We start from the raw sequence: 122609 nt of genomic DNA, 5'->3' as shown, positions 1-122609 counted from the left end.
TTACTATGCTTAATTATTTGTGTTTTTCCTTTTTTCATTTAGTTCTGTAACAGATTGATACTTGTATTGTGCCTTGAGATGCTTGTGTTTTTCTTTAATAATAATAATAAAAAAAATTAAAAGTAGTGATTATGCATTTTTCAATAGTATTTTTTTTAGTAGGCCTATTTTTCAAACCGGTTATGTTTGAAATTATTATTATTATTTTTATTAGTGCTGTTTCAGTTTTTATTTATTTGGCAGTCACAAAAAAGTTTATCTGTAGGCAAAAAAAGAAGAAGAAAAAAAAAAAGAAAATTAAACAATGTGACTGGCATGTTTTAAGATATGTCAGAGCAAGATATTTTTAGTTGAGACAGCTCAAACATGCATTTGAGTCTGGGACTAGCCTTAAGCATTGTCTGTGAAACCGGGGGAACATGTAATACACACACTATATTGCCAAAAGTATTGGGTCACCCCCTTCTGATGAACAGGTTTGACTACTTTAGTAATTTCCTTGAGTACAAATCTTAATGTTGAAGCATATAATGATATTCTAGGGAATTGTGTGCTTCTAATTTTAAAGCAACAGTTTGGACCTTTTTCTATTCTAACATGAAAATGTCTCTGTGTACAGTATAAGGCAAGGTTCAAAAAGAAATGATTGATTGAGTCAGTGTGGAAGAACTTGACTGGTCTGCAGAAAGCCGAGTCCTAATCCAAGCTGAACTCCTCTGGTGTGACTTTAAATGCACATCTTGAGCCAAAAACTCTTTACCAAACACCTACTTGGCATCGGCATGACTGATGATTAATGACTGAGTGAGAGCATCGGCAGCTAATGAGGCGCACCGGAGTGACGTCACCGCCCCTCTTCGACTGATTGGCTGAGGAGCTGTCAATCAAGAACTAGTGGACCAATGATGACGCTTGAGCCTGTGCTGATTTACATGAGAGCTTCATGTAAATCAGAGCCATGCTGTCTATGGCTCTGATGTAAATCAGCGCAAGCGCAGAATGTGTAAAGAAGAGCGGAAGGAAACACAGCAAAAGCAAACAAAAAATAAAAATATGAGCAAAAAATGTCTGAGAGCACAAAAAACAGAAATATAACCAAGGAAAATATGATTTTGTGTGCAAGTTGGATAATATTGCATTAATATTTCAATTTTGTGCAATTTGATTTTAAATGTGTTTAAAGTTTTGATTTATGCTTATTATTTTTTAAAATGCGTTGTTAAATTTTTGATTTACGCTTATTATCTTTCGATCCGTGACCATTGTTTGCTATTCTGAAAAATTTTGTGCAATATATTTTTACTTGCCTTTTTAAATATTGGTTTCATGCTTATTTTTTTTTTTTATTCGTGACCGCAATACTTTTGACGGGAAAATGATCGGTTTGTACACACTTTCGCAGTCAACAGTAGTTGCCTGGAGTGTTGTCGTCGTTGATTGGTGTAGATCGTTTGTTACGTCACGCCCCTCTGTCTAGAAGAAAAAAGCCCAGCAGCAGACTTCTGCCAAAGCAACTCTATTTCACAAAAGTTTAGACTCAGAGGAAGACTGTGCCGCTGGTAGCAGGTGTTTGCAAGCTTTCGGATATAGACTTTAGAAAACTTCTTTGGGAAAAGAAAACCATTCACCCCTGGACTTTCTGACTGATGAAAACAGGTAAGGTTATCACGTTATTATATTTTCATTATTATCTTATCTAGTCGCAGTTTTATTTAGGGGAGGATACCACCTTAAAGGAGGTTGTGGCTAGAAGGGATACAGCGCCGACCGGAAACAAACAATTAAATTAATTTTCTACCTATTAGATTGTGTTTTATTAACGTCTACACCTATCTCAAACCTAAACCTACCCCTTACAATAATGAAAAAAATTGTAATTATTGTTGTACATTGTGAAAGAATTACGCTGTATCGATGTGCGCATGCCCAGTGGGGCCATACTGCTAAGGGAGCCGTATCCCTTTTAGCCACAAGCCCGCAAGCCGCCTTTCCACTATCTCCGACTATCCTAGTCATGAATGACTTCCGGTCTGTCGCTTGTCGGAGATAGTGGAAAGGCGGCTTTAACCCCTTAAAGGGATCCCTGGGTGTTAAGACTTACATGGCTTAATATAACGTAAATGATGTCTCTTACTGAACTATGTAGTAGAAAACCCATTAAAGATTTATGTTATTATCGTTTTGTACATATTTTGGACTGTGGGGGGCGCCATTATTCTGATGATGTAAAATGTTTGCACTCGGTGAGCTACTAGCGCTACCTGTTGCTCTTTTTACCACAACACATGCTCGCCGCTATATCTGTGTCCGATGTGACAACGAGCACAGCACATCTCAACGAGACTTAATAGATAATATTAATATACTGAAATAATAAATGACCTTTTACTACAATTTCCCACACTGATCCCTGGCCTTGATTGTATTTTTAGGATAGCAAGTGTAACAGTTAGACCATGTAAGGTCCTGATTACTTGTAAATTTAAAACTGACATCAGCTCAAAGCACTTTTGAGTCAATGATAGTGTAACAAGATAACGTTATTAACTTACTACAAATCTGAATTTAATTGGCTAATATTAGCACAATTTATAATAAATCAGTCTTTCTGGACAAATTACTGTTTGAATTGCGAACGTAGCCGCTTGCTGAAGGCTTTAAGACCTTGAAGAATCCTCTGCTGTCGGGTCGCTCCTGCTTCCGGGGGCTCGCGATTCCCTTCTCCGTCCGTGTTCTGATTTCAGTTTTGGTGAAAACGTGATTACTGATCATGAGCCCAACATCCAGCAAGCCATGAAAACATGCAGTCTACCTGAGGGAAGACGTCTTTCACTTCTAGTGTGGATTTCATTACTGAAGCACAAATCCAGGCACCAAAAGCAGCCCACACCAAGTTCTCTTTAATTAAAAATATGCATTTTCATTTATTCATGGGCAACATGGCTGCAATAACATTTCAGTTCAAAATTTTGCCATTGTTAAAAAATGCTTTACTGACTGACGATTCAGACTTTGTTTTTATGCTCTCAAAATGTATGCCATATGTATGTATGTAGGCTATGTCCTAAAATATTACACCACTTGTGCAGCCAGTCACAATTCACAAAGGTAATTTACTCGGGAGTTTTTTTTTTGTATGACAAATTCAATAATATGATAAATAAATAGGTTTAGCAAAACAAATGTGATTATTTTTATACACCTGTAAATATATATATATATATACACTTATCTGCAGACACAAACGACATAGCCTAGGTGGTACAATACAGATATTTTAGCGTTCTTTATTCTCTTATAAAGAATCACAATTGTCTCTTATTATCCTTTTCTGACCATACGTTAGCTGCCAGTGGTGCCTTCTGATTGAAGCCAACAATTTATTCCGCCGACCTAACCTCTTCGAATAGAATTGTAGTTCGGGCTTTTTCTGATGACTGTTGTTACAGCATAACACTTCTTCTTCTGGTGTTTTATGGCGGTTTGACAAACCCACAAAAAGGGGCTGCTGTGACCACAGACTAACAGGTCGCGCAGCTCCAGTGTTGCCAACTAATTTTCAGGGGAGGTTGCTAAAGGAAGGTTGATTTGTTGCTGAAAGTTGCTAAATGACGTTGTGACGTCATTGCGTAATCACGACGCAAAATTATAGCTCAGCAAAACATTCTTTATATGTCCATTTAGATTTGTTCGTAAAATAATATAAATGCATAATATAATATTAAAATGTAAATAACTATTTTATTAAATACATTGAATTTTTGAAAACGCACACATTTTTGAACATTACAATTTTTTATTTTTTTTTTGTTAGCTAGTAAACTAGTAAAGCTACACATTCTGAACAATTATGTTTTTTAAGCAGTGTATTAGTAGTTAGTTTGCTACACTCTAAGAAAAGTCTGTAAAATAGGGCACAATCTATTATGTTATTATGAAGGAATATAGATTTTTTCATTTTTTATTTATTTTTTTTATTTTATTTTTTTACCTGCATTTTTAATTACATGTTGTATTTTGTGTTTTCGGGTTACAACGGATAATGGATAATGTCCTAGAAAATTACTAATACCTTTTACATTTTTCTAGACGTTTTTCTTACTACCTGATCAACAATTGCAAGTACGAGCTAACAAAAAACTAACAAAATGTATCATAAATGAACAATCATTCAATTAATAATAATTATTATTATTAAATTAAACAATTGCAAATAGCAGCTAACTTATTTCATGTGATATGTGTAATACTAGGCATCTTTGGTTTTCTCTTGTGTAATTTAGATGGTAAATGTGTGCCTTTTCATCATTTGAGTCACTTATAAAAAGTTGCTAAAAGTTGCCAAATAAATTTTAAAAATAGTTAAATTTGTTGCTAGGTGCTTTTGGAAGAAAAAGTTGGAAGGTAGTCTGAAAAGTTGCTAAATTTAGCTACAAAATTGCTAAACTGGCAACACTGTCACTGTGACTTGGACACAAAAATGGCAGCGATAAAACACTGTGACGTCACATGGAACCTATACAACTTGGAAAATAAAATACTGATATGATGACCACAGCTACTGAAACAGCTTACAGGTGGCGATGGATATAAGTATAGGTTTAAACCAAATGCTGTACCATGGATTTTTCCCCACAAGCAGTGCCCCGGATATCGAGGGAAATCATTGCAACCATTTGACGTCATCGACGCAGAATGTACTGTGCACATAAAATAATGGCGCCCCCCATTTTCCAAAAACGATGTCGATTTTTTTTTAAATAACATACATTTCATGGGTTTTTTACTACATGTTTAAATAAGAGACATAATTTACGTTATATTAAGCTATATATGTCTTAATACCCGGGGATCCCCTTAAGAACGGTGAGTATTTACCGGTATTTACACACGGGGAAGAAATGGTAGAAAATCTGTCACCTGGCGTTTCACTTTCAAACCCTTTTTACCCCAAACGGTGCATATTAATACTTTAAAGCTACATATTATTACCTGAAATGCCATAGTAGTACCCTTTGAAAGAGTACCAGTCCAGTGAGTTGATGCAGCATCATCTAATATATAATAAAACATTTGCTAATTTAGTTTTTACTACACAAAATTTAAAATTTCGACCCTTGGTACATAAAATAAATGAATAAATATTATATTTGTATTATTTATTTTATTGTTTATTATTTCAATTTGTTTTGTTTTTTAACTGTGTCAGTGTAAAACAAAACAAAATATCCTATGAAAATGTTTGCATTTTAATAATTTAGTTGAATAATTACAAAATCAATACAAATTGATACAAATCAAGCCATAGAATTCAATTTAGCTAATTTAGTTTGAGAAATTGAGAATTCGACCGCTGGGTAAACTTATCAAAATAAATATGTCTAATATCATTATAGTATTCATTTTTATTAAATTTTTAAAATGTCAGTGTGGAACAAAACAAGAAAACTATTTTATGAAAATTTGCATTTGGACAATTTAGTTGAACAATGACTGACAAATCAAGTCATAAAATTCTATTTAAAGAGACAAAACAAAATATACTGAATCAATACACTATATCCTTCTATAATTTTATACAGTCCTATATTGTAAGGGCAAAGGAGGTGCAAGAACTCAAATGCAGTGTTAAATGGGCCTCCATTAATCAATTTTAATTTTGTATTTAGTTCATCCGTGATATATTTGTGAGGTTTAATATGAACAGGCCTATGAATCATTACATCACACGGGTTTATTTCACAGACGAATTAAGATGTGAGAAACATATACAGAAGTGTTCTATTAATAAAACATAAGGACAAAATAAAATTAAAATTAAAATTGTTCCCCTTATATGCTTTGTGGCTTGGGCATTGTCTCTATTGGCCAGTTGTGATTTGCATAATAAATATTAATCTCTTCCTCTGAACTATACATTTTAAATTTAATGTCTATTAAAATGTCTAATTATTGTCATTCAGATGTAATTTATTAGCTCACAAACATTAATTATAAGGTCCAGGAAAGCAACAACGAGAAAGCACGGCCAAGAAATATGATCTGGACATTCATTATGACATATGAAGCAAGCATTTGAGTCATAATACAAACTTATAAATGTATGACTAACATGAAATATAATATAATTGTGTTTCAGTGCATACAGCCATGAAGATTTTTGGATTCTTGCACTATTTCTAACTGGTAGGTCACTTTATTTTCTTTTAATGCAATGTAATATTTTTTTATAATTAAAGAATGCGTTTGTGCAAAATTATTATATAACTAATATAATATATGAGTGTGTGTGCATGGGCGACATTTGAGTCTCAAGGTGGGGGGGGGGAAGAAAAATAAATCTTTTTCGAATGTATGCATCAAAGCAATGCACTACTATATTGCAACACATTGTCTAATACAGCGCAGTGAAGAATAACTGAAAGAGGTTGGCTGTTATGTTATTTTTTGAAAATATAATCATCTTGTAGATTCTGCTAATTGTATGTGATTATGAAGTATTTTTAGACTGTTTTTGTTATATTCACAGGCGCTTCCACTGTTTCTGTGATGCTGAATCACCCGACATCACTTCCCTGCGGCTGCGGTGAAAAAGTCGTGTGGCGCAAGATCTTCCCCATAGAAGCAACTGTTGCTGAATGCCAAAAGGAGGAATGTGTTGTGACAGAAAGTTTTCTGGAAAGATTTGCAGTTATGCATGAAAAGAACTACTCTCTATTTCTTAAGTCAGCAAAATATAATGACCAGGGGAAATACATGTGCAGCTGTGACGGCTTTATCAAGCAAGTTATCCTGGATGTTTTAGGTGAGTGTTTGTTTGCCTCACATTAGAGACACTTTAGATTAGAACATGCATCATACAGTATCTCACAGAAGTGTGTACACCCCTCACATTTTTGTAAATATTTTATTATATCTTTTCATGTGACAACACTGAAGAAATGACACTTTGCTACAATGTAAAGTAGTGAGTGTACAGCTTGTATAACAGTGTAAATTTTCTGTCCCCTCAAAATAACTCAACACACAGCCATTAATGTCTAAACCACTGGCCACAAAAGTGAGTACACCCCTAAGAGAAAATGTCCAAATTAGTCAATATTTTGTGTGGCCACCATTATTTTCCAGCATTGCCTTAACCCTCTTGTGCATGGAGTTCACCAGAGCTTCACAGGTTGCCACTGCAGTCCTCTTCCACTCCTCCATGATGACATCACGGAGCTGGTGGATGTTAGAGACCTTGCACTCCTCCACCTTCCATTTGAGGATGCCCCACAGATGCTCAATAGGGTTTAGGTCTGGAGACATGCTTGGCCAGTCCATCACCTTTACCCTCAGCTTCTTTAGCAAGGCAGTGGTCGTCTTGGAGGTGTGTTTGGGGTCGTTATCATGTTGGAATACTGCCCTGCGGCCCAGTGTCCGAAGGGAGGGGATCATGCTCTGCTTCAGTATGTCACAGTACATGCTGGCATTCATGGTTCCCTCAATGAACTGTAGGTCCCCAGTGCCGGCAGCACTCATGCAGCCCCAGACCATGACACTCCCACCACCATGCTTGACTGTAGGCAAGACACACTTGTCTTTGTACTCCTCACCTGGTTGCCGCCACACACGCTTGACACCATCTGAACCAAATAAGTTTATCTTGGTCTCATCAGACCACAGGACATGGTTCCAGTAATCCATATCCTTAGTCTGCTTGTCTTCAGCAAACTGTTTGCGGGCTTTCTTGTGCATCATCTTTAGAAGAGGCTTCCTTCTGAGACGACAGCCATGCAGACCAATCTGATGCAGTGTGCGGCGTATGGTCTGAGCGCTGACAGGCTGACCCCCCACCCCTTCAACCTCTGCAGCAATGCTGGCAGCACTCATACGTCTATTTCCCAAACACAACCTCTGGATATGACGCTGAGCACGTGCACTCAACTTCTTTGGTCGACCATGGCGAGGCCTGTTCTGAGTGGAACCTGTCCTGTTAAACCGCTGTATGGTCTTGGCCACCGTGCTGCAGCTCAGTTTCAGGGTCTTGGCAATCTTCTTATAGCCTACGCCATCTTTATGTAGAGCAACAATTCTTTTTTTCAGATCCTCAGAGAGTTCTTTGCCATGAGGTGCCATGTTGAACTTCCAGTGACCAGTATGAGAGAGTGAGAGCGATAACACCAAATTTAACACACCTGCTCCCCATTCACACCTGAGACCTTGTAACACTAACGAGTCACATGACACCAGGGAGAGAAAATGGCTAATTGGGCCCAATTTGGACATTTTCACTTAGGGGTGTACTCACTTTTGTGGCCAGCGGTTTAGACATTAATGGCTGTGTGTTGAGTTATTTTGAGGGGACAGCAAATTTACACTGTTTTACAAGCTGTACACTCACTACTTTACATTGTAGCAAAGTGTCATTTCTTCAGTGTTGTCACATGAAAAGATATAATAAAATATTTACAAAAATGTGAGGGGTGTACTCACTTCTGTGAGATACTGTAGCATGAGTAGTTGAACTTACTGTGAGTTATATAAGTTAAGTTTTAAATTGTTTTCCCCATAGTTCCTATAAACGTGACAGCTGCTGAGCTGGGGAACGTCACTCTCCCGTGTTATGCGGATACTCAAAGTGGTGTCAGGGATGTGACGTGGCTCCATAATGAACAAAACGCTCTTCACTTCACTGAAAATGGAGCCACAAACCCAGGCGATGGTTATGAGGACAGAGTATCGGTGACAGACGACGGATTCAGAGACGGAGATGTGTCTCTGACCATCACTGGTGTCCAGAAGAGAGACGCAGGATTATACCGCTGCTTCGTTCATAAGGAAACAGCTAAAGGATACCCACATGCCTACATGCTGCATGTGATCGGTAAGACTAGAAAACCTCATCATATGAATATATGTACTTGATAAATCATTATGTGCAATGCCTATTGTATTGTTAGTTCTCAATTAGGTTTAAAGTGAATGTTACATTATTAACATTAATTTATCTGGCTGGTTTTACTACTAATGTTATACATTTTATGGGAAAAAAATTCATTTATAGAGTAACACTATTTTATAGTGGTACATAAATCACATTGAGTTGAAATACATCCCACATTAAATATTACTCCAGGAAACGCATAAATAGCCTACTATTTGTTAAGATTAGATGGGCTTGTAAAGTAGTGTGATTAAAAAAACTACAACAACAATACTGGTCAGTGACAGTTGCAGCCAGTGTGGTTTTATTATTTATATGCTATTATAGTTTTTTTATTTTTTATTTTTTCATTTTAGTTTCAGTAATTGTGTTGTTTTGGTCATTGTTAATATTTTTAGTATGTCTATGTAGTTATATAATAATTAATTAATGAGAATATGATTATTCATTTAAATATAATTGATTTTTGTTTTAATTTGAGTTATTTTAGTGTTCAAGTTAAACTAAGTTAAAATGAGAAATGTTGCCTTGGCATCTAGCTGAAATTGGAAAACAATTAGTTTTATTTTAGTTAATGTTTATTTAGTTTGTTTCAATTAACTAACGTATGGCCTTAATTTAAAAAAGCATATAAAGCTTTGAAATGTAATGAAATAAAAGCCAAAGTTTCCCAAAATGAAAATACACTTTAAGAAAAGACAAAGAAACAAACACTGTGTGCTAATTCTGTTCTTTAATTTCATGCAGAGAAGCTCAGCGGTGCAGGAGGAGACCAAACTGAGGACAGCCACACTGAGAAACAAGCTCGCATTGGACTGATCTTATCTTTCTCTCTCTTCATTTGTTTCTCTCTCTTCATTTGCTTTCTTCTTATTCTTTCATGCCGTAAGAAGGCATCACCCACAGAGGAAACTACAGATCGCGACCCCGTACAGGAGAGTGACCAAAAGCATTCAACTCATCCTTTTTATCCTGGAGAAGAGATCTATGAACACTCAAACCTGAGGATGAACGATTACAGTCATTCTTCTAATAATGAAACTGACTCAAACACATGAACATGATTGTTAGAGTATCATTCATGAAGCTGGCAGCTGCTTGTTTGATGCACAGGTACACAATATGAAAACTGCCATCTTAGGACCACAGAATGTTTTGAACACTGTTGTGAATTATTGTGTGAGTTCAGTCGTGTGCTGAGTTTACACACGTTCCCTGCGGATGGAGAGCACAAAATGTAAAAGACAACATTCAATGCAAGACTTTTAACATCGCTTCTACAAGAGTTGTTGACTTCATTCATACAAAGATATATTTCTATTTCTTAATGATCACTATTAGAGTCCATGAGAATAAAAGATGTGTGTATATATATATATATATATATATATTTATTTTTATATGTATTATAAATTATATGTATGCCTGCACTATGTCTGTACTTTTTTCTGCACTGAAATCTACTGCCACCAAGACAAATTCCTTGTGTGTGTAAACATGCTTGGCAATAAAGCTCTTTCTGATTCTGATTCTTTTGTATTTTTCCTGCTGTATAAGGAGTTGTTTTTCAAGTATTCTTCTTTTTCTTTATTCGAGGAAACATTATGTATTTACCATGTTGGACCTGTATTAAGGAGTAAGAAATTATTCCTTTTATTGTTTTATATTTGTGCTTCCTCTGGAGGACCCAGAATGATGTTACTTTTATTTCTGTGCAAAGTATATATTGTGTGAACTGTTTAATAAAGCTTGAAGATTTAGGACATGACTTGTTTGTGTGACAGTTCTTCTCGGCTGTGAAGTCTCTTGGTGACCAGATTTATTTTCAAATGATAATAATAAATAATCTTTATTTGATCCTCTAACTCCAGCACTCTCTATTCTAATTATATTCTTTAAAAACAAAAAGAAAACTTGCACTCTATTCATTTACTAACTGCTTGTTTTCTTTATTAAAAACAAACAAAAAAAACTAACACTAGCTTTTCTAATCTTTTGTATTCTATCCATTTATCTTTCTATTTATTATAGAATTAGCAAAAGCAAAAAAATCCTCTAACACTATAGACTATATATAACACTATTGCTCTATTCTTTTCTTCTCAGTCTGTTTTATTTTTATTTATTATATAATTAAAAAACCTTGCTACGTGTACTGTTAAGTTAACTGAGACTTGTTATAGCACTTGCATATCATTGCTCTTTTGTTGATTTTGATTGCTTCCATTGTCCTCACTTTGAATAAAAGCCTCTGCTAAATGACTAAATGTGTATATATATATACAGTGCCCTCCACTAACATTGGCACCCTTGGTAAATATGAGCAAAGGCGGCTGTGAAAATAAATCTGCATTGTTTATGCTTTTGATCTTTCATTCAAAGAATTCACAAAATTCTAACCTATCATTGAAGTAACACAATTGAAAGTGGAAATTCTCATTGTGAAATAAATGCTTTCTCTAGCTCATGTTGGCCACAATTATTGGCACCCAATTATTGCAACGTCCTTTTCCCGAAATAACAGCTCTAAATGTTCTCCTATAATGCCTGAGGTTAGAGACACCTGACAAGAGATCAGAGACCATTCCTTCATCCAGAATCACTCCAGACCCTTTAGATTCACAGCTTCTTCTCTTCAGGTCACTCATGTTCTACAGGGTTCAGGTGAGAGGACTGGAATGGCCAGCAGAAGCTTGGTTTTGTGCTCAGTGACCCATGTTTGTGTTGTTTTTGAGGTTTGTGTTTGGATTATTGTACGGCTGGAAGATCCAAACATTATAAGATTTCTAACAGAGTCAGTCACTTATTGATTTTTTATCTGTTGGTATTTGATAGAATCCATGATGCCATGCGTCTAAACAAGACGTCCAGGAGCTCCAGCAGAAATATAGGCCCACAACATCAAAAATACAGCAGTATATTTCATTGTACACATGGGGTACTTTTTATCCCTGTGTTCACCAAACCCATCTTGAGTGTTTGCTGCTAAAAAGCTCATTTTTTAGTTTCATCTGACCATAGAAGCCAGTCCAGTTTGAAGTTCCAGTCGTGTCTGATACTGAATATGCTGGAGTTTGTTTTTGGATGAGCGACGAGAATTTTTCTTGAAACCCTCCCAAACAACATGTGCTGATGTAGCTGCTGTTTGACTTTTTTATTTTTAAGGTTTTCTGACCCCGAGACTCAACTATTTTCTGCAGTTCTCCAGCTGTGGTCTTGGAGAGTCTTTAGCCGCTCAAACTCTCCTTCTCACCGTGCATTAGGACGATATAGACACACGTCCTCTTCCAGGCAGTTTCTAACATTTTATGTTGATTGGAAATTCTTAATTATTGCCCTGATGGTGGAAATGGGAATTTTCACTGCTCTAGCTCTTTTCTTAAAGCCACTTCACTAATTTGTGAAGCTCAATTATCTTTGCTGCACATCAGAAATATATTCTTTGGTTTTCTCATTGTGATGATGATTAAGGAATTTGGGCTTTGTTTTCCTCCTATTTATATTTCTGTGAAACATAATCACTGTGAATGTTTATGTGAATGTTCATAATCACCCTGGAGTTCTCAAAATGGTGAATATGAATGGGAATATACTTCAGAGATATTTTACTCATAAGAATTTCTAGGGGTGCCAATAATTGTGTCCAACGAGTATTTGAGAAAAACATTTATTTCATAATGATATTTCCCCATTTTAAATTCTTATTATCCTATGAAAGGTTACATTTTTGTGAATTTTTTTAATAAAAGATCAAAAGGATTAACAATGATTGATCATATTTACCAAGGGTGCCGATATTTTTGGCCATGACTGTATGTATACATGCAGGGGGTTAAAGTTCTACAAAAACTGATGACATTTAAATATAAATATATCTGAGTCATTCCACGAAACCGGTACGATTTGAGTCCCTCTGACCTTTTTAAGTGTATTTTATCTATTGGGTCACCAAAATCTATTTTTAGAATATTTTTGTATTAATTGAAATGTCTCCTTTAATAAGGTTTAAAAACATGACATACATTTTATCTATATATTAGAAATAATCAGTTTTTTTTCAGTTGACACCACCTATTTTGTCATGTCCCTCATGGCCTTTTATGAAAGTGTACTTGGGATATGAATAATACATTTAGAAAAAAGTCCATACATTTTGCTATTCTCATAAATATCTATCTGTGCTTTTTTGCTGGTAATGTTTTTTTCTATGTAAATTCATGATTATTCAATAAAATCATATTATTTAGTTCCATACCTCAGTAACCCCTCAACCCCGTTACACAAATTATTCTCCCCCCATAAAAATAATGAACTGATCCTTATGTGACATCATTAACATCATATAACTCTTCTGAACAACATTGTGCGCAGACATAGGCAAGTTACCACCTTCTTTTATAACTATAACATTATTAATATTGTGATATTGTGATTGTCAAGCTTAACGACTCAACCCCGTTACATCAAATAAAGATAGAAAACAATTACTTATGAAAACGATCTTTGTTGTTTTAACAATATACATGATTTCTTAATATCATGCATACCATGTGCTCTCCTGTTATTCACTACATTTAGGGCAGGGGCCGTTTTGAGCAAAAAAATCACAACCCCGTCACACTCAACCCCGTTATTTATTTGATCACAACGGGGTTGTGAGATTGTGATGGGCTTGTGTTTTTAACACTTTGGTTCTGAAGTTATCCAGTAATTTAAATGAATTATTATATTTGATCAAGAATCTTACACCACATGCATATGTTGCATGCAGTAATGTTAAAATCTATGTGTGTGTACGTCGTGTGTTCTGCCTAGATTTTCACATCTCAGTGTTAAGTAAATTCTACAAACAATATCCCATAATGGCAACGTGAACAAAGTTTGTTTGAAATCTTTGCAAATTTATAAAAAAAACAAACAAAAAAAAAAACACACACAACACATGTACATAAGTATTCATTGCTCAATACTTTGTTGAAGCACCTCTGGCAGCAATTACAGCCTCAAGTCTTTTTGAGTATGATGCTACAAGCTTGGCACATCTATTTTTGGACGCTTTCTGCCATTCTCCTTTGCAAGACCTCTCAAGCTCCATCAGGTTGGATGGTGAGCGTTGGTTTTCAGATCTCTCCAGAGTTCAGTCGGGTTCAAGTCTGGGCTCTGGCTGGGCCACTCAAGGACATTCACATTGTTGTCCCGTAGCCACTCCTTTGTTATCTTGGCTGTGTCCTTAGGGTTATTGTCCTGTTGGAAGGTGAACCTTCTGTCCAGTCTGAGATTCTGAATCATTATCATTAATGCGATCTCAATATTTTGGTGCACTGAACTTTTCTTTTATTCTGACGAGTCCCTCAGTTCCTGTCGCTGAAAAACAGCCCTACAGCATGAGGCTGTTTCCAGCACGCTTTACTTTTGGGATGGTACTTTGCAGGTGATGAGCAGAGCTGGTTTCCTTCAAACATGATGCTTGAAATTGAGGTTTTATCAGACCTTTAGGTGCTTTTTTTGCAAATGCCAAGTGTTTTCATGTGTCTTCACTGAGGAGAGGATTGAGTCCTGCCACATTGTCATAAAGCCCAGTTTGGTGGAGTGTTGCAGTGATGATTGTCCTTCTGTAGGTTTCTCCTATCTCCACGTATGATCATGGAGGTGGAGAATGATCAGGTTCTTGGTCACCAGTCTAACCAAGGCCCTTCTCCATCAGTTGCTCAGTTTGGCCAGGAGGTCAGCTCTAGGAAGAGTCCTGGTTGTTTCAAACTTCTTCCATTAAGGGTAACAGAGACTACATGGTACTGTGAACCTTCAATGCTGCAGAAATATTTCTGTACCCTTCTCCAGATCTGTGCCTCGATACAATCCTGTCCCAGAGGTCTACAGACGATTCCTTGGACTTCATGGCTTGGTTTGTGCTCTGACATGGACTGTTACCTGTGGGACCTTATATAGACAGGTGTTTGCCTTTCCAAATCATGTCCAATCAACTCAATTTACCACAGGTGGACTCCAATCAAGTTGGAAGATCAGTGGAAACAGGATGCACCTGAGCTCTATTTTGAGTGTCATAGCAAAGGCTGTGAGTACTTATGTACATGTGATTTTTTTTTTTTTCGTTTTTTTCGGGGTTTTTTTAATCAATTAGCAAAGATTTAAAAAAACTTATTTCACATTATCATAATGGGTATTGTTTTTAGAATTTTGTGGAAAATAATTTAATCCATTTTGGAACAAGTTTGTAACATAACAAATGTGGAAAAAGTGAAGCACTGTGGATACTTTCCGGATGCACTGTACAGGGGTGTTGTATGTTGGTGGAAAACCAGAGCCTGTGTGCTTCAGCACCATCTCCATGTGAAGATCTTGAAAGAAGTGTGGGCCAGATATTGAATGCCACACAAGTTATATGTTTTATTTTGTTGACCTATTCAGTCTGAAGTCTGTTTTTTCCTGCAGTCGGGTTAATAAAACTCAGTTCAATTGCAATTTATATCTGTTGTCTTTCTTGGTCACATAATGAAATACAGTGTTTATAGAAAATCTTACAGTGAATTTGAGTAAAAAACAACTATTTATATGTTAAGCTGTATTTGTCTCTTCAACCCCGTTACCCTAGTCTCAACCCTGTCACACCTACATTTTTATTAATTATTTTTTTAAGTTTATGAAAAAGTAATTTAATGTTTGTTGAACTCAGTCTGAAATGTTCAGAGCAATCAAAAGAATACTGATTTTAGTTCAAATTCTGAAGTTAACCCACTTCTTTGATCAAAAATGATGAGGTTGCTGTCACAAAAAATTCAATTTCAGGCTTTAGTATAGCAAAAGTATGATATTTTATGTAACTTTTATATTTGTAAATACTGAATTAGTGTGAGGGACATCTGGTTAATAAATGTTGATTTCATTACAAATACATTTTATGATCATATTCAGAGAGCTCCCATAGTGTCCATAACGGGGTTGAAGATTAATAGTGCCCATATCTTAAAATAATGACCAATAATAATAGGGATTTGATGCCTGAGATGGGAAAATATGTTTTTCAGGAAGTTAAATATGTCATTAATGCTGTGGGGTGTTCAGAAAACTGAATATTTTGGGGTAAAAAAATCTAAAAATGTGTAAGTCCAAATCGTACCGATTTCGTGGAATGACTCATCTACATTTCATCAGTCATTTAGCAGATGCTTTTATCCAAAGCAACTTACAAATGAGGACAACAGAAGCAATCAAAATCAACAAAAGAGCAACAACATGCAAGTGCTATAACAAGCCTCAGTTAGCCTAACGCAGTACACGTAACAAGGCTTTGTGTTTTATTTTTATTTTATTTTTTTAAAGAAAACAAGTAGATAGAATATAGAAAAAAGAAAGCTAGTGTTAATTTTTCAAGAAAAGCTAGCAGTTAGAGAATAAATATGCAATAGATAGAGGGTCAAGTGTGTGTGTGTGTTTTCTTTTCAAGCTTTCAGATATATAGACTTTAGAAAACTTTTTTCAAACTTTTTTTTGGGGAAAAGAAAAGCACTCCCCCCTGGACTTTCTTCTGACTGATGAAAACAGGTAACGTTATCACGATATTTTCATTATTAATCTTGTCATATTTTTGTTTAGGGGAGGATGCCACCTTAAGAACGGTGTGTATTTACACAGGGGAAAAAAATGGTAGAAAAGCTGTCACCTGGCGTTTCACTTACAAACCCTTTGTACCTTATTTACCCCAAACAGTAGTGATGAGAAAACGAGGCTTTCTGAACCTTTTGTGCCAAAAACGGTTCATTAGTTACTCGAACATTTTAACGCAGTGTATAGATGTCGATGTCCCAATATTTATGGACCTGACTGTATCTGTATATGTATGTATATATACAGTGGGTACGGAAAGTATTCAGACCCCCTTAAATTTTTCACTCTTTGTTATATTGCAGCCGTTTGCTAAAATCATTTAAGTTCATTTTTTTTCCTCATTAATGTACACACAGCACCCCATATTGACAGAAAAACACAGAATTGTTGACATTTTTGCAGATTTATTAAAAAAGAAAAACTGAAATATCACATGGTCCTAAGTATTCAGACTTAAGCAATTTCAGGAGCTCAAGCAATTTCTGCTGGAGGTCCTGGACATCTTGTTTAGACGCATGGCATCATGGATTCTATCAAATACCAACAGATAAAAAAATCAATAAGTGACTGACTCTGTTAGAAATCTTATAATGGGTCATGTTTGGATCTTCCAACCGTACAATAATCCAAACACAAACCTCAAAAACAACACAAAAACCAAGCTTCTGCTGGCCATTCCAGTCTCTGACCTGAACCCAAGGATCTTACTGGATTCTTAGAATCCTATTCGACATTCTGATTGATTTTAATGGGATTTTACTATGTCCTATAGGATTTTATTGATTTGTATCATATTGGACATTGTGATTTTTAAATGGAAATTCACTTCATCCTGTAAGATCTTATTTGATTCTGTTAATTAATTACTTTTTAAAAGCAACACTGCATGTGTGTACTTGTAACCCTCAATGAAAATGCAGCCTATCTGAATACACACAAATATAACTGAAATTCATAATATTACAGTAAGGCAAAGATAATAAGTATGACATTTCATAATGTCTGAATAAGTTATAATGCATTACATGTTGGTAGGAATTCACAGAAACACAAACATCTATATATGATATTGTCCTGACGCTTCCCCTTTAAGAAATCCGAGCGTAGTGCGCGTGCAACTGTAGCGCGCATACTTTGAACAGTAACGGCTAACGGTCAAAGAGGAGAAGAAGCTGAGAAATCAGTGATTAATGTGGTTTAACTTGTTAAAAGTTTATTTAAAGATGCTAAAAAAGGAAGAAATAGTAATATTTATCTGATCTGCATTCTAAACGAACAGTTTTGGGTGAACGATATCTGTTGTTGGTGAGTTGTTGCGCTTGTGTAACGTTATGTGATTAGCAAAGGAGTCCGCCGTTACACAGCAAAATGTATTGTTTAACAACTGATATTAATGTATGCTGTTCATAATAAAATTTCATTATATAAAACATGTCTGTTCTGCCACCATTTTGAGCTGTTTTGAATAACGTTGTGCTTTACGGTTTTGTATAGCGCTATTTTAATTATTTGCATTGATGGATTAATAAGATGTTCTTATGGCCTGTTGTCCAGGTCAGGTTTTATGTTCCAGTTAAAAAGTTTGACATTGGACAACGATTCTCCCGTGATATGTGTGCTGTGTGTGCATGGAGAAGACATGCATGACAAGCCGGGGTCAGCAAGAGGACCTGCTGCTAGGGGTGGGCAAATCGATCTTAATATCGATAGTATCGATACCAACGTTGGTATCGATATCGGATCGATACTAGCGAGATTAGATCGATACTTTAGGTTAATTTCCTCTCCTCTACACTTAATATATTGCTTAATACATTCAACAAAGAATAGACATGTCTGTGTGTTTATATACCGCTCTTTTCACGTCTGGTATGCAAACATTACTGCTCCTCCCCTGCTGTTATGCCATCACGTGACTCAGCGACTCCAAGCGCAAGCGGATATTATTGGCTACAGCGAGAGATGGAACGGTAGAAATTCGCTACTGTGGCAACATCACCAAACTTATTCACCTTTTTCAACTTGGAAGTAAGTTTTTTTTTCATAGACTGTATGTGCGAGACTTCCACTTCATTAGGCACGGTAGGGAAATCATGAGAAAAATAACAGTGCAATAAATGGTAAAATTGTTTGTGCTATCCACAGTGTGTGTTTATAATTAAGACAATTAATTAAAATAATATGGTAAGAAACACCAGTTTGCAATACCAAGCAAGCAGCAAAACGAGCTGTTTTGTACAGTTTAAAAATTGCTGGAAACAGATTAGACTGGAAGCCAGACCCATTAAATTTACGAATTTTTCCCTTTATAACTCTTTTCTATGGGTGGAAAATGCCTAACAATGCAAATATCCACATAGCTTTAAGGTGAATGTAATATTTTAGTCATATCAACATGTGATTGTTAATTTTCAAAGTGTAATTGGTCATTTAAATGCATGTTATTAAAAATGAAAAAGTATCGGTATCGGTATCAGTATCGGCGATACTTGCCCTGTATTTACTTGGTATTGGATCGATACCAAAATTTGCAGTATCGCACACCCCTACCTGCTGCGTTGCCTGGTAACCAATCGCCCCCCTAAAATAATGGTAGGGGAAACACTGATACAGATAACGCGCGATACAGAGAGCTTGACCATGTAACGTAGAGACAGAAATGACACGCCGTCGTGTAAATAAGATAAATAACATAAGGCTGTTTAGTTTGTTTAATAAAAGAACAAGGTATAGACCTGTTCTATAGGGAAGGTAACATTAAATGACTTCTTTTGTGGTCTGGCGCTATAGAGAAAATAAAATAAAATTAACTTGACTTTCAAGGGGGGCGGGGGGTGCCGTTGGGGGCGCCCCCTAAAATAATGGTAGGGGAAACACTGAATAATGACAGATGATGCATTTAACTTTAGGTAGCTAGAGATGCTATCTCTCAAATTACATCATAATGATATTATTGATAATCAATAACTTATCTTCATAGTCATGAACACATTTTAAACACATTTTATAACATTTGCCTTCTCAACTCTATGGCTGTGCAGTAAAATTCTCTTTAAAGATAGACTTTTCATTAATGAAGATGAGAAGCTAGTGTCGCTAGTGTCTCCAAGCGAAAAACAAACACTTTTAAGATGAAAATGTTATTAAATTATCATTATAACTAGTAGATGGCAGCAGAGGATCACTCATTAGCTCAGCTGCCATTTCAACTCCAAATCTGTGTGCTTTTATTGTACTGAAGTATAAAGTATAGCAAGTGCAGGAATCACAAAGTCTCATGTCATTTTATAAATAATAAATATGCCCGACACCAACAGCATATAAGGAGAATTATTTAAACTAGTTAACTACAAATGAAATAAGTTAATTATTAATGGTATAACAATTAAATAATGCATTAAATATTTTTAAATATTAATATTAATAAATAATAAATAATTTTCCGACTGAAAAAATGAACGTGAACTCAAGTCGGAAAGCTCTAATAATACAAGTCCAACAAATCTTTGTAGTAACACGAGCGTGCTGTCTTCACATTCCGACTTAAAAGCACAACTCGGGAAATGAGAGCATCCGAGGAGCGCGTGAATGCAGAGATAACACTTGCTCTGACGGCAGCAGGTAGCCCTCTATTAACTAGATAAGCTAAACATGCTTAAATTAAAGTGCCTAAAGCTAAAATTCTCTTGTATTCATGTTTTTAAACCTGTTGTCCAACAAAAGAGAATATTATAACCTTTTTAGTCCACAACACCCGTTAAATGCTTCCTTTTGTGATCTGAAGTAGCTTCTTGTCACAGAATGAGGCAGAAAATGTTCCATAGGCTACTAATACATGGATTAGCAATGGATTATAAATATACTTAATTATTATGAAAATACCAGTGATGCTTGAATAACACAGATAAACTATACACTGTCGTAGTCGAGTGTTTATTATATTTGTTTCATCATTCAAAACGTTTATATCTTGTTTACTCAGTTACATCCACAGCAATGCATTTGTCCATATTGGGAATTTCCTGGAGCTTCATGAGTTCCGCTACTTATGTGACTGGATATGTGGCTCATGAAAAATGGGGGCAAAAACAAAAGTGTTGCGTTTATAATTTTGTTCAGTGTATGATAGAAATTCCAATTAGAATCCTGTACAATTTTCCTATTGGAATCCTTTAGGATTTTTTGACAAGGGGCAACTATTTAATACAATGTAAGGTACTGTCAAACACACACACACATAAACACAGGAGGGGAGGGGGTCTGGATGGAGTTCACAGTAGGTGGCGGTAATGCGCGAAATTGGTGCGATCCGCCAAAAAAAAAAACCGGAGAAAACAAGTGCGGGACATAACTACGTCGACATAGCAGACCTTTCTATTTTAATGAACGTTTTTCTTTGGGAAAAGAAAAGCATTCCCCCTGGACTTTCTTCTGACTGATGAAAAAAGGTAACGTTATCACGATATTTTCATTATCAATCTTATCCAGTCGCAGTTTAGGGGAAGATGGCACTTTAAAAAAGGTGTTTATTTACACAGGGGAACAAAATGTTAATGTTAGAAAATCTGTCACATAGCGTTTCACTTTCAAACCCTTTTTACCCCAAACGGCGCATATTGATACTTTAAACCAGAGGTCTTCAACCCTGCTCCTGGGGACCCACTGCAAAGTTTACTTCCGACCTGCTTCAGGTGTGTTTGATTAGGGTTGTAGCTAAACTCTGCAGGACAGTGGGTCCCCAGGAACAGCCTTCATGTGCTATCAGAGATGTCCTATTTCTCACTTATGAAGTCGTGATTACGAGCTTGTCGTATTCAAGTGCTTTAATGTCGGAAAGAATAAAATGTAGCGTCCCGTTGGTTGACAACCATATAAACATTCACCGCGCTATACATGCAGTTCACTGACAATCCTGGAATTTCGATCAGATACATGCTTATTTCACTGCTTATAAAACATACAATATGCTTCGAATGATCTTTTATATCTTACTAAGTTAAGTCTGTCATAACTTAAATATATTGGGTTTCTTCTGTGTGTATGTGTATATGTATGTGCATGTGTGCGTATGTGTATGCATATATATATATATATATATATATATATATATATATATATATTAGTAGAAACTTAACTTCCTGTAAAGCTGTTTTGCAACGATCGTATCGTAAAAAGTGCTATACAAATAAACTTGAATTGAATTGAATTGAATATCTAGCCTATAAATACACTACTTTAGCAACAAGACAGAGGGATGTAGGCCTAGTTGTTGTGAGGACAGCATTGATCGCAGCAATACTTGTCACCTCCACCATGTTTAAAGTTTATGACCCGCCCAACTTTATTTCTGAATTTCCCAGTAGAAAATATGACTTGAAAGGCCGTTCACGTCCAATTTCTGATTAGGAAACTCGTATTTACGATAATTCCGATAGCACGTGAAGGCAGCTACATATTATTACCTGATATGACGTAGTAGCACCCTTTGAAAGAGAACCAGTGAGTTGATGCAGCAGCATCTAATATACTATAATAAAACATTTGCTAATTTAGCTGTTACTGCACAAAATTGAAAAATTTGACCCCTTGGTACATAAAATAAATGAATAAATATGTCTATTATATTTGTATTATTTATTTTGTTGTTTATTATTTTTTTTGTTTTTTTAAACTGTCAGTATAAAACAAAACTAAATAGACACTGAACAATGACTGACAAATCAAGTCATAAAATTCTATTTAAAGAGACAAAACAAAATATACTGAACCGAATCAATACACTATATCCTTCTATAATTTTATACAGTCCTATATTGTAAGGGCAAAGGAGGTGCAAGAACTCAAATGCAGTGTTAAATGGGCCTCCATCAATCAATTTTAATTTTGTATTTAGTTCATCTGTGATATTTGTGTGGTTTAATATGAACAGGCCTATGAATCATTACATCACACGGGTTTATTTCACAGACAAAGTAGGATGTGAGAAACATATACAGAGGTGTCAATTTTTCAATTTATGCATGAAAGCTGAGTAAATAATCTTTCCATTGATGTATGGTTTGTTGGACAATATTTGTCTGAGATACAACTATTTGAAAATCTGGAATCTGAGGGTGCAAAAAAATCTAAATATTGAGAAAATCACTGAAGTTTTGATATATTTATGGTAGGAAATTTACAAAATATCTTCATGGAACATGATCTTTACTTAATATCCTAATGATTTTTGGCATAAAAAAAGGATAATTGTGACCCATACAATGTATTGTTGGCTATTGCTACAAATATACCTGTGCTGCTTATGACTGCTTTTGTGCTCCAGGGTCACATTATGAAGACAAAATTAAATAAAAATAAAAATTGTTCCCCTTATATGCTTTCATTATGGCTTGGGCATTGCCTCCATTGGCCAGATGTGATTGATTTACATAAATATTTATTTCTTCCTCTTAACTATACATCAATTTAATGTCTATTACATTTTCTAATTATCATTATTCAGATGTAATTTATTAGCTCACGAACATTAATTATAAGGTCCAGGAAAGCATCAGCGAGAAGGCATGGCCAAGAAATATGATCTGGACATTCATTATGAAACAAGCGTTTGAGTCACAATACAACCTTCAAAGTGTTCTGTATGACTAACATGAAATATAATGTAATGTTAAATTGTCTTTCAGTGCATACAGCCATGAAGATTTACTGGATTCTTGCACTATTTATAACCGGTAGGTCACTTTATTTTCTTTTAATGCAATTTAATATATATGTGTGTTTCCAGTATACATATGTCACCAGTATATACATACATTAGTGTTGTCAAATGATTCATTGATATTAATCGCATCCAAAAATAATTTTGTTTACATAATGTGTATACTGTGTATATATAAATACAAACACATGAATGTATATATTTAAGTAAACTTTTGTTTATATATTAAATATATAAGTGTATAAATGTAAATATTTTCAAAATATATACTGGATATAATAAATATACACTACACGCATTTAATGTAAACAAAAACTTTTATTTTGGATGCGATTAATCGTTTGACAGCACTTTATACATGTATGTATATCTATATATATATAGATATACATACATACATACACACACAGTGGGTACAGAAAGTATTCAGACCCCCTTAAATGTTTCACTCTTTGTTATATTGCAGCCATTTGCTAAAATCATTTAAGTTCATTTTTTTCCTCATTAATGTACACACAGCACCCCATATTGACAGAAAAACACAGAATTGTTGACATTTTGCAGATTTATTAAAAAGAAAACTGAAATATCACATGGTCCTAAGTATTCAGACCCTTTGCTCAGTATTTAGTAGAAGCTGATCTAATACAGCCATGAGTTTTTGGGAAAGATGCAACAAGTTTTTCACACCTGGATTTGGGGATCCTCTGCCATTCCTCCTTGCAGATCCTCTCCAGTTCTGTCAGGTTGGATGGTAGCGTTGGTGGACAGCCATTTTAGGTCTCTCCAGAGATGCTCAATTGGGTTTAAGTCAGGGCTCTGGCTGGGCCATTCAAGAACAGTCACGGAGTTGTTGTGAAGCCACTCCTTCGTTATTTTAGCTGTGTGCTTAGGGTCATTGTCTTGTTGGAAGGTAAACCTTGGCCCAGTCTGAGGTCCTGAGCACTCTGGAGAAGGTTTTCGTCAGGATATCCCTGTACTTGGCGCATTCATCTTTCCCTCGATTGCAACCAGTCGTCCTGTCCCTGCAGCTGAAAAACACCCCACAGCATGATGCTGCCACCACCATGCTTCACTGTTGGGACTGTATTGGACAGGTGATGAGCAGTGCCTGGTTTTCTCCACACATACCGCTTAGAATTAAGGCCAAAAGTTCTATCTTGGTCTCATCAGACCAGAGAATCTTATTTCTCACCATCTTGGAGTCCTCCATGCGGGCTTTCATGTGTCTTGCACTGAGGAGAGGCTTCCGTCGGGCCACTCTGCCATAAAGCCCCGACTGGTGGAGGGCTGCAGTGATGGTTGACTTTCTACAACTTTCTCCCATCTCCCGACTGCATCTCTGGAGCTCAGCCACAGTGATCTTTGGGTTCTTCTTTACCTCTCTCACCAAGGCTCTTCTCCCCCGATAGCTCAGTTTGGCCGGACGGCCAGCTCTAGGAAGGGTTCTGGTCGTCCCAAACGTCTTCCATTTAAGGATTATGGAGGCCACTGTGCTCTTAGGAACCTTAAGTGCAGCAGAAATGTTTTTGTAACCTTGGCCAGATCTGTGCCTTGCCACAATTCTGTCTCTGAGCTCTTCAGGCAGTTCCTTTGACCTCATGATTCTCATTTGCTCTGACATACACTGTGAGCTGCAAGGTCTTATATAGACAGGTGTGTGGCTTTCCTAATCAAGTCCAATCAGTATAATCAAACACAGCTGGACTCAAATGAAGGTGTAGAACCATCTCAAGGATGATTAGAAGAAATGGACAGCACCTGAGTTAAATATATGCGTGTCACAGCAAAGGGTCTGAATACTTAGGACCATGTGATATTTCAGTTTTTCTTTTTTAATAAATCTGCAAAAATGTCAACAATTCTGTGTTTTTCTGTCAATATGAGGTGCTGTGTGTACATTAATGAGGAAAAAAAATGAACTTAAATGATTTTAGCAAATGGCTGCAATATAACAAAGAGTGAAAAATTTAAGGGGGTCTGAATACTTTCTGTACCCACTGTGTGTGTGTGTGTGTGTGTGTGTGTGTGTGTGTGTGTGTGTATATGTATGTATGTATGTGTATATATGATATATAGATACACACACACACACACACACATTTAATGAAAAGTGGGGACTCTCCATAGGCGTAATGGTTTTATACTGTACTTACTGTATGTGCTATTGACCTACACCTAAACCTACCCCTTACAGGAGACTTTCTGCTATTTCAGATTTTCAATACACTCCACTCTGTGTGATTTATAAGTGTTTTGAACAGTGGGGACATGGGTCAATGTCCTGAGATGTCACCTTCACCTTGTAATACCTGCCATACCCTCGTCATTATACACATCTATGTCCTGACTTTTCACAAAAACGCGCACAGACACACACACACACACACAGACACAGACACAGACACAGACACAGACACAGACACAGACACAGACACAGACTCTCTCTCTCTCTCTCACTCACTCACTCACTCACTCACTCACGGGTCCATAAATATTGGGACATCGACATCTATACACCACCACAATGGATTTCAAATGAAACAAACAAGATGTGATTTAACTGCAGACTGTCAGCTTTAATTTGAGGGTATTTACATCCATATCAGGTGAACGGTGCCTCCCACTTGTTAAGGGACCAAAAGTAATGGGACAATTGTCTTCTCAGCTGTTCCATGGCCAGGTGTGTGTTATTCCCTCATTACCCCAATTACAATGAGCAGATAAACGGTCCAGAGTTCATTTCAAGTGTGCTATTTGCATTTGGAATCTGTTGCTGTCAACTGTCAAGAGGAGATCCAAAGAGCTGTCACTATCAGTGAAGCAAGCCATCATTAGGCTGAAAAAACAAATCAAACCCATCAGAGAGAGAGCAAAAACATTAGGCGTGGCCAAAACAACTGTTTGGAACATTCTTAAAAAGAAGGAACGCACCGGTGAGCTCAGCAACACCAAAAGACCCGGAAGACCACGGAAAACAACTGTGGTGGATGACCGAAGAATTCTTTCCCTGGTGAAGAAAACACCCTTCACAACAGTTGGCCAGATCAAGAACACTCTCCAGGAGGTAGTCAACAATCAAGAGAAGACTTCACCAGAGTGAATACAGAGGGTTCACCACAAGATGTAAACCATTTGTGAGCCTCAAAAACAGGAAGGCCAGATTAGAGTTTTAAAAAAAGCCTTCACAGTTCTGGAACAACATCCTATGGACAGATGAGACCAAGATCAACTTGTACCAGAGTGATGGGAAGAGAAGAGTATGGAGAAGGAAAGGAACTGCTCATGATCCTAAGGATACCACCTCATCAGTGAAGCATGGTAGTGTGGTGGTAGTGTCATGGCGTGGGCATGTATGGCTGCCAGTGGAACTGGTTCTCTTGTATTTATTGATGACGTGACTGACAAAAGCAGCAGGATGAATTCTGAAGTGTTTCGGGCAATATTATCTGCTCATATTCAGCCAAATGCTTCAGAACTCATTGGACGGCGCTTCACAGTGCAGATGGACAAAGACCCAAAGCATACTGCAAAAGCAACCAAAGAGTTTTTGAAGGGAAAGAAGTGGACTGTTATGCAATGGCCAAGTCAATCACCTGACCTGAATCTGATTGAGCATGCATTTCACTTACTGAAGACAAAACTGAAGGGAAAATGCCCCAAGAACAAGCAGGAACTGAAGACGGTTGCAGTAGAGGCCTGGCAGAGCATCACCAGGGATGAAACCCAGCGTCTGGTGACGTCTATGCGTTCCAGACTTCAGGCTGTAATTGACTGCAAATTAGTTGCAAGTACTTTTTAATACTTGCAACCAAGTATTAAAAAGTGAAAGTTTGATTTATGATTATTATTCTGTCCCATTACTTTTGGTCCCTTAACAAGTGGGAGGCACATATGCAAACTGTTGTAATTCCTACACCGTTCACCTGATATGGATGTAAATACCCTCAAATTAAAGCTGACAGTCTGCAGTTAAATCACATCTTGTTCGTTTCATTTGAAATCCATTGTGGTGGTGTATAGAGCCAAAAATGTTAGAATTGTGTCGATGTCCCAATATTTATGGACCTGACTGTACATACACATACACATACACATACACATACACATACACACACACACACACAGGGCTGGGAAGGTTACTTTTAAAAGGTATTTCGTTACAGATTACAAAATACATGCTTTAAAAAGTATTTTGTAACGTATTTTGTTAATTACTTAATTTTAGTAACTTAATCTAAATACTTTGGAATACTTAAGCTAAATGGCATATTAACTTTAATGTCTTGTTTTTATGTTAACCACCTCTAAATAAAAATGGGTGGCATGAATACATTTAAAACGATTATAAATGCATAAATAATGCTATGAGATTAATATTTTCAATACAACATTTTGAACATATAAATACAAAATTATGGGAGGAAAATATATTTTTAAATATGAAACTAAAACGGCCAGTAGGTGGTGGCAAATCACTGCCTTAATGAAAGAGTCATCGAATCATTCGATTCGTTCAAAAGGCCCGATTCATTCAGGAATCAAGCAAGTGATTTTATGAATGTAATTGAATCATTATCAGCTGATTCGTTCAAAACGTGGCTTCATTCAGGAACCAAATGTTGCTCGCAGACGCACAACTATTCTGATGTGGATTTATTTTGAAGGCAGTGGTTATTTGCATTAAGTGCAAATAGCCATAAATTCTATTTACACCATGTAGGAAAAAAGTTGCATTTTCTTTGCAACAAGTGATAGTAATTAGATGCTATTAAAGGCTTGGTTTACTTTTTTTTTTTTTTTTTTTTTTTGATTTTGTTTATGGGGTGCAGTTTAACGTGTTCATGCTTCGTTTTTTTAAAAACGCATTATTTTCATATAATTTACCTTTATTCCACACCGCTCTGTCCCTTCTCTGACAAACGCCTCGATTACTTCCTGTTTTGATGAAGCCCCTCCCTCAGAAATACGTGATGGGCTCTGATTGGTTAGCTGGCTCAGTGTGTTGTGATTCACTAAACCGCCGAGCTCAGCGGCATGTGCTCCAGCTATATTGTAAACAATGATTCATAACAATATAGAAACGTCTATATTGCTTATCAGTTTGAGCCCGATTGAGACGCAGAGGATATTAGTGAAGAGGATCATGCAGAACCTGTGCAAGCACGGCTCTTAATGGTTTGTTTGTTTGTTTGTTGTCTCATACGTTTAGATACGCTTTTATTATGCTACTGCTTATGTTAGCTTTTAATATACGGTTTTATTCTGATTAAAGCTTTAATACAGTACGGCAGCCGCACACGCGTCCATGTATAACGCTTCTCATTGCTATGTGAAAATGAGGCTGATCTGAATGAGAGAGAGAGAGATGCAGAGCAGGGCGTCGCGAGGAACAGTATTAAGAACGGCTGTTTTAGAACATTAATTGTGAAACTTGTGAATCCATTAGAATCATTAGAAGAGAGAATCACGATTCATATATGAATAGATTTTTACGTGCACCCCTAGTTTTCTTCCTCTTCTCTAAAGCAGCGCAGCATGACCTCGCCCCCTTCCTTACATGTTCCCGAGGGCGGGGTTTACCAGGGTCAGTGACGTATCAGACCCGGGAAGTAGTTCGTTGTAGTCCCTTACCAGCCGTTTTTGTAGGCATCAAACTTCCAGAATTTTAAAAGACGATATCTCTGTTTGCATTGAACTTTCAGCGCTGCAACTTTGCAGATGTTGTTTATGCTCAAACAGCAACATTACACACTAACTAACGTTAAAAAAGTGAAATTGCATTAAACCACCCCTTTAATACTTATTGCAAACAGTGGCAGATATGTGATGGGAAAGGGGAGAAGAACGGGAGTTGAATGAGTTCAAATGGATTCAAACTCAAATCCTATCAGCACATGTCTCAAATAGGCGTCTTTTCTAATGATGTCAATCTCAACCAGATTTGCGCTTACTGTAAATAGACCAACGGTTGTATGGAACCATTTTTGTTTGCGCTATAGAACAAATCAGACAACACTGTTCTTTTAATAAGTCACTAAATATTAGAGATGTTCCGATACCCTTTTTCCCTTCCCGATACCGATTCCGATACCTAGGCCCAGGGTATCGGCTGATACCGAGTACTGATCCGATACCTGGGTGTGTATCTGGTTATACAGCTGTATGTATTACTTACTAGCCCTGTATGAATTGATACAATTATTTTATGGTGTGCTTCACCATAGATGGATGGATAGTCTGGCGAGTAAACAAAAAATATAATATATAATGTTTGGAAAATGGCACATCTTTTTAAATATCTAAAAGTACACTCTTAACATCAGTCAGTCGAGCATTATAAATATATTATGATAATCAAGTATTATTTAATTATAGAACTTCAGCAATCAGAATTAAAACTTGGTAACCATGTATGAATGCATATTAGTCATTTTAACTGAACTTAGGACTGGTGGTGGTGCTTTTTTTGGTCATTCAGTGTTTCTGTAAAAATGGGGAAAAAACTATCAATAATACTGATAAGATAATAATAATCATACTATGAATTCTACTAAGAACAATAGTAGGTTTATAATACAGCAGATCTTATTGGTCTAGATGTTTGCGCATGAGCGTTCTTTTATATATGTTTTTATGAATGATCTACGCTGTTTGGCTGTACTACAGAAATATTAAGTACTAACAACAGCGATTTTAGTAGGAATCAATTAGCAAATGTGTTTTTATTTTTTTATTTATGAGGAATTAGATTAAGTTCCTATCAAACGCTTGGTGGCGGGATCTCCGAGTACGTCCGGCAGAACAGAGCTGCAATAACTTAGGATATGATGATAATTCACTGTAGTTCAGTAAGACATGGGACAAACCCCGCAAATGGTTTTATTTTAAAGAACAACTGCGGTGACAAATAAGACAATTATACCAGATAGTCCATCAACGTGAACTGGGGTTTTATGTGTGGATAATGGGAATAAAAACCTTGCTGAAAGAAACCCCTTTTTTTTCTTTTTTTTTGCATATAGGCCTATTTTAAAAGTTTTTGTTTACTAAAACAGCTGTTATTAAATCTGACCTACAGCAAATATTATTATTAATGTGCTTTTAGTGCGTATTTAAGCAATAAATGTTAATTGTCTCTGCAATATTTTTATTTATACTTTTATACAGGCTATATGCACAAATTAAATTACTGGTTTTGTTGCTCAATCCTTTAAAAAGAACCAGGAATCAATGTACTACATTAGGCATACTGATTTTAGATAGTTATTATAGTCTTTAATAAATAAAAAATTATAATCACAGAGAAGGTCTCTCTTACTCATTAAAAGTGCTCACGTATCTATTACTCGGAGTGATTTAATATTAGATAGTTATGCAGATCTATATGGGTACAATGATCGAGTGTTAATAACTGAATATAAATTCATCCCGTACACAGATTATAACACACACACAATGAGGGTGTGGATACATAAATAATTGGATTTTTAATATCTGATGTCACGGACACACATTTACTATAAGATGGGAACCTTTAAAAACTGTAAGAGAATCAATATAGGCTCAAATATTTTATTAAGATATAAACAAGGAAACATTGAGCTTGCCATGAAAACATTTTATTAGCACTTTTAACCTACAAGTTTGTGACGCATTGAACAACGTAGGCTATAACTCTTTAAACGACAAAAAACGGTTGTGCTTTAAAACGTAAAATCAGCCGCTTATGTTCGTGTTTGTCCATCTCTAAAATACAGTAAATTATCATCATTTGCGTATAAAATCCCAATTTAATGCTGATCCGTGGCCCGATCCTCAAGGAAATATGAATGAAGCGCTGCAGCCTGAAGAACCCGGAGGTGCCGTCATCAAGAGTTTATTTGTAAACGACTTCATCTGACTAAAATTACCATGGTTACTAAACAGATAATAATTAAGATAGGTCTATGATTCTAGAGTTAGCACATACTATTTCTGTGATATGGCCAAATCAATTACAAAATCGTACACAAAGGAATGCGCATGCTCGGGTCTACACCAATAAGATTTGGCGTGTTATACACCAATGGAATTGGGGGTGGGCGGAGCGACACGTGTCGCCCCGCCCCATCGTGGGGGCGTGACGTCACTGCTCTAGTGCCGCGGTGGCTGATGGGAAAAATCGCGTTATTTTGACAGGAAAATACAACAAAGAATATCGTTTACATGCACGCAGAGAGAGAGAGAGAGAGAGAGAGAGAGTCTTGTAGCGCGTCAATTCTGCATGGTGAGGAAAAAGCAAAGCGACGGCGAGCCGTGCACTTCACACTAGAGTTTACGGTACGTCAAATACAGGTGCTCTGCGCATTCATTCAGATGATCTGAAAAATAGATCGCTTGACGGAGAGTTAATTCAGTCAGTTAATCGCCATTCTAATATAATGCTCTGTAACGCGCACACATAGGCCTTCAGACAGTAACGCGTGCACAGAATCATTCAGCGTGGAAATTTGTCAACACTGTTCTGTGATTTCTCAATAAAATAGTTTAGAAACTGAAAAGTTCAAGGATATATTTCTTAATAACTAAATCCCACAGCTTCACTAGTAGAGTCGCTGCGAGGTAGAATTAATTCACACACGCAGTCGCTCTCACTAATGCATTCATATGAATGTAATTTTTACTGTGCTACTTTATCTGTATGTGATTTAGAACGACCAGAAATCTTTGAGAAATATAACGACCCAAAGACAAAAGAACTGATAAAAATGAGCTGTTATAGGTGCAATAGCCATGTGGGCAGCACTGTGTCATATGCCATAGCTGTGCGCAAGGTGTTTGTCACAGCTCCAGACTTATTTGTTCATTAATGACATCATCAGCGACTAGTCGACTTGACTCGACTTTCATCACATAAAAGTCGACTTTAAAAAATCAGAAGTATTTCAACCCCATATATATATATATATATATATATATATATATATATATATATATATATATATATATATATATATATATATATATATATATATATATATATATATATATATATATACGATTTTAAATCGTTTTTCCCCCTACTTAAAATCGATCTGCAGATGACAAAGAAATTGTTCAAAACAAGTTTTAACTTTATTTTGTTTTGATTTTCTCTTCTGGGATTTTCTCTGGATTTCCCCTTGGGGTTAAAGTGCAATCAGAAACAACAAGCCAAAAAGACAAGATGGCAGGCCCTGCCATTGTAAACAGTGAAAATGTAACATAACATGTCGCATAACATAAAATTATGTGACCTTTTTTGATAAGTTTTCTTTAAACACAAGTTTAACATCTTGCTGCTCCGTAGATAGGAGGTAGTTCTGATAAAGCATTAAATATCAGTGACTGTAGGTTGTTTTTTGGCGGGATGATGGCGAATGATTAACAGATCCTGAGCACCACTGACAAGCATCTGATCTTGTAAAATGTGTGGCAAGTACTGTCGCTCCATAGTATAAACAGAGTGCTTGCAATCGCAAATCTTGAAAGTGAAAGTGAAACTAAAAAGTGATCGTGCATTCGAAAGCAGTTTTAATGCCAGGCATAATAGCGGCTCCCTGATGCCCGTAATTACAGTGTGATTACCCAATGGTAAAACAGCGAGAGAAAGGATTGAAATATATATTTTCCTCCCATCTAATATTTATTCCTTTTAAAGGAGTTCCATAGTACATGTAATTTTCTTTCCGTACACGATATTGGGATGCGGCGGATTGCGGGGGGTATGGGGGGTGGATCACGATGCCGGCTTAACATTGTGATGTCTGTCAGCCATCGGCATCATCTATCGGCCCAACCCTATAACGCGCGGGGGGAGGGCTGAGCTCATTCGGAACTACGGGAGCCCAGAGGGGAGCGTTGACGGATGTTAAAGAGAAAACCGATTTTCATTCAAACAAGTTGATGTAAACTACACTGTTACGGCCCATAACCATTTTGAAGGCTTGTTAATTCCAACATGAAAATACAAGGACACAGGCCGAACATATTTAAAGAACCACAACACCTGATGTGAATTTAAAGACGCCTCTATTTAATTGGTTGACGGAGTTCAACTTAAACATTCAAGAAATAATACACAATTCATCAAAATATCTAAACATATGAGCATCTCTACTAATTAGTAACAAAGAAAGAATAATTAAGATTAAAGTACTCACGGGTAGGAAAGCTAAGAAAACAGACTCCTAACTACACCTGCCCTCGGGACAAAGTTCTTACCTGCCTCCCGAAATAAAAATAAGAACAGGTGAGTCTTCCGGGCAACTGCAGAGAGAGACCACAGAGAGAGAGAGTGTCCGCCATTGTCGCCTCGCAGCCTTTTATCCGGAGTCCTTGCTGACGTCACACGACTCTCGAAGAATGGGAATCTCCCCACAACGCCACCTATGGGCTTAGAATATAAATGTCACACAAATACGCGTAACATACACATTCAAGTTAATCTTATATATTAACTTGAATGTATCCAGCCCAATATATATATGTAAGGGGTAATCAACGGCTAGCTGTGCATTAAATGATTTGAATGCACGACGTGGAGGCAAAGAACCACCCGACGCGCAGCGTCAGCATCTTTAACATTATTAAAGATGTTAATAATATTTGCGCTGCAATATTTGACCGGAACGATAAAAATTACGGTTATTTTCGTCTGTATTACTAACTGTAACTGTATGTTACTATGGTTACCAATGTTTATAGGAAACGCATTAATATAGAACGTGATTAAACTGACCTGAAACTACCTGCAGTTCAACTAATTTAATCAACACCTGCCAGCCAATCAGAATCCAGTATTCAGACAGACCATGGCATAAATATGTATATCTATGTATGTGTGTGTGTGTATAGTGGAATATGTACATATCTGTTGTCAAATAACTCAGTCAAAACTGTACTGAATAGAACTTTTTTTATTACGTTTTTATAGTTTTTGTTGTTTTTTTTAAAAGATAAACATCTTGTAGATTCTGCAAACTGTATGTGATTGTGAGGTATTTGACAGTTCTAAACTATTTTTGTTTTGTTTACAGGTGCTTCTTCTGTTTCTGTGGTTCTGAATCACCCGACATCACTTCCCTGCAGCTGCGGTGAAAAAGTCGTGTGGAGCAAGACCTTCCCCATAAAAGCAACTGTTGCTGAATGCCAAAAGAAGGAATGTGTTGTAACAGAACGTTTTAAGGAAAGATTTGCAGTCACACATGAAAAAAACTCTTTATTTCTTAAGTCAGCAAAATACAATGACCAGGGACAATACGAGTGCAGCTGTGACGGCTTTATCAAGCAAGTTAAACTGGAGGTTGTAGGTGAGTTTGTTTGCCTCACATTAGAGACGCTTTAGATAATGCTTTAAATAGCACGAGTAGTTGAACTTACTGTGAGTAATATAAGTTAAGTTTTAAATTGTTTCCCCCATAGTTCCTATAAACGTGACAGCTGCTGAGCTGGGAAACGTCACTCTCCCGTGTTATGCGGATACTCAAAGTGGTGTCAGGGATGTGACGTGGCTCCATAATGAACAAAACGCTCTTCACTTCACTGAAAATGGAGCCACAAACCCAGGCGATGGTTATGAGGACAGAGTATCGCTGACAGACGACGGATTCAGAGACGGAGATGTGTCTCTGACCATCACTGGTGTCCAGAAGAGAGACGCGGAATTATACCGCTGCTTCGTTCAGGAGGAAAATATTAAAGGATACCCACACGCCTACATGCTGCATGTCAACGGTAAGACCTCATCATTCATACAGTCATGTGAAAAAGTTTGGACACACTGTTGAATTCCAGGGTTTTCCTTATCAGGACATCATAAAAAAATAACTGGTTCTTTCCAGGTCTTAAAATTAGAAAATAAAACCTCATGAACAACAACACATGATATATTGCACCGTGCCATTGTTTATTTAACAAAAATAAAGCCAAAATGGAAAAGCCATGTGTGACAAAGTTAGTACACCCTTACTGTTAAGAGAGTAAGCAGCAGTCAGGCGCTGCTAATCAATTACCTTTAATTAACTGATCATTAGCAAGTGTGAGCACCGCTATAAAAGCAGATGTTTTGGCATTTTGCTGGTCTGGAGCCTTCAAGTGTGTGTTAACACAATGCCATGGAGGAAAGACATTAGCAATGATCTTAAGCAATTGTTGCTGCCATCAATCTGAGAAGAGTAATATGGCCATTTCCAAATGATTTGAAGTCCAACATTCTAGATTATTCACAAGTGGAAGACATTCAAAACCAGGGCTCTGAACCGGTTCAAGGAACGAAAACGAAAACCGGAAACGAATGAAATTTTGACTGGAACAGAACCAGAAACGGAAACGAAATCAAATTATATAGTTCCGAACAGAATCGAAAATTTTAAATGGCCATTAACCGTTTAATAACGTTATTTTATCGTTCCATATAATATTTGAAATTTGCTGTCAACCAATCAGGAATTCAAGTACGGACTATGCATATGTGACACTGACGCATCCAAGGAGTGAAATGCCCACTCAGCTGTGAGCTCTTCATGTACCGGCGTTCGAGTTTATCTGAGGATAGTGTAAGATGGATTCAACAGATCTTTCGCACCTGCAGCGCTTCTGTGAACGGAGAAAAAAGAATAAAACTATAAGCTTACATAAAAAGGAATATATATGACTATACACCAAATATACTTAACTTAAATCACTGACAGATTAATGAAATGGAAAAAAAAAAGTGCTGAGTTAGGCCTACGGTTCATTGTAACGCGTTCCAAAGTTCTCGGAAAGGAAAATGAGACGGCAGAAAGTAGTTTTCTTTGTTTTGCAAAAGCTTGCCAGTTTTGAATGATGTCTTTCCAACCAGTGTTGGTATGGCATATCACGCTGGCGCCTCATGCACACAGACACAACACATTTTTGATACGCTGCAGCCTGTTCATTATCAAAATAAAATAGTTAAAGTAACGTATAAAAAGTTAAAGTGCTCCGTTGTACAATGTGTTGCGTTCAGCGTGACCTCCGCCTCACTGCGCTGATATAGCCGATGTGAAGGATGTTTTACGTCGATGAAAGTACAAAGCCTATAATAAATAATAGTTCAGCATCCAAATACGTCGTGAATATGGAAACATTTGGATTCGTGCCGAATGAGAGAGGTAGGCATCAGTTTCACCTTAAATTAATTTGTTTTTGGATTGACGTTTTTATAGCCTATAGGCTAGCCTTAAGTTTAGAGGATTTGTTGTGGAGAGAAACTAATAACTGTGTTTATAATGTTTGTAAACTTTTTGATTTACAGGCATTTTAGCCTACATTATTTCTAAGGATGTAACGATTCTCTCAACTCACGATTCGATTCACAATTTTTTTTAACAATCAAATTTAAGACAAATTATAAATTAAATGTGTCCTTTTATCGCTTGGACAAAATGCTGCACATTTCTTTGTGAAACTCAAATATAATACTATAATAATATATTAATAAAGCACATGCATATTATTGCTCTTTTGTTGGTTTTGATTGCTTCTGTTGTCCTCCATTTGTAAGTCGTTTTGGATAAAAGCGTCTGCTAAATAACAAAATTTAATGTAATAATGTAAATAACAAAACTAAATTGAAATTTTAAAACAAGCCCCGAATCAAATAAACAAGTAACAGAAATAAAAGAAATCTCTTCATATAAACAAAATAAGGCTTTGTCTGTGCTCTTTCCATTTAAAATTAGAGGCAACCACTGCATTTTAATCATCATCCAAACAAAGAAGCAGCATACATGCAACATGAGCAGTTTTTAATCAAAATTAGAGACTGTATAATTTCGAAATTTGAAGCAAAAACAGAATGGTTTGACTTCGGGTTTGTGAAACTATACATAAAAAAAATATCTGCATGAAACCGAAACAGCAGACGAGCTGAATGAGACGCACTCTCTGCCAGCAGGTGGCGCTTTAAGCGTTTCCTTGGTTTCCGCTGTAAACAAAGCAGCGCAGAACTTATGAACTTTAATATGCATTATACAGAGGCAAGATGAAAAGAAAAAATACCATCTAAACTTTTCTAAAGACAGTAAGTTCCCCTCCGATATACATTCATATAAACTCCTACCCCTAACTGAATCGCGATTTGTTTAGCATCTCAACCAATTTGAATCGTCTCACATTTTAATCGATTTTCAACCGGCTCGCGGTTAATCGTTACATCCCTAATAATTTCTGAATGTAATAGCCTAATAAAATGTGTGTGACGTAGTATGTTTTTTTCCCCCCTCAAAACGCAACTTTATACGAGTAGCGTTTTTTTTTAAACAATGCAGCAAACATTTTTAAATATCTTTAAAAAATACTTTAATGTCTTTAAAGCATTAATAGATTTTTTTCTTTTGTTTAGTAGCCTAGCCTACATTTAGGCAAATCTAGAAAAGATGATGCTGTATTGGCTGTGACTAAGCGCAGCGGGTTAAGATACCATCTCTTCCTGTTTTTTGATATTGTGCAACTACCTTTAACACAATTTGTACTGTTAAATAAAGGTGACTTGACTTGACTTTTTTTTTTCTTTTTCTTTTGTGTAAAGAAAACACTGTCCTTTTATTATTATTATTATTATTATTATTATTATTATTATTATTATAGGCAAAGACAATTTAAAAAAATAACATTATTAACCATTATTTTTCTACTCGAACCAGTTTTGGAACGGTAATAATACAGAGGAACGCAGAAACAGAAACGTTAAAATATATCGATTCTGCTCGGAGTGAACCGATTTACTTGTTATCAAGCCCTGTTCAAAACAGACACCAATCCTCCAAGGAGTGGACGTCCCAGCAAATTCACCCAAAGATCAGACCGAGTAACACTCAGAGAAATGGCAGACAACCCAAGAACTTCAACTGAGGCTCCACAGGCCTCAGTTAACACGTTAAATGATAAAATGAAAAAATATGGGATAAGTATGGCATGTTTGGAAGACTCGCCAGAAGAAAGCGCCTATCTAAAAAAGCATGGCAGCATGGATTAGGTTTGCAAAGTTGCATCTGAACAAACCATAAGACTTCTAGAACAATGTCCTCATCCTGACTGAAATCATGTGGTGAGAGCTGTGTATAAACAAATGCCCACAAACCTCAATAAACTACAGCAACGTTGTAAAGAAGAGTGGGACGAAACTCCTCCAGAACGATGTGAGAGACTGATAAAGTCATACAGAAAATGAATACTTCAAGTTATTGCTGCTAAAAGTGGATCTACAGGCAACTGAATCATAGGGTGTCCTAACTTTGCCACACATGGCTTTTCCATCTTGGCTTTATTTTTGTTCATCAAATAATGACACGGTGTGATATGTCATGTGAAATTGTTCATCTGAGGCTTCATTTCCAAATTTTAAGACTTTCCAAGGACAAGATAATTTTTTATTATCTCCTGATACAGAAAACCATGGAATTCAACAGGGTGTCCTAAATTGTTCACATGACTGTATGTACTTGATATATCTTTGTGCAATGCCTATTGTTAGTTCTCAGTTAGGTTTGAAGTGAATGTTATATTATTAACATGAATTTATTTTGCTGTTTTATTACTAATGTTACACATTTTATTTGGGAATGAGGGCTAAGCAGCAGCAAAGTTCATTTATAGAGTATTACTATTATGTAGTAGTGCATTAATCATATATTTGTAGCTGTCATATACTTTCTGGACCACAGTCTGCCATCAAAATGATACATTTATTCCAGCTGCTGTGAGAAAAGGCTATAAACGTTCCGTCACCTGCAGGATCCTCACATGCGAAAGCATATTAGCCGGAACTCCTTCTTTATGTTTACAGTCGTGATGTAATGACGCAGCAGCATGCTCGAATTTCCTGCAAAATCCTACCCGTACCACTCAAATAAGAAAACATTATTATAAGCTAACCGTTGTGAATCAGGCTAAAGTAAGGTGATAGTTTTGAACACTGGCTGGTTATGTACTTGCTCAAATATTGATTTTGGATAATTTTTAACCAAAAAAAAAGCTACGGACTGCAGCTTTAAATAAAATGTGAAATTATGACTTTTTAATAAAATAATATTTAAAAGTTTATAATTTTAAAGAATTTATTGAAAAATTATAAATATTGCTTTTTTTTTTTTTTCAATACTTTAGGCCCTCTCTGAGGACTTAGAGGGCCCTGACGGTTCCCCACTGGCCTATGTAAGTTATTCTTTATTAATTAATTAATTAATTCTTTATTATTAAGTAATTAGTCATTTAAATATGATTTATTTTTGTTTGAATTTTAGTTATTTTAGTATTCAAGTTAAACTAACTTAAAATGAGAAATGTTGCCTTGGCATCTAGCTAATTATTTTATACATTTTATTTTAGTTAATGTTTATTCAGTTTGTTTCAATTAACTAACGTATGGTTTTAATTTCAGTTTTAGTCAACTATAATAACCCTGGTTGGAGCTCAGTCTGACATTATAATGAATTATTATGCATTATTATGAGTCGTCAACTAGCCAGCAGTCAATAAGCTATCAAAAGTTAATGAGGTTCACTGAAAATAATTAGCTGAATAGACACTGCTGCTGGGTCCAGATTTCTTCAGTTTGAAATAACAAGAAAATTATTAAGCATATAAAGCTTTGAAATGTAATGAAACAAAAGCCAAATTTTCCCAAAATGAAAATACACTTTAAGAAAAGAAAAAGAAACAAATACTGAGTGCTAGTTCTGTTCTTTAATTTCTTGCAGGAGGAGGAGACCAAACTGCCGACAGCGACACTGAGAAAAGAACTCACATTGGACTGATCTTACCTTTCTCACTCATCATTTGCTTTCTTCTTATTCTTTTATGCCGTAAGAAGAAGGCATCACCCACAGAGGAAACTACAGATCGCGAGCCCGTACAGGAGAGTGACCAAAAGCATTCAACTCATCTTTTTTATCCTGGAGAAGAGATCTATGAACACTCAAACCTGAGGATGAACGATTACAGTCATTCTTCTAATAATGAAACTGACTCAAACACAGAAACATGATTGTTAGAGTGTCATTCATGAAGCTGGCAGATGCTTGTTTGATGCACAGGTACACAATATGAAAACTGCCATCTTGGGACCACAGAACGTTTTGAACACTGTTGTGTTTCATTGTGTGAGTTCAGTCGTGTGCTGATTTTAAACACTTTTCCTGTTGTGACGAGTTCGTTTCTCAATGAATCGCACATGAACTGTTTTGCCAGTCACGAAAGAGACAAAAACCCGACGTCACCGAATCGTAAGTGGAGCCCTGTGAATAAAAGAGAAAGTGGAAAGAACAAATGGAAGTGTCGTACGGGGAGTGTATTGTATGAAAGTGGAAGTAGTACGTGGCGTGGTAGTGGAGCACTGCTTACCGTAGCGTTGCCGCTGAGTGACGGTGCGTTCCAAACAGGATCATCAGTTGTGCATCAGATGCATGAGGATTAATGACACCAAACAAAGGAATTACTTGCCGCACTATCAGATTCTTCCTGATACAGTCTGCAGAGCGTGGCCTGGTCGTTGAACGGAGCATTGCTTGTTCCTGGTACGGACGTATGAGTTGTCTGCCGGGTTTGGTCTGACTCGCGTCTCTGACGCCACCTGCAGCGCGTTGCTGGATCTCATGCGGGTTTCCTAACCCAAGGTGTATTCATCGTTCACTGGACAAAGACGGAGTATCCGTTGGACTTTCAGCCGCCAGGCAGCGTTTGCGCACACACACACACACACACACACACACACACACACACACTCTTACACACGGACAACAAGCAAACATACATTAACACATTTAAAGTTTTTGTTGTTGATAGTTATTTTATTTTTTTGATAACTGATGATTTTGAACTTGTGATTTTTGAATGCTGTGATTTATTGAAACCGAGAGTCCAATACTGCTGCGCTTCCTTGAAGTTTTTTGTTGAAAACTATTTTTCCCCCCCAGTTGACACTAAATCAAAGGACACTGTTTAAAGTGTGAACTGTGTTTGATTCATTGTGAAAATTTACCTGTTTTTGTGATCATTGAACAATGTCACCCTGGAGCACAAAACCAGTCTTAATGTCCTAATGATTTTTGGCATAAAAGATTTTTTATAAAAAATCTTTTATGCCAAAAATCATTAGGACATTAAGTAAATTTCCTACCGTAAATATATCAAAACTTTTTGATTAGTAATATGCATTGCTAAGAACTTAATTTGAACAACTTTAAAGATGATTTTCTCAATATTTAGATTTTTTTGCTCCCTCAGATTCCAGATTTTCAAATAATTGTATCTCAGACAAATATTGTCCGATCCTAACAAACCATACATCAATGGAGAGATTACTTATTCAGCTTTCAGATGATGTATAAATCTCAATTTAGAAAAATTGACCCTTATGACTGGTTTTGTGGGGAGACAAAAAAAAATGAGGATGAGCCAAGCCAAACAAGCCAGGTATTATAATAACTGAATAAAAAAATGTGCAGTTTCAGCCGGGTGACCCGGTTTGGTTTAGAACACATCCTCTCTCCAGTGCCTCAAATAAATTCTCTGCCAAGCTAGCGCCCAAGTGGAAGGGACCAGCTACAATAAAAAGTAAAATGGCCAATAAATTACACCGTGTGCTGGGGCAACCCACCTAAAACAGATGTATTCAATGTGGTTAATTTGAAGCGTTATTACGGACGCTCTCCTCTGAAGTTGTCGGCTGGGGAGGGGGATGTATGTGGTGTGGCTACATAAGGGGGCTGTTTATAAGCCAGCCTATCAAGCTATTTGTGTGTCAGCTGTCTTTGTATTACACTCTTGTTTCATCTCTTACAAATAACAAAAAGACTGCCAATTTTTGATGTATTATGATAACTTTTCTAAAAGAATGTAATTTTATTTTTGTACTTGTATGTATAGATAATACATATAGATGTATATATTATACATATAGATGTATGTATAATAAAATATTTGTTTTCTGTTCTTATTTTTGTGATTTGCTCTTTGTTGGAATATATTCATATCTCGCTTCCCTGTTTTTGTATGTTTCTACAAGTTTTGCAATAATAAAAAATTCATCAAAAAACTCATTTCATTGGACTGGTGCGGACTTTTGAAAAACACACACACTCAAATCAAAAAACCTCATTATTTTACTCTCCTCACACTCTTTCTTACCTGCCTCAGTCACATTCATATTGATGGCTCATTATGGAAGGCCCTTTGTCTCTCAGGTGTGAATCACTAAATATTCACAGCCATCGTCACTCCCTCGATTAAGAGCATTCTATCAGAAAACGTGTTTTATAAATGTTAAATCAATATATTGTTTTCTGTGAGTGAGTAAACAGGGTGATTTTCATATAATTTTGTAGCAAAAACTCTAGTCTACCTCATCCAGCTCTCAAAAGTCTTGTGAACAAATATTCTGTATGTGTTTTATGGCCTTATTTCAGTCACTTAAAATTTTTAGTTTTTCATTCAACCACGCATAAACGTTTTCTCAAAAACACAAACATGTACATTCATGCATTCACATATTATTGTAGCCCAGTTTGTGCTGAATACAGTGTTATCAGACTTTAGCCATTAATATGTTTTTAAGATACTGAAAAAAACCCCACAAATGTCAGGACATATCAAAACTAAATGACTAAATGTGTATATATATATATATATATATGAGGGGTAAAATTGAGATTTGTAGTGTACTTAAACATTCGTACTATTTACACTTACATTTAGTCATTTAGCAGATGCTTTTATCCAAAGTGACTTACAAATGAGGACAATGGAAACAATCAAAATCAACAAAAGAGCAACAACATGCAAGTGCTATTATTATCTCAGTTAACTTAACACAGTACACATAGCAAGGTTTTTTTTAATATAAATTATGTAACAAATAAAAAGAAAACCAATAGAATAGAAAAAGAATAGAGCAAGCTAGTGTTAGAGGCCTTTTTTGCTTTTGTTAATTATATAATAAACAACAGTGCATTGTATTGTAAATGTTTTTGTAGTGTTGCTGTCCCGTGAGGGAAAAAACCCTCACTGGTCTGTAGGCTATGTGAATACAAGGAATTTATTTCGTTACACTCCACCACTTTATTTTGCAAATGAAAGGATCAAAGTTTATTGACATAATAAAAATAGTTGCTGATTACACCTTATATAATAAACAAAAAGAAAACAAATAGAATACAAAAAGATTAGAAAAGCTAGTGTTAGCTTTTTTTTTCTTTTTTTCTTTTAAAGAAAATAAGCAGTAAATGAATAGTGTGCATCGCAGTCAGGGAGAAGGCTACAGTAGTAAGGGCTTTTTTTTTTCTCTCTCTCTCGCAACTTGTTATTGACTTAATAGCAGTTTGCTGTGCAATATGTGCCGATCGGGTGCAGTCGGGTCTGTGTTTTCCCAGCCGGGTTCGGATCCAACTTTCGAATAATGGTCGGGTCCGCGTCGGGTCCGGGTAGTACATTTAAAGCATTTCTCGGGTCTGCCCGGGTTCGGGTCCCACTTTCAAATAAAACACGGGTCCGGGTCCGAATTTTTGGACCCGTGAAGACCTCTAGTTTGAACTTCTTTTGCTCTTCTTTGTTTCAAACTTTACTTTAATGAACACAGATGTAGTTCTTCACCCTCAGTGATGCTTCTGCATGATGCTGATTGTGTGATGGATATAAAGAGTCTCTCTGTGTGTCAGTTTTAGCAGCGTTTGCTCGGAGTCGGATCTCAGAGGAGGATTTGATCCAGAATCCACGGTTCTGTAAGTTACTGGCGACTCTGTCGCAGCATGTGGACCGAACCGGACTCACACAGCAGCTCAGGAGGGACCGAGAGAAGGTCCGAGCCCACAAACTCCTGCACACCTCAGAACCACAAACACTAGAGCGTGTGCTCGCAACACCAGGTCATGGGTTCGATTCCTACTGACAGCATGAGCTGATAAAATACCGTGTTTACCTTGAATACAGTGTTACTTACTTTAGATAAAAGCATCTGGCATATGCTTAAAAGTAAAAATGGGTTAAAAAGTACATAAATATATCAGGGAAAGTGAATATTTTAGAGACTAGTAAAGCTTCATTGCTATTTAGCTATTTAGCCTCTTCAATGATTATGTGCTCATAAAAACAATGTGTATTATATGATAGCTGATCATTCATAAAATGTCCACAACCTCTTTTGTGTATTTATTAAATATTATATATTTTGACAATGCTTTCAGCTGCCATCATATCATAGTCTTCAAAGTCTTTCGTAGTCTCTGTTTAACACATTTTGTCACATTTAAATACATTCTGCAGATTTTTTTTACCGCAATAAGTGCTAATAGTTGTAGTTTAGTTGAGGAACAGCTGTGGTGTGTGTTCTGCAGGCCGAGCGCGAGCTGCACGCTCAGAGGTTGAGTTGGCTGCGTGTGGAGAGCGTTCATCGGGTTCTGAGAGAAATCGTCCAGGAGACCCGCTTCAGTAAAGCCTCCAGCGCTCTGACAGCGGAGGACAAGGTACCGACATCAACCTCAGAGACCGCTGCTGTGTGTTTGAATGAGTCACGCTCTTATTCCAGCAGAAACACGAGTTATTATAGCAGCACAACAGACTGAAGAAGTGACTGAGAACATTTAACCCTTGTGCATCAATAAACAAAAAGTTACACATAGGTCCATATTGGACAAAAATGTCCATGTCAAAAAACGGTCATAAAAATTTGAAGCTTGGGAGCACAGACTTAAGTTTGGTCTCATTTTAAAGAAGACCCATGGCAGATTATTGTTGAAGTAAAAAAAGTTTAAAAAGTGAAACCAAAAAATGATACAGGTTTAAGTTAATGAACAATATTTTATATGAAATATATATTTTATGAAACATGTTGAACTCTAAACCTACTAGAAAATCAAAGCCATAAATCTAAACAAGTCGTGTTCCAAATTTAAGGTTGATATCTCAAAAAAAGAGCTTTCAGTAAGATTTTGTTTGGACGCAGTACCATATTTTCTCCATTAGATGCCAGCAAAACTCTGCTGGTGCACACAGTGGCTGGATCTGTGATTTACAGAAGAGTTTCTGTCTCTCAAATATTACAAGCACACACACAGTTTCTTTTATGACACACATAGAAACCACACTCTGTCATCCATACCAACACACCCTCACAATTATAGCTGCATTATTTATCCAGCTGGCTCTATAATATGCAGAAGCAGAAAACAGGAATAAAGCGAGTATTTGCTTTAGAGACCAAACCTGAAAAAAATGGCACCATCTGGTAAAAATGTAGTAAAAAATGTAATTTTGAAGCCTTGCCAACATAATGAAAGCCTATTAACAAAAATTGCATCATTTTACAATGACGTTTTAAAAGGTTTTAATGACAGATGAGCCAGTGTCTTAATTTTGTAGAGAAAGTGCATTAATGTAAACAGCCCGCTGAACTCAGAAACAGGCAGATTTTGTGTTTGGCACAATTTAATGCTTATTTATATATTATTATTTATTCATATTTTAAATTAGCTTTTGTGTTTACACTTTTTAATTTTAATTTTAATTACATTCTTAGTAATTTTGTTATGTGCTTTTTAATATTATATTTAATATAATATTATTTTAAGGCCTCTAATGCTAGCTTGCTCTATTCTTTTTCTATTCTATCCATTTTCTTTTTATTTATTATATATATATATATGTAAAAAAAACCTTACTACGTGTACTGCGTTAAACTAACTGACTTGCATATTATTGCTCTTTTGTTGATTTTGATTGCTTCTATTCTCCGCAGGAGCGAGGGTCTCAGGAGCGTGAAGCTTTCCAAACTTCCTGAACTGCTGGACGCTGAACAAAAGAGAGCCGAGAGCCTTACAGAGAAAAACCGAGAGAACGTCACGTTACTGCAGCGACAAACACACACGAACCTGTCTGTGAGTCCAGAGAAACACATTCATGTCTGCAAGACACCCGACACACTCACTGAAGACCTGTTAGTGACGCAGGCTGTCTGTAGACATACTGAAGAAACAGAAGTGTGCAAAGCATTTTCAGATGTTAGATCATCTTAATTCATCACAATTTTACAACTCTTAAAATTATTAGTTTTTTAAATAGTTTTTTAAATTTAAGTAATGTTTTTACTAGTGCTGTCAATCGATTAAAAAATTTAATCACAGTCATGGACAGTCATGGACTGTGATTAATCATGATTAATCGCAAATTTAAAATACTAGGATTTACCTGTAAATGTGTTGAAAAAGAAATGCATGAAACTAGTTTAAGGAAACAGAGTCTTTCACACTTCCGCCAGCTATGAGACATAATCCTTATTATTCTTTTATCGTTATTCTTTTGTTTTTATTCAGCCATTATCTGCCTTTAAACTGGCAATAAAACGTTTACCAAGCCACATCGCTTCAATCCCAGTATACATTTACCCAACTATTATCAGAAGTAGTTCTAAATAAATACAACAAAACATTTCTTGCGACCTTACGTGAAGTATTATGACAAAATGTATTATGAAGAAGAATTGGACCTGTTGCTACATGTCATGCTTCATAAGACAATTTATGAGATTAATAGTACACTTTCACTCAGAACTCACTTCAAACCACCATTGAGTGTTTGTAATAACTTCCTTTTGCGATCACATGTGGAATTTGGTCGTTTACTGTTGTTAAAATATGCTTTTATAGCCTTTTATATCGCTGCACAAATTAGCATTCCAGATGTACACATTCAACTCAAGAAAATCACATACAAATAGGGGGGGTGGGTGCTCTGGCGGCGCTGGAAGCTCAGGAGGCCATGGCAGGTGGACTTTGTTGCCGTAGCCTCGGCCCCCTCGGCCCCCTCGGCCCGGCCACTACCGCCAGAGCGCCCACCCCCCCTTCCCGGTGGTACTGTTACGGCACAAGACGCGCCTTCCGGGAGCGGTGAGTTATGTCAGTCCTCTGTCGTGTGTTTCCCGCCCTCTTGTGTCCTTATATGGTTTTTCCTGTCCTCGTTTAGTGTGATTTTTATTAGTTCATTTAGTTCCAGCCTTGTGTATTAATTATCTAGTCTTATCTTGTATAAGTTCCTGTCTGTTTAGTTAGTGTCGTCTGGTCTACTCGTTACTCCCGGTGTTCCTGTGTGTAAGCCCTGCCTTGTCTTGCCCTGTTTGAATTTATTAAAGACTGTTATTTTGAAGTTATTCCTCGTCTCCGTGTTCCTCGTTTCTCCCCGATGTGTGCACCGTGACAACATCAATTTCACAAGTAATTTAATACTTTTTTAGACATGTTACTGTTGTGATTAGTAGCCTAATTAATTGGTTATTCTTTATTAATTGGTCATAGTTATAAAGTTCTCAATGTGGATATTTTTATTTAGTAATTACTGAATACTTAATAGGGAATTACTTTCATCCTAAATTTGCTATTACTTAGCCTACTGCTTAATCTTGCTTCCATATTAGTTAATAGTATTAAGTTCAGTGTTAATGAAGTACTATTACTTCTTGCATTTACTTGTTAACAGACCATTATTCTAAAGTGTTACCCATATTTCTCGGTAATGCCATCCTAGTTGTTGCTCTCCTGGGACTTGTAAGTAATATTCATGAGCCAACTGAATGATGATACTTCGAAATTTTAATAAACTGAAAATGTATAATTAAGAGAAAGAAATGAATATTTATTATGTAAATCAATCACATCTGGCCAATGACCAATGAGACAATGTCTGGGCCACAAACCTCCTTCAAGAAATGTGTAGGCTTAAGCATATAAGGGGAACTGTTTTTATTTATTTATTTATTTTATTTTGTGTTCATATTAATAGAACACTAATGTATATGTTTCTCATTTCTTTCTTTGTCAGCAAAATAAACCTGTGTGATGTAATAATTCATAGACCTTTTCCTTTTGAGCATTTATTAGACCACTCAAACATCACAGAAGAATTTAGTTAAAAGCAAAAAATTAAAATTGATTGCTGGAGGCCCATTTAATTACAATATAGGCCTGTATATAATTCTTTTTTTTTTTCAGTGTATTTAGATGTGTCTCTTTGACTAAAATTATATTATCACTTGATTTGTCAGTCATTGTTCAACTAAATTGTCAAAATGAAAATTTTCATAGAATATTTTGTGTTTTGCTTTGTACTGACACAGTTTTAAAACAAAAATTAAATTAAAATAAATAAAAAGATATCTGACATTTGTTTAGGTAAGTTTACCCACTGGTCAAAATTCTCAGTTTTATTCAATAACTAAGTTATCAAATAGAATTGTATTACTTGTTTTGTCTGTTGCTACTCAACTAAATTGTCAAAATGCTAATTTTTGCAGAATATTTTGTTTTGTTTTACATTAACTGTTTTAAAAAACAAACAAACAATCTAATAAAAATAAACAATACAAATATATTAGACATTAATTTATTTTATTTATTCAGGGGTCAAACGTTTCAATTTTGTGCAATAACAACTAAATTAACAAGAGTTTTATAATATCTTAGATGATGCTTCAACTCACTGGGCTGCTACTCTTTCAAAAGGTACTAATATGTCACTTCATGTAATAATATGTGGATTATTATTATTATTATTTATTTAGGAGTAAATAAAGTGCAAAGTTGTTAATCACGAAGTTCTTTTATCTAAATTAACATATTTCAATTTCTCTGAACAAGCTCTCAACTGGATTAAATCATATCTGTCCGGCAGAAAGCAATGTGTTCGTATTAATGATTCAAAGTCCCCATTCTGTGAATGTCCAGTAGGGGTCCCTCAAGGCTCCATACTTGGTCCAATCTTGTTTACACTGTATATAAATGATCTGCCAGAGGCATGTAAAAATGTTGATGTTCAGATGTATGCAGATGATGCTGTAATCTTTACATATGCTAAGAACTACCAAGAGATAGCATCTACACTTACATCGGCAATGGCTCACATTGATGACTGGCTTACTATGTCATGTCTATACTTAAACACAAAAAAAACAGTCTGTATGGCGTTTACCAAACAAAATACGCAGGTGTCAAATTCTAATGTGTTCCTTAGAGGACAGGAGCTTGATATTGTTAATGATCTCAAGTATCTAGGAGTCACATATGACTCCACCCTAACATTTAAACGTCATGTAAAAAAGGTGGTAAATAAAGTTAAATTCAATTTGCAGAATTTTAAACAAGTTAGACCGTTTCTTGATACCAAAGCTGCCAAGTTGTTCTTATATACTATGATCTTCTCTCATATTGAGTATTGTTTTACAAATTGGTCATTAACTAGCACAACTACTCTTAAAAGTATTGAATCTCCATTTAAGAAAGCCATAAAAACTTTTGATAAAAAGGCATTGTCATTCCACCATTGCGAGATTTTAGAAAGACATACATTTTTAAGTTTTGACAATTTCAAACGTCTTAAGTATGCTTGTTTGGTATATAAAGTGCTACATAATCTTGCCCCTCCTCCGCTACATGGCTTTTTCCAAAGACTTGAAAGCGGCGGTAGTACACGGGCCTCTGTAAACGGGGACTGTGTGATACCATTTAGGCGTACCACTTTCGGACAAAATGTATTGTCAATAATAGGTGGTAAACTTTGGAATAGTTTGCCCCTCTCAATAAGAGAGTGTCCTACATTCAACACCTTTAAAACTCACTTAAAACAGTGGCTTCTAGAAAACCAGAGATGTAATCATTTTTAACTGTCACATATTTATCACTCATACACTTTCACTGTTACATTGAATGTAGTACAGAGGTGGATGAACAATGTTTCTCCCATTGTATTTTTGTTCTGTTTTTGTTGTCAATGTATATGTCATCACTATGTGTACCTTTTCATTTATAGTGAATGAATGCTGTATTTGTCATGAATCCGGGTCCACGATGCTCCCTCTCACCACCAGAGGTCACTGTCTCCCGGATTCAATTCCCCAAACTCCACTCACCTCATTATTGTTTAATTTGCCCCAGCTGTGTTCCTGATTGCTGTCCCTTCTTAAGCTCCCTGTGTTTTCTGTTCTGCTCTCGTTCGTCTCACTTTTGTGCCAGGTAATGCCTGTGACTTATGTCTACCCTGTGCCTCGTGTATGTTTTGTTTTCAGTGCTTGTTTATTCTGGCTTTTTCCCCTTCGGGGTGGTTTCAGTTGTGTTTGTGTTTATTTTTATAATTTGTTAATAAAGAAGATTCCTTTTGCCAGCACTTGAGTCTTCGTTCCTCCCCACCCGTGACAGTACGAACGAGACACTTGAAGACTCAGCGGCAATGGGAATCTTCTTGTACCCAGCTCCTGGTCGACAGAGGAATCAGGCCCCAGCCAGTGGGCCGCATCCTTGCCCACAAGACAATCGCCCTTTTGGGTGTTACGCCAAAGACCTCTTCGAGGTAGGCCAGGAGCTGGGGATTAGAGGGAGCACCCTCATCCACCTGTTTTTAGCGGGCCTGGATGAGCCTGTCAACCGGGAGGAGCTGGGGGAGCTAGATACGTGGTCCTATTGGGAGATGGTCGACCACGTCATCTACTTGAAGGAGGTGGAGCTGCGGGAGGGTGCCCCCCTCCCAGTCTGGGCTGTTGCCCCAGAACCTCCTCGGATTGTGCCAGCCACTTCCAAAATCTCGGGGTTTTTCTTTGGGCGCCCCGGGCTGAGACGCAGCGTTGAGGATCCTCTGCTGATGTCGGTGAGGAGAGCGGCGGTTCCCGCTCACGAAGTTCCCGAGGCGGCGGCACCCGCTCACAGGGCTCCCGCGCCCGCTCACAAAGCTACCGAAGCGGGGATAGCCGCTGAGCTTTTCTCTAAGGGGGCAGGGCTCATCTCCGGCCTTCTCGAGGCGGCGGTGCCCGCTCACGATCGTCCCGAAGCGGCGGTGCCCGCACACAAAGCTCCCGAAGCGGCGTATTTTTTTTTTATACAACAATGTTCATGAATATGCATGGTCCCTATTAAATAAACCAATAAATAAAGGGTTTGAAAGTGCACCGCACAGTGACAGCTTTTCTACCTTTTTTGTGTAAATAAATACACACTGTTCTTAAGGTGGCATCCTCCACTAAATAAAAATACGACTGTATAAGATTAATAATGAAAATATCACGATACCTGTTTGCATCAAGTGAGATGAGACTCGGTTCTGCCATAAGCTCCCATTAAAAGATGTCCCAGGAGTGAATTTTTCCTTTTCTCAAAAAACTGAAAAAGAAACGTTCGGGAAAAAAAGTTTTCTGATGTCTAAGTGTCATAAATCCAGAAGCTTATTTAGTGGACCTGTTCCTCGCTGCCCTGCAGTGTGTGCATTTGCTCACAAAAGCAACTAACGAAGCTGATTTCGGACAGACTCTGAGGCAGTTTAAAGATGATGACGCTTTAAAGATGTACAGCAAAACAGAAAGTAATTTGGGGATTACAGAGATCTGTCCATGCAGTGGAAAGTGTTAGTCAAAACATTCAAAAACTGATCATCAACCGAAAGCATCCACCACAAAGACACAAGCGCTTCCTGAACTTCACACAGTTCACCATCGAGTCAAACTTACGGCAAACAAAAACTTAACCAGGTAAAAAAATTGAAAAATAAAAATAAAAAAAAAGTGCAGAAAAATACACTTGACTTAGTAGTAGTACACTTCCATAATGTACTTAAAGTGCTCTATTTTCACGCACTGATTTTGTACTTAGTATTCTGAAAATGATTCTTTAGTACTTCTGAAGATAATCTTAAGAACATCTACAGTGAGGAAAATAAGTATTTGAACACCCTGCTATTTTGCAAGTTCTCCCACTTAGAAATCATGGAGGGGTCTGAAATTGTCATCGTAGGTGCATGTCCACTGTGAGAGACATAATCTAAAAAAAATCCAGAAATCACAATGTATGATTTTTAACTATTTATTTGTATGATACAGCTGCAAATAAGTATTTGAACACCTGTCTATCAGCTAGAATTCTGACCCTCAAAGACCTGTTAGTCTGCCTTTAAAATGTCCACCTCCACTCCATTTATTATCCTAAATTAGATGCACCTGTTTGAGGTCGTTAGCTGCATAAAGACACCTGTCCACCCCATACAATCAGTAAGAATCCAACTACTAACATGGCCAAGACCAAAGAGCTGTCCAAAGACACTAGAGACAAAATTGTACACCTCCACAAGGCTGGAAAGGGCTACGGGAAATTGCCAAGCAGCTTGGTGAAAAAGGTCCACTGTTGGAGCAATCATTAGAAAATGGAAGAAGCTAAACATGACTGTCAATCTCCCTCGGACTGGGGCTCCATGCAAGATCTCACCTCGTGGGGTCTCAATGATCCTAAGAAAGGTGAGAAATCAGCCCAGAACTACACGGGAGGAGCTGGTCAATGACCTGAAAAGAGCTGGGACCACCGCTTCCAAGGTTACTGTTGGTAATACACTAAGACGTCATGGTTTGAAATCATGCATGGCACGGAAGGTTCCCCTGCTTAAACCAGGCCTGACTTAAGTTTGCCAATGACCATTTGGATGATCCAGAGGAGTCATGGGAGAAAGTCATGTGGTCAGATGAGACCAAAATAGAACTTTTTGGTCATAATTCCACTAAACGTGTTTGGAGGAAGAAGAATGATGAGTACCATCCCAAGAACACCATCCCTACTGTGAAGCATGGGGGTGGTAGCATCATGCTTTGGGGGTGTTTTTCTGCACATGGGACAGGGCGACTGCACTGTATTAAGGAGAGGATGACCGGGGCCATGTATTGCGAGATTTTGGGGAACAACCTCCTTCCCTCAGTTAGAGCATTGAAGATGGGTCGAGGCTGGGTCTTCCAACATGACAATGACCAAGCACACAGCCAGGATAACCAAGGAGTGGCTCTGTAAGAAGCATATCAAGGTTCTGGCGTGGCCTAGCCAGTCTCCAGACCTAAACCCAATAGAGAATCTTTGAGGGAGCTCAAACTCCGTGTTTCTCAGCGACAGGCCAGAAACCTGACTGATCTAGAGAAGATCTGTGTGGAGGAGTGGGCCAAAATCCCTCCTGCAGTGTGTGCAAACCTGGTGAAAAACTACAGGAAACGTTTGACCTCCGTAATTGCAAACAAAGGCTACTGTACCAAATATTAACATTGATTTTCTCAGGTGTTCAAATACTTATTTGCAGCTGTATCATACAAATAAATAGTTAAAAAATCATACATTGTGACTTCTGGATTTTTTTCTTTTAGATTATGTCTCTCACAGTGGACATGCACCTACGATGACAATTTCAGACCCCTCCATGATTTCTAAGTGGGAGAACTTGCAAAATAGCAGGGTGTTCAAATACTTATTTTCCTCACTGTAAGTGTACTTAACTGTGTTATTTTGGGGCACCGTGAATATGAACTAAAATGTGCTTTTAACATACTATCTCTGAATGTTTTTATTTAGTTACCACTTGTAGTAGTACAATTGAAACCATCTTTCATACAGTTTTAAATACACTAAATACACTTACTTAAAATGTAAGATTAACATATAATGAGTATATACAAAATGTATTTATACAAAATGTAGCCTACATCATAGACTAAAAAACATTTACATTTAGTCATTTAGCAGACGCTTTTATCCGAAGCGACTTACAAATGAGGACAATAGAAGCAATCAAAACCAACAAAAGAGCAACGATATGCAAGTGCTATTATCATCTCAGCTTAACACAGTACACATAGCAAGGGTGTTTTTTTATTATATAATAAATAAAAAGAAAAACATATAATAAATACAAAATATATAAATAAATACATAAATATAAAATATAACAAATTTATAAAGTATTGCCCACATATTTTTATAGATTAAGTAATTCATTTCAAATGTATTGTAATTATGTTAACATTCCCTTTATGTGATATATTACATGATTGTACCATTAATAGACACCAATCAAGTACACTATTAGCATGTCATTAATAGCACTTTATTCTCACATTAAAAATATAGCACTTCAAGTACTTTATGCTATACTTACTGTTAAAAATCCATTGTATGTAAAGTGATTGTAGCACACTTTAAACAAATCCAATTACAAAACACTTTGGTACTTTATCTGACTACACTTGAAATCAATTTAAGTGTTAGTGCTAATTAGTGTATTTATATTAAGTATAATTAAGTAGCACAGTTGGGAAAATGTACTTATAACTATTGCATTACTAATATATAAACTTGGGATAACTGTACAAAAGTGTACTAACATTGAACTAATTTTTTAAATCATTCAAAGTACATAAATACACTAAAAAATAAATTTAAATGTAAGTGGTATTTAGTATACTCTGCATTGAACTGTTTTTCCTCCTTTCATCGGCTCTTCTTGAAAGTCGTTGGCTGTACAGTGCAGGTTTTTCTCAGTTGCTCTGATCAAACAATTTATGATATTGTGCTTTTTCTTCAACAACCTGAAAGGTTTTTAATCTTAGGAAGCCAGCTCTCTAGGAACTTTTAATGTCTTGGAAATCTTCATGCAGCTTTAGAAAAATCCTAGAACTCAAATATTACATTATATATTGACAATATCCATTTTAATATGCCAGTATCTGTTAAAGATGTCTCTGGGGATTTAATAATTTCGACTGCAACTGTATTGTAATTATTTATACAAAAATAAGAATATAAGAATTCATATGCGTTTAATAACGTAATGTAATATATAATTAAAATTAACAATGCAGTATATTATTATATACTTTTGTACATGAATTCTATAATATAAAATTCTAACACTTAAAAGAAATATATTAATATACACGTTTTGGGCATAAATAATACTAGTGAAGACATTAGAGGAGATGACTAGGAGTAACTCCTAGTTTTTTTTTTATTAGATATTTTTAATCAAATATTGAAATGGTAAATCTTATGTTTGTTATAATGAAGTTGGTTGTCACGGCCCCCTCGGCCCGGCCACTACCGCCAGAACCCTACTACCCCCCCTTGGGGGAACTTATGGCCTCGGGGGCCCTCCGTGGGCTAAACACAGGAACAGGAAGCCCTGCTCTCTGTGAGCTACTAAACACAGGAACAGGAAGCCCTCTGTGGGCTAAACACAGGAACAGGAAGCCCTGCTCTCTGTGGGCTAAACACAGGAACAGGAAGCCCTCTGTGGGCTAAACACAGGAACAGGAATCCCTGCTCTCTGTGGGCTAAACACAGGAACAGGAATCCCTGCTCTCTGTGGGCTAAACACAGGAACAGGAAGCCCTCTGTGGGCTAAACACAGGAACAGGAAGCCCTCTGTGGGCTAAACACAGGAACAGGAAGCCCTGCTCTCTGTGAGCTACTAAACACAGGAACAGGAAGCCCTCTGTGGGCTAAACACAGGAACAGGAAGCCCTCCTCTCTGTGGGCTACTAAACACAGGAACAGGAAGCCCTCCGTGGGCTAAACACAGGAACAGGACTATCCACAGGAACAGGAGCCCACACTGGGCTAGGATGTGGAGTCAGGGGCCCTCACAGGGTAAACTCAGGAACCGCTTCCATCTCAGCAACAGGAGAGGGCCCTGACGAGTCTCCATGGACATGACCGACAAGGTAGGTTAAAACTGTTCCTGTGGACACAACAAGACTTTAAAGTGACTTGACTCTGGGCAGGGGCTGGAGCCTGCACTGGACTCTGGTCAGGACACTGGGAACGGCATTCCTGGCTGTGACTACAGAACTGGATGTTTTGGACGGCCGGCAGGTTTGAGTGAGCGGCGGCCCGCGAACTTGACTATGGGGTGGCCAGCGAACTTTACTGATGAGTGGCTGGCGGGCTTGGGATAGCCACAGCCGGCAGGCTGGACAGATGATCGGCCGACAGACTTGACTGATTATTAAACGGCAGGCTTGAGTGAGCTGCGGCCGGCGGGCTTATCTCCATAGCGGCCGGCGAGCTTGACTGATGAGCAGCCAGAGGACTCGCCATGGACTTCCATGCCGCGGGGAAAAAAAATAAATAAATAAAAATTTCAAATACAAAAAAACAAAACGAGGTGAATGGGTGCCGCTTACTGTGTAGGTCTGGTCTTCTGTCACGGTGCACACAGTGGGGAAGAACGAGGAACACGGAGATGAGGAGTAACTTCAAAACAACGGTCTTTAATAAACTGAAACAACACAAGGCAGGGCTTACACACAGGAACACCGGGAGTAACGAGTAGACCAGACGACACTAACTAAACAGACAAGAACTTATACAAGATAAGACTAGATAATTAATACACAAGGCTGGAACTAAATGTACTAATAATCACACTAAACGAAGACAAGAAAAACCATATAAGGACACAAGAGGGCGGGAAACACACGACAGAGGACTGACAGATGTCAACACCTCACTAATTAGCCTACTCAAGCATTACCTTGTCAGCCCGCAAGAACTACTAGTGATCTGGAACATTATTTTAAAATGAAAGACATGTTAGCAAGTTAAACAAGTTAACCTGTCACTAATACTCAATACTTCACTAACAGACATTGTAATGCAGTCAGTGTATTCATTAAGGGTGCAAACTGTTTTTGACGAGACCATCATTGTTTATATTCATATCCTAAAGAGAAGTCTTTCCCAGGATACTTTCACTGAAGGTAGGAGTATTGGAGTCAGAGAGCTATTGAACTGACACTGAATGCACTTCATTATAGTGAACTAATCCAATCATGGGCTTGTCAGCATCACTTCATAATTATTTAAAAATGTAAATTAATTCTTATCATTATTATTATTCTGTGTTTAAGTTTGAAATAAACTCCTTGGTAAGAGTATGATAGTCACAAACTCAGCCTGTAGCCAACTTATTGTACGTGTGGGGGATTATTTTCATTATAAAATAATTACTTTTATCCTAAATTTGCTATTACTTGCTGCTTAGTTAATATTGCTTCCATATTAGTTAATAGCATTAAGATCAGTCTTAATGTAGTACTACCTATTACTTCCTGCATAGTTACTTGTTAACAACAGATCATTATTCTAAAATGTTACCGAAGTATGATCTGGACACTCATTTGCAATTGTTGGTTTGATCAGTGAAGATGAAGTGGAGTATCGTAGAGGTGTGGATGAGTTTGTTGATTGGTGCAATCTAGTTTCCTTCATTTAAACCTCAGGGAAACTAAAGAAATGATTTTTGACTTCCGAACAAGAAGAGAGACACATCAACAAATAACTGTTAATGGTGAGGTCATTGAAGTTGTAAATTAATATAAATATCTAGGGACAATCATTGATGTAAAACTGAGATGGGATGTAAATACAGTAGCTGTTTACAATAAAGGGCTGTAACGATTGTATTTCATGAGTAAGCTTCGACAGTTTGGTGTGGATACATACTGTATATGTTGGCTCTAACCTGTTGATGTTTGTATTTGTTAATTATTGTTGTTGATTACTGAGGAGTTGCCACAAATACAAAAAGAATTTCTGAAAGGACAATAAACTAAACTAACTACACTGTTAGACATTTCAAAGGGTTTTTACAGTAACTTGCCAGTAAGTTACTGTAATTAAGATTTACAGTAGCAAACTGTATTTGATTTATCAGTATACTACTGTAATTCATTCATTTCAATATAGATTTCATTAGATTTTATAATTTTTATATAGAATTCATTTTATTTTTACTCTACATAGATACTAATGGCATTCAATTAAAACAGACACAATAATGATAAAATATCAAATTCTTTATTTAAAACATTGCATGTATAACACTTAAAAATACAGTCTTCCAATGCTGGAACAGTGCATCTTCTCCATTTCTTCTGTCTTAGGACGTTTTGCAGTGCATTATGTTGTGTCCTCTGGATTCATCCTCACAAAGAATCTTTAGGCAACAGAAACATAATGGGGAAGAAGACAAACAGCCAAAGAATACATAGCCATCTGCAAAACCCAGGTGCTGCTCCAAAACGTGGCCACCATCTTTGCTCACCATCCACTTTGACAGAAATGTCTTCTCTGAAAAACAAGTAGAAGAAATAGCACACTTTTAAAAGGCAAACCTCATATAGAGTACACAAACCTCTCAAAACCATAGTTGTTCTCTTACCATGAATTATCAGTCTCAGGGTGGCTGGCCTGCTCATGTCTTTCTTGATGCTTCATTGCAGTTGCCTTTAAAACACAAACACAAAAAAAATGCAGTAAATCTTAAATTCCATTAAAAACTATAACAAACTAATTCTAAAACTAGAAAGACAGCTAGCCATAAAACTAGTTTAACCGAGCTAACATAGGATTTTATTCTCTCAGGCTACTGGCCAACATTAACTACTAACACCTGAACTAGATTTCACAGTAGTTAACCTAATGTTAATATAAGATAAGCGTTGCTCGTTAAAAACAATTTTAATTCGATAAGCTGACAAAAGTCGTTTGAAACGACAGCGCAGTTTACCATGGTAAAGTTCTGTAACCGCCATGTTGAGGAGTAAATGTTACTATGGGTTAAACTGGTGTGCAAACATCTGACACAAACACACAGACAAACATACATATATTTTTAGCTTGCTTGCTGGTCTTATTCTCTCGTAAGGTGCATCGACACAGCGCAGATGTTCTCTGGAGCTCTTCCACTCTCGTGGGTTCATCCTGTGTCAATCCAAATGTAAGAAATGAGGAAAATAAAACGACCTCAGTATAATGGCACCAAAGAGACCGTTACAGTAGTATACAGCAATTTAAAAAAAACAGTAAGTCTCTGTATGTGGGGTCTGACATCACAGAAAATTCCCATGATGCAAATGGTATTGATTATTTACTGTAAAGGGAATTTGCAGTATTACACTGGGTGATATACAGTAAATAACTGTGGAAATTGCAGAAACACTGAAATAATTAAAATAATACCGTTAAACACGTGATCTCGTTACATAAAAAGAGCGTTGCCTTTACTTACCTGTGTGAAGGTGTGCGCGCATCAGGTGAACCGGGCGAACCGAGCCGTGACCGAGCCTCGCTGGTGACGTCACTGCCGCTGAAGATGCTGCGTGGTATTTGGACGCATCTGCTCTCCACTGAAGTTAATGGGGAGGATTGGCGTGTCATATGCACGCAAAAGTGGACTTTGGCGTATGTATTACACGCAATTTGAAAGTGTAAACTCGTGTTATTTATACGCAGATTGATGAGACCGGGTTGGAATAGGAGTGGGGATGCACCAATACCACACAGCATGTGAACAGTGCTGTATCCAGACAAAGAAACACCAACAGAGAGCAGAATGGAGTTATTAGAGATTACATGTACACGTATGTTAATAATGTTAATATTCATGCCTATATAGCTGATGTGCATAAGCTGAAAAGCAAAGCACACTGGGTGGAATACAGTTTTAACAGGTATAATTAAGTTTAAAAATAACCTGAAGGAAAAATCTGTTTGCTAAATGAAGTCAACATGATTCATATTTTGTTTTTATTATTATTATTATTCATTATTTGTTTCTGTTCCCAGTATATTTTTTAAATTACAAATGCTATGAAAATATAGGTATCAGTATCAGCAAGTACAAAAAAAAAAAAAAAAATCAAAGTTCATAAAGAGGTTGTAAAATATATGTGGATATGTGGTGAACCACCCCTTTCAAATATAACTGTGATTGTTGTCTGTTACAGTGGAAGTGTGGAAGAGTTTTCCCAATGTGTCCAGAGGGGCTTTGGGGATTGCAGTGAATTCTAAGCTGGGGGAACTGAGACTGCTTGAAAAGAAAAAAACATGTTAATAAATATATCATTTTAAGTATGTTACTTAATTAAAGTGTTATATATATATATATATATATATATGTATGTTCCTTGCTTGATTGATGTGCTATATGTACATGTTTTGGACATCAAATAAAGATTTTCTTAAAATGTTACATGTGAATGTATTTTCTTGGACATAAATATATGGAGGGTAAAATATATATTTTAAATGATTTTAAAATATATATTTTCAAAAATGGGCAAAAAAATGTATTTGTAGAAAATATATTTACATAAATATATTTTAGAAAATATATTTACATAAATATATTTTAGAAAATATATTTTTGGCCATTTTTGTATATTTTGAAATATATTTCAAAATACTTTTTTTTTTTTTACCGTATGGGTAGCTATGTGAGATTTGAAACGAGGCATCGACTTATTTCGAGAATAAATGGGTGTGCCAGACTGATTCGAGGAGAAACTAGCCTATTGACAAACGAAACCTCACTTTCTGTCCAGTCATGTGTGCGATTCACTTTGTGTGTTGGAATGTTCAGAAGTTTTAAGACTCATTCAATTACATTTTTAAATACCCAGTCATACAAGTAAAACGAACAATACGAATAAATATGCCATTCATATATGTGTACATTTATTTTTCTATTTCATCATATTGATATTCACATACTGGCACTAAACGCCGCCGTTTAAATTACCATAGAGAGAAATTCAACACGCACACACACACACACACCTAACATGAAACTAATTATGAAATGTGTGGTGGCTGCTTCATCAGACGAAGCTTTCACAGGCGTTTTGCTGCGTTAATTTTTACTCTCTATTTTACTCTCGAAGCTTTGAATCTTTTCTCGGAACAATCAGGCCAAATCTGCGGTTGGTTTCAAGTAATCGCTCAAAATTCATTATTTTGGTAACACTTTACAATAATTAACTTACACTTTAATACACCGTAATACATAACTAACATTAACTAATGGAACTTTATTGTAAAATGTTACAATTATTTGTTTATTACAGTATACACGTTCACAAAAACACTTAAGTTAAACAGAAAAGCAAGGTGCATGATTTATATGGCAGCCAATACAAATAATAACCGTTTCCTTACCTAAATCCTGCGTTTGGACCAGTCTCGGTTGCAGAATCACATCTGTGCTTCTGAAATTATTATCTTGATCTGTATAGTGTAGTAGTTAGCTATCTCTACGTGGCCGCTTGTCAAGCATGAAAAACACAAGTTTTATTTAAATTCTGATCGTATACCGCATGCAAAGAGCGCTCCCTTTAAATTTATTAAAGACTGTCACTCATTCATCACGATCTTACAAAGTTCCGTTTTAACCAATGAATGTGAACACGCAAAGAAACCTTTTTTAAATGAAGTTACGAGCATGATAGAACTCGGCGCAGGACAAAAAGCGCGTGCGTGGATTCCAACCTAAACACCTCTGATTGGCCATTGCGTTGTAGAAATCAACAAACATGTCTGTGATTGGCTACTTTGCTCCCCTCTGCGAAAATGCATTGTAAAACCAGAAGGGCAGATTGTTTGCCAAATCTATTTCGTTATGCTATTATTACGAAGAAAACATATTCTAGACCAGGAATTATGGGCAGCTTTTCCATCTAAAGGCAATCAGTTAGATTATTTTTACACTATTTTTGTCTATTATACACTCTAAACTAAAGTTTTGCCGTCCCCCTCGGATTTCAGACAAAAATGAGCATTTATGTATAAAACATTACAATAATTAACTTACACTTTAATACACCGTAATACATAACTAACATTAACTAATGGAACTTTATTGTAAAATGTTACAATTATTTGTTTATTACAGTATACACGTTCACAAAAACACTTAAGTTAAACAGAAAAGCAAGGTGCATGATTTATATGGCAGCCAATACAAATAATAACCGCTTCCTTACCTAAATCCTGCGTTTGGACCAAATTAATTAGAAAATATAAGTCTTTCAATTTCTTGTTGATCTTATAAAAACCAAACAGCACATCCTTAAACACAACTGTCTAACAGAAAAGCACAAACAGAATTTCCTCCAAAATGTAGCTACGTGGACACAATCCCAAAAAAGGTGAGGGGCAGACTCATTTTCCGTGCCACAAAAGAAGCAAAGGGGATCCTTCTAAGGAAACTTTTTTTTTTTTTTTGTAATATACAGATTGACAGGCTTATACAGGAGCAGAGGCATCACAACCGGAGGGAAAAGGGGACAGATGTTGTCATAGCTAAACCTGTGCAATGGGCCCGGAATCCTACTCCAATTTCAGTTTCTGTCAGTTATCAACAGTCTGCTCAACCGTGACAAGAACTGTCACACAAGCAAGTCATGTCCAAAAAACTCATTGTGGTTTATTATTTGCATAGAAAGAAAAGTAACATGGGTTTTTCCCTCCAGAGGATGTAAAACCTTAAAATGAATCATTTCTCACACCAAATTGATATTGTAACCTTGATGTAATGTAGCGGTTCTCAATTCCAGTCCTAAAAAAGTATTTTTTTATCATTTTTTATCTCTAATACACCACTATGTCCAACTGCCCTGAGCGCGTGCATGGCATCCGGTGCGTGTAGTTTAACAATTTGAAAAGTCAACACTCCCGGATGAGTTCGTGCGAGCAAACGTAGTCTTTTAGTTTTAAAGGAACACTCCACTTTTTTTGGAAATAGGCTCATTCTCCAACTCCCCCAGAGTTAATAAGTTGAGTTTTACCGTTTTTGAATCCATTCAGCCGATCTTCGCTTCTGGCGATAGCACTTTTAGCATAGCTTAGCATAGATCATTGAATCCTATTAGACCAGTAGCATCGCGTTCAAAAATGACCAAAGAGTTTCGATATTTGTCCTATTTAAAACTTGACTCTTCTGTAGTTATATCGTGTACTAAGACCGGCGGAAAATGAAAAGTTGCGATTTTCTAGGCCGATTTGACTAGGAACTATACTCTCATTCCGGCGTAATAATCAAGGAACTTTGCTGCCGTACCATGGCCGCAGCAGGCGCAGTGATATTACGCAGCGCCTGAAAGTAGTCCCCCGCAAATTTTCATTTTCCACCGGTCTTAGTACACGATATAACTACAGAAGAGTCAAGTTTTAAATAGGAAAACTGTGGAAACTCTTTGGTCATTTTTGAACGCTGATGCTACTGGTCTAATCGGATTCAATGATCTATGCTAAGTTATGCTAGTGCTATCGCCAGATCCAGAGATCGGCTGAATGGATTCAAAACGGTAAACTCAACTTATTAACTCTGGGGGAGTTGGAGAATGAGCCTATTTCCAAAAAAAGTGGAGTGTTCCTTTAACTGTCAGTCTATCATATATTATTAAACAAGCCTCCACATTTTGAATTTTTACCTCTGTATTCTTCCGGATAATTTACCTCAAGCGGTCTGCTTTGAAGTTCTCAGATGAATAAGACGCACACCAAAGGAGAAGCATTTCCATTGGCTCCAGTCTGCCGATATTGGCCAATCACAAAAGTCGATATTGCACAGCCAATATCACTGAATATCGTTTTATTATTATAATTATGCTACGTTTATATGGCTATTATATTGTAGACTATTGAGTGGATAAAATATAGAAATCCTTTTAATTAAAAAAAACATATATATAACCCCTATATATATATATAACCCCTACCCCCCATCATTCAGAGGCGATGCTTCTTCACCGTTGCTTTGAAAAGTGTATTGCGAGAAGTTATTGTGATTTAGTAAGGCCTTTCATTATTTTATTTTATTTTAATTTATTTATTTGTTTACTTTATACATACATAGTTTACTTTATACATACTTTATACATTAATATGTACTTTTATTTTTTCCTGTGTATACCCGTGGCACTTCTGTTCTGTATTTGTTCAAGCATTAATAAATAAAACGAATAAAAAAAAAGAAAGAAAGAAAAAAGTGAGTGAGGGGATTACCGTGTGAAGTGGAAAGACTGCCGCTTGTTGAACTGTTGCTTCCTGTGAGCGATGTCTGGTGCGTCGCGGAGTTCACTTGACTTTCAAGCGTCATCTGCTTTTAGTAAAACTGTTCTGAAGACAAGTGATGGCTGCTCCACCTGTCCTGGTGTCGGACAAAACCAGCAACACTCTCCAGTTTCCTTTTATGACTGCAAACTTGGTCAGTACCAAGCCGCCAATACACACACTCATACTCATTCATTCATTCACTACACACGCACACACTCACACAACATTCACTTCCGCACATTAGATGCGCTTATTGTATTTACATAGTGTTTAATGGTTATTGTTTGCTCTAAAATTGTTTGATGTTTTTCCTTAACTAACTTCTTTTTTCTCTCTTTCTATGGACAATTTATGATTGTGGACACGAATCTGCCTGTGTTGGGAACTTGATTTAGCGTGACGCAATTTCTACACGGATTTCAAAGTTTAACTGAAGCGCTGAACTGTTTTTTTTTTTTTTGCTTGTTTTTTTTCTCTCTCATGGACATCGTGGAATAAATCTTCCCCTTGTGAACAGTTTTCTTTGACTGTTTTTTGTAAATTTAATATGGTAACAGGTGTTTTTGCTATCCTAAGCTATCTAAGCTAGGGCGGCGGCCACCGTTACAGTAGGCTATAGCCTATAAAGTAAAATTAGTGTGCGAAAATGGAGCACTTTAAGTACATTATGGAAGTGTACGAAGTCACGTGTTCTTCCAAAAAAAAAAGAAGAAAAAATGGTATTTTACTGCGCTTCACCCCTGGGACATCTTTTAATGGGAGCTTAAGACAGAACCGAGTCTCATCTCACTTGATGCAAACAGGTATCGTGATATTTTTATTATTAATCTTATACAGTCGTATTTTTATTTAGGGGAGGATGCCACCCGAACAGTGTGTATTTATTTACACAGCGAAAAAAAGGTAGAAAAGCTGTCAAACCCGGTGCACTTTCAAATCCTTTGCACCTTATTTACTCCTAAATAAATAATAATAATAATCTACATATTATTACTTGAAGTGACATATTAGTACCTTTTGAAAGAGTAGCAGCCCAGTGAGTTGAAGCATCATCTAATATATTATAAAACGTTTGTTAATTTAGTTGTTATTGCACAAAATTTTAAATTTTGACCCCTGAGTACATAAAATAAAATTAATAGGTCCAATATATTTGTATTATTTATTTTTATTCGATTTTTTTTTTTTTAACGGTTAATGTAAAACAAAACACAATTTGCATTTTAGCAATTTAGTTGAGTAATTACTGGCAAATCAAGTCATAGAATTCTATTTGCTTATTTAGTTGTTATTGGACAAAACTTGAGAATTTTGACCGTTGGGTAAACTTACCTAAATAAATGTCAGATATCTTTTTATTATTTATTTTAATTTAATTTTTGTTTTAAAACTGTGTCAGTACAAAGCAAAACACAAAATATTCTATGGAAATTTGCATTTTGACAATTTAGTTGAACAATGACTGACAAATCAAGTGATAATATTTGAGTGGTCTAATAAATGCTCAAAAGGAACAGGTCTATGAATTATTACATCACACAGGTTTATTTTGCAAAGTAAGGTATAAGTAACATACATTAGTGTTCTATTAATATGAATACAAAAAAATAAATAAATAAATAAAAACAGTTCCCCTTATATGCATAAGACTACACATTTCTTGAAGGAGGTTTGTGGCCCAGACATTGGCTCATTGGCCAGATGTGATTGATTTACATAATAAATATTCATTTCTTTCTCTTAACTATACATTTTCAGTTTATCATCTATTAAAATTTCGAAGTATCATCATTCAGTTGGCTCATGAATATTAATTACAAGTCCCAGGAGAGCAGCAACAAAGAAGGCATTACCAAGAAATATGGGTAACACTTTAGAACAATGGTCCGTTGTTAATAAGTAACTATGCAGTAAGTAAGTAATAGGTAGTACTACATTAACACTGAACTTAATGCTATTAACTAATATGGAAGCAATATTAACTAAGCAGTAAGAATAGCAAATTTAAGACAGAAGTAATTCCCTATTAGATATTCAGTAATTACTAAATAAAAATATCCACATTGATAACTATGACCAATTAATAAAGAATAGCCAATTAATTAGGCTACTAATCACAACAGTATACTGTTATATATGTTATAACATGTCTAAAAACGTATTAAATTACTTGTGAAATTGATGTCAACCCCTCACTAATTACTTAAGCATTACCTTGTCAGCCCGGAGGAACTACAAGTGATCTGGACCATTATTTTATTAAGTAAAGATCATGTTCCATGAAGATATTTTGTAAATTTCTTAATGTAAATGTATCAAAACTTCATTTTTGATTAGTAATATGCATTGCTAAGAACTTCATTTGAACAACTTTAAAGGTGATTTTCTCAATATTTAGATTTTTTTGCACCCTCAGATTCCAGATTTTCAAATAGTTGCATCTCAGCTAAATACTGTCCTTTCATAACAAACCATACATCAATGGAAAGCTTATTTATTCAGCGTTTGAGTCACAAAACCAACTTCAAAATGTCCTGTATGACTAATATGAAAATGTTTGTTAAATTCTTTCAGTGCATGTAGTCATGACGATTTATTGGATTCTTGCACTACTTCTAACTGGTAGGTCACTTTATTTATTTATTTTTTTAATGCAATTTAATATTTTTTATAATTAAAGAATGCCTTCATGCAAAATTATATATTATATATATATATATATTATTTGACCCTATAATGGTGCGTTCACACCAGACGCGAATGAAGCGAGTAAACTCAAAATGTTCAAGCGTCCAACTACGCGCGAATAGCGCGATTTATTCGCGCAAGTCGCGTCTGGTGTGAACGCACAGTAAGGGGCAGTTCACATGTCGCGCCTAAAAACGCGTGGAAAACGCTAGGCGCTCCGCTTTCTCCTTTTTTCCAAAGCTCCGTGGCATCTGCCATTGCTAAGCAACCATGACCTGCGCTCTTCATGAAGACGCGGAAGTTTCAGCAAAGGATAAATGGTTTTCCAGCACTGAAAATCGCTTGCAGTAGCTCTGCTACTAAATTTAACCACTTCAGCTCTGCAGCATATTTTTATTTTTTTTACTGATTTTGGCATACCTGGATTTAAAAGAGCACCCTACTCACATACATTGGAGTAAATTGATAAATATGGTCTCATTTAATAGAAAATATCCTAAATTTTAACACACGGGTGGATTATAATATTTTTTATAGTATTTTTTCATAATTCTATGATAAACACAAATAAAAAATCTAATTTTGATTTTTTATAAATTAAGTTTTTATTTGAAAGTCTGTTATTTAAAATCTGTTTGGTCCATATCCCTACAGAATGTTTCTTTTGATTCCACTAGGTGCCAATAAACAGGCAAAAAAATAATTTTCTTTGTATCATTTAAAAAAAAAAAAAGTTTTGGATATTTAATTGAAGAGAGGCAATATGTCCACCAGGGGTCTCCATTCTGCCAGATCAGGCATACATGAATTTAAAACAGTCCCTTATCCACATACATTGGGCTAAATGGATAAAAATCGTCAAATTTTTCACAAAATACCTTAAATTTTAATACACGAGTGGAATAATTCATAATTATTATTGCATTTGTTCAAAATCCAAAGTATCACAACTCTGCATCGAGCTAGCTACTAGCGCGCTAAGGGGCGGTTGCCATTTCGCATTCAGTGCACAAGGCATAACTCTGCATCTGATTGGTCTAGGAGTTTGATCGAGGTTTCTTTGGACAGATCTGATTAGGGGCTTTTCATCGTCATGATTCTTTCGATAATTATTCTCTGTAATGTGTTAGATCAAATAAATAAACTACATAATCACATTTTGGTGAATGAGAGCTTTCATTTGATATATGACTGATCAATGTTTGGTAAGTTTGAGTGATACGAATATGAATATTAGGTCATCTTCACGAGGGGGAGGGCTTATTTGTGGGTGGGGGGGATTCAGACTTAATTATGTTATTTTATTTTCAAATGATACCATATATGTGTAGCTCACTGTTCCGCAACTTATTAATCTTTTACATTAACTTTGATGCAATTTTGGACCCACCGGTGGTTCTTGTCACATGACCCGTGGTGCGCTTGCGGCATTCTGAAAAGTTGAAATGTTTTCATTTTGATGCGGTGCGGACGTATGGAAGGCCAAAAGGGACAAAAACATGTAAACTTTAATACGTTAAATACGCGTATTTCACGCGTTAACAACACGTATTTCACATATAGGTGTTGTTAAAGTATGAAAAATCAGCAAGTTAAATATGCATATTCAATGTGTGAAATATGCGTGGAATACACCTGAAATACATGTTAAAAATCAGTTTGAAGGGGTCAGTGTCATTGGCTGCTGAAGACTTGGCTCAAACCATTTATGTGAGCTTAGGGGTGTACCATTCATAGAGTAGGCTACCACCATTTAACATGCTATAGATAAGCTTATTCAGCCTAATTATTTTGTCTTTTTTTCCTTTTCTTTTTGTGTATAGCTTATATAAATAATATATTTAGATTGCTGTTTTACGAAATATTACATAAAAATAAAATTTCCTCATTTTTCTCCACTAATGCTTTTTTAGTAAATAAACACATTAGTGGGCATTCTAGTTTTAACAGTGATCAAACTTAAGTTAACATCAAAGCATGAACATTTTGTGGGGAAATCAGTTACAGTGGAGGTAAGCAATCAATACAGGTTTAAGATACAGACTCTCTCTTTGGAAAACAACATGAGCTTTAATTGTGCTTACATTTACAGCTATCGCCAGCAGGTGGCGCTTATTGAAACCTCTTCTTGACCAAAAAATTCACCTAAAAATTATCACCAAATAAAATGAGTCAATAATACATTAACAAAAAAAAAATATCGTTTTATTTTCAAATTACAATAGAACCAATTGACAGGAAGCTACTGTAGCAAAATATTAATTACGGTTTGCAGTGCATCAATCACTTCCAACAGGCCCTGCAAGAATGTCCACAGCTTGCAGTTTTGCAACTGTACCTGGGTTGGACTGAATTTGTTTTTACCTCAACTGTAACTGATTTCCCCACAAAATGTTCATACTTTGATAACTTAAGTTTGATCACTGTTAAAACTAGAATGTCCACTAATGTGTTTATTCACAAAAAAAGTATTAGTGGAGAAAAATGAGAATTTTATTATGTAATATTTCCTAAAACCGCAATCTAAATATATTATTTCTATAAGCTATACACAAAAAGAAAAGGAAAAAAAGACAAACTAATTAGGCTGAATAAACTGATCTATAGCATGTTAAATGGTGGTAGCCTAGTCTATGAATGGTACACCCCCCTAAGCTCACATAAATGCTTTCGACCCAAGTCTTCAGCAGCCAATAGCCGTGTTTCCACTGTCGGCCAAAAGCGGGCGTGCTAGTGCGTGCCAGAGCCAGTCGCGTTTCCACTGTCACGTCCGGGGCTTGATCGTGCCTCCTCTGTGCTTCCTCAGGGCCAACGGTTGGGGTTTTCTGGCCCGACGAAAACCTTGTGCCAAAGCGGGCCAACTAGGACTAGAGGAGTGGTTATGAACAAAGGCGGAGTTTCTCCGCGTCTTGAGAGCGTCAGCGCTGCAGATCATTTCATAAAGTTAACAGCTAACAACAGCATTAAAGACTTTTAAAATAATTTTAGCTCAAAACTCACTTTCAGACAGCAGCGAGTGTTTGAAATGACTTGATCCGATGTGGATTATGATCACCATACAAGAAATATTTAGAAGCGATGCAAAAGATTATGCATGCTAGCCATTAACATTACCATAGTAAACATGGTAAATACGACCGCTTGAAGAAACCAGACGTCAGCTTCTCATTCTCTATAACAATCGTGTATTTATTTACTAACATATTTTATCTGTCATAAGTCTCGTCTCGAGACTTTAGCTCCGTGTGTCATAAAAATATATCACGTTTTTTGTTTGGGAGCATTTTTGATGGAAAAATATAAAAATTATTCTTACTTAACGTGATGTATACGGTGACTACAAATAAACAGAAACAGACTCTATTGAATAAGTAGGCCTATTTGTCCTCGTTCTTTTGTGAAATAGCTTTATTTCTGTGACTAATTTTCAATCCTGATAAATTAATTCATTATGGTCAATGTATCACTTAATAGGCTATTGGATTTAAATCTAACAAAACATGCAAACAAACAGCCGCTTTTATCATGTTCGTTTTGTTATCGCCCTAGTTCCAGTGACTTATTTCTGATTAGTTTTCTGATAACTTCTTTGTTGATGAAACGATGGGGTTGCGTGACGTTGTTCCAGAGAGGCGTGTGAAGGGTGGGTTTTAGTGAAGCACAGCGGAGCTTCTGGCCCGACGGTGGAAAAGCGGCTAATGACACTGACCCGTTCAAACTGATTTTTAAGGCATATTCAACGTGCTGATTTTTCACGCGAAAACAACACATATTTAATGTGTGACATACGTATTGTTGACGTGTTAAAATTCACATGTTTTTGGCCTTTTTGGCCTTCCGTTATGAGCGTGCCTGCCACGCTTCTACATTTGAAATGACGAACTTGAGCACGCAATAGACGCGATATGTGAACTCTATTCATTTACTGAGTCATCCTTCAATTGGGGTGGCAAATGAGACGCAAAATTTGTAAAAATACTTTTGTCTTTTTCTAATAAAATGTATTGCTATGCATTTAAAATTAGTTTAATAAGCTATATCCATTAAAATAAAAGCTTATGAACGTTTTGATTTTTAAATAATTTCAATCAAACACTGGTGACACAGCCACTTATGTCTATGTCATTTTGAAGTAACACCACAGATGTACACTGTAAAACCCGACAAGTTCAGAATACTCAGTTTTTGTAGACACAGATTACCTCAAAAATTTAGGTTAAGCAACTCAGTATTTTTAAGTTAACAATAATTATAAATAAGTAAAAAAAGGTTTTTTCAATTGAGGATTTTTTTATTCAGCATTTTTTTTTTAAAAACCTTGTGACTGTGTATCTCTGAATGTCAGACACACTGGAAGATCATCTCATCACAACTTTTACCCACACAGAGGGTAAAACTGTAACATAACTTAAGAGACTAAAAGTAGACAGTTGTGGTCACTTACAGTTGAGGTCAAAAGTTTACATACACCTTACAGAATCTGCAAAATGTTAATTATTTTACCAAAATAAGAGGGATAATACAAAATGAATGTTATTTTTTATTTAGTACTGACCTGAATAAGATATTTCTCATACAAGATGTTTACATGTAGTCCACAAGAGAAAATAGTTGAATTTATAAAAATGACCCCGTTCAAAAGTTTACATCCCCTTGATTCTTAATACTGTGTTGTTACCTGAATGATCCACAGCTGTGTGTTTTTGTTTAGTGATAGTTTTTCATGAGTCCCTTGTTTGTCATGAACAATTAAATTGCCCGCTGTTCTTCAGAAAAATCCTTCAGGTCCCACAAATTATTTTGAACATTATTTTAAACTTTTGAACAGAATGAAGATGTGTACATTTTTCTGATTTTGCGTAAATATTATCTTTTTTTTTTTTCCTTTCCATTTAGTACTGTCTTTCTGAAGCTACAGAAGATACTTACATGTTTCCCAGAAGACAAAATAAGTTAAATGATCTTAAATGGTTTTCACCCCCGGCTCTTAATGCATGGTTTTTCCTTCTGGAGCATCAGTGAGTGTTTGAACCTTCTGTAATAGTTGCATATGAGTCCCTCAGTTGTCCTCGGTGTGAAAAGATGGATCTCAAAATCATACAGTCATTGTTGGAAAGGGTTCAAATACACAAAAATGCTGGGAAACCAAATAATTTGTGGGACCTGAAGGATTTTTCTGAAGAACAGCAGGCAGTATAACTGTTCAGGACAAACAAGGGACTCATGAACAACTATCACTAAACAAAAACATTCAGGTATCAACACAGTATTAAGAATCAAGGGGATCTAAACTTCTGAACGGGGTCATTTTTATAAATGTAACTATTATTTTCTCTTGTGGACTATATGTAAACGTCTTATGTAAAATATCTTATTCAGGTCAGTAATAAAAAAATAACCTGCATTTTGTATGATCACTCTTATATTGGTAAAATAATGAACATTTTGTAGATTCTGCCAGGTGTAAGTTAACTTTTGACCTCAACTGTATGTTTACTGCCAACGACAGTTCTATTAATGCACTCAGTACTTACATTTTATGTCTTGAAGAACAGTTCTCCTCACACACATACACTGGGAGAGCACGGAGGGCTCATTTCTTGTTGACATCATGAGAAAAAATAAAAAATAAAAATAAAAAAGCATGTTAAACAAGCAGGCCAACTTTATTTTACATACAGTGAAGAGAGTGATGGAGGTGGTTAATGTTGGTGAATTTGCACTCACCTGAAGATCAAACTTTTAGAATGTCATGCAGCATCTGTGAAATCTTGCTAGTGTGTGTGCTGCTTTCTCTGATTTGGTCAGCACAAACCTAGAAAACCACAAACACGCACAAGCTAGTTAATAACCAACAATAGATGTAGAAAAGAAAAGGCTGAGTCTGTATCCTGTTTTGTGAGGAGACATCACAAAACTTGCTCTTCAACTCAACAGAAGTTACCTTAAGTGTTGAGGCCTGCTTTTTAGTATTCAGCATTCAGCTCAGCCTGCAATTAACCTTCATCCGTCCCTCCCGACCCTATAACCAAAGTGTCCCTCGTGGGCCAAATTGACCCGAAGACCCTCAACGTTACACCTTTTTTTTCAGTCCAAAATGTTTTTTTTTTTTCTTTAATTAAGTTTTTTTCTAATTATTTATGTAGGTTTTGTTATAATTTTTGGAGATTTTTATTTTTTATTTTCCATAAATTCCAGATTTTTTCATGAAAATTAGCATATTTGCATACATTTTTTCACCAAAAAAAAACAAACAAAGACACAATTTCTACTTTAAACATCATTATCCATCAGGAACTAGGTCACTGAATGTCTCTGAGGCCATCTGGCTGGGAAAAATGACAAAAAACTGCATTTATAGTTTCAGCCACCAGATGGGCCTATTGAACCCTATGGAGATTCTCAACTGAGCTCAGAAAGTTAAATCTTGAAAACTACACCACTTTGAGGCTTCATTTAGCTTTCAGATGTATCTCAAGGCTTTCAGATATATATAAAAGCATTGTAAAACAATATTTTGTAAAAAGATATATAAATTTATACTGTATTTTAATCTAAACACATTCATATCCATACATTTTCATAAATATGTAATAAATATAAAAGATAAATTTAAAAATATAAAAATTATATCAAATGATTGGTTTTCACCTCATCATTCAAATTTAACTGTGTTTGGTCAAAAAAAAGTCAAAATGATATTCATTTCCCAGCAGAAACATTATTTATGTTATAATGTATGTCTATGGGAGTGTGTGTACCATGTGTGTGTTTGTGTGTGTGTGTGTGCCTGTGTGTATGGATATGTGAGTTTTTTCTGCATTGGGGATATTCTGCAGTATCAGCCCTTCATTTGGGTATGCATCTTTCCTGGATTGTGTCAGATTTTGTATGGTAAACCCCCCCCCCCCTCAGACTTTCCATTGATTCCTATGGGCGGTCAAATTCCTATGGCCAGGTTACATTTTTTTATTACACCCACATAAAATCATCGAATCGACTCAAATTTTTTTTGTGTGTGCTCCGTGCTCAAGTGTGACAAAACTCAATTAAAAAAAGCCGCAGTTTTTTCATGAATTGTAGTCTTTTTTGGCTCCGGGTCAAATTGACCCACGAGGGACACTTTTGTCACTTTTTTACACCCATTAAACATATTCGAATCCGCTCCAATTTTTTTGTGTGTGTTCCCGGTGCAAGTGCGACTAAAGTCATGGAGTCTCGGGTCAAAGCGATCAACGCTCGATTTTTAAAAAATCTTTGAGAATCAGTTTCGGGTCAATTTGACCCGAGGGACGGATGAGGGTTAAAGAAAGTTTGTAAAGGTTTACTACAAATTTGTAGATTACTTTTGTTTAATATCCAATATATTGCAAAATTCATGTCTGTGTATTAGCCTTAAACTAATTTTGGATTAATACTGTTAGCAGCTAGTTGTTTAAAAAACAGACCAAATAAAATCACATTTGTCAGGGCTCCATTTCCCAAAAAGCATCGTATGTCTAAAGCTGATCGAAGAAACATTTGCTACCAATGGTCTCAACAATCGACTTAAGTTAGCTCACTATGCTTTTGGGAAACGCAGCCCTAAACATCGCAGTAAACAGCAGCGGCATTCAAAACGTAGGACTGCGTTTACTGAAATAATGCTGGATAACGTTAACATTAGTGCCCTACTTTTACGTTAACATTATACTATAAGCAGTGACGCTAAAATAGCATTCAATGCTCAAGCACTAGGGAAATGCCACACTTTACAGCGCTGTGTAAAAATAGCGTTTCCCAAGGATGAAAACATTACTTTATCATGATATTTTTACAACATTCAAAAAGCAAATAAGAAATGTTCACAAATGTTTTGATTTATTTACAAGTCTTCCCATTAAGTTTGCTCCGGTCGCTTGCGAGTATCCGCCATGTTGAATGGATTCTTCTGATAACGTCGGTTAGAGTAACGTTGTGACGTCACTTTACGTCACTCAGTAAACTTAAAAATAATCATTTAAGTAGAAGGGTTTACTCAAAAATATTGAGCCACACAAAAATAAAACTTAATTCCTCGTTCAAAAAATGTAATTGTTATAAGTTGCATCAACGATTTAACAGGCTTTAAGTGCAGTGTTCTTAATCTTTATAAGTTAGTAGTACTGTTCGGGTTTACAGTGTAATATAACACCACAGATTTTATATTGCAAGTTACTATAAGCTCTGTGGTGTTACCAGGAAAGACAGTAACACCACAGACAAATCAGCCTAAATCCAGACTTTTCTAAAATGGAGGCTGCTATCATGATGATTTCAAGATCTGGGGACATTTTGGAAATATTAATAAGTATGTATTTATTGAAATTTTGATTAAAATATGTCAGATCTGCAAGTTATCAACAACATCACAGACACTAATAAAGTGCGACACATGAAATTGTCAGAAATGTAGCTAACTTAAGAAAATTAATAAGAAAGAATGTACTCCCCATGCACCCCTCAGATCAACAGCACCTGCAGTGACCTTTACACACAGGAAGTAGTCCAAATAGCATTCTCCATTTTCTTAAAGGGGTGACATCTATTGTTGTAACACCACAGACATGAATTTGGGGGACACAACTTTTTTCTTAAATATAACAAAATATGTGTTTTTTTTTTAAAACAATTTTATAAAATTTTACGTTAAATAAGATCTATATTCACAATATAACCACTTTATTTGTTAACCACTCCTCCATATTTTGTTACAAATGCAATCTCTAAAACTCAATTAAACATGTCTTTTAAAACAAATAAATGTAAATATTAACAGTGCACAAATTCTGTTTACCTACAGAATACAAACATGCAAACATTTTATGATTTATTGGTATTTAAAGTTTATTTCAACTGTTGTAAAGTAGAGGGCCACCACTTGCCACCACAAATGAAGAATGACCCTACTGCTTGTTTTCTTAAAAAAAGAAAAAAAAAAAAGAAGAGAAAACTGACACTAGCTTTTCTAATCTTTTTGTATTCTATCTGTTTTCTTTTAATTTATTATATAATTAAAAAAACAAACCTTGCTATGTGTACTGCATTAAGCTAACTGAGGCTTGTTATAGCACTTGCATATTGTTGCTCTTTTGTTGATTTTGATTGCTTCTATTGTCCTCATTTGTAAGTCACTTTGGATAAAAGCATCTGCTAAATGACTAAATGTAAATAATAAGTTTAAAAAACTAAAAGCTTTTTATTATGTTTTTATAATTTTTGTTATTTATTTTTAAAAGATAAACATCTTGTAGATTCAGGAAATTGTATGTGATTGTGAGGTATTTATGACAGTTCTATACAATTTTTGTTATATTCACAGGTGTTTCCTCTGTTTCTGTGGTTCTGAATCACCCGACATCACTTCCCTGCGGCTGCGGTGAAAAAGTCGTGTGGAGGAAGACCTTCCCCATAAAAGCAACTGTTGCTGAATGCCAAAAGAAGAAATGTGTTGTAACAGAACGTTTTAAGGAAAGATTTGCAGTCACACATGAAAAAAACTACTCTCTATTTCTTAAGTCAGCAAAATATAATGACCTGGGGCAATACATGTGCAGCTGTGACGGCTTTGAGAGGCAAGTTATCCTGGAGGTTGTAGGTGAGTTTGTTTGCCTCACATTAGAGACGCTTTAGAACATTCTTTAAATAGCACGAGTAGTTGAACTTACTGTGAGTAATATATGTTAAGTTTTAAATTGTTTTCCCCATAGTTGCTATAAACGTGACAGCTGTCGAGCTGGGAAACGTCACTCTCCCGTGTTATGCAGACACTCAAAGCGGCGTCAGGGATGTGACGTGGCTCCATAATGAACAACACACTCTTCACTTCACTGAAAATGGAGCCACAAACCCAGGTTATGAGGAAAGAGTATCGCTGACAGACGACGGATTCAGAGACGGAGATGTGTCTCTGACCATCACTGGTGTCCAGAAGAGAGACGCGGGATTATACCGCTGCTTCGTTCAGGAGGGAAATACTCAAGGATACCCACACGCCTACATGCTGCATGTCAACGGTAAGACCTCATCATTCATATGAATTTATGTACTTGATATATCGTTATGTGCAATGTCTATTATATTGTTAGTTCTCAGTTAGGTTTAAAGTGAAAGTCTACAATTTAGAATGCCTGGAATTTTGAGTTTTAATAGACTAATAAATCAACGTGCGTGAACTCTGTGTGTGTGATTTGGTGATATAGCCTACTTGATAATGTCAGATCGCACATCATTACAACAACACTTACCCTATTATCGCAGAAGATACAGTGCTGCTGGAAAGTTTGTGAACCCTTTCGAATTTTCAAAGTCTGATCATGTTTGTGGAAGTGAATCATGTCACAAACAAAAGAGATCACTGAGGACCTTGGAAGAAGAGTTGATGTTGCTCATCAGGATGGAAAAGTTTACAAAACCATCTCTAAAGAGTTTGGACTCCACAAATCCACAGTCAGACAGATTGTGTACAAATGGAGGAAATGCAAGATCACTGTTACCTTCCCGAGAAGCGGTTGGCCAACAAAGATCACTCCAAAGCAGAACATGTAATAGTCTGCGAGGTTGCAAAAGTTCCCAGGGTAACTTCTAAGCAACTAAAGGCCTTTCTCACATCGGCTAATGTTCATGAGCCCACCATCAGGAGAACACTGAGCAACCATGGTGTGCATGACAGAGCTGCAAGAAGAAAGCCACTGTTCTCCAAAAAGAAAATAGCTTGCTAAAGATCATGTGGACAAGCCAGAGGACTATTGGAGAACGGTTTAATGGATGGATGAAACCAAAATAGAACTTATTGGTTTAAATGAGAAGCTATAATGTTCGGAGAAAAGAACACACTGCATTCCAGCTTCAGAATCTCATCCCATCTGTGAAACATGGTGGTGGTGGCAGTGTCATGGTTTGGGCCTGTTCTGCTGCATCTTGGCCAGGACAGCCTGCCATCATTGATGGAGCAATGAATTCTGAATTATACCAGCAAATTCTAAAGGAAAACGTCAGGACATCTGTTTAAGAACAGAGTCTCAAGAGAACGTGGGTCATGCAGCAAGACAACAACCACAAGCACACAAGTCATTCTACCAAAGAATGGTTAAAGAAGAACAAAGTTAATGTTAATGAGTCAAAGTCCAGACCTTAATCCAATTAAAATGTTGTGGAAGGACCTAAGCAAGCAGTTAATTGGGGGAAACCCACCAACATCACAGAGTTTCAGAACTCCTACATGTTATTGTGCTGATCAGCATTTACAAGAAACTTCACCTTCAGTTACTGCAGCAAAAGGGGGTCACACCAGATACTGAAAGCAAAGATTCACATACTTTTGCAACGCACATATATGTAACACTGGATCATTTTTCTCAATAAATAAATGACAAAGAAAATATTTTTCTCTCACTTGTTTGATTTGGTTCTCTTTGTCTACTTTCAGGACTTGTATGAAAATCTGATGATGTTTTGGGTCATATTTATGCAGAGAAATAGAAAATTCTAAATGGTTCACAAACTTTCAAGCAGCACTGTATATCGCACACCCCAGACTCGACTTGAGTGGAAAATGAATCATCCGTGGTTATGCGCTCACTTGTTTGCACAACATGAGCAAAGTTGTTTTTAGGAGTCTAACTTGCGAGCGTCAGACCACTGATTCATCAAACCTGCTTTCCTGCAGTCCGTGTTCTTCTGACTATTTTGTAGTAAGTTATGAATATGCTTTGGGGAAATGCATCAGAGTAAAAGTATACATTTTAATTAGGAAATGTAGTGGAGTAAAAGTAAAAGTTGGCTGAAATATAAAAACTCAAGTAAAGTACAGATACTTCCAAAAAATACTTAAGTAGGCCTACTGTAACTAAGTATTATTACTTCATTACATTTCACCACTGATTATAAAGCATATTAAGCTATGAAATATAATGAAATAAAAGCCAAAGTTTCCTAAAATGAAAATACACTTTTAAAAAAAGAAACAAATACTGAGTGCTAGTTCTGTTCTTTAATTTCTTGCAATAGGAGGAAACCAAACTGAGGACAGCGACACTGAGAAACGAGCTCGCATTGGACTGATCTTATCTTTCTCTCTCTTCATTTGCTTTCTTCTCATTCTTTCATGCCGTAAGAAGAAGGCATCACCCACAGAGGAAACTACAGATCACGACCCCGTACAGGAGAGTGACCAAAAGCATTCAACTCATCCTTTTTATCCTGGAGAAGAGATCTATGAACACTCAAACCTGAGGATGAACGATTACAGTCATTCTAATAATGAAACTGACTCAAACACAGAAACATGATTGTTAGAGTGTCATTCATGAAGCTGGCAGATGCTTGTTTGATGCACAGGTACACAATATGAAAACTGCCATCTTGGGAGCACAGAACGTTTTGAACACTGTTGTGAATTATTGTGAGCTCAGTTGTGTGTTTACACACGTTCCCTGCGGATGGAGAGCACTAAATGTAGATAGATGCGAGACTTTTAATATTACGTCTCATATAAGACATTATTTACACAAATATATATTAATATTTCTAATTGATTTAAAATTGTAGTTCATGAGAATAACAAATGTATGTATATAATGATAAATAACAGATTTTTAGTGGCCTCTTACTGTCTCCTCCTGAGTTTATTATCAGTCACCATTCACTTTCTTTATTTTCAGTCACCATTGAGAATGTGTGAGTGTAGAAATGCACATAGCCTCTTTTGTGTTTCTCCATAACTGCTGTATGTTGTTTTTCTTTTATTCTTAGCCGCCTTATCCCTGTTTTTCTTTGTTACATTACATCAAAGTTACATTATGAATTTGTCTTGTTGGACCTGTATTAAGGAGTGAGAAATGATTGCTTTTACTCAAGGTTTTACATCCTCGAATAGTCGGGATGTGACTTGTTTGTGTGACAGTTCTTCTCACGGTTGTGCAGGCTGTTGATAACTGAGAGGAACTGGAAAGCAGCGGAGTCGCTATGGATTCGGGGCCCATTGCACATGTTTTTCTATGAGGCCCCTCTCATCCTCCGTCCCCCTTTTCCCTCCGATTGTGATGCCTCTGCTCCTGTATGACCCTGTCAATCTGTATTTAACTGTGTGTTGCATATTAAAGGGAGAGAGGCAAATAAGAAAAAAAAAATAGAAAGAGGACTTTTTTTCCCCCTGGTTGTTAATAGTTTGTTGTTGTTGTTGTTAATGTCTATTGTAAGTTACTGACTTGTGTTTTTGCTTTTGTATTTGTACAATAATAAAAAAGAAGCCTCATGATGAAGCCTGATTGTTCCGGGAAAAGATTCAAAGCTTCGAGAGTCAAGACAGCGTCATCTGGTGGTTAGTAAAACATAAAGCAGCCAAAAGCCTGAGAAAGACGCTCCGTCCGAAGAAGCAGCCACCACACATTTCACAGATAGAAGAATAATGTACACAAATGTGAACAGAAGAACAATGCATACATATATAAATCGCATATGCATATTTTCCAAATTCCAAATGATCTTTATTCTCCATATTACTTGTATGACTGATTTCTAAGCTTCGAGTTGAGGCATCATCTGGCCCGCCTCTTTATTCTCGAAACAAGCTCCGGAAGGATGCTTCGGTTCAAACGTCAACCGCAGGTGACTTCCGCGCTCATATGTCTCCTGAAGGACGTGCGTTTTTGATGTTTAATACTTCAATTTTTAAGCAAATGAAGTGGTTTCGTTGCTGTTTCGTGTTGTCTGCGGTTCAAATTAGTATTTGTGTTAACATTAGACTAACATCTTGTATTTGAGTGAACAGAAAGTGTGGAGATCTCACTCAGAAGTGTTCGAGGGTCTTCATCATGGATCACACACAAACACCTCGAGATGAAGAGCTTTCTCCAGGATGCAGGTACTTTGAATGTATACTATATTAATAACCTATTTATCTGAAAGAAGGCCATCGTTGTGTGTGTGTGTGTGGCAAGTTAAAATTAAAAGTTAAAAGTTGTTTTATACTAGGTATTTGCAGTGGTGGAAATGGCTAGAATTCACTGGGGGACTATAGCTTGGGGACCTTTCGGATGTATTTAATTATAAAACACTTTATAATCTATAATAACATTTATTAACAACATATTTTAATATTTTCTCTAAACTTTCTTGTATATTTAGACAAGCATGTGCAATTCTGGCCAAATTAAATATACGTTGTGTGTGAATTTGCACATATTACTTTGCAAAAACCTTTGCAATTAGTTTTTGATATTACATTCTTGAGGACACTATGCTTACATTTTTTTTCAGGAACACTAGTGCTCCTACTTAAAAATAAATAAATAAATAAAAAATAGGAACAGACCTTCTGATCATTGACAGGAGGGTCATTCCTGGGATTCGGTAACATTTTAACTTGGAATATACATGTTTTTCAACTACATGTGATTCAACTGCTAAATACCCCACATCATTAGGCACATATCAAACCTCCAAAAAATATTCATCATATTTTAATATGTCATATTCAAAACATAATTTTCCCACCTCAGGCATTAAAGACCTTTTATCAATTTGAGTTTTTTTTTTTTCAACTTTTTTTTTTTCTCAACCCCGTAACGGACAAAATGGGATTGGTTTAAAGAGGATTTTACACAGAAATCGTTATAAAACAAACATCTACCTACTGCTCTTGTGTCCTGATAACAATTTAATGATAACAAATGTAACATTTATCATCATTTTCACACTTTTATAGGACTGAAGCTAAAAATACACAAATTGTGTGTCTACAGTCTCTTTATTTCTGTAAAAAATATTTTACAGAACTAAAACCACAATTTTAGTGTTTTAGCCCTTAACATGTCAGTTGGTAATCAGCAAGAAATAATTTTGTTCTTAATTGTCTTGCCTATATTTTTCTAAAAATATTAATGTGACTAGGTGTAATGGGGTTGAAGACTGTAACACATTTGAAGGGATACATTGCCTTAAATTTTAATTTTTGGTTTTGTTTCTCATATTGTCCCCTTGTTTCTGGGTCAACATATCTGCATGGCCAACATTGTCTTTCTGCTGCAAATGTGGGCACAATTTCTGATGTATGATTCTTGTCCACGTTTAAGTGGACATATTATGTCAAAAACTCTATTTAAAACAAAAATATGAGTTGTCATGATTTTGGAGTATATATATTTACTGAAACCATGACTATTTTATATTTTTTCATTAAAATTATTAATAAATGAAGCAAATAACTCAACCCTGTCACAAGTTTACAACCCTGTAACAATGAGAAATACATATATGTGTGATGGGGTTGAGTGTGACGGGGTTGTGGCCACTGCTGCTCATGTAGCATAGGAGAGTATACCATATATGGCAGCAATAAAATAAACATATTGTATATACTTATGAATTAAAATAAAATGTTATAAAAGTAATAATTTTCCATCTTAATTTTATATGACGGGGTTGAGTTGTTAAGCTTGACAGTACCCTCCCTGACCACAACATGCCTCAAAAATATGAATAAAAAGTATGATACCATTAACCATTTTCTGCACCACTATTAAAGAGACCTGGATGAAGTCACATATGAGTGGAGACTAAATTATTATGGGTGAAGAATGGTTAGTGTGACGGGGTTGAGTTCAGACTGAGAGACATAACTTTACAGTCTGTTTTTTTTAATCAAATATTTTGCATTTTTTTTAGAAAAATATTTTTTACAAGAAAGGAACACAAGTAAATGCTTACATTGTTGCCAAAAATCACAGACACTATGCACATTTTGTTAATTATTTTCTAAGTACAAACTCAGGGACATTACAAAATGCTTGGTTCAAGATAGATATAAGACATTATTTTATGCTAAAAATATAAAAATGCAATAATTATTTTTATTAATTATAATGGGCATCCCAAAGTTTTGTGAAAAGCTTCTAACAATTCATTTTGGTGAACCACCACTTTAGAAACTCTGGGGGACTGAAATATTACCGAATCCCAGGAATGACCCAGAAATTAACCTTCCTATTGATATTTGACTCAAAGTAGTTTTTTTTTTTTTTTTTTTTTTTTTTTAAACCTTTGTAATGCCATTTTTCTAACTTTACTAAATGTATGTCATGTTTTGTGCCAAAAAAATTAGATTTATAAACTTTTATCAAAAAATTTTAACTAAACAAATTCAATTAAAATAAGATATAACAATAACAATCAGGAAGAATACGTTTCCAGTCAAATGAAATCAGCATCAACAATTTATCTTTGCATGGCACAGAAGAGCACAAATGTGGCATTAAGAAATATTTACAGAATTTAAGAAATTTTTGACAAGAGTCAGAGGTGGCATTAATGCATAGGGCTGGGCGATATATCTCACGCGATATGCATGTGCATCTCGTCAGTAAAGCCAGTTCCTTGATTAGTGGTAAATCTCCATCACCTGTTTTCAAATGGAGCGGCATTTAATACATGGAGCCGTAGATCACTGAAAAGCTACGCAATATCGCATTCATTATCGCAGATGAATCGCCTTCGATAATGAACGTGATATTGCGTAGCTTGTAAGTGAACTAAGGCTCTGTGTATTAAATGCCGCTCTATTTGAAAACAGGTGATGGAGATTTACCGCTAATCAAGGAACCGGCTTTACTGACGAGATGCGCATGCATATCGCATGGGATATATCGCCCAGCCCTATTAATGCATCTCATAATAACAATGTTACGAGATTAATGTTTTAAATATATAAATTTCAATGAATTAAATGACTCAATTTATACTTTAAAAATGAAACAGAAACTGCCAGTAGGTGGCAGCAAGTCACTGTCTTTGTCACTGAATCATTCATTCAATCGATTCGTTCAAACGGCTGATTCATTTAGGAACAAAGCAAGTGACCCTCTTTATGAATGGGTCATTGAATCATTGACTCTCTAGATTTGTTCAAAAGCAAAGATTCATTCATAAACAAAACAGCGCTGTGTCAAAGACTTGCGCAGAGGCTCAGCTGTGACTTTGTTTTTTAACTATATTTTTGGTTGACGAAACAGAACAAAATAGACAACAGTGTTCCCATAATGTAAGTCACTTAATATTAACTTTTGTATAAAATCAAAAATGTATAATTTCACATTTGAAAACTATAATCATTAAAAAGCTGTTACCCTCCGTTCATCTCTCTCTCACAAACTTCCATTTTAATGAATGAAGCTCTCTACACTGCACACTGAATATATTATTTACATCGTCTCTACACTTTGTTTGTTACAATGAATGACAACATATGCTGTGCTGTGAGGAGCAGGACGCGCAGCGATAGAGAAGCATTTCTATTGGCTGCAGTCTGCAGGTATTAAAGGAACACTCCACTTTTTTTGGAAATAGGCTCATTCTCCAACTCCCCAGAGTTAATAAGTTGAGTTTTACCGTTTTTGAATCCATTCAGCTGATCTCGGGTCTGGCGATAGCACTTTTAGCATAACTTAGCATAGATCATTGAATCCTATTAGACCAGTAGCATCGCGTTCAAAAATGACCAAGAGTTTCGATAGTTTTCCTATTTAAAACTTGACTCTTCTGTAGTTATATAGGTATTACTAAGACCGGCGGAAAATGAAAAGTTGCGATTTTCTAGTCCGATTTTGTTAGGAACTATACTCTCATTCGGTAATAATCAGGAACTTTGCTGCCGTAACATGGCGCAGCAGGCGCGGTGATATTGGCGCCTGAAAGTAGTCTCCAGCTATATTATAACTGGGTACCTGGCTGGGGACTGCTTTCCGGGTGCTGCGTGTCACTGCGCCTGCTGCGCCATGTTACGCAGCAAAGTTCGCTGATTATTACGCGAATGAGAGTATAGTTCCTAACAAAATCGGACTAGAAAATCGCAACTTTTCATTTTCCGCCGTCTTAGTACACGATATAACTACAGAAGAGTCAAGTTTTAAATAGGAAAACTATCGAAACTCTATGGTCATTTTGAACGCGATGCTACTGGTCTAATAGGATTCAATGATCTATGCTGTTATGCTAAAAGTGCTATCGCCAGATCCAGAGATCAGCTGAATGGATTCAAAACGGTAAACTCAACTTATTAACTCTGGGGAGTTGGAGAATGAGCCTATTTCCAAAAAAAGTGGAGTGTTCCTTTAAATGGCAAAAGACGGCATTGCGCAGCGAACCATAAACACAACGCTACGTTTATATGCAGAACTGGGATCGCTTTCGTAGTCTTTTGAATGGATAAAATATAGAAATCACTTTAATTTCCAAATAAACCTAACCAGTTGGAAATGAAACGCCGTCCCCCCTCGAAATTCACTCCCCGGACTCCCCAAACCTTATTTAGGTACTGCGGCACGAGCGCGAGGTCTTGTTGTCCCAGCGCGCGCGCACATCTCTCTCTCTCTCTCTCTCTCTCTCTCTCTGTGCGTCTGCTCTGTTCAGCGAGCGGCGGAGAGGAGCAGCACTTTCAGTTAAACACAGATATTATGTTGCTTCTCTAATTTTACATGCAAGTATAGCCGAAATCACAGCACAGCTATTGTTATTATCTTATGTGTATTTGATTTCATCAGATGACAGCTCGATTATCAGGATTTTTTGTGCAGATTAACATCTTGGAAGGGAGAGCTGGTTATATAGTCTCAATGGGTCGCGTTTCAGTCACTATTTCATATTCATTCCGTTGTCTGACAACAGAAACAGTAAAATATATAAATGAAAATGGTTTTATTGAGAATTTAGCTGCATCAAAATACAGTATGTGGGCATAGAGAGGCAAACAAATCTAATACTAAATAATAAATGTACATTTTGCATGTTCAGAAGAAGTGAGCTGCCCTGTAGTGCAAAAATGTAAACAGGTTTGTGTAAGTAAATTGCTCAGTGCAAAGAAAGAGACATAATGGGAACCTGGTATTTGTTTTTTTCATGTGTCTAATAGACACGAACAAGTTCTTTGAAAAACATCTATGACCTTTGAAACATGTCTAGACTTCATGCTCTATGTTGACTATGGTTTCACTAATAATAAACATATATTTGCATAAAGCATTCATATTTGTCCATGTCCATGTTGATTAGAGTATTAAAAACTTGAAAAGTATTAATTTAAGGTACATTTAGAACAAACAAAAATGTGCAATTAAGTTGCGATTAATCATGTGTTAACTCTTGACAATCATGCGATTAAATATTTTAATCGATTGACAGCACTAGTACCAACATAGTAAAAATGAAAAGATCATGTTTTTTCATTAAGAGTTAATACAGTAATTGAAATGATTGTTTGTTATAGTTCGGTTGATCAGAAGAGATCAGAAGCAGAGTCCAGCTGTGTGTTTATGAAGAGTGACGAGTCTATAGGTCATTCACAACATTTCAGGTACAATATTTCATTAACAGACATAATTTGTTGTTGTTTTTTATCATGTGATTATTTCATTATTACATTTGATATTTTAACATTTGCTCACACAGAGATACACGTATATGAAAGTACTTGGTGTATCTTTAATCTCTCTGTTATAGTTCAGTTCACCAGAAGACATCAGAACCAGAGCCCAGCTGTGTGTCTATGAGGAGTGATGCTTCTATGGATCGTCCAATTTATTTTAAGAGTGATGACACAAGGTTTAACCTCAAATATTACATTTTTTTGTAAAAAGATATGATTATAGTGACATAAATTAAACTGTCGACAGTAGACTTACTAATTACATTTATTTAAATTATATTTATTTTTACAGTTGTGACCTTGAGCAGGTGCATTTTTAATTAAGTCAACTGTTATTAAGGTAATGTGAAAAATGTCACCAATGTTAAGAGTGTTTGATTCTTGATTCAAGGTCCATCCTGCAACACAGATCAGTTGTCAGAAAACCTGTCTGTAAGAAATATGACCAGCCTGTGAATCAACCACAAGACAGCACGTATCCTGGTGAAAGGTAAACTGTGGGATTTTTTTAATGCAATGCATCAGAGGTGTCATGCCTGTGAAAATCATGCACGGCCCCCTCAGATTTTTGAGCCAAGTGGCTTTTGAATGCAGCTTCCAAAAGACAAAAAATAGCCAAATAATATATTTTTTTATTTCATACAATCACACCGGTGTGATTAGAACATGCAGTACGGCACAACATCAACTGCTAAATTCAAATCTGCATTTGCACTTTGGCTGGCGCTGAGCCAGAAACAGATGCGTTTTTACAACGCTTTTACAGCATTATAACCAATCATACATGATTCTGTTGAGCTTATGAATGCAATGACCAATCAAAGGCGTTCAGATGAGTCATCGCTGAAATGCTGGTGTTTTGTTCACTCGCTCGCTGAGTGTTATAATTAGTAAATTACAATGTTTTTATTAAATTCACATTAAATAGGCTACAAAGTCAGTCGTATTAAAAATATGTTATGGCATGACACCCATATCTGGTACTTAAGTAAAAAGATGGGTTCCCTTCTGAAGAAACATCGAACTGTGTCCTCTAGTGGTCGCTATGGGGAACACCTTCGCCGTGACCGGTGTCTGAAGCATACATCTAAACACGACAATAACATTGACCGGTGACAGTCTATAATGTAATCGCAGGCCCAACCACAGTATAAAAGGGCGCCGGGAGAACACGTCATCCTCTTGTTTGTCTTCAAGGGACTGTTTTGTTTGAAGCATGCATTCCGGTAAGAACAATTCTCCTTTACCATGGCAAGCACTAGTAAGGCATTTAAGAAGTGTGCAGATCCGTGTCCTCGTTATTTGACACCTGATGACACACATAACCTTTGCGTCTTCTGTTTTGGTGAAGAGCACGTGAGCGATGTCCTCAAGGGGGCAATCTGCGTGCACTGTGAGCATTTTCCTATGAAAAAGCTCCGATCTCATTTGATCCGATCCGATCCGATCTTTTAGAGGAAAGAGGGACAGCCATCGGCTCCCCGTGGTTCAGGACCTGCCGCTGCTGAGGCACGGAGGAAAGTGAGCTCGTGGAGTTGACAGGTGGACCTGGCTGATGAGTTGGAAAGGGACTTTCCCTTTCATGCTCACTAGTCACAGACAAGAGTGAGCTACTGGACGACGATGCTATTTCTCTAACATTGTCCCATCCAGATGATAGTGCTCTGCTGGCTCCAAGCCGGGAAGAGCAGGAGATGCTAGATGAGGATGATGAGACTGAGTCCCCTCATTCCTCCTGCCCTGCGCACGCTGAGCTGCTTGAGCTTATGGAACATGGCAAGTCAAGCCTCGCCATGGAAGCGGGCTAAGAAAGTGGCACCTCTGGGTCCTCTCAGAGGATCAGAGACGAGTGCAGAAGACAAGTGTCGCAACTCGCGCCCCTCCCCCGCCTCCAGGTAGGGCTCAAAGGAGGCGTGAGTCAAAGGGTAGCATGCAAGACTTGAGGGAGGTGATCCAGACGAGGCGTTCTCAATGCCCTCGTCCAGACCAGAGTAAAACCTGAAACATCTACTCACCTCCATCTGATAACATCTGCTCTCATCATCCTCCCCTTAATTCCCCTGAAGCCACCATCCCTTCACCTGACCAAGGTTAGGCTGGAGCCTCCTGCACTTGCATTGCAGTCTCTCATGCTGGACCTATGATGTTTTGGTTAGTTCTATGTCTCATAGAACACCAAGTCCAAGTGTTCTTTGGACTTGGATCTTCAGAATATATCTGTGAACTTGAGTCATGTGCGGGAGCCGTGGTGGGCGAGTACGATCCATTTCATCTCTCCATTACTAGTTTTATGTGGCTCACTAACTAGCTTTCCCCCGCAGCTTTACTTGGACATGTCTTTTTACCTTTGACTTTGTTACAGGGTTAGGACCTCTGCGAGCACCTCCCCTGCTGAAGTCAGAACCTCTCACTGTACGACCGATTGTGGTGATGGTCTCACTCGTCGGTACTGGATCCAGGCTGGATGATAGCCCTACATTTTCGGCCTCATGCTTGCTGGATCATGCAGCCAAGTCGCTAGGCTTCTGCAGGAGCCTCCTTGATCATCAGGTCCCCAGTATAGCGCTGCAATCTCAGAACTCTCGGGTCCTTCATTCAGATTGAGCATTTCAGAGTGTAATGCTTCGTGATGTGCTCCCTCAATGTCCTGGCTGGGTGTTGCTTCGAGAAGCTGCTCCGGCCAGGATGCGCTACTCAGGTCTCGCCCCGAGGGGCCTCTTGAGATTTGAGTTATCCACTCAACTATCATGCACATTCTCTGAGTAGAGCTCCTCTCACTGAGGCGTTGAGTGGCTTCTCTTAGCTCCACTCTGCATATTCGATAGATGGTTAGGCCCACTTGGACCTCCCTGTCACACTGCTATTATGGCTGAACCAGTGAATTGCCCCTCCGAGTTGTTAGACCCATCCCTGTCGCCTCCTTGATCAGTTGCCTCTATGGTGGGACCCTGTTGTTGTTGGAATGCGTGATCCCCCTCTGAGGTGGATCCCATTTCTGATGTCCCATTTACGATCAATCTGCTCCCCGGTCATTGTGGGAGGGTCTTTTATGAGCTCCCCGCTCCTGGGCAGATCATGTGAGGTGTCCTCTCTGTGAGAGAGAGCTAGGAACTTAGTGTTTCTAGTTTCACGCGGACCTTCCATGCACTTTCTAAAATCCATATTACGTAAGTGTGCACGAAAAGCATCCTGCGCACTTTTCTAAACTCCTGTATAGTATGGGTTACACGCTGCCAGCCCTTGTACCCTTTCTCTGAGTTGGCTCAGGCCCCGGTCTTCACCTTGGGCCCCAATCTACTTATGTATCTCTGGTGATAATGTGGTGGTTTCCGCTTTTTCTATGAAGAATCACTCTTGAAGTCTTGGAGTTTTGATGCCAGAAGAGAGACTTTATTATCATTAGACAATAAGGCAGAGAAGACACTGCAGAGTATTTCTATCGAATCTGTGTCTGTACAGCCTATTTATACAGTTTTTCTCTAGGCGTGTTCAATACATTTCATACATTGCCATGTTACCTTTTTTGGCTGTGTCTCCAGCCTGCTTTTAGGAAGTAGACAGGGAGCCTCAACTTATGTTAAGGGAGATGAGGAGGCCTGATCATATATTTTATTTAATGTCTAAATAGAGTGTGCAGCTTCACCATATACTGTAGTTTTGAAATGTCTGCACATTCCATTCTCATGCAGGCCTCTACACACAGGCAGAGACATGATTATATTAGGAAAATAATGTGATACATAAATGGTTATATTCACATTGATTATACTTGATTATTTTATATTTTGATTAATAAAACTCTTCGTCAATAACTTCCTGTGCATGGTGTTTGCTACCGAGGACCTATTGAGGCAGTTCCTTGGGCCAGGCTCACCACTTAGTAATGCTGTTTCTAAAATCAATATTATGGTAGGTGCACACACTGAGCTTTTGTGCACTTTCTAAAAACCCACGTTGTGGTAAGTGTGCACGCTAAGCGTCCTGCGAACTTTTCTAAAATCCTGTATGGAATGGGTTACGCACTGCCAGCCTCGTGCCTTTTGTCTGAGTTGGCTCAGGCCCTGGTTTTCACCCCACTCTACTTATGTATTTTTGGTGATTACCTCTCTGAGCAGGGTGTTTTCTACCAAGGATCTGTCAAGTCAGTTCCTTTGAGCAAGCTCGTGCTGAGCTGGCGGTAGCCCCCTGGGCGACAGGTCAGGGTCTAGTTTATTGTCCCTAAAGGCCTTATCCCCTTAAAGGAATCTCTAAGCTTCTGATTCCAAGCCTTCGAGCTCTGCCCTGAGTTCAGGCATCCAGGCTCAGCCCTTAACAGGTAAGTTATTGGGGTATGCAGCTCAGGCCTTTGGCCGAAGGGGATAATGTCACTGACAGCCATCAAGACGTCCTTGGGGCAACTCCCATAGGTTAGTAGAGTTGGTACTTAGTGCTCGCCTTGGTGTTTGGCATGAACTCTCCTCAGCATGGCAGCATGGGTATACCATTCCCCATAATGACCGCTAGAGGACGCAGTTCGATGTTCCCTTGGAAGGGAATGTCTTAGGTTACATATGTAACCATGGTTCACTGAGAAGGGAACGAGTCACTGCGTCCTCTAGAAGCCGCGCCATGCTTCGGACGTGAGCTTCAGACGAAGAAGCAGATGACACGTTCTTACGGCACCCTTTTATACTGCGATGATGTCATAGGCTGTCGCCAGCCAATGTTACTGTCATGTTTAGATGAATGCTTCAGACCGAAGGTGTTCCCCATAGCGACCGGTAGAGGACGCAGTGTATCGTTCCTTCTCAGGGAACCATGGTTTCACACGTAACCTGAGACGCTTTTGTGCGTAGTTAATAGATTCCACTATTAGGCTTGCTCATCGCCCATTATAGGTCAGCTAACAATCTATAAAGGTGCAAAATGCATTTACATATTTGAGAATCGAGATATTTCATGATATAGTTAACACGTTTGGAAATAAAAGGAAAAATAAATAAAACATAAGCTTATCAGCTATACATATGCATATATATATATATATATATATATATATATATATATATATATATATATATATATATATATGACAATATATATAATTGAGACAATATATTATATTTTATATATATGGCTGCTGTGTGTTATGACAAGCATGACGATCATCCCAATCCAACCCCCTGCCTACACTCATGACCCCCGTGACCCCTATGATATGTTCAGTGTCTCATTACACAGAAAACAAAGACATTTTACTCTTTATTTGTACCTCTGTAACTCATGTAATAATGTGGTATTTTAATTTTCCAGGCATGAAGTCCTCAACTTGTTCAGATCAAATCTGCTGAAGAAGTTTGGTCGTCTGTATGAGGGAACAGTGACGCAGGGAAACCCAACACTCCTGAATGAGATCTACACAGAGCTCTACATCACAGAGAGTGAGAGTGGAGAGATCAGTAATGAGCATGAGGTGAGACAGATTGAGACACAATCCAGGAGAGCAGCAACAGAGGACACAGCCATCAAATGCAATGACATCTTTAGTCCTTTACCTGGACAAGACAAAGCCATCAGAACTGTGCTGACAAAGGAGTCGCTGGCATTGGAAAAACAGTCTCTGTGCAGAAGTTCATCCTGGACTGGGCTGAAGGAAAGAGAATCAGGACGTCCAGCTCATATTTCCACTGCCTTTCAGAGAAATCAACCTGATGAAGGACAAAACACTCAGTCTTTCAGATCTTCTTCATGTGTTTTCCTGAAACTAAAGAAATGGAAATAACCAGTGATGAATATAAAGTGTTGTTCATCTTTGATGGTCTGGATGAGTGTCGTCTGTCTCTGGATTTTCAGAGTGATGTGAGGTTGTGTGATGTAAGTGAATCAGCCTCAGTGGATGTGCTGCTGATGAACCTGATTGTGGGGAATCTGCTTCCCTCTGCTCTCATCTGGATCACCTCCAGACCAGCAGCAGCTGATCTCGTCCCCTCTGAGTGTGTCCATCGAGTGACAGAGGTACGAGGCTTCAAAGAGCCACAGAAGGAGGAATACTTCAGGAAGAGAATCAGTGATCAGAGTCTGGCCGAAACAATCATCTCACACCTGAAGTCATCAAGGAGCCTCTACGTCATGTGCCACATCCCAGTGTTCTGCTGGATCTCAGCCGCTGTTCTGGAGAAGATGTTGAGTCCAGCAGAGAGTGGAGAAATTCCCAAGACTCTCACTCAAATGTACACACGCTTCCTGATCCTTCAGACTAACATCAAACACGAGAAGGACTATGAGAAGAAGCTGACAGATGAAGACATGATCCTCAAACTGGGGAAAGTGGCTTTTCAGCAGCTTGTGAAAGGAAACCTGATCTTCTATGAGGAAGACCTAAGAAAGTGTGGCATTGATGTGACAGAAGCGTCAGTGTACTCAGGATTGTGCACTCAGATCTTCAGAGAGGAGTTGGGCTTGTATCAGGGGAAAGTCTTCTGCTTTGTTCATCTGAGCATTCAGGAACATCTAGCAGCTCTATATGTGCACCTCTCCTGGACAAACCACAACAGAAATGTGATTGTCCAAATCACCAAACAGAGTTTGTGGTCTAAAGTAAAGGACTGGTTTCAGCGCAATTCATCAGAACATGTTTCATTATCTGAGCTGCATCAGAGAGCTGTGAAAGAGGCTCTACGGAGTAAAAATGGACATCTGGATCTTTTCCTGCGGTTCCTTCTGGGTTTATCAGTGGAGTCTCATCAGATTCTCCTACAACGAATAATAACACTGAAAAGAAGCAGCTCTGACAGCAATGAGAAAACAGTTGAGTACATCAAGAAGAAGATCAGGACCATTGGCTCTCCAGAGAAATCCATCAATCTGTTCCACTGTCTGAATGAACTGGGTGATCGTTCACTAGTGGAGCAAATACAACAGTATCTGAAATCTGGAAGAATAAAGGAAGCTAAACTCTCTTCATCTCAGTGGTCAGCTGTAGCTTTTGTGTTGTTGACGTCAGAGGAGGAACTGAATGAGTTTCGTCTTGATAAATTTGTTAAAGGACTGAATAATTCGGAAAATCATAAAGTTCTTCAGAAGCTGCTGCCTGTGATTAAAGAATCCAGATCAGTTCAGTAAGTATCACTGAGAACAATCACTTCACTGTTAAAACATGAAGAAAATCGAAGTTAAAAATTCATAAATCTTAAGTGCTGTAGCTATTATTTTAGTGATCAGTATTTTGATGTGTTTTCAATACAGTGACACTGTAAAAGATTTATTCAGGCATTCAAACAAACAAAGTCAGAAAAGTTGCATAGAAATATTTCAGGTTTTCTAGTTAATGTTACAATTAACATGAAGAAGAAATTTTAATATTTCTCATCTAGCATAAAAGACCAAGCAGAAACTGAGAGCAACCAAACAAGTGCAGAAGCAGCTCATATATACAGCAGCTCAAATCTCCTAAAATTTGATGCATCAGTTAATGGAGCAAAACAGCAGCATACTTGAACACACACTTTTGAAGACTACAATTGAAATCTACAAGGTAGTTATTAATTATAATTTTTTTGTTATTTATAAAAGCTCAAGCTCACTGAAGATAAGTAACTAATTACAAAGTAATAGGACAAAAAATGTCTCAGGTTACTCATGTAACCATGGTTCCCTGAGAGGGAACGAGATGCTGCGCCCCCTAGGGGGCACTATGGGGAATGCAGCCTACGTGACCGGTGTCTGAAGCATGTGTGAAACAACGCCAATCTACTGGTCCACATGGCCCATGTCGTCATAGGCGGGGTGCCCGGAAGTATAAAAGGGCACCTGCTGAATACATCATCCACTTTAGCTGTCTGAAGGAGATGTAGACAGGCATGACAAGGTGGTGCAGCGTCTCGTTCCCTCTCGGGGAACCATGGTTTCATGCGTAACCCGAGATGTTCCCCTTCTAGGAAACTCCAAGCTGCGCCTAGGGGGTACTATGTGGAACGAAATCCAACCACACCGTGCCGAGGCGTATGCCTGTCCACCTGGTGGGAGAGCACCAAGGAAGCGACATGCATACACCTAAGCCTTCCCTTAGAAAGGGGCCATGCCACTGATGCATTCATATTGATCATATTGATCAGGAGCTCACAAGAAGGAGATCTGGACCCTCAGTAAATGATTCGTTTAAGACCATAACACTAGAGGGCTGGACACAGCTATCCTCTTATAGCAGTTAAGGAGCCAGGCTTGAACATGGCTGCCCTCAGACCACCATATTCCAGAACAAAGTAAGATTGGGCTGGAGAATAACCATCTGCAGATGGCTACACTCCGGCTTAACACGGGAAGAGACATTCACCATAACCACTCTAGGTGTTGAAAACCCAGGGAGAGAAAACTCGCAAGCCTCTCTCCACAGAGCATTAAAATATATTCACGCCCAGCGAGGCTCTCCACACACAATAACATACATATTAGAGAGGCACGGCCGAGCTGAATATAGCTCCGCCCATGATCTCACAGGACCAGGGCTGAAACGACTCCATGCTCACACTTCGTCGTCATAACCAGTGTTAGGTGTAACACGTTACTGTAATTAAATTACTTATCTACTGAAAAAGTAAAATAAGGGATTACTGCTCATTTTAGGTAATTTAATTACAGTTACTTATAAAGTACTTGCGTTACATAAAGTAAATAATTTCAACAGTTCTAAAATCAATATTGAATTTGAAATCTAAATTTACCGTCTAAAGATTAAATGGTATGCAGCGTCTTTAACCCTCTGCACGCCAGCGCGTTCACTTTCAGTTTTTCCTGATTCACAGATAAACCTTAAATACTCAGATACAGATAAGACTAAAATCATTTGAATCTAAAAAGGACCTACTTTTATTTGTGTACACTGACAATAACAACAAAACATTATTCTTTTGCAAAATAAACAAAACAAACAGGGTGCACTTTCTGCACTTTATCTGTCTCTGTGAGCAACTTTCTACGCATCACAAATTCAGCGAATATTTGACACAGAGACATGAGAAATATGTCTATAGAAAGCTTGTGTGTCTACTTTTAAATGAACGAATTCAAATCGAGACGCAAACACTTGTCACTCATCTCAAGAAGAGGGACAAAGGCAAATAGAGCTTCTCATTGGATAACACTCACAACGAGCGCGTTCAGCGCCCTCGAGCACTGAACACGCAAGCTCCTGACCAAGATACATGACACGTGGACTGTGTATGCCCTCAAGTGACAGAAACCTCGGGCACTGAGGCACACACTTTCCACAGTGCTCACCTGCCTTGGTCTCTCAGGAGGATGACGTATTCAGCAGGTGCCCTTTTATATTTCCGGGCACCCCGCCTATGACGTCATGGGCCATGTGGGCCAATAGGTTGGTGTTGTTTCACATGTGCTTCAGACATGCAGGCTGCATTCCCCATAGTGCTACCTAGGGGTCGCAGTGTGGAGTTTCCTCTCGGGCAACCTACAATAAATGCATAAGAAATGCTATATACATTGTATAAATTAATCAAAAACACTGCATAGTTTTCACTGTTGAAATTAAATTTCTTATTATTAAAGTTACTAGGGCAGCCCCTAATAGTCGACTAGTTGCCGCTAGTTGATCGCTAGTCGACAAAAAGAGGCTTGGTCGACCAAACTTTTATTAGTCACTTAGTCGCAGAAAAGAAAAAGTAAAAATCCACAGGAAGTGGTGAAGTCATGCAGTCCATGACGGACCATTCAAAAATGAGGAAAGAGCACATGTGTTCTCTCCAGAGTTTGCAGGTCTGTAACTCAAAAAGTATTAAAGATATCTTAATGCCCTTTTAGATATTGTGTCTTAACAAATTTCCCTTTTGGCATCTTTATTTTTAATGCCTTATATGGTTTGGTTCCAAAGATATTGCAATTTCAATATGACTCCAGGAGTAAATTGTTCAAATGTACACACATTCAGTGGTCAAAAACCAAATGTGGGTCACTTATAATGTTGAAAATAGAAATAATGTTGAAAATAGAAATGTATCTTGTTTCCTTCTGTCTAAACAACTGCACTGAACATACCTGTCTGAGTGCCATAAGTATTCTTTTTCCAAAGTTTGCATGCCTATAACTCAAGACATATTAAAGATATTGCAATATAATTTTAGATTCTAGTTCCTAATAAACTTTTCTTTTTGAATCTTAATTTTCACTGCAAAAAATGGCTCATCTTACTTAGTATTTTTATCTTGTTTCTAGTCAAAATATCTAAAAATTCTTATATCAAGATACTTTAACTAGATAAGCAAAAATACTCAAGAATATTTTACGTACCCCACTGGCAGATAATTTGACTTGTTTTAAGCAAAATGCACTTAATTTAGTTTTTGTCCCCCTGGAAACAAGACTAAATATCTTAAGTTAGTTTGCTTATCTAGTAAAAGTATCTTGATTTAAGAATTTTTAGATATTTTGACTAGAAACAAGACAAAAATACTAAGTAAGATAAGCCATTTTTGCAGTGTTCAAGGACCTTCATCACTCAGTCCCAGAGATATGGGGATCTCAATGAGGCTCCATATTCGGATTGTTGAATAATACCTATTTTCAGTGGTTGAAAACCAAATGTTGGTCACTTTGTTTACAGCCGATACTTATTTTAATTAAAGAACAATGTCTGAAGAGTAAATAATGTTGAAATTAGAATTGTATTTTGTTTCCCTCTGTCAAAACAATATGCATAGACATACATGTCAAAGTGCTAAAAATGCACTGTAATTGTCAAGTTGTGGCACATTACCTTGCTCTCTGTAGTCTATTGATAAGATTCTATATTTTAATCAGTTTCAGGGATATTTGGAAGAAGGGATTTTGTTCATTTTAAGAGCTTCTGAAGCTACCAAGAGTTCAGATATGCAGTATCACAATGTTTTAAACAAATCCCACATCTCATAGGGAAAATGTGCACATCATAACATTCCCATCAATAAATCAAGATTTGCCTCACCTGGATTAATTATTAAAATTTATTTTTCTTTTTTTATTGTTATAAAAAATGAAGCATAGTCATAGTTCAAGTAGTATTATAGCTGTGCAACTAATCTAATGCAATTATCATGCGCATCTCGTCAGTAAAGCCGGTTCTGTGATTAGTAGTAAATCTCCATCACATGCTTTCAAATGGAGCGGCATTTACTACACAGAGCCGTAGTTCACTGACAAGCTACGTAATATCACGTTCATTATCGCAGGCGATACATCAGCGATTATGAAAGCATTCCGAGATGTCCTGGTTCATTCTCATAGGTGTTTCTTTTGCCAGGGTCTCTCATTTGTGTCTCTCATTCATTTGTGTCTGACCCCGGTTCTCTCACTCTGTCATGTTGCTTCTACTGACTGTTATTGCTGTAGATATGCAAAGCAGAGATGTATACACTACGCCCTCTTCTGAAGATGGGGCGGGAATATGCAGCTCATTTGCATTTAAAGTAATACACACTAAAACAGATCTTCTTTTAGACAGGACCCAAAAATCCCATTTTATACATGTCATAATGATTACTAATTACCAATGTTATAATAATTATCTGTGGGGTATTTTGAGCTGGAACTTCACAGACACATGCTGGGGACATCCAAGACCAATATTGCATATTGTAAAAAGGGGCATAATAGGTGCCCTTTAAAGAAATGCATGTGCAGTTTTTTCCACATGGAACAAACTAATTTAATTATATTGGAATTGCAAGTTATTCATTGCAGGAAGTTGTTTGATTGCTTTTTTGATAGCTGTTTGATAGTGTTTAACATGTATAATTTTCATGTCTCTACAGGTTGATTTATTGTGGAGTCACAGATGAAGGTTGTGCTGCTCTGGCTTCAGCTCTGAGATCAAACCCCTCACACCTGAGAGAACTGAATCTGTCTGAGAATAAACTAGGAGATTCAGTGAAGCTGCTTTCTGATGTACTACAGAATCCTCACTGTAAACTGGAGAAACTGAGGTAAGATTATATATGACTGGCGGAATAGATCTGCTAGGCTGCTGCTGCTGCTATGGCAGAGCAAGTACCGAGACTTGCTACTGCCAGTACATCAACAACATGCTGCTATGAGCATGTAGGAAATACTGCTGCTGCACATATCAGAAGAATCAGAATCAGAAAGAGCTTTACTGCCAAGTATGCTTGCGCATACAAGGAATTTGTTTTAGTGACATAAGCTTTCAGTTCACAGAGACAACAACAACACACAGACAATAAAAATAAGATGAGATTAAAAAAATACACATATGTAAATATAAGTAGACAAAAATCGAAAAATAAATAAATTGTATGTACAGTTGTGCTATAGATGATAGAATGGAATTGAATAGAATGAGATGCAGGGATGTGCTAGGATGGAGATGGTAACAAATAAATATAAGGTTATTGCACATTTTTATTGCATGATGTGGGGAATATTTAACTGTTTATAAGGTAGATTGCCTGGGGGAAGAAACTGTTCTTGTGCCTGGCTGTCCTGGTATTTGGGGCTCTGTAGCGCTGGTCAGATGGCAAAAGTTCAAAAAGGGGATGGCTTGGATGTGAGGGATCCAGAGTGATTTTCTGAGCCCTTTTCCTCAATCTGGATGTATACAGTTCTTGGAGGTGTCATGAGTCCGGGTCCACGATGCTCCCCCTCACCACCAGAGGTCGCCACCTCCCGTCTTCCCAGACTCATTTTGCCATTACCACACACACCTGCCACTCATCACACTCCCAGCTGTTCCCCATCACCATGGACTATTTATTCACCTCACTCCCGCTACTCTGCCTGGTGATGTTATTATTGTATGGTTGTTTGTTGTCTCTGCCTGCCTGCCTGTTTTCCCCTTCGGGTGGTTTTTGTTGATCATTAAATTGTTTTTCCTGCATCTGGACCCAGACCCTGTTCCTTCCGTGCATTTACATTTACATTTACATTTAGTCATTTAGCAGACGCTTTTATCCAAAGCGACTTACAATTGGGGAATACATCGAGCGATTAATCTTGAAGAGGCAATCAGACATACGAAGTGCTTGCAACACCAAGTCTCAGACATTGTTCAAATAAATACAAACTACCAAAGGAAGGAATAAGTAAAGATAATTTTTTTTTTTTTTTTTTTTAAGTTTAGGATGAAGTCAAGTGCTGTCGAAAGAGATGAGTTTTCAGTTGTTGCTTGAAGATTGACAGGGATCCAGCATTCCGGATAGAGGTGGGAAGATCGTTCCACCAGCCAGGAATGGTGAATGAGAATGATCTAGAGAGTGATTTTGCGCCTCTCTGTGATGGTATCACGAGGCGCCGCTCACTAGCAGATCTCAGATTTCTGGAGGGATGTAGTTTGTTAATAGAGTGCAAGTAAGCGGGTGCTGAGCCAGTGGTTGTTCTATATGCAAGCATCAGTGTCTTGAACTTGATGCGAGCCGTGATTGGTAGCCAGTGCAGGGAGATAAAGAGAGGTGTAACATGGGCTCTTTTGGGCTCGTTGAAGACCAGTCGTGCCGCTGCATTCTGAATCATTTGTAGAGGTTTGACTGTATTAGACGGAAGTCCAGCCAGAAGAGCATTGCAATAGTCCAGCCTAGAAATGACAAGGGCCTGGACAAGAAGTTGTGCAGCATGCTCTGTCAGAAAGGGCCTGATCTTTCTGATGTTATATAGTGCAAACCTGCAAGATCGAGCAGTTTTGTAATGTGGTCTTTGAAGGTCAGCTGATCATCAAAGATTACACCAAGATTTCTGACCGAAGTTGATGGGGTTATTGTTGATGAACCTAACTGGATCGTGAAGTCATGCTGTAGAGTCGGAGTGGCAGGGAGGACAAGAAGCTCAGTCTTTGCCAGGTTGAGCTGCAGGTGATGTTCTTTCATCCATGCCGAGATGTCCGCCAGGCAACCTGAGATCCTTGCAGTTACCGTTGGATCATCTGGTTGAAAAGAGAGGTAGAGCTGTGTGTCATCAGCGTAGCAATGGTATGAGAATCCATGTGCCTGTATGATGGGACCCAGTGATGTAGTGTATGTGGAGAAGAGGAGGGTCCAAGAACTGATCCCTGAGGAACCCCAGTGACCAGTGTATGTGCTTTGGATACCTCACCTCCCAGGCCACCCTGAAAGACCTACCAGTGAGATAGGATTCAAACCAGCGAAGTGGAATGCCAGAGATGCCCAGTGATGAGAGGGTGGACAGGAGTATCTGATGATTGACAGTGTCAAAAGCGGCAGATAGGTCCAGCAGAATGAGGACTGATGATTTGGAATGGGCTTTTGCAATTCGCAGGGCTTCAGTGACCGAGAAGCGCAGTCTCAGTTGAATGGCCCTCCTGAAACCTGACTGTTTAGCATCCAGTTTGTCGTTCTGTGAAAGAAACAGTGAGACTTGGTTGAAGACAACTCGTTCAAGTGTTTTCGCTATGAGCGGAAGGAGAGACAGGTCTGTAGTTTTCTATAAGAGAAGTGTTTAATGTAGGTTTTTTGAGCAGTGGGGTTACCCGAGCCTGCTTGAACGCAATGGGGAAGTTACCTGTGAGTAGGGATGTGTTGATGATGTGTGTGAGTGCAGGTAAGAGTGTGGGTGAGATTGCTTGGAGAAGGTGTGAGGGGATTGGGTCAAGAGGACATGTTGTAGGATGGTTGGAGAGGAGAAGCTTGGATACTTCAGCTTCAGTGAGTGGACAGAAAGAAAAGATGGGAGTTTTAGCAGTGGATGTGGTAGGGTGAGGGTCCTGTGTGCGTGGAGGTGAAAACTGACCACTGATTGATCTAGTTTTGTCTGTAAAGAAAGTGGCAAAGTCATCAGCTGTAATAGAGGTGGAGGGAGGAGGTGGAGGGGGACAGAGGAGGGAATTAAATGTTCTGAAGAGATTACGCATGTCTGGAGCGCTGTCGATCTTGTTATGGAAATGTGAGGATTTGGCAGTGTGGACTTTAGCAGAGAAGGATGTGAGCATAGACTGGTACCTACTGAGGTCCGACAGATCGTTTGATTTGCGCCATTTTCTCTCTGCCGCTCTGAGTGTAGTCCGATGTTCACGAAGAACCTCGGATAACCAGGGGTTGGAAGGAGCAGCCCGTGCGGGCCTAGAGGAGAGAGGACAAATGTCGTCTAGACAAGAGGTTAAGGTAGAGCATAAAGTCTCAGTAGCTGCGTTTACATCCAGAGATGAGAAATGGGTGGGTGAAGGAAGAGAGGAGGATACCACAGAGGAAAGATGGGAAGGAGAAAGGGAGCGCAGGTTTCGTCTAAAAGTAACTGGTAGGGGTTGGTGGCACAGGAGAAGCAAAGTGTAATGTAAATGTAATGAAGAAATGGTCCAAGTATGTAGCGGTTGTACCAGAATGTTATCTGCAGTACAATTGCGTGTAAATTAAGTCAAGTTGGTTGCCTGATTTGTGCGTGCTAGTAGTGGTAAGGCGTTTGAGATCAAACGAAGCTAGAGTGCATGGAAGTCTGTAGCATAAGGCTTGTCTAGGTGAATGTTGAAATCACCAAAGACTAGGAGTGGAGTGCCATCCTCCACGAAGAGGACAGCAGCCCGTCCAGCTCCTCTAGGAAGGTGGCTAGAATTTGGCTAGGGGACGGTAAATGACCACGATCTGGAGTTTTATCGGAGCTGATACAGTAATGGCATGAGATTCAAATGAGTTGTAATTGCATAGGGAAGAGCGGGTTGAGTATTTCCAATTGTTAGAAATGAGCAGACCAGTGCCTCCACCCCGGCCAACTTGCCGGGGTGTGAGAGAAAGAGAGATTAGTAGAGAGAGCAGCTGGGGTTGCTGAGTCTTCTGGACGAATCCAGGTCTCAGTCAAGCCCAAGATGCTGAGCGTGGATTTTAAAGAAAAGCAGAAATGAAGTCAGCTTTGTTGACAGCTGACTGACAATTCCAGAGACCCACAGAGAAGGAAAGAGGTGTAGTGAAGGAGGTAGAGATAAGGCGCAGGTTAGCAGGATTACGTTGCCGTCTGCGTGGGACGTTAGGCGTGGTTGAGAGAGAACCGAATAGTTTGGAAACACATGATAGAGGTGGCAGGAAAGAGGATGGAAACGGAAAGTGTGTAAGAGAAGGGGGAAAAAAAGAAAAGATACTTAAGTGTGTCGCTCGGTGTCGTTGCTCGGTTAAAGTCGCGCAGAACCCGTGCACATCCCTACCGTGCCGTGACAGAACATCACCAGCAGACATGGGTCCAGCAGGGAAGTTCCTCGATGTCCGGCAGGGAGACCGGTCCATCGAGGATTATGCCGGGGACTTTGTGAGAATGGCTCGCCAGTCGGCTACCGAGAAGACCTGCCTCATGGTCATCTTCTGGGGAGGCCTGGCCGACCCCTTTAAATCCTTGATGCCATACTGGGCCCCAGAGGAATCGCTGGAGGACTACATCAACCTGGCTCTGCAGTTGAGTGGCTCAGCTTTCAGGGTGGAGTTAGCTGCGGAGCCCGCTCCTGAAGCGGCGATCAAAGGGGCGTCAGAGGCCTCGTCTGCTGCACCCAGTACCTCCAGCCCACTCCCAGGCGTCCAGGGCTGATACGCTGCGTGCAGGAACCCCGCTGATGTCATTGCGGCGTGGTCTGCTCGCGGTCCTCAGCGGCGGTGTCCACTCACAAGGTTCCCGAGGCGGCGATGCCACTCACGATCGTCCCGGCGGCGATGTCCGCTCACGATCGTCGGCGGCGATGCCTGCACGATCGTCGGCGGCGGTGTCCGCTCACGATCGTCGGCGGCGGTGTCCGCACACAGGGTTCAGCGTCGGTGCCCGCACACGATCGTCGAAGCGGCGGTGTCCGCACACGATCGTCGGCGGCGGTGCCCGCACACAGGGTTCAGCGGCGGTGCCCGCACACAGGGTTCAGCGGCGGTGTCCGCACACAGGGTTCAGGCGGCGGTGTCCGCACACAGGGTTCCCGAGGCGGTGGTGTCCGCACACAGGGTTCAGGCGGCGGTGTCCGCACACAGGGTTCAGGCGGCGGTGTCCGCACAGGGTTCAGGCGGCGGTGTCCGCACGATCTCACAGGATCCCGAAGCGGCGATGTCCGCTCACGATCGCCCCGAAACGGCGGTGTCCGCACACAGGGTTCGAGCGGCGGTGTCCGCACACAGGGTTCGAGCGGCGGTGTCCGCACACAGGGTTCAGGCGGCGGTGTCCGCACACAGGGTTCAGGCGGTGTCCGCACGATCTCACAGGATCCTCAAGCGGCGGTGTCCGCACGATCTCACAGGGTCCCCGGCGGCGGTGTCCGCACGATCTCACAGGGTCCCCGGCGGCGGTGTCCGCCACGATCCTCACAGGATCCCGAAGCGGCGGTGTCCGCACACGATCGCCCCGGCGGCGGTGTCCGCACACGATCGCCCCGGCGGCGGTGTCTGCACACGATCGTCGAGCGGCGGTGTCCGCTCACGATTCGGCGGCGGTGTCCGCTCACAGGATCCCAGCGGCGGTGTCCGCACACAAGGTTCGAGCGGCGGTGTCCGCACAGGGTTCCCGAGGCGGCGGTGCCGCTCACGATCCTCACAGGGTCCCCGGCGGCGGTGTCCGCACACAAGGTTCAGCGGCGGTAGCCGTTCACGATCGTCAGCGGCGGTAGCGTTCACGATCGTCGGCGGCGGTGTCGCACACAAGGTTCGAGGCGGCGGTAGCCGTTCACGGTCGTCAGCGGCGGTGTCCGCTCACGATAAATCGGCGGCGGTGTCGCTCACGATCGTCGGCGGTGTCCGCACACAAGGTTCAGCGGCGGTGTCGCACACAAGGTTCAGCGGCGGTAGCCGTTCACGGTCGTCAGCGGCGGTGTCGCACACAAGGTTCAAGCGGCGGTGTCCGCTCACGATAAATCGGCGGCGGTGTCGCTCACAGGATCCCGGCGGCGGTGTCCGCTCACGATCGCCCCGAAGCGGTGGTGCCGCTCACGATCTCACAGGATCCCAGCGGCGGTGTCCGCACACAAGGTTCGAGGCGGCGGTAGCCGTTCACGTCGTCAGCGGCGGTAGCCGTTCACGTCGTCAGCGGCGGTGTCCGCACACAAGGTTCAGGCGGCGGGTCCGTTGGGTTTGTCTCCGGTGCGGGGCTCGTCTCAGGCCTTCCCGAGGCGGCGGTGTCCGCTCACGATCGTCGGCGGCGGTGCCCGCTCACAAGGCTCCCAAGGAGGTGGAGCCAGCCATTGCCCGCCACGGGTGGCAGCTCTACACCCACCGCTGCCCTGGGTCCCCATCCCGCCGCTGCCTCAGTCCCCAGGTCCCCTCCAGCGCACGGACCTGGCCCTCCCCATCCCTTCCTTCCCCATCCCTCCCTTCCCTCCCTGCTCCGTTCTCGCCTTGTCTTCCCTTGGATGGGTGCTTGGGAACGTCTGGAATCCATTCCTTAGAGGGGGGGTCCTGTCATGAGTCCGGGTCCACGATGCTCCCCCTCACCACCAGAGGTCGCCACCTCCCGTCTTCCCAGACTCATTTTGCCATTACCACACACACCTGCCACTCATCACACTCCCAGCTGTTCCCCATCACCATGGACTATTTATTCACCTCACTCCCGCTACTCTGCCTGGTGATGTTATTATTGTATGGTTGTTTGTTGTCTCTGCCTGCCTGCCTGTTTTTCCCCTTCGGGGTGGTTTTTGTTGATCATTAAATTGTTTTTTCCTGCATCTGGACCCAGACCCTGTTCCTTCCGTGCACATCCCTACCGTGCCGTGACAGGAGGGTGGGCAGGGGAGCACCAATAATCCTTTCAGCAGTCCGAACCGTTCTCTGTAGTCTTCTGATGTCTGATTTTGTAGCTGAACCAAACCAGACAGTTATTGATGTGCACAGAACAGACTCGATGACGGCTGAGTTGAACTGTTTCAGCAGCTCCTGTGGCAGGTTAAACTTCCTCAGCTGGCGAAGGAAGTACAACCTTTGTTGGGCCTTTTTTTTACAATGGAGTCGATGTGAGTGTCCCACTTCAGGTCCTGAGAGATGATGGATCCCAGGAATCTGAATGTCTCCACTGCAGCCACAGTGCTGTCTATGATGGTGAGTGGGGAGAGTGCAGGGGGGTTTCTCCTGAAGTCCATGATCATCTCCACTGTTTTGAGCGTGTTCAGCTCCAGGTTGTTAAGACTGCACCAGACAGCCAGCTGCTCAACCTCTTGTCTGTAAGCAGACTCATCACCGTCCTGGATGAGACCGATGACTGAAGTGTCGTCTGCGAACTTCAGGAGCTTGACAGAGGGGTCTTTAGAGGTGCAGTCGTTGGTGTAGAGGGAGAAGAGCAGTGGGGAGAGAACACATCCCTGAGGGGCGCCGGTGTTGGTGGAACGGCTGTTTGACATGAATCTCCCCAGTCTCACTAGCTGCTGCCTATCTGTCAGGAAGCTGGTGATCCACTGACAGATAGAGCTAGGGACAGAGAGCTGGGTTAGTTTGGTCTGGAGGAGTGTTGGGATGATGGTGTTGAAGGCCGAACTAAAGTCCACAAACAGGATCCTCACATAAGTCCCTGATTTGTCCAGATGCTGCAGGATGAAGTGCAGTCCCATGTTGACTGCATCATCCACAGACCTGTTTGCTCAGTAAGCAAACTGCAGGGGGTCCAGTAAGGGTCCAGTGATGTCCTTCAGATAAGCCAGAAGCAGTTTTTCAAATGAGTTCATGACGACAGATGTTAGGGCCACAGGTCTGTAGTCATTAAGTCCTGTTATCTTGGGTTTCTTTGGAATGGGGATGATGGGGCTTATCATTGTTGAATATGAAATATGAGCCCGATTACCCCCCTCCCCACTCCCCCGCTGACCTGCACTCACACTTGCACTAAACTTTCCGTGCCGGAGCACGCTTACGTCATGTGCGAGATAACAGAGGAACCCAATTTCACTAATATACTGCCGAATAATTAATAATAATTAATTTATAATTTGTGCCGTGCATTGATTTTCACTTGGATGTATCAGAGAATTATTACAGAGGCAGCTGACGTTAATGAAATAATTTGCAGCTTTACTTGCAAATTACATTTCCTGTTCATCAATAAGGTGAGAAAAGTGTAGTGTAGTAGTAGTAATAGAATTTGTTTGCGGTCGTAATGATGACAGTAGCACACACAATATAGTATCTGTTCTGTGCTCCGGCGTGGTTAGCGCTCACACTGCATGCGTACCGCACCCGAACCCAACCAAACCGCGCTCTGGTCCACCTCTTCCAACCGGGCTAGGGACGACAAAACTAACCACGCCTGAGCGCAGCACGGGGCAATCACACTAGTCAAACGCGCTCGGGCACGGTTCAAAATGCCTAGTGTGAGTACACCCTAATATAGGATGTTAAAGTCTCTGTGAGCTCATCCAGATCGGTGGTAGCAGCTTCAAAAACGCTCCAATCAGTGCAGTCGAAACAGGCTTGTAAAACCCACTCTGTTTCGTTGGTCCATCTCTTTACAGTCTTTAATACAGGTTTAGCAGATTAAAATTTTTGCCTGTAGGTTGGTATAAGATGAACCAGGCAGTGGTCAGAGACCCCCTAAGCTGGGAGAGATTCACGGGAGAGACTGGCTTTATTAAAGTCCCCGTGTTGTTGTTCTGTGTCTGTGATCTGATCAGCGAGTTTCTGTAAATCTGAGCTCACGTGCGCTTGTGGTGGAATGTAAACATGAGAAGGAACGAGCAAAACTCCCGTGGAGAGTAGAAAGACTTACAGTTAATGAAAAGCACTTCTAGATCTGAACAGCACATCTTCTTTAACACTGTTACATCTGTACACCACCTCTCATTGATGTAAAAGCATGTCCCGCCACCACACGATTTCCCCGTTGATCGCGATCCGCTCTAAACAGCTGAAAGCCCGGCAGACTTAACGTGCTGTCCGGAATGGCGTCATTCAGCCAGGTTTCCGTGAAACACAGAGCAGCAGAGTGTAAGAAATCCTTACTTGTCCAGGAGTGCAGAAGAAGTTCGTCCATTTTGTTGGGTAGAGAGCGGAGATTCGCCAAATGTATGCTAGGCAACGCCATTCTAAATCCGCGTGGTCTGAGCTTCATGAGCACGACGACTCCCCCGACTACTATGTTCAGCAAAACATCCGAATAATCGAATACCGGTAAGAGATTTTGTGGTGTGTTCTGCTGAATGTTCAGCAATTCATCCCTGGTGAAACTGATTGTGTTTGAAAAACAAAAAACAGGAAAAACTAACAAAAACACTAAAACAACCGGAGAGCCAAGCACCATGGCTGCCATGTTCGGCACCATCTTGTTGAGATCCTTCTAACATATATGTTAGAACATATATGTATAACCTCCCACAAAGCAGGAGACGGAACACAATACAATACAAGCCAATATATGCATGCCGCTGAATATAAGGATAAACTGCTGCATCAGTGGACATGCATGTATCCACACACATAAAATGAACAGACAAGGAAAGACCAGAGACCCCCCACAAAGCAGATCTATCGCCAAGACATATGTACTGCTGCTGCTCCAAAGAGCCATGTGAACCGCATATATTACTATCTATGTGTGCCTGGGCCACCACACCGACCGGCTTAACACTAGTGGCCTACAACTATGTGTGCCTGGGCTACCACGCTGACTGGCTTAACTCTTATGAGACGCGCACTGTGTAATGTTAATTAACAAAAAGGATATATGTTGCAATCCGATAGATAAGACAGCAGCATCCAAGTGAGCAAATAGCATAATTTAGTCATTTGATATCTGCTATTACTTTCTAAACTTCATCAGTCCCAGAGGCAGCGTAACACCTCGTTAATTCATATTTGTGCAATGACGAGAAAGACAAAGTTAGCCGATGCATGCCTTTTACTCTCATGTAGGTAAAAGTTATCAGGGTTACAGTGCACAAAACTCCTGGGAGGACTGACTTGAATGAACTTAAATAAAAGCAGAATATAAACGTTCTTTCTCCATTTTCTGAACTACACCGCACAGCTAGAGCATGCGTCACACAAGCACATTTCTCCGAACTACACTGCCCATAATGCATTTCATTCAGGACCACAACCATAGATAGTGATCTTAAGCGATAACTCTTATTTCCCTTCTTCCGCAACCCTGTCGATATGACTGCGATAAGTGCATGCTTCTGATGCTGCGTGCCGCTGAAATCAACCACACACTCATCACAAAGATAAAAACTTTGACCTCAGAAATAACAAAGGTGACACTGAGATTATGCCGATGTATATGGGGAACCCCAGTTGAAATGCATACACAAGAATGCTTATTTCGTTTTACCTGTTTTCATGTCCGTTACTAGGTGTGTCCTCAGAGCGATTAACTAAACTGCCTTTGCTCCAGCTGTATAAAAACAGATGCTAAATGCTGCTGCTAATATGCTTAATATTTCGCTGCATACGATGCAATCTGCTAACATGACACTTAGTTTAAAGTTGTTTATGGTTGCTCATTTTTGTATTCAATTAGGCAGACCACGCGAATATACACAGCGATATGGGTTAAAAGAGCATTCACTTATCTTAGATGTTGATTTCAGCTGTTCTGAAGTGCGCTGCCAAACTGCTACAGCAAACTAGGGGTGGGCGGATCGATCCTAATATCGACACCAACGTTGGTATCGGTATCGGATCGATACTAACCTGATTAGATCGATACTTTAGGTAAATTTTTTTCTCCTCTACACTTAATACATTGCTTAATACATTCAACAAAAAAATACATATCTGTGTGTTTATAAACCGCTCTTTTCACGTCTCATATGCAAACATTACTGCTCCTCCCCTGCTTTGTGTTTTGTTATGCCATTACGTGACTCAGCGGCTCCAAGCGCAAGCGGATATTATTGGCTACAGCGAGAGATGGAACTGTAGAAATTCGCTACTGTGACAATAGCACCAAACTTATTCACCTTTTTCAATGTGGAAGTAAGCTTTTTTCATAGACTGAATGTGTGAGACTTCCACTTCATTAGGCATGGTAGGGAAATCATGAGAAAAATAACAGTGTAATAAACGGTAACATTGTTTGTGCTATCCACCGTATGTGTTTATAATTAAGACAATTCATTAAAAATAATATGGTAAGAAACACCAGTTTGCAATACAAACAAGCAGCAAAATGAGCTGTCTTGTACAGTTAAAAATTGCTGGAAGCGGATGAGACTGAAGCCAGACCCATTAAATTTACCGAATTTGGCCTTTTTATTCAGTATTACTGTCTTCAACCATTAAGCCATGTTGTTGTTTTCTATTAGAGGAAAACACTTAACATGCATGCACTTTGCGTTCATATCTTGGGCTGCTTGCCTGCATATAGTTTGCATCATCAGTATGCTGAGTTGGCCTTTCAATATTACTTAATGCATTAGGCCACGTTAAGTTTTTTTCCCGTTATAACTCTTTTCTATGGGAGGAAAATGATTAACACGAAACTTTATGCATTGCTTTCATATTCTGGGCTCCTCTGCTTGCAAACTCCTTTCAGAAAGGCAAATAATATCAACATAGCTTTAAGGTGAATGTAATATTTTAGTCATATCAACATAAGTTATTGTTAATTTTCAAAGTGTAATTGGTCATTTAAATGTATGTTATTAAAAGGGGAAAAGTATCGGTATCTGTATCGGTATCAGTATCGGCGATACTTGCCCTGTATTTACTTGGTATCGGATTGATACCAAAATTTGCAGTATTGCACACCCCTACAGCAAACAAAAGCCAGGTATTTGAATATTGAGCAGTGAGCTTATTGGCTACTGATACAGGAGAAAACCAATCAGCTGTGCCATGTGATAATGATGTCATTAGGTCAGATTGAGTTAGACCTATCGGACTGCGCCGTCTAGAGTTTCATGCCAGAACTCTGTATTTATCCTGCATGAATGAGACTTTGGATGTTTAATGATCATGTTTTGTGTTCTGTGACTAGACCTCAGTTCAGTGATCCATCAAACACATTGATTTGTGATATAAATTTGTATTTTATCTTTAAAAATGGATTTACAGCTAAACTGATCTGAGAGAGTGAAGAGTGTGTCATTATTCTCTGCAGGTTGATTTATTGTGGCGTCACAGATGAAGGTTGTGCTGCTCTGGCTTCAGCTCTGAGATCAAACCCCTCACACCTGAGAGAACTGGATCTGTCGTGGAATAAAGTAGGAGATTCAGTGAAGCTGCTTTCTGAAGTACTACAGAATCCTCACTGTAAACTGGAGAAATTGAGGCAAGATCATATATGACTCTCACATGCTATGTAGTGAATAGTGTCATCAATGAAGACTAATTTTGCATAAGACAGACATTTTGTATAACATACAGATATAGTGCATATAATAAATATAGTTTATCTTGCTTGAATGAGGCTCTGGATGTTTTATGATCATGATTTGTGTTCTGTGACATTTTAGTCCAATGATCCATCAAACATATTGATTTGTGCTTTACAGGGTTACTCCACCCCAAAATGAAAATTTTGTCATTAATCACTTACCCCCACGTTTTTCCAAACCCGTAAAAGCTTTGTTCGTCTTCGGAACACAATTTAAGATATTTTGGATGAAAACCTGGGAGGCTTGTCACTGTCCCACTGACTGCCAAGTAAATAACACTGTCGAGAAGGGGTGGGAATCTTCAGGTACTTCACGATCCGATACAATTCTGATTCTGGGAGTCACGATCTGATTCTAAAACGATTCTTGATCTACAGTTTTTCCCCAATTAATTCTTACATCTTTACAACTTTAACTTTTAACCAAAATTGCAGTTTCTATGCTTTTTGTTTATGGAATCTCTGTATGTCAGTACTGCCATCTTAAAAGGGGTGTGAATCTTCACTGGTTTCACGATTCAATTCAATTATGATTATCATTATCAACTCAATATCATGATGCGTCACATTCTCAGTTTTCAATATTACAGCACATGGCTACATTTTCCTATAAATTTTATATCAAATTTTTGCAAAATTTACTTTCCTTATTAAGGAGCAGCGGGATTATCCCGGGCGATTCAAAGTTTACTTCAGGACGTCAGTGGCTCAGTTTGATGCTTTGCTAGCGATACTAGAGCCACATATTAAAAAGATGACCACCAATTTCTGTGAACTCCGTCTGCAAAGATCTATACACAGTGATTTGTGCTGCGAGATGACGTGGATGAACTTGACAGTCGCCATTCTGGATTTTGGTGTTCGCTTGTACGGTGGCTCTGGACTGTCAAAACACCTCTCAAAATGCTTGCCACGGATGAAAATTCAGAAAAAAGGCAGTGTGTAAACGTGACTGACAGATGTTTTGTGAATACGGGCCCTGATCTGAAAGAGTGAAGTGTGTTATTGTTCTCTACAGGTTGTATAAGTGTGGAGTCACAGATGAAGGTTGTGCTGCTCTGGCTTCAGCTCTGAAATCAAACCCCTCACACCTGAGAGATCTGAGTCTGACGTGGAATGAACTAGGAGATTCAGTGAAGCTGCTTTCTGATGTACTACAGAATCCTCACTGTAAACTGGAGAAACTGTGGTAAGATCATATATGCACATGAAGCACATTGTAAAGTATATTTGAAGTGAGTTCAACTGACAGCTGTAACACATGAGCTGCTCTTCACAAATTATCACTTACTGATAACTCACAAATGATTTATTCCATTACTGATTACAAATTACATGATGAAAATTGTAGGTAGTAACAATCTATTGAATTATACTGTACATATTAGGTAGCATAATCTGACTACTTCTATATTACTTTTGACCTGACTTGTTCATCACCGTTATGGCTCATAACTAAATTATAAAGCTTGTTCAATATTTAAAACAAACACTGGGTATAAACCAAACATAAGAGAAAAGAAAAGTTGGCACCAACTTCTGCCAACTTTTCTTTTTTCTTATTGTTTACAATAGTTGAGCACTTGAGCAATAGTTTTTTTTTTTTTTTTTTGCATCAGATGTGCACATTTTTAAAAAACTTTTTATAAACCAAACATATAAATAAATCACAAGACTCTTGATGCTACTTAAGATTTCCAGTTACGCCTTCCTTTAATCCATAAAGAATACAACTTAATCAAACATTCAACAAATAATACAAACTAATTCATTAAAGGTATTTAACGAAATATTTACAAAAACAACAAAGGTAAACAGGTGGGGCAGCTTAGGAAAACAAGAACAGCCTGACTACACCTGATCTGCTGGACAGATCTTACCTCACTCCGGAGAAAATAAAAAGATGAGTGTTGCGTGTGCTAACAGATCAGACCAAATACATTCTTGAATCAGTCACATAAACAGTCTACAAATTACCTAAAAAGTTATCTAAACGTTATCAAAATCCCTGCTGACATTTTGAATTGCGTTCAACTTCGTGAAGTGGACGAGGGAATTTTATATGTTCAGACCCTCAACTCCTGGACTTTGATCGAGGGAGTGAGTTTACTTCATATGTACACTGCAGGCAGCTTCATAGACCACAATGCAACACAATGGCAGCCAGGGGTGTAAATTTCGTCCAACAGTTGGGGAGTACAATAAACATAACATTTCTCAAGAGAATATTTTTGAAGGGGACACACATAATACAGCTAAAATTGTACTTGTAAGAATATATATACAGAAGAGGAAAGCCTTACTACTATTAGTGCAGCAGGGAGACCGTGCCAAATTAGACAACTTCAAGCTGTTGTGGTCGCGCCGCGACCAGATATGTACCAGATATGGGTGTCATACCATAAAATATTATTTATTTTATACGACTGACTTTGTATTTAATGTGAATTTAATAAAAACATTGTAAGTGACTGTAAAGTTTGCAAGTGCGTTGTTTCAGGAAAGATGAGACCAAACATGACACAATTCTGTGTTTGACCACAAGAGCTCCTGTGAAGCAAATGTCCTCCTGTAGGTGTTTATTAGAGGAGCAAGTGACTGTTTCTCCAGACAGATTCATCCTTATATCACTATGAAACAATATCTCACATTCAGCTCTGTGTGTCTGTTCAGTCCTGAAGCACATGACAGTTTCAAACAACATCATTGAGCATCAACATGCAGAAATCTCAATCTATCAGCAGCAGTGTGGCAATGATTGTCATTATATCTCCTCTCCTGCTCTGAGACCAGAGTCAATAACAAACTACAGACACTTCAACTACAATTCACATTGTGTTATTGTTCTCTACAGGTTGAGGGATTGTGGCGTCACAGATGAAGGTTGTGCTGCTCTGGCTTCAGCTCTGAGATCAAACCCCTCACACCTGACACACCTGGATCTGTCATTGAATGAACTAGGACAATCAGGAGTGAAGTTACTCTCTGATCTGAAGGACGATCCACTTTATAAACTGGAGACATTAAACTATCGTGAGTGTCTGTTTATTTAAACAAACAATTTTTTTTATTTTAACAATTTTTAAAATGACCCAAGTTCAGTATCAGATCTCCTGTGTGTGTAATTGAAAAAAATTAAATAATTCAGCTCCAATTTAGTGTCTGTACTTTAAACTGTTTAATTCTGTGATGTTACTGATTTACTAATATATGAATATTTTCATCTTTTATAGTATCTGTAAGTGATAGAGTTGTTGATTATTTATTGTTATTAATCTGTGATCAGTTGTTCATTCATATCTCTGGCTGTAATATGAATATACTGTGTGTTTTCTGAGCTGGATCTGCTGATGTGATGTGACAGCAGTAATGTCTCAGATTCATATGTGACTGTCTGTGTTTTATTGTAGGACCCTCAGTATTTGGACGTCAGTCCAGTTTCCTCAGGATCAGCTGATGGTGAATAAGGAGCCGCTACAGAGACGTCAGTCACACAATCAACAGACTGAAGACACAGAGACACACAGCATCACACTGTCTGAACTGGAGAAATCTCTGTGCGTAAGGGACAAGGCCGAAGACCTTTGCTGGATGCCCGTGCTCTTCGGGCCCTCAGACGACACTGCATCACTCATTGGCATGATTCTGTCATTGAAAATGACATTTAGTCATTGACTAAATGGGCCCAGGAATACTTCCAGAAACCACTGTCGGTAAACACAATCCGCCGTGCTATCTGCAGATGCCAACTAAATCTCTATCATGCAAAAAGGAAGCCATATGTGAACATGGTCCAGAAGCGTCGTCATGTCCTGTGGGCCAAGTCTTATTTAAAATGGACTGTTTCAAAGTGGAAAAGGTCAGACGAGTCCAAATTTGACATTCTTGTTGGAAATCATGGACGTCGTGTCCTCCGGGCTAAAGAGGAGGGAGATCTTCCAGCGTGTTATCAGCGTTCAGTTCAAAAGCCAGCATCTCTGATGGTATGGGGGTGCATAAGTGCATACGGTATGAGCAGCTTGCATGTTTTGGAAGGCACTGTGAATGCTGAAAGGTACACAAATGATGTGCATTTCAGCAGGACAATGCAAAACCACACACTACAGCTATTACAACAGCATGGCTTCGTAGTAGAAGAGTCCGGGTGCTGAATTGGCCTGCCTGCAGTCCAGATCTTTCACCTATAGAGAACATTTGGCGCATCATTAAACAAAAAATATGTCAAAGATGACCACAAATTCTTCAGCAGCTGGAAACCTATATCAGGCAAGAATGGGACCAAATTCCAACACCAAAACTCCAGAAACTCATAACCTCGATGCCCAGACATCTTCAAACTGTTTTGAAAAGAAGAGGAGATGCTACACTATAGTAAACATGCCCCCGTCACAACTATTCTGAGACCTGTAGCAGGCATCAAATTTGATTAAATTTGATTTAAATTTTCATTTATTACAAAACAGAAAGAAAAATGGTGCTTATAGTGATAGTTCACCCAAACATGAAAATTGTCATTACTTAGACACCCCATGTCGTTCCAAACCCGCAAGACCTTCGTTCATCTTCAGAACACAAATTAAGATATGTTTGATGAAATTTGAGAGCTCTCTGACCCTCCATAGACAGCAATGCAACTGAAATATTCCCAGGTCCAGAAATGCAGTAAGGACATTGTTAAACAGTCCATGTGACACCAGTAGTTCAATCGCACTTTTACGGTTATGAGAATATTTTTGTGCGCAAAGAAAACAAAATAATGACTTTATTCAACAGTACTTCTCCTTCGCGTCACCCTAGTGCGCCATTATAGAGAGTATCACAATGCGTTTCTCTGCATGTAAACAAGCCTCAGCGCATGCATGTTCTACGTCAGCAAAAGCACTCGCATGCGCTGATTACATGCAGAGGTACTCTTGACAATGGTGGAAGGTGTGATTTGGAGAAAAATAATTATTGAATAAAGTCATTATTTTTGTTTTCTTTGCACACAAAAAGTACTCCCGTAGCTTTGTTAAATTGAGGTTGAACCAGTGATGTCACATTAATTACTTTACCAATGTCCTTACTACGTTTCTGGATCTGGGAACATTTCAGTTGCATTGCTGTCTATGGAGGGTCAGAGAGCTCTCAGATTTCATCAAAAATATCTTAATTTGTGATGAAGATGAACGAAGGTCTTACGGGTTCGGAACAACATGAGGGTGAGTAATTAATGACAGAATTCTAATTTTTTTGGGGGAACTAACCCTTTAAAGGGACAGGTTCACCTGAAAATGAAAATTACCACCATTACCCACTATCATGTCATGCTAAAGGCATACGAATCTTGTTCATCTATGGAACAAAAATTAAGATATTTTTAAAACTCTCTCACCATTTTGTCAATCCATTGAAAGTGTAGGCAATCAACATTAAGCTTAAAGACAAGTTTTTCCATATGAATAAAGTGGTTTCATTCAAGTCTTCTAAAGAAGACACAAACATTAACTGAGAAGCTTGAGCTAAGGGTTTTTTATTATGTGTCAAAGCCTAAACTAAATACTTTTTGAAGCTTGAAAATAAAGACTGCCTAGACTTCCAATGGACAGACAAAAATGAAAGAATATCAAAAATATATACTTTTGTTTGAAGATGAATGCCCTGACATTTGTGCTTTTTTCAGTTGCTTATAAACATTTTAATGGCTAAAGTCTAAAAACACTGTATTCAGCACAAACTGGGCTACAATAATATGTGAGCAGCATGTACGTACGTGATTGTGTTTTTGAGAAAACAACGTTTATGCGTGGTTACAAAAAAACTCAAATTTTACAGAACATTTGTTCACAAGACTTTTGAGAACTGGATCTTGTAGCCTAGAATATTTGCTTCAAAATGATTTGAAAATAATCTAACTCACTCATTCAGAGAAAACAATATATTGATTTAAATTCACTTTTTGAGTAGAAAGGCTCTATGCGAGAGGACGTGACTCACACCTGAGAAGACAAAGGCCCGCATAATGAGCTCCATAATGAGCCATTGAGTCAGGTGTGTGACTGAGAGAGAAGAATTACAAGAAAGAATGGGAGGAAAAAAGAAATGTGTTTACATATAACTATCACATAAAATAACTTGAGATTCACTTGCGAGTGCAGTTAAACAGTTTATTAGGAACAAACAAACAAATAAACAACAGAAGAGTCAAGACATCATGGGTGCAATATCCAAAATATCCAAAACAGTGGCAGGAAACTGGAACCCAGGAAAACAGGAGAAGCAGAAACTGCATGAGAAAACACAAAACAGACGTGAGCAACACTATGAACGGACAAAGACAAAGCAAACATGGTGACAATACATACACTACCAGTCAAATTATTTAAACAGTAAGATTTGTAATTTTTTTTTTTTTTTAAGAAGTGTCTTCAGCTCACCAAGGCTGCATTCATTTGATCCAAAGTACAGCAAAAACAGTACATTCTATGTATTATAATATATAGGCCTACATATTTTTACTATTCAAAATAAATAAAGCATAGAACATATAACGATCTTCACGTCGTGCAACATTTAAATGCAATGAAAGGTTGCCTATCATATTTCAAATGTTGCACTCCATTTTACACATTTTATTCTGGAGTTATAGTTTGGGACAAGTTCACCTAGTAAATGCGTTCAACTTTGTCACAACGACACATTATCGAATGCCAATAAGAAACATTACTCACTCGGTATAAAGTATCTCGTCCTCCGCGGCTCCAGCTGCGCTCGCGCTCTGTTTGTGAGGTAAACAAAGCTTTTTCCTCTCAGCGCGTCTTCTGGGGGTAAATACAAGGTTTTTTCCTCTCAGCGTGTTCTTCCAAAACTGAAAAGTATCCGAGATGAATGCATTGCTGCTTTGTTTACGGTGGTGTGGGCGTTTACATGCCGCGTGGCTCTCGTGGAGGTTTGTAATAACAATAGCGCGAGCAGCGCGTGGGCGTGACCTAATTACAGATAATGAGACCAGACAGAAAAACTGGACATGTCCTTGGTTTCATACGGTTTACTTTATCACAGAATATTTGTTTTTGGTAAGACATTACTTCATTTAACAGTAGACATATCAAGCTTTCTATAGATCTATTTCTCATGTCTCTGTGTGAAGTATTTGCTGAGTTACAATTCATTTTAGTGACGTTTCAAAAAGCAGTTCATGGAGACGGAGAAGACAGAGAGCACCCTGTTTGTTTTCTTTATTCTTCAAAAGCACAAAGTTTAGTTTTTATTATGAGTGTATACAAATAAAAGTAGACCCCTTACAGATTCGAATGGTGTATTGCTCTTATCTGTACGATCAAAAATGGCAGAGTAATTCAAGCTCATTTCGGCCTTATCAGAAAAATCTGCCTCAAAACGCATGCGTTTGGCGACCCCAGAGGGTTAAATATTTTTTGGTCTGCCATTTAGATGTAATAACAAAGTCTCCTTAGTCTTTGGTAATGATCATAGACTGTATGGTAAATAGTCTAATAGATTAAAATAATTTACAGTAACTTATTTAGATTGAGTTCTGCTTAACCTAATTAGCTTTTGAGCTCACATCACAAATATATATCGAGTTGAATTAACTTTTTAAAATTTTTGAGTTAAATTAACTCATTTCATTTAGTGAATTTCACTGTTAGATTTTACAGTGTATTGTTCTGGAACTTAAATGTGTAAGTTGCGTTGCTGCCTATAGAGGGGTCAGAAAGTTCTTGGATTTCATCAAAAATATCTTAATTTGTGTTTTGAAGATGAACAAAGGTATTACGGGTTTGGAACGACATGAGGGTGAGTAATTAATAACAGAATTTTCATTTTTGGGTAAACTAACCCTTTAATGTTTGTGGAGTACAATTTGACTGGAAGCGTAAAACTAAGTTAATTTTCATGAGTTTGTTTGGTTACAGGTCGTTAGATCTAGCGTTCTGACTCTATGTGTGTGCTACAGTACAAGCAGCGCATTGATTTAAAATAGCGATGGAACTGATTGTAATTATCTGCATTCACTGTTTTAATGCACACCTTCCAGTCAATCAGAGAGAATCGGAGTCCACAAAAAAAAAAAACTGTTGAGAGCTGATGTGAAGCATTGAGAATAATTGCTGTTATATCTAGATTTCATTACCTTTCCACTGCCTCAGCTCTCTCTCTGTTTTCATACTGAAATGGCACTAGTATTGCAAATCTTCTTTTAGCTCTTTGACTTCTTTTAACTCCTCAATCTCTTCATGTCTGAAGATCTCTTCCATGGCTGAGACGACAGAGGACTTATACACTTGATTTCTCCAGCACAGGTCTTAGTTCCTGAAATACAATAGCAGTTATTATGTATTCTAAACTATAAAGATAATAGTTAATAAAAGATCAATTAAATAAAGTAGATTACTGCTCACCATTGTTTGAGTGCTTGTTTCACCACAGCCATCATCCTCTGTTGAATTATATTTTTGGTCGTCTTTTTTTAGTTGTTACCAGTGCATTTCCTGAAAATAGCAATCACACACTAATAAAATGTCCATTTCCACACATTAATGTCACACTACTGCACATAAATGCTGGTGTACAGTGCTGTGAAAACAAATCCTGATTTATTCTATTTGTGAGTATATCCAGCACTAAATATTGTCAGATATTCCTAAGAAAATTAACATAAAACAAAGGCAAATAAGGTTATCATTAATAAACTGTATTTTGTGTTTATTCAGGTTGCCTGTTTCATGCACTTTTTTTGAAGATTTGAACCAATTTAAGTCAAGTCACCATTATTTATATAGCGCTTTATACAATACAGATTGTTTCAAAGCTGCTTTACAGTGATAAAAGAAAAATAATGATGCAGACAGAATTCACATCTGCTGTGAAGCAGCTCTAAACAGTAAAACGTGTCATTGTTCAGCTGAAATCAGTGTTAATTTCGATTAACTGTATAAAAATCATCAAATATAAAATAATTTAAATGCATCTAGATAGCAGTGGTGTCATCATCTAGCTCAGTTCAGTCCTCATCCAATAGTGTCAGTGGAGTCAGATCAATAATACTGCTGAATATTATTAGTCCCCAAATAAGCACGCCAGAAGTCGACCGTGGCAAGGAACCCAAACTCTGTCAGGTGACAGAATGGAGAAAAAATCCCTCGGGAGAGAGTATGTTTAGTTTATGAATCAGTTCTCCTCTCGCCAACAAATGAACATGGTGTGATTATGATTCAGGCTGCATCACAATTTAGTGTGAAATATACAGGACTGTAGGCCTACAAGTTATGGATCTCATTTAAAGACTAAAATCTAAAATCAGGTTTACATTTGTGGCTAACTAGAATGTGAGTGACCTTTTAAAGCATTTCCAGAAATAAAGTCTCACCAACATCTGTTGAGTGCCTTTTCACTTTCTCTCTTCTTCTCTTTCCTAATGCTTCCTCTGGTACACTGTACACTGAACACCTTTCAATGATTTTTTCCTCATGTCAATTAGGGGTTGATGCTCTCCTAGAAACAAACAAACAAACAAACAAATACACTGTATATCCACCCTGTGGGACGCCTACGTTTACTTCACTATTTTACAATTAAATACTAATCTAATCATGACAAACTATATATCGTTGGAAAGGTCTAAGACTCTAAATAGGTATTTTACCACTTTTTGTTAAAAATTATGTAGGAAAAGTAATAGATTAATTTATGACAAGAGTGCACCTGAAAAATGTACATCATAACAGGAGTTCTGACCTTTGTCACAGAAAGTATTTTTCTCTGTCACGCTTTAGAAATCATAAGAAATTATATATCAGTTGAAAACTTAAAATCTCAAAATTCATCCTTTGAAACCCATTTTAAAATCAGACATTGCATTACCATGGAAATGGTACATCAAAATCACGTTGGAAAATGTTTTCATTCATGAATTATAAAAAAATAAGTTTGGATAGTGCACTATCATGACTGTGTTCAAAACTGTGAGTGACAGTTAAGGGGTTAATCTATGCGAGTGAAATATTCCATAGGCAAATATTTTTGTACGAATATTTTATAGGAAGTCTACATTACAAAAAATACAAAAAAAAAAAAAAAAAAACACTTGCCAACCACAGCACTTGGTACATATTGCACAATACAGCATAACTGCAGTACAGGGCCTATTATACAAGAAGACTTTATTGGCAATGAAAAGAACCTCATTGCCATAAGTGAAATTACTGAACCTAATCACAGGAGCTTTATTTAAAAAAATCCTCATAAAAAATAAATAAATACAATTAAATAAATTTAATCAGACAAATTTAGACGTTTTTGCATCTTATATCTTCACCTGCATTTCAGCGTATCACTGAACTGCAGTTATATTGTATCTGTACTTCATTATACTGCAAATCTACAGTTGCACTTCATTGTACTTCAGTTTTACTGCTCTTGAACTTTAATGAACTGCAGTTATATACTTCATTATACTGCAATTGTCCAGTTGTACTTCATTGTACTGCATTTATACTGCTTTAAACTGCAGTTATTTTTTGTAAGGGTACACACAATGTTAAACAGACCCGAGACCCTAAGTAATAGATTGGGACCCGACCCGGACCCGGCTGACCATTTAAAATATAGACCCGAACCCGTACGGGTCCCGGGTTGGGTCCCGGGTCCTCGGGTCTCGGGTCCTCCGTGAAGACCTCTAGTCTGTGGTGAACTGAATATGCAGAAACAGAACAAGTGTGTTGTCGTTTGGTGACTTAAGTGTATGTGCTTTAAGTGACACTTAATTTCATGAAATCTTCAGGAAAGAAGAAGCTTTACCTAAATATAGAATTTAATTTTTATTTAAATTAGAGGTAAAGTATTTGCTTAGTCAGCTTGATTTAGATTGAAAACATACAATATCTCAGCAAACATATTTACATCGTCTCTCTCAGAAAGAGATTTGTTCACAGTTGGTGTTAAACCATGTACATTTAGAAAGTGCCATAATGTGTTGTTCTTACATCAAATCAATTGGATTAATTGGATTAGCTAGAAATAAGTTTTTTTTTTGTTGTTTTTTGCTTAAGTAATTCTTGAGTGCTTTCTTAAATCGGCTAATCTGGGTAACTCACACGTGTCTTGTATCATGCTGCTCTCTTGTTTCATAAAAACAAAACAAAAAATAATGTAGTAAGAATGACATCAGAGGACTTCAGTAATATTACTGTAAGATTGTTGTTGCAGTGTTGGTCTTGTTGCTAGGCTGATTGTTTAGTACAATTTAATGGACTATTTTTTTCTTAGTGTAAGCTTTTAGATAATATACAAGTAAATGAACATAATTTCAACTCAAATCTAGCCATATTTATTTATTTGAGCAGCCGTGTAACAGGAATAATACTGTACCCAAGATAATTGTTTACTTTAATTGTAGATGTAAGACACCAACAATTTAAGTTAATTTATCAGGAGCAAGTCTGGTGTGCATCATTTTATAATCAATGGGCCGAGGTGAATGTGAAAGGTGTCTGTGGTTGAGAATACCAAGAAGTTACTGTAACATGTTTTGATTACACTCCTTGGTCGTGCGCTTTATTTGCACAGCACTGTAACAGTTACCAAACCAAGAAACCTCACTGGATTCCTTCCAGTCATCTCTGTATGTGTGAGTTATGCTCATCATCTGCGTAAAAAGAAATGTCAGAGATAAGACATCTAGAAACTGCCTGAGAAACTTACAGAAGATTCCCACAATTGCCAAAAAATGGATAAGGTTAAATCATATAAGGACAATTAAATTATAGAATTTTAATTAGTTTAAGTTCATTATTTCTTCATTTTGCAAAATTCATTTACACAGATGAACTACAAATTAATCTATTATTTTGTATCTATTTTAGCAGGTGGAATGATAGAACAATATAGTGATAGATAGATAGTCAAAATGATGAGAAAACAGTTTCCAAAAAAACATTTTTAGAAAATAAACACATTTTATTCCTGACATCAACTTGAATTAACCATCCTAGTTCAATTTTACTATAACTTCTGTATTCCAAAAAATAAAATAATTGTCTGTGCACAAGGTGACTCAGTGTAAGACAAACTGCCAGTAAGTCAACTCCTCCACCGCTCCACCTCCACAGGAAACTGGTATAAAATAAAGGCAACCCAAAGCTCTTCTTTACATCTCCTCTTTTGAGGGCTGAATATCAAGAAAACACCTAGAACAGAGAAAGAGGATTGAAGAATGATTTTCACTGGCGTCATCCTTTCTGCTCTGGTCATGCTTCTGCTTTC

At 38.0% G+C, this 122609-nt stretch overlaps 4 protein-coding genes across 9 annotated transcripts; all 4 read left to right on the top strand.

Moving 5' to 3' along the window:
* Nucleotides 1-1516: 1516 nt before the first annotated feature.
* Nucleotides 1517-10679, top strand: LOC131540551 (uncharacterized). 2 transcript variants are annotated; one of them, XM_058775558.1, is made up of 5 exons: nt 1517-1656; nt 6140-6186; nt 6530-6805; nt 8555-8866; nt 9674-10679. In XM_058775558.1, the coding sequence occupies exons 3-5, from the start codon at nt 6550-6552 to the stop codon at nt 9982-9984; spliced, it is 879 nt and encodes a 292-aa protein (XP_058631541.1). In that variant the 5' UTR covers nt 1517-1656; nt 6140-6186; nt 6530-6549; the 3' UTR covers nt 9985-10679. The 2 variants fall into 2 exon arrangements, with proteins under 2 accessions (XP_058631541.1, XP_058631543.1); XM_058775560.1 differs by lacking the exon at nt 1517-1656 and adding an exon at nt 4729-4866.
* Nucleotides 10680-20880: 10201 nt separating this feature from the next.
* Nucleotides 20881-42292, top strand: LOC131540550 (uncharacterized). 2 transcript variants are annotated; one of them, XM_058775557.1, is made up of 6 exons: nt 20881-20997; nt 23233-23280; nt 34328-34600; nt 34713-35024; nt 39420-39467; nt 40013-40150. In XM_058775557.1, the coding sequence occupies exons 1-5, from the start codon at nt 20988-20990 to the stop codon at nt 39428-39430; spliced, it is 654 nt and encodes a 217-aa protein (XP_058631540.1). In that variant the 5' UTR covers nt 20881-20987; the 3' UTR covers nt 39431-39467; nt 40013-40150. The 2 variants fall into 2 exon arrangements, with proteins under 2 accessions (XP_058631540.1, XP_058631539.1); XM_058775556.1 differs by lacking the exon at nt 39420-39467 and having other exon boundaries at nt 40013-42292.
* A 21638-nt stretch (nt 42293-63930) lies between these two features.
* On the top strand, nt 63931-79930 carry LOC131541731 (uncharacterized). 4 transcript variants are annotated; one of them, XM_058777665.1, is made up of 6 exons: nt 63991-64127; nt 64372-64779; nt 66551-66598; nt 76005-76280; nt 76393-76698; nt 78692-79930. In XM_058777665.1, the coding sequence occupies exons 2-6, from the start codon at nt 64623-64625 to the stop codon at nt 78970-78972; spliced, it is 1068 nt and encodes a 355-aa protein (XP_058633648.1). In that variant the 5' UTR covers nt 63991-64127; nt 64372-64622; the 3' UTR covers nt 78973-79930. The 4 variants fall into 4 exon arrangements, with proteins under 4 accessions (XP_058633650.1, XP_058633648.1, XP_058633651.1 ...); XM_058777668.1 differs by having other exon boundaries at nt 78799-78903; XM_058777666.1 differs by lacking the exon at nt 66551-66598.
* A 536-nt stretch (nt 79931-80466) lies between these two features.
* On the top strand, nt 80467-114817 carry LOC131540825 (NACHT, LRR and PYD domains-containing protein 12-like). The gene is made up of 11 exons (XM_058776083.1): nt 80467-80546; nt 85941-86027; nt 86174-86275; nt 86491-86589; nt 91392-91747; nt 91849-93196; nt 97880-98050; nt 110070-110240; nt 111364-111534; nt 113200-113378; nt 113756-114817. The coding sequence occupies exons 1-11, from the start codon at nt 80497-80499 to the stop codon at nt 113800-113802; spliced, it is 2781 nt and encodes a 926-aa protein (XP_058632066.1). The 5' UTR covers nt 80467-80496; the 3' UTR covers nt 113803-114817.
* The last annotated feature ends 7792 nt before the right edge of the window (nt 114818-122609 follow it).

Source organism: Onychostoma macrolepis, chromosome 05 (assembly GCF_012432095.1).
Source record: "Onychostoma macrolepis isolate SWU-2019 chromosome 05, ASM1243209v1, whole genome shotgun sequence".
NCBI lineage: Eukaryota > Metazoa > Chordata > Actinopteri > Cypriniformes > Cyprinidae > Onychostoma > Onychostoma macrolepis.
This window is presented reverse-complemented; position numbering and strand designations above follow the sequence as displayed.

Excerpts from the sequence above, each read along its gene's own strand:
- LOC131540551 (XM_058775558.1), top strand. The coding sequence starts at position 6,550 with ATGCTGAATCACCCGACATCACTTCCCTGCGGCTGCGGTGAAAAAGTC. Across the intron at positions 6,806-8,554 it reads AGTTATCCTGGATGTTTTAG|TTCCTATAAACGTGACAGCT; the intron begins GTGAGTGTTTGT and ends TTTTCCCCATAG. Across the intron at positions 8,867-9,673 it reads CTACATGCTGCATGTGATCG|AGAAGCTCAGCGGTGCAGGA; the intron begins GTAAGACTAGAA and ends AATTTCATGCAG.
- LOC131540550 (XM_058775556.1), top strand. Across the intron at positions 23,281-34,327 it reads TCTTGCACTATTTATAACCG|GTGCTTCTTCTGTTTCTGTG; the intron begins GTAGGTCACTTT and ends TTTTGTTTACAG. Across the intron at positions 34,601-34,712 it reads AGTTAAACTGGAGGTTGTAG|TTCCTATAAACGTGACAGCT; the intron begins GTGAGTTTGTTT and ends TTTCCCCCATAG.
- LOC131541731 (XM_058777665.1), top strand. The coding sequence starts at position 64,623 with ATGGAGCACTTTAAGTACATTATGGAAGTGTACGAAGTCACGTGTTCT. Across the intron at positions 66,599-76,004 it reads TCTTGCACTACTTCTAACTG|GTGTTTCCTCTGTTTCTGTG; the intron begins GTAGGTCACTTT and ends TTATATTCACAG. Across the intron at positions 76,699-78,691 it reads CTACATGCTGCATGTCAACG|GAGGAAACCAAACTGAGGAC; the intron begins GTAAGACCTCAT and ends TTCTTGCAATAG.
- LOC131540825 (XM_058776083.1), top strand. The coding sequence starts at position 80,497 with ATGGATCACACACAAACACCTCGAGATGAAGAGCTTTCTCCAGGATGC. Across the intron at positions 86,276-86,490 it reads TTTAAGAGTGATGACACAAG|GTCCATCCTGCAACACAGAT; the intron begins GTTTAACCTCAA and ends TCTTGATTCAAG. Across the intron at positions 111,535-113,199 it reads TGTAAACTGGAGAAACTGTG|GTTGAGGGATTGTGGCGTCA; the intron begins GTAAGATCATAT and ends TGTTCTCTACAG.